This window comes from Oryctolagus cuniculus, chromosome 13, assembly GCF_964237555.1.
Source record: "Oryctolagus cuniculus chromosome 13, mOryCun1.1, whole genome shotgun sequence".
NCBI classification, from domain to species: domain Eukaryota; kingdom Metazoa; phylum Chordata; class Mammalia; order Lagomorpha; family Leporidae; genus Oryctolagus; species Oryctolagus cuniculus.
The window spans coordinates 69760282-69903656 of NC_091444.1; the positions used below are offsets into that span (position 1 = coordinate 69760282).

The 143375-nt window shown below is 44.3% G+C and overlaps 3 protein-coding genes across 20 annotated transcripts in view; 1 reads left to right on the forward strand and 2 right to left on the reverse strand.

The window, feature by feature from the left end:
* Positions 1–33216: 33216 nt before the first annotated feature.
* UCMA (upper zone of growth plate and cartilage matrix associated) lies at positions 33217–48293 on the forward strand. 2 transcript variants are annotated; one of them, XM_070055703.1, is made up of 6 exons: positions 33224–33385; positions 33758–33823; positions 33901–33996; positions 37382–37480; positions 44860–44931; positions 48161–48293. In XM_070055703.1, exons 1-5 carry the CDS (start codon positions 33328–33330, stop codon positions 44907–44909), a joined length of 369 nt encoding a protein of 122 aa, XP_069911804.1. In that variant the 5' UTR covers positions 33224–33327; the 3' UTR covers positions 44910–44931; positions 48161–48293. The 2 variants fall into 2 exon arrangements, with proteins under 2 accessions (XP_002717637.1, XP_069911804.1); XM_002717591.5 differs by lacking the exons at positions 44860–44931; positions 48161–48293 and adding an exon at positions 41167–42572 and having other exon boundaries at positions 33217–33385.
* Positions 48294–48919: 626 nt separating this feature from the next.
* MCM10 (minichromosome maintenance 10 replication initiation factor) lies at positions 48920–88413 on the reverse strand. Of its 3 annotated transcripts, none has more exons than XM_008268096.4 (20): positions 88350–88413; positions 86082–86164; positions 81032–81370; positions 79652–79756; positions 79371–79505; positions 77859–78039; positions 74137–74302; positions 72860–73027; positions 70359–70475; positions 68516–68715; positions 66751–66851; positions 63994–64104; positions 63791–63908; positions 61711–61915; positions 59418–59562; positions 57992–58110; positions 56340–56453; positions 53831–53976; positions 49687–49729; positions 48920–49591 (listed from the first exon to the last, which is right to left on the reverse strand). In XM_008268096.4, the coding sequence occupies exons 2-20, from the start codon at positions 86116–86118 to the stop codon at positions 49508–49510; spliced, it is 2634 nt and encodes an 877-aa protein (XP_008266318.2). In that variant the 5' UTR covers positions 86119–86164; positions 88350–88413; the 3' UTR covers positions 48920–49507. The 3 variants fall into 3 exon arrangements, with proteins under 3 accessions (XP_008266318.2, XP_017203177.2, XP_069911788.1); XM_017347688.3 differs by having other exon boundaries at positions 49117–49591; positions 57992–58107; XM_070055687.1 differs by having other exon boundaries at positions 49369–49591; positions 88343–88372.
* Positions 88414–95207: 6794 nt separating this feature from the next.
* OPTN (optineurin) overlaps positions 95208–143375 on the reverse strand; it is a 70164-nt gene continuing 21996 nt past the window's right edge. For 3 of the 15 annotated variants that reach the window (XM_070055696.1, XM_070055698.1, XM_070055690.1), the window contains exons 6-14: positions 135429–135531; positions 133853–133968; positions 131744–131893; positions 131263–131356; positions 129850–130008; positions 117259–117389; positions 115685–115767; positions 108740–108897; positions 95208–95323 (exon numbers count right to left, since the gene is read on the reverse strand). In XM_070055696.1, the coding sequence (XP_069911797.1) occupies positions 108770–108897; positions 115685–115767; positions 117259–117389; positions 129850–130008; positions 131263–131356; positions 131744–131893; positions 133853–133968; positions 135429–135531 (964 nt within the window). In that variant the 3' untranslated portion in view covers positions 95208–95323; positions 108740–108769. Of the gene's footprint in view, positions 96853–106382; positions 108898–115684; positions 115768–117258; positions 117390–129849; positions 130009–131262; positions 131357–131743; positions 131894–133852; positions 133969–135428; positions 135532–143375 lie in introns of those variants that run through there. The other 12 variants (XM_070055695.1, XM_070055697.1, XM_070055689.1 and 9 more) reach the window with 6 other exon arrangements.

Below are 143375 nucleotides of genomic sequence, written 5' to 3' on the forward strand. Positions count from 1 at the left end.
GAGAGAGAATCTTTCATCCACTGGTTCACTCCCCAAATGGCCATAATGGCTGCAGCTGGACCAGTTCAAAGCCAGGAGCCAGGAGCTTTTCTGGGTCTCACATATGGGTGCAGGGGCCCAAACACTTGGGCCGTCTTCTGCTGCTTTCCAAGGTGCATTAGCAGGGAGCTGGATCAGAAGTGGGCAGCCAGGACTTGAATTGGTGCTCATATTGGATGGCGGTGCTGCAGGCAACAGCTTATCATGTTGTATCACAACACTAGCCCAACATAAACTGGTTTTTTTAAGATTTATTTATTTGAGCGGCAGAGTTACACAGAGAGGTAGAGACAGAGAGAGAGGTCTTCCATCCACTGGTTCACTCCCCAAATGGCTACAACGATGGAAGCTGAGCCAATCCAAAGCCAGGAGCTTCTTCCAGGACTCTCATGAGGGTGCTGGGGCCCAAGGACTTGGGCCATCCTCTGCTGCCCTCCCAGGCCATAGCAAAGAGCTGGATCAGAAATGGAGCAGCCGAGATCAGAACTGGTGCCCATATAGGATGCCAGCACTGCACGCCAAGGCTTTAACCCACTGCACCACAGTATCAGCCCCCAGATGCCATTTTTTATAAAGATTTATTTTATTTATTTGAAAGTTACAGAGAGAGGAGAAGCAGAGAGAGAGGTCTTCCATCTGCTGGTTTACTCCCCAGATGACCTCAACGTCTGGAGCTATGTCTATCCCAAGCCAGGAGTCAGGAGCTTCTTCTGAGTCTCCAATGTGGGTGCAGGGGTCCAAGGATTTGGGCCATCTTCTACTGGTATCCCAGGCCATTGCAGAGAGCTGGATCAGAAATGGAGAAGCCAGGACTAAAACCAGCACCATATTGGATGCTGGTGCTTCAGGCCAGGGCGTTAACCCACTGCGCCACAGTGCTGGCCCCCCATATGCTATTTTTTAAACACCACAATTTATTTGTATGAAACATTTTTAATTTTGTTGTCTAACCATCACCCCCATCCATCTCCAGAGCACTTTTCATGTTACAGAATGGAAATCCAGCACCTGATAATGCATAACTCCACATTTCCACATGCCTCCAGCCCCTGGAAACCACCACTGTGCTTTCTTTCTTTCTTTTCAAAGCTTTATTTAATTGAAAGGCAGAGTAAGAAGTGCTTTCATTTGCTGGTTCACTCTCCTTACAGTTGGGGCTAGATTGGGCTGAAGTCAGGAGTCAGGAATTCCACCTTCTAGTGCTTTTCCGGGCCCATTTCAGAGAGCTGGATGGGAAACGGAGCAGCCAGGACTTGAACCTGCACTCTGATATGGGTTGCCGACATTGAAGGCCAGAGGCTTAACCCACTGTGCCACAACACCAGCCCCGAGTTCAATATTTTTGACCGCAAGATTCTTAGTGCAGACTTGCACAGACAACTGAAAGTTGACTGTGACTTCACAATGACTCCAATGAATGCACCTGTTTGGGCTCAAGTTAGATTGAAGCCTGGAAGCTTAGAGAAACCTAATGAAGGAGTTGGTGAAGAGGCTAAGGAGATGTTAAAAAGCCGTTTTCCATGCTCATGAGGGCCACGTTGATAAATCAGAAGAGATCTTGGCAGGCTCTAAGGAGGAACGCCTCTTAAATGAAGCCCTGGGGCAGCCGTCCCGTGGACCTCCTTCCCTGAAGGTCGCTGGGCCTGCAGGCTGGATGCTTTGCAAGAGGAAGGGTTTCACACAACAGCAGAGGCGGTGCGACCCCAGGCCCACCAATTCCCAGCAAGCTGACCTCTCGGGGCCTGTTTCCTCATCTATAAAGTATCTACAATATGACTGCTCTGTAGGCTGTTTGTACGGGACTCACAGGATGATATAATGTGGCACGGGTGGGGTGTGGTGGGGAGTGCTACACTGCCCAGATTCCTCTCAGTAACAAGGAACACAGTTCCTGCCGCTGCTAGGACTGTCAGTAAACAGCCTTCAAATGCCAGCCTCTTTGGGAATGGCCTCCGCGGCAGAGCTGCCTCCACCAAGGTCATGCCCTGTGACTGACCAACGTGGAGGTAGAAAGCCTTGGCCAGGGGCTGGCATTGTGGCACAGCAGGTTAAGCCACTGCTTGCAAGGCTGGCATCCCATGTAAATGCTGGCTTGAGTCCTGGGTGCTCTATTTCTGATGCAGCTTCCTAGTAAAGCGCCTATAAAGGCAGTGGAGGATGGCCCAAGGGCTTGGGTCCCTGTCACCCACACAGGAGATCCCTGTGGAGTTCCAGGCTTCTGGCTGCAGCCTGGCCCGACCCTAGCAGTGTGGTCAACTGGGGAGTGAACCAGCAGATGGAAGATTCTCATTCTCTCTCTCTCTCTCACTCTGTGTGTGTGTGTGTGTGTGTGTGATTCTGCCTGTGAAATAAATGTCTTAAAAAAAAAGTCATGGGGGCTGGCGCTGAGGCTTAGCAAGTAAAGCAGATGCCTGAAGTGCTGGCATATCCACTTTCGATCCAGCTCCCTGCTAATGTCCTGAGAAAGCAGTGGAAGATGGCCCAAGTGCTTGGACTCCAGCACCCATGTGGGAGACCCAGATGAAGATCTTGGCTCCTGGCTTTGGCCTTGCCCTGCCCTGGCTGTTGCAGCCATCTGAGGAATGAACCATAAGATGGAAGGCCTTTCTCTTTGTCAGGAGCCAGGAGCTTCTTCCAGGTCTTCACACTGGGGGCAGGGGTCCAGGTGTTACAGGAGTTTGGAGTTGTGCCTTCATCTCACGACTAGTAAGAATCATGATGTGCACAGCAAATGGGGTGAGAAAAGCAAGTGAAAGCAGATTTTATGAGAAGCAGACTCCCGCTTTTCAGGAGGGGTCCTCCAGGGTGGGGTCCATCCAGGTCCGGGTATTGGGAACTTCTACTGGAAGTGCACAGCAACTGATCAATTCTTCTACACAGTTTCAATATGCCAGGGGTCTGCTTTGTTTTTCTCTATGTCTCTTGCATAGGGGTCATGGTTCCTGACCAGTTAGCAAACTTGACCATGTGGACCACCTGGGAGATGTGACAGTTGAGAAGTATTGTTGATCTGGCCAGTTAAGGTAGGTTATGCCTACCTGATGGGTTGTGAAGTACTTGAAACGTGCTGTTGTGTGCTGTGGTCTGGTGTGATGCCAGAGCCTAGTTTATCATATGGTTGCCTATGGGTATGGGACCCACTGTGTTCCCCATCAATCATTTCCTTGGGGCAATGGTAGGTTTTACACAAGCACTTTTTTTTTTTTTGACAGGGAGAGTGGACAGTGAGAGAGAGAGAGAGAGAGAGAAAGGTCTTCCTTTTCTGTTGGTTCACCCCCCAATGGCCGCTTTGCCGGCGCACCCTGCTGATCCAAAGCCAGGAGCAGGGTGCTTCTCCTGGTCTCCCAGGTGGGTGCAGGGCCCAAGGACTTGGGCCATCCTCCACAGCCTTCCCAGGCCACAGCAGAGAGCTGGACTGGAAGTGGAGCCACCGGGACAGAATCCAGCGCCCTAAGTGGGACTAGAACCTGGTGTGCAGGCGCCGCAGGCGGAGGATTAGCCTATTGAGCCGTGGCGCTGACCATACAAGCACTTTCTTCCTTCTACGCACAGAGACCTTTTGTAACTGCCTATTAACCCCCTAACTCCTCACACAAGTATGTGGGCCTTCTGACACTGCTTTCTCTACACAGTTAGCAGGAACCTGAATCTGAAGTGGAGCAGGTGCAACATGAACTGGTGCCCCTATGGGATGCCAGAGTTGCAGACAGTGGCTTTACCAACTGCACACAGTGCCAGCCCCATTGTATTTGTTAGCTCTTCCTTGCTTTTGAGACTGGAAGGATGCTCCAGGCTACTCCTGTATCTTTCCTGCCAACTTGTCACCAGGCTTTTCTCCCATGATCTCCGGCTCCTCTTATTGGAGGTTGGTGTTAGAGACCCAACTGTGGGCACTGCAGCTACTCAAAATGTACACTGAGAACCCTGGCCCCCAGGTGATTCTTACACAACCTCGAACGGGGAGCCCTTTGCTCCAGCCCCGCTGTGAGGACAGTCATCATAACTGCTCTGCTCTGGAGGCCTATCTTTGCTCTCAGAGAATCCAGGGTCTTCCTCGGGCCTCCAAAACGTTCAGACTTTTATCTGTTCCCCTTGAGGACTGTCATTTCTTGGAATATGGTGCTAGTGAAGAGAGGCAGGAACAGGACGCTGTATTCCTTTGGTTTTTATGTAAACCACACAAATGTGCAGAAACTAAAATGAACTTTTAAGTTGAAACAACGAACAGGGTGGCCAGTGTTGTGGTGTAGCTGGTTAAGTGGCTACTTCTAGTAGCAGGTTCAAGTCCCTGATGCTCTGCTCCTGACCCAGCTTCTTGCTAACCTACCTAGGATGGCTTCAGAAGACAGCCCAATACTTGGGCCCCTGTTATCCATGTGGGAGACCCAGATGGAGCTCCGGGCTTCCAGTTTTGCCTGGCCCTGACCAGGCTGTTGAGGCCATCTGGGGAGTGAGCCAGTGTCTCTCCCTCTCTCCTCTCTATCACTCTGCCTTTGCAATAAATAAACAACTCTTTATAGAAAAAGAAAAACAGATAATAAACAGGAAGAAATTAAGAGCAACAGAGAATGGACCCAGGACAACGAAGGTCCTTTAAAAAAAAGTGGGTAGAAAATGGAAATAAAACACATCTATTTGGGTGCCACAATTTGAAATCCATGTGCCCTGTTTTCATAACATGCATTTTCTATGAACCTTGTGAAGACCCTCTGGTACAAGCAAAGCTTTCCATCGAGTCAGGTGCATACTTGGGCCCTGGGTCAGGAGCCCGCATGCTTGTCCTGCAAAACCCGGATGGTCAGTATTTTCCCCCATGCAGCCCGGGCCACATCTGCTGCATTGATTCCACTCTGCCGTTGGGGCAGGAAGGCCGCAAGAGACAACAGGAACTCAAGGAGCATGGCCGGGACCCAACGAAACTCTATTTACAAAGAGGCCGTCTGCCAGCCTGAGGCTGGGGCTCTGGTCTGCCTGCTCTGTTCTAGATGAACATACAACTTCAGCAAAGCAAACAGCCCTGCACCTTGTCAAGCAGCACCCCCACCTGAGGAGCGGTGCTTTGGGGGACCCGTTCCCCACTGCTCTTACAAATGGGCAGAAGGTTCTGCCAGCCTCTCCCTCCTGGGTGTACAGAACGGCTCATTTTGTTTTCTTGAAGTGGCCAGTTTTTTTTAAACTTTTATTTAGTAAATATAAATTTCCAAAGTACAGTTTAAGGATTAAAATGGCTTTTCCCCCCATAACTTCCCTCCTACCCGTTCCCTCCCATCTCCCGCTCCCTTTTTAAAAAAAAATTGCAGCTTTACTGTAATTCAGTGTATGTTTCGTGAAATATAACCATGGTGGACTGCAGGAATAATCATTTTTTTAAAGACATAGTTAAATCAGAAGTCTGTACTGAGTTGGGCAGAACGTGTTCCTGTGTTGGCAGACCTACAAGCATCAGGACTGACTTGTAGGGGATGGCTTGAGCAGCATGGAACTTCACGAATCTCAGGATGCTCGTACACTTCAGGACGCCTAAGGAAGAGTCGGGCCCTGCAGCCGCGGAAATGATGCAGGAAGGAAGCCAGGAGCCCCCAGCCTCCTAGCTCTGCCCCTCTCTGTGCTGCTGCTTCATCCTCTTGGCCAACAGAGCAGCTTCTCCTGGTTCCCAACACCGGTAGCAGCTGGAGTTCCCATCTCTCCTTGCCAAGAGGGCAGTCCGACTGCAGCATTTGCTTAGTTTGCATTCTGCATTGCTGGGGATCAGGGATTCTGCCCTTCCCTGATTACCCTTTAATATTATCAGCTTCTTCCTTAAATAACACGAGCAGTGGCTAATAGTCCCAATTATGTGTGTGTGTGTGTGTCTGTGTGTGTGTGTGTGTTGGGTAAGGCAACCACACGGAAGGGAACTGATAAAAGTAATCGTGGTCAGTGCATTCTGAATATTAGACAACATATCTCTATTAAAAATATGTTCATCTGGACTGGCATTGGGGTACAGTGTGTTACGCAGCTGTCTGCAACCTAGGCATTCATTATTAGAGTGCCAATCTAAGTCCTGCTGCTCTGCTTCTGATCCAGCTCTCTGCTGCATCTGAGAAGGCCATGGAAGATGGCCCAAGTATGTGGGACCCTGATACACATGTGGGAAACCAAAGGCTCTTGTCTTAGGCTGGCCCAGCCCTAGCTGCTACAGCCATTTGAGGGAGGAATCAGTGCATAGAAAAATCTCTCTCTTGGGGCTGGCGCTGTGACTTAGTGAGTAAAGCTTCCGCCTGCAGTGCCAACATCCCAGATGGGCGCCTTTTCGAGTCCCGGCTGCTCCCCTTCGATCCAGCTCTCTGCTATGGCCTGGGAAAGCAGTAGAAGATGGCCCAAGACCCTGGGTCTCTGCACCCACATGGGAGACCTGGAAGAAGCTCCTGGCTCCTGGCTTTGATTCAGCACAGCTTCGGCCGTTGCAGCCAACTGGGGAGTGAACCAGTGGATGGAAGACTTTCTCTTTCTCTCTCTCTCTCTTTCTCTCTCTCTCTGCCTCTCCTCTCTGTGTAACACTGCCTCTCAAATAAAAGGAATAAATTTTTTTAAAAGTCTCTCTCTTTCAAGTAAATAAATAAATAAATAATTTTTAAAGAAAGCCAATGATCCTGAGACTGGCATTGTGGCACAGCAGGTTAAGCTGCCTGCTGCAATGCCGGCATCCCATGTCAGCATTTCGGTTGCAGTCCCAGCTGCTCTGCTTCCTGCCCAGCTCCCTGCTAATGCACCTGGGAAATCAGCAGACATTGGCCCAAGTATGTAGGTCCCTGCTACACAGGTAGGAGACCTGGATGGAGTCCTGGCTCCCAGCTTCAGCCTGGCCCACCCACAGCTGTTTCAGTTATCTGGGAAGTGGAACAGCAGTTGGAAGATCTCTTCTTGCTTCTCTCTGTCACTCTGCCTTTCAAATAAATAAATTAACAAGTCTTTTTAAAAAAATACACTGATCCAACCCAGTGTCCACTTCTGGGTAGGTACCTAACAGAATGGAAAGCAGAGTCTCAGAGGCATTCGGCTTCCCACGGACACAGCAGCATCATTCACCATAGCCAAACGGTGGAGGCAACCCAAGTGTCCGATGACAGAGGCAGATGGATGACAGAGGGGATAAACAAAATGCAGTCTATCCATAGTGGAATGTGAGTCAGCCTTAAAAAGGAAGGAAGTTCTGGCATATGCCACACCGTGCACCTACCTCGAGATCGCTATGTTAGGTGAAGTAAGCCACTAGTCACAAAAGGACAAACATTGAATGATTGCCCTGAGATGAGGTTCCTAGAGAAACTGAATTCACAGAGACAGGCAGAACGGTGGCTGTCGGGGATGGAGAAGGGAGAATGGGGAGTTGTTGTTAAGGGGACAGAGTTTCCCTCGGAGGAGATGGGAAACTTCTGGGACGGATGGAGGGTGGTGACAGATGCAGAACAGAGTGAGTGTGCTTAATGCCACTGAACTCTGCAGTAAGGATGGTTGAATTGGGAGCTTTTATGCTGTATATGTTCTACTACAATAAAAGAAGAAACCATAGAGAGAAACGGTGGTGGTGAGTGAGGAGTTTGAAGCACGGAGAATGAGCAAAAGCCTTTGGTTTTCCTACGTGGCGAGTCCCAAAATGGTGGCAGGGAACCTGCCTATTTGCTTTGAGCGCTGTTTGGGGACCTCACAAGCACCTTCCAGATGGGTTTCTAATGAAACACACACAGCCCAGGATAAGTCCCCTCACAGCCTCTGAGGAGCCAGGCTTGCTGTCATTCTGCCAAGATCTTCGCTTTCACTCAGTGTGCATCCAGGGCTGGTCCCAGCATGTGGCCCCCAGAGCGGTGACCTCCAAGGAAGTACAGCTCTCTCCCTGACCGGGGCCTGGGGGGCCTCTGCCCAGTCTGCAGCCCGTACATCCCACTGTGCATCATTGCCCACACCCATCATAGAGTCACAAAAGCAAAACCGACAACACCCAACCAAAAACAGTCCCCAGCTCTCCCTGGGGACCCCAGGAGCATGCCCCTCCCACCGGGCTGAGGCTAAACGCCAGCTCCATTATTACTCCCCACATGAGTCCCTGGACATCTCGAGACCTTCGCTGCTTCATCTAAAGAAGGCAACTGCTGGAGAGGTTTGGAAGACTGAATGAGAGCCTCGGGTAATTTTCTTTTCCTTTTCTGTCATTTGTTGAGACGCTCATTCAGACCCCCACTTGCTTAAGAAGATTTTAAAAATGAGGCCACCTTTCTCTGAAGGGAGGAGAGAACTTCCACTTTGACTATGACCTTGTCTAAATAAGGTCAGAGTTGGTGAAGTCAAGAGGCTTCCATAGCCTTGCCAGCTCATGACAAGAGCCTCGGGTGATTACTGACATCATAAATTAGAGTGTCAGTTGTTAAATCAACAACGGGAGTCACTGTGCACTTACTCCCCGTATAGGACCTCTGTCCTTAATGTGTTTACTATGTGAATTAATGGTATAACTAGTACTCAAACAGTACTTTACACTTTGTGTTTCTGTGTGGGTGTAAACTGTTGAAATCTTTACTTAGTATATGCGAAGTTGGTCTTCTGTATATAAAGATAATTAAAAATGAATCTAATGAAGAATGGGATGGGAGAGGGAGTAGACGGGTGGTTTGCGGGTGGGAGGGTGGTTATGGGGGGAAACTTCTATAATCCAAAAGTTGTACTTTCCAAATTTGTATTTATTAAATAAAAGTTTAAAAAATGGGGTCCACGTTACCCATGAAAACAAAGAGAACCAGCCACAAGTCAGTAATGAGTATGCCTGGGAATATGATAGAAAGACAGGGGAGGAGCGAGGTACCTGGACCCCCTTCAGGTATGGTGGCCTGTCGCTCCCCCTCTTCGTGGAGGAACGACACTAAACCCTGCCTAGTCACGGCACCATTATGTCGCTCCCCCTCTTCGTGGAGGAACGACACAGGACCCTGCGCTGTTCTTTTGTCTGCTCGGCCCTCCCCGGGTTTGCTGCTGGTTCTTCCCGGGTTGGCTACCGTCCCTTCCACCTCCGTGGAAGGGCGGTTCCCCCTGCCACTTTCCCCACTTCCGCAGGGGAGCGGCACACCGCCGGCGGCTCTCTCGGGGGCGGCTCAGATGTTCCTCAGGTGTTCCCCTTAGATGTTCCTGGTGCATGTTGTCTCTCTCCTCCTTTATAGTCCTCTTCCACCAATCCCAACTCTGCTACCCACACGCCGAGTACGCTGCTCTCCTCCAATCAGGAGCAGGTCCTGCTGTTTATTGGTTGAACTGGAGGCAGCTGTGTAGAAGCTGTTTCCTCCCTTCTCAGCGCCATATTGTGGGAGAGCAGATGCATAGAATAAGTCTTAATTCCAGTAACTTAGTCTAGTCCAAGTTGCTCCCAGTTGCTCCCCACAGTGGCCCATAGGCCTCCCAGCTGCTCTCATGGCTTCATCCAAGGCACTGGGCATCTTCCCACAACACAAGCCAAAACCCCTGCAGCATCTTCCGGGATGCTCAGTGGTGACTCCAGGAAGAAGTGTAGACACAGACATTTAATAGAAAGATGCCTACAGCATAGGTGCCAAATGGCTTCTCATTAGGACAATTTGCCTCAATAAATGCAGGTTACTTAAGGGGGAGTGGAAACCTTGGGCCAGGTGAGAGGGAAAGAAGATAAACAGTTGGAAACCAGCACTTCTCAAATGATAAACAAAAACAAACAAACAACAACAACAAAAACAAAAACCAAAAAAAAAAAAAAAAAAAAAAAACTCAACAGAAAACAACAAACCAAACCACTCTGGGCAAAAATCACAAGCTCACCAGAATACTGAGTGTCCACAAACATTTACATCCATTCCTTCCGACTCAGTCCTTGGAGTTTCACTCCCACCATCTCACAGGCACCCTCAGGGACTCGAACAAGCCTCCTCTCATTCCTCCTCACTCCAGAGACTTCCTGGGCACAAGCCCACAGTCACACACTCACTAACACTTGCACTATTTGCACAGCCACTCTTCCCCTCATTCCCTCAACACAGAGACCCAGACACTGGGCTACCACGTGTGTGTGCACACTCACACAATACACAATTGTCCAGCCCGCACCTCTCAGCTTTGCCTGGCCACCTTTCCTGCCTCTCCCAGCTTCAGCCCAAATCCTCCCCATCAATCTCCATCACCAAATATCTACTGAGTGACTGGGATGTGCCATGCGCTGTCGTTAACCCCTGGCAGAAACACAACTGAGTCAGACATGGTCTTTGCTTCCACGGAGTTCAGAAGAGAAGGGGGGTGGGGGCAGAAGGCACGACTCAAAAATCTATGTGCGTGGAGTGAGACTGGCCCTAGAGGTGAGAGAAAGCAAGGGTGAAAGGGAACGAAGTGCAAGGGGACACAAGAAAAGAACTGCCCCCTGGAGAGGTGAGGAGAGAGAGGCACGCGAGAAGAGGGTGCCTCACAGCAACCTTGAAGAAGTAGGGAGATTGTTCCGGACAGGCAAGGTTGCTCACCAGAGCAGGTATGCGAAGGGTGGGTCCAAGTGTGACGTGGCCAAGTGCACAGGCTGGGACAGTGGGGGTGTAGGGAAAATGGGCATGTGGGAGCCACCCTTTGGTGTCATACAATCTGCAATTGATGTAGTGTTCTATGATGAGTAGTTCAGGAAGCCTTTGGCGGCAAGAATGCTTCAAAATCAAATCTGCAGGCTTAGCCAGTGAAAATAAACATGTTGCCTCTTATAACTGGAAGTCAGGGAAGGGGTCCAAAATGCTCTCTGGTTATCAAAGTTTTGGATTATTTTCATCTGTTCCCTATTCTATCCTTATTATTTTGATCACTCCTCTCATGTTGGAACAATGGCTATAGTGGCCCCAGGCATTGCATCCTTGAACAACATCATTCAAAGGCAAAAAGTAATTATAATTCTTCTTTGTGTGTTTGCTTTTTTTTTAAAGATTCATTTTATTTATTTGAAATACAGAGTTAGAGACAGAGGTACAGATAGAGAGACAGGTCTTCCATCCACTGGTGCACTCCCCAAATGGCTGCAACAGCCGGGGCTGGGCCAGGCTGAAGCCAGGAGCCAGGAACTTCCTCAGTGTCTCCCACATGGGTACAAGGGCTCAAGCACTTGGACCATCATCTGCTGCTTTCCCAGGTGCATTAGCAGGGAGCTGCATTGGAAGTGGAGCATGGGAAGTAGAGATGGGACTCGAAGTGGCGACCATATGGGATGCCACCGTTGCAACCCGGGGCTCTAACCTGCTGTGCCTGTACTTGTGTCTCCTTTCAAGGGCTTAGATTCCTTTCTTTATATTTGTTTCTTTGTAAAAACTAAGAACGAAGAAACCTACCCCAAATCTCATACACTCCAGAAGGTTCCTTCTTCCACCACATCAAGTTCATGCACCCCTTGTTAAATCAATGATTTAGCAAGGGGTCTTACTTAACTGAGTTGACTCATCAAGCCCCGCCCCAGGGGCTGGAGATGGGTCGAGATACACATGGCTGGCAGATAACTGGATGACATCTCAGCTCTGCTGCCAGAGAAGGGAGTGGCACGTGCCATTGCTGTGCTGAGCCCTGCTTGTGGGCTTTTGGTGGTGGGACATTGTGATCTGATTCATATTGTGGAAAGGAGACTCTGGCAAGTTCACAGGACGCTAAGAGGGAGAAAACGGGGACTCCCGACAGGGAAAGCAGCATGGGAGGGTTTGAAATGACAGCCTCAGCCATAGCAAATGCAGAATGCAAGAATGGACACAGTGGACCTTGTTTAAGACACAGAAGCAGCGGAGTTAGATGTGATGGTGAGAGGAAGAGAGGAGGCCAGGGTGACCCCAGAACATGAGGGGTACTCTCTTTTCTCTGCCGATTGACCCCACCAAACCTACTCTGAGGACCCCTGAAAGAAGGTGTTTCCAAGGCCATAAAGACCCCACTGAGAATCAGTGCCCAGGTTCCCCAGATGTGCGGGATGCCTTCTGCCAGCGACTCATTTCCCTGGCCCTCCCCTGCGGGCTCTCAACCCCACTCTCCTAGAGCCTCCGGGGGGTTCCTTCTCAGTCTCCTTTGCTGGTTCTCTTCCTGTCCTTGATGTCTAACTCTGTGCACGCTTTGCCTTCTCAGACCTTCTCTCTTCTCCCTACGCCTTCCCGAGGTCAGAGAGGGAGGTGTCTGTGAAGTCTCTGCAGGTGCAGTGGCCCTGGTTTTGAGCACCAAGTTCTAGCTCAATCTCCATCCACTCTTTCCTGAAACTGTTCTGACATGTGCCCAGGGACGGAGGAGGTGTGGGCTTTCCAATCCTTTCCACTTTTTCACATAAGACAAGCAGCACAGTGTAAATCAAATCCTCACACCCAGTAGGTTATGCCTGTAAAAAAAAAAAAAAAAAAAAAAGAGAGAGAGAGAGAGAGAGTAACAAGTGCTGACAACAACATGGTGGAAATTTGGCATCCTTTAGTCCTGTTGGTGGGAACGTAAAATGGTGCAATAGCTACAGAAAACTGAATGGTGTTTTCTCTAAAAATGGAATTACCATGCAACTGGTAGCTCTGCTTTTGGATAGCTACGCAAAGGAATTCAAAGCATACTGTGGTACACCCCTGTGGATGGCAGTATTATCCACATAGCTAAAAAATGAAAATGACCCGAAAGAGCATCAATGGACAGACCAGCTGAATGTGCCATGGACATACAATGGACAATTTTTAAAATTTAATTATTTATTGATACAAAAAACAGAGAACTGAGAGGGTGGGAAAGAGAGAGACAGCTTCTATCAGCTGATCCAGTCCACAGATGACCGCAACAGCTTGGAGTAGGCCAGGCTGAAGCCAGGAGCCAGAAACTCCATCTGGGTCTCCCATGAGGGTGGCGGAGGCCTAAGTACTTGGGCCATCAGCCTCTGTCTCTCAGGGGCATTAGCAGGGAGCTGGAATTGAAGCACAGAGTGGCTGGGACTTGAGCCAGTGCTCCAATTTGGGATGCAGGTCTCCCAAAAAGTGGCTTAACCTGCTGCATCAACACAGCTACCCCATAAAGTACACTGTATTGTTCAGCCTAAACAAGGAAGGAAACTCTGACACAGGCTCCAAGGTGGATGAACCTTGAGTTTATGCTTAGTGAAATATGCCAGTCACAAAAGGACAAATAGTTTCTAATTCTACTTACATGAGGTGCCTAGAGTAGTCAAATTCCTAGACAGAACATGGAATGGTGGCTGCCGGTTCTTGGGAGGTGGAATGACAAGCTATTGTTGATGGGTGCAGGGCTCAGCTTTACAAGCTGGAAAGAAAAAGAGCTCTGGGGATAGGCAGCAGTGGTGGTTGTGCAATGTGAGGAATGCATGCAATGCTGCTGAACTGTGCACTTACCGATAGCTCAGACCAGAGTGGAAGTTTCGCCTCACTGCTAAAACACTGCATCCCATATCCGCCTCCACTTCCTGCCAATGCACTCCCTGGGAAGCAGCAGGTGTTGGCTGAAATGCCTGGGGCCTTGGCATCCACATGGTAGACCTGGATTGAATTCTAGGCTCTTGGCTTTGGCCTGGCCCATTTAGGAAGTGAACCAGAAGATGGAAGTACTCTGTCTCTCTCTCTCTCCTGGCCTTTCAAATAAGTAAAAATAGGGACTGGCAGATGCAGTTCCTGGTTCCTGGCCCAATCCTTGCTGTTGCAGGCATTTGGGGAGTGAACCAGAAGGTGGAATATTTCTCTTTCCCCCTCACCCAAGTTCTTTCAGACGAATACATAAATCTTCAAAATAATTAAAAAAAACATTTTAAGAAAAAGACAAACAGCTCCTCCCCAAGCCCCAATGTATGGACCTCATCGAGGTTCACTCCTCAAAGCAGTGAAAACCTCCAGGTGGATGTTCTTCTGATTTCAAAATCGGGTGACAACAGAGTAAGGAAGCAGCAGTGAGAAAACCTGCAGGCACGGGAGCTGACTCCGGCCCCGAGAGAAACTGACAGCAAGGCACTGTGCCTGCTTATTTGTCTTTGAAGTTGGACGTGACATGATTGTGTCAGGGGGTGTATTTGCAGGTTGACCTGAAAAATAAAGTCAGATTTCTGATGATAGGAAGTCTTGTGGGCTGGTTTGATTTTATGATAAACCAACCCCACAATGTAGTTGGGTGACAAGTTTTCCTCTAGGCGCCAGTGTTGTGGTGTAATGGGCAAAGCCTCTGCTTGCAAGTGCCAGCATCCCATATGGGCGCTAGTTAGAGACCTGGCTGCCCACAGGCTTCGGGATCCTGGGCCACGTACAGATCCTAGCCAAGCAGCAGAGGAATGAGGTGTCATTTGTGATCCACAACCTTCCTGTGCTGGCCAAGATGGCTGCTGTGAGCAAGGCCTGGCAAACATGTTTGGCCTCATGCATGGGACCTGCCCAGAAACATCAGGTACAAGGGTGTGGGTCCAGTCTGTGCATGTGACCCCACTTTGAGGTCAGTCCCCTGTGGCCATGGCAGCCTCCTGCTGTGTATGGGCTTCCACGCCCAGCAGCCTGTGTGTGACTGAGCAGCTTCATTGGGACTCTCCCGTGTTCTTTTTGACATCAGAATCTGGTGATGGGTGGGAGAGGGCGAATATTAGGAGGAATAATGGTCTGGACTAGAATTTAGGTGCGTGGTGACATATACTCTTTCATGAGTCTTAGATTTTTAAAAAAACGCCAGAGCACATTCTTGGTTAAGATGAGGGAGATGAGGGATCCTCTTGTTTGTATGGACTTCAGTGCAGCTCCCGTTCCGGAGCCCTAACCACCTTTCTCCTATGTTGCATTAATCGTTCACAGATTGATTGTTTTCGTCATTTTTCGTTTTTGTTGTAGAAGTGTTTTTTATTTAATAAAGTGGAGCTGACTGAGAACTTGCTGAGCCGCTGTTCAGGACAGACCCGGCATCTGAGCTGAATGGAAGGCGCAGCTTGCTGCAGGCCCAGTGAGGTGCTGGTCTGGGAGGGAGTGTCTGTAGACACACAGAGGTGGAGAGCTGCTCTTGTAGTGTCACAGCTAATGGTCCCTCTTTATTCCTTTGCCAGGAGGCCTCCTAATCTGTTTACCACGTGAGCAAGCAGCTCGGTTCTGTGCAGAGATAAAGTCCCCCAAATATGGTGAAGGTCACCAAGCATGGATTATTGGGATTGTAGAGAAGGGCAACTGTACCACCGGGATCATAGACCAGGCCCGGATCATCGAAGTCGCACCGCAAGTGGCCACTCAAAATATGAACCCCACACCTGGTGCCACCTCTTAATTTAGACAGCAGTAGCTACTCGGTTTTGTTTTTAAAAAGATCTATTTCCTTTCTCATCACTTCAATTAAAGACTATAAGCAACAACAAAAATCTCATTGTGTCTACACATCTGGTGACCTGAGGTCGATTTGTGAGTGGGTACAATTAATAAAATAAAATCCATGGCCTTTTTTCCTGTTACATTAACTGAAGATGCACCTGCTCTTGAGGCAGCTTCTGAGTTGAGAATTATATTGTTATCCAATACTGTTGATTCATTTTGAATCTTTAGACACTTATCTCTCGCCGCATAGGCTCTTTCTAAAGGTGCTTTCACACAGCACAGACGTTACCAGTAGTGGTGTCAGGTGGCGGTTCGTGTCTTTTCATTTGATGTGTATTTAGCATATAAGCCTGATCTTTTTTCAAGCATCTTGAATGGCGTCTGGAAAGATGGAATTGGTAAGTGAGAATGACGGCTTCTGAGCTGCAGGAGGGTTGCATGGTTCCTTTGAGTCTTATCATCCTAGAGCATGTCTTTGGCCCAGGACATTCTCCAATAGTGCATTCAGTTCCACAAGTCGAGTGCTTCCCTCTGCATGGAAAGCAGTTTGAAGACAAAAACTTTTTTTGTAGCCTTCCTGATATTTACAGTAGTATCATTAACTGTTTTCTTTGTTGACAGCAAAAAAAGTATCCTGTTTGCAACGTAATTAGTTGTTCTATAGTGCAACGAGGAATTGCCTTCCCGAAGGGGGTTCATGTATAATACTCATTTACAATTCAATATATAATAAGCAGAGAATTTTTAAATAAAATCAGTAATAAAGACTGTTGTGTGGATGGTAGTGTTTAATACATTTTATATGGGGAGGGAGGCCAGATGGCGGAATCATGAGGGTGTGCACTGATAGTCCAGGAAAAGATAGTTTAATAAAAGTGGAGATACTGTAGTTTCAGGGAAAGGTTCAGGAAAAAAACTGCAGAGGAAATTCTTCCAAAAGTAGGGGGCTTGGTGGACCTACCTGGAAGGCAAGGGTGCCCACGGCTTGGGAGCCCAGCCGTGGAGTCTACACACCAGGACTGGAAAGGGAGGTGAGGCGAAACCTCAGGAGCCTGAGACATTGGTGGGGAAATGGCAGGAAAAGCCTAGAGGGAACGAGGCTTGAAGCCCCGCTGAGGAAAATTCACCAGGCTAACTAGAGGAGAGAAAGCAATAAATAAATAAAAGGGACTGGCAGGGACACGAGTCTCTCTCTACACTCACCTTACAAAGGCGAGTAAGATAAAGAGCAGGTGCCATTTTGGACATACGTCGTAAAAGCTGTGACTGCCATCAGCCAAGCAGAAAAACCTGACTCTGGTGGGGAGAACTACCAGGAGGTTAGGACCTAGTGAACGTGTGGAGCTAATGAACTGAGACTGTGAAAAACTGAAGGTTCAGGAGAGAACTCATGGAGACGTGAGTAAGGAAGCAGCAGGGAGAAAACCTGCAGGCACCAGAGCTGACTCCAGCCCAGAGACAAACTCACAGCAAAGCACTGTGCCTGCCTATTTGTCTTAGAATTTGGACATGACATGATTGTGTCAGGGGGTGTATTTGCAGGTTTATTGTATTTGCAGGTTGACCTGAAAAATAAAGTCAGATTTCTGATGATAGGAAGTCTTGTGGGCTGATTTGATTTTATGATGAAACAGGACCTGCTATGCAGTTGGGGGATGAGTTTTCCTCTAGGCGCCAGTGTTGTGGCGTAGTGGGCAAAGTCACCACTTGCAAGTGCCAGCATCCCATATGGGCACCAGTTAGAGACCTGGCTGCTCTACTTCCGATCCAGCTCCCTGCTATGGCTTGAGAAAAGCAATAGAAGATGGTCCAAGTGCTTGGGCCCCTGCATCCATGTGAGAGGCTCAGAAGTAGCTCCTGGCTCCTGGCTTCTGGCTTCAGATCAGCTCAACTCTGGCTGTTGCAGCCATTTGGGGAGTGAACCAGCAGATGGAAGATCTTTTTTTCTCTGCCTCTCTGTAACTCTGCCTTTTAAATAAATAAATAAATCTTTAAAAAAAAAGTTTTCCTCTAAAGTAACCCCCAAAATATGCAGCTTGAGTGTTTGGTAAAATATATTTAAAGCATGGTAGTGATAGAGTTTTTGTTAAAAATATTATTAGCAAGTGTTTAATGATAAATAATTTTAGAAGTCTTGGTAACATTCTTTTTCAGTTTCTGAGAGTCTGAGAAAGTAAATGACTTAAATCACAGGTAGCAAACCCTTTTCCCTCTCTCTGGTTAATTCTTTGCTTTCTTCAAAATTGAAAAAAGGGGTGGGCATCTGTCATGATGGTCAAGATGCCATTTTGGAAAACTCCATCCCATATTAGGGTCCAGGGTTTGTGTCCTGGCTCCATTTAAAGTTTCACGTTCCTGCTAATGTGTACCCTGGGAGGGAGCAGTTATGGTTCAAATAGTTGGGTCCCTGCCACCCATGTGGGAGACCCAAATAGAATTCCTAGCTCCTGGCTTCAGGGTTCTCAGCCCAGGCCATTGGGAGAATTTGGAGAGTAAACCAGCAGTTGGAAGATCTCTATGTGCCTGTCTGTATCTTTGTCTCTGTCTCTCTCTTTCGTTCTCTTTGCCTTTTAAATAATAAATTAAAATACAACATAACAAAGAAAAAATCAAAAAAGATCCAACAGATTTGTCAGCTGTTAGGTCTTTCTTTTCTTTTTTTTTAAGATTTTAGTTATTTATTTGAGAAGTACAATTATAGACAATGAGAGGTTGAGACAGAGAGAAAGGTCTTCCCTCCCCTGGTTCACTCCCCAAATGGCCTCAACGGCTGGAGATACGCCAATTCGAAGCCAGGAGCCAGCAGCTTCTTCCAGATCTCCCACGTGGTTGCAAGGCCCAAGGACTTGGGCCTTCTTCTACTGCTTTCCCAGACCATACCAGACAGCTGGTTCGGAAGTGGAGCAGCCGGGACTTGAACCAGTGCACATATGGGATGCCGGCACTGAAGGTGGCAGCTTTACCCACTACTCCACAGCACTGGCCTCTGCTGTTAGGTCTTTACAAGTAATATTTGATGATAGATCATGATGTGATTTTTGTGATGTTTAACTCAGAAAATTTTCAAAGAATTGAGTGACAGGTGGAAGCCAGGAGCCTAGAACTCCATCTGGGTCTCCTACATGGGTGGCAGGGCCCCAAGTACTTGGGCCATCTTCCACTGCTTTCGCAAACACACTAGCAGGGAGCTGGATTGGAAGTGGAGCATCCAGGATTGAATTGGCACCTGTAGGGGATGCTGATGTCCCAGGCTGTGGCACAACCATCTGGGCCACAATGTGGGTCCCTATAGTAATTTTTTCACCTCACCATCTACTTATTTAAGAGAAAGACATTACTCTGCCTTCTGTCCATTGGAACAAACAAACAAAAAAAAATAGCAAAAACATTGCTACTGAATCTTGTCTCAATTTAGCAATGAGGAATAGCCAACCCTAAATATATAAGCTAATTCACAAACAACCACACTCATTTTATGAACAAAGGCTGATGATTATTCAACATTTATAAATAATTATTTTGTTCTTTGCTATTTAATATGTGATCATTATGTTGTTTTATTTGTTATACACTAATACTAATTGTTATCACAACTATATCCTGAAGAAAAAATTTTAACATTAGGAATTATGATCTCATAAAAAATACATCCTTGCAAAGAAGTAAGATGGGGTGACAAATGAGGACTTACAAGCCTAAAGTTATATCACACTAGGAAAATATTCTAGAAGTGGACTGGAAAGGCTTTAGGTCCTCGGTGCTACCTGTTTTATCCAGTAGACTGGAACCAAGAACTCGAGAGGAAAATATGTCAAATTTCCAGCTGTTAAAGAAGAGCCTGTTCATGTATTTCTAAAAAATGGTTGTTGGTGGTTATAAAACCACTTTTGTGGCCAGCGCCGCAGCTTACTAGGCTAACCTCCGCCTGCGGAGCCGGCACCCCGGATTCTTTCCCGGTTGCTCCTCTTCCAGTCCAGCTCTCTGCTGTGGCCTGGGAAGGCAGTAGAGGATGGCCCAGGTCCTTGGGCCCTGCACCCCCATGGGAGACCAGGAAGAAGCACCTGGCTCCTGGCTTCTGATCAGCATAGTGCGCCGGCCGTAGAGACCATTTGGGGAGTGAACCAACAGAAGGAAGACTTTTCTCTCTCTCTCTTACTGTCTAACTCCGCCTGTCAAAAAAAAAAAAAAAACACACTTTTGTATTTGGATTCCACTGGATGGATACATCTAAAAGATCAAAGTAGCAGTTTTACCAAAAAAAAAAAATTAATGCCTACAATATGCTTAATATTATTTGCAATTATTTAAATTTAAAGCTATAGATAACAACCCAAAATATGTGAGAATCATAGTTTTTCAATGTTAATTTACAGGCCAACATTTATATAACACTTTGTCCAACAACTGAAGAATACATTTTTTTTAACAAGTAAACTTAACCTTTATCAAAATGCACCGTGTGCTGGCCCTAGGATAAGCCTCACTAAAGCAAGCAGGACTGATTTCATGCTATGTTCTCTGACTATAACATTTATGAGAAGATATGTAGAAAGCACGCATTTGAAAATTAATCAACACACTTTCCTTGTTTTTATTTGAGAAGCAGAGACAGAAAAAGAGAAAGAGAGGTGTGCCTACCTGCTGGTTCACTCCCCAAACAGCTGCAACAGCCAGATGTGGGGCAGACTGAAACCAGGAGCCAGAAACTCCATCCTCTTGTTCCATGTGGGTGTCAGGGCCCAAGTACTTGGGCTCTCATCCACTGGCTTCTCTGGCACACTAGCAGGAAGCTTAATTGGAAGCGGAGCAGCCAGGACTCACAGTGACACAGTGGCAGCTTAACTCACTGTGCCACAGTGCCTGCTCCACATTATAGGATTTTGAGACTTATTATAGAGTTTTAAAATCAAGCTAGTGTGGTATTGATATTGGAGAAGCAAAGAAATAAATGGGACAGAATAACTTACAAACATACAATCAAAGGCATTATGCAAAGGCATCAAAGCTATCATATGGGGAAAGGAAAGTTTTCCATGAAATGGTTCTGGGACAATTGGATATCCACAAGAAAAAGAAATGAACTTAGACCCTATTTCATGCCACACACACACAAAATCAATCCAAAATGGGTCATAGATCCAAACATAAACCCTGTGCAAGAAAACAAGAGATCTTTGAAATACATTGGCATAAGGCGACATAGAAAGCAAAAACCGTTTTTTAAAAACCCTCTTATCTAGCAAAATTTTAAATTGTTCATCAAAGAACACAATTAAGAGAATGAGTGGGCAAATCACAGATACAGAGAAAATATTTTTAGTTTCTTTATCTGACAAGGTATCATATGGAGAATCTGGAAAATCTATGATAAAAAGGCAAACCAATAAATTACAGGCAAAAGAAGAGTAAAAACTTTCATGGGAACACATACAGAAGGCCCATAAGAGCCTGTATGGTCTCTTTCTCTCAGCTGGGGCTGGAAATTTCTCTCCTCATGCCCTGAATGCCACACAATAGCTGACCTCTGCTTCTCTTGCTTTCTAGTTGTTTCCAGAAAGTCTAGAGCTCAAAGCTCAGGGCTCAGCATTGTTCTCATCCAGCCCACCAATGGCTGCTTCCTGCCCTGTCCATTACTCACTGCCTTCCCTTGACTTGGCCCTGCCAAAAAACACAAGTGTGGGGTTGACATTGTAGCACAGCAGATAAAGCTGCTGCCTGCAATGCCAGGATCCCATATGGGTGCTGGGCACTGTTTTATATCCTGAAGGCTCCAGACAGTCCAGCTTCCTGCTAATGTGCCTGGGAAAAGCAGTGGAAGATAGACCAAGTGCTTCAGTCCCGGCCACCCACTTGGGAGGGAGACCCAGAATAAGGTCCTGGCTCCTGGCTTCAGCCTGGCCCAGCACTGGCTGTTGAGGACATCTGGGAAGTGAACCAAGAGATGAAAGATATCTCACTCTCTTTCTCTCTCTCCCTCTCTCTCTGCAATGCCAACTTGCAAATAAATACTTTAAAAAAAAATTTTTTTTAAGCACAAGTGCCAAGAGCTACACAGGTGCTGTCTTACTCTTCTTAAACTGCAATAATTTCACCAGAATTGACAAGACATGTGGTGAAAGCACCATGAGATCTTGGAGCAGCCACTTCTTGGCTTTGCTGCAGTGAAAACAAAAAGCAAAGCAAATCAAAACAAACACTTGAGCTCTTCAGCCGGACAGTGACCAGCCTTTCTTGGGGAACTGTCCAGCATCTGAGAGCTGGCGTGGCTGGCACAGAGGCAGGAGCCTGTCCTGGTGACAGCGGCCGCAGCTTGCCACTTGCCCTGGGTCCCACCAGGCACAGCAGGAGAACTATGGAGGTGAACAGCTGTGCTTCTACAAGCAAGTGCCAAGGGTTGCTGATTTTAGGAAGGGTTTATTGGCCCGGCGCCGCGGCTCACTAGGCTAATCCTCCACCTTGCGGCGTCGGCACACTGGGTTCTAGTCCCAGTCGGGGTGCCGGATTCTGTCCCGGATGCCCCTCTTCCAGGCCAGCTCTCTGCTGTGGCCCGGGAAGACAGTGGAGGATGGCCCAAGTGCTTGGGCCCTGCACCCCATGGGAGACCAGGAGAAGCACCTGGCTCCTGCCATCGGATCAGTGCGGTGCGCCGGCCGCGGCAGCCATTGGAGGGTGAACCAATGGCAAAGGAAGACCTTTTTCTCTGTCTCTCTCTCACTATCCACTCTGCCTGTCAAAAAAAAAAAAAAAAAAAAAGGAAGGGTTTATTGTATGCTTAATTAAGGCTTTGGCTCTATACAGTAACTGATATATATTTTTTTAAAGCCTCTGTGCTCTAACTTGAGCTATTTGTCAAAATGATGTTAATCAAAGTCTAACTAAGGTTTAGGACAAGCAGCCACTTTTCCTGAAGTTTTCTCTGATCTCAAAAAACAAACTTGATGGGCTGGTGCCATGGCTCACTTGGTTAATCCTCTGCCTGCGGCGCCAGCATCCCATATGGGCATTGGGTTCTAGCCCCAGTTGCTCCTCTTCCCATCCAGCTCTCTGCTGTGGCCCGGGAGGGCAGTGGAAGATGGCCCAAGTGCTTGGGCCCTGCACCCGCATGGGAGACCAGGAGGAAGCACCTGGCTCCTGGCTTTGGATTGGCGCAGTGCCAGCTGTAGCGGCCATTTGGGGGGTGAGCCAACGGAAGGAAGACCTTTCTCTCTGTCTCTCTCTCTCACTGTCTATAATTCTATCTGTAAAAAAGAAAAAAAAAAAACCTTGAATTCTGAATCATTCTAATTTGGCTCAAAGTCAGACTCACGAGGGAGATGAACTTCCTTCCTTTTTATATCCACATTAAAGTCTACCCTTCTTTCCTTGGGAGTTTTGCTTTTTCAAAATATAACACCAGAGTTGGTGTTTGGCCTGGTGGTTAAGATCCCAGTTAGGTAGCCTGCATCCTCAACGAAGTATCCAGGTTCCATATCCAGCTCTGGCTCCTGACTCTGGCTTCCCACTAATAAAGGGATAGGGGCAGCAGCACTGGTCCAGGTAACTGGGTTTCTGCTACCCATGTGGGAAACTTGAATTGTGTTTCCAGCTCCTAGATAGGCCCCAGCTGGGAATGTGCAGGCATTTGGGAAGTGAGCCAGAGAAATGCAGTTCCCTCTGTTTTTTTTTTCTTTCTTTCTCTTTCTCCTCACCTTTTGCGCTCTCTTTCTCTTTCTCTCTTTCTCTGAAACATATTTTTAAAAATTAAGGACAGGGGCCGGCGCCACGGCTCACTAGGCTAATCCTCCGCCTTGCGGCGCCGGCACACCGGCTTCTAGTCCCTGTCAGGGCGCAGGATTCTGTCCCGATTGCCCCTCTTCCAGGCCAGCTCTCTGCTGTGGCCAGGGAGTGCAGTGGAGGATGGCCCAGGTCCTTGGGCCCTGCACCCCATGGGAGACCAGGATAAGTACCTGGCTCCTGCCATCAGATCAGCGCGGTGCACCGGCCGCAGCGCGCCGGCCGCAGCGGCCATTGGAGGGTGAACCAACGGCAAAGGAAGACCTTTCTCTCTCTGTCTCTCTCTCTCACTGTCCACTCTGCCTGTCAAAAAAAAAAAATTAAGGACAGAAGATAGAAAGGAAAAAAAAATTAAGGAAACATAAGATCAATAGCCACAGTTTTAAGATGGGTCTTTTGGGGGCTGGTGCTGTGGCATAGGGGGTAAATCCACTACCTGCAGTGCCGACATCCTATATGGGATCCAGTTTGAGTCCTGGCTGCTTCACTTCTTTTTTATTTTTTTTTAAAATATTTATTTATTTATTTGAAAGTCAGAGTTACAGAGAGAGGAGAGGCAGAGAGAGAAAGAGAGAGGTCTTCCGTCCGATGGTTTGCTCCCCAATTGGCCGTAATGGCTGGAGCTGCGCCCATCCGTAGCCAGGAGCCAGAAGCTTTTTCCCGGTCTCTCACGTGGGTGCAGGGGCCCAAGGACTTGGGCCATCTTCTACTGATTTCCCAGGCTGTAGCAGAGAGCTGGATCTGAAGTGGAGCAGCTGGGACTAGAACCGGCACCCATATGGGATGCCGGTGCTTCAGGCTAGGGCATTAACCCGCTGCACCAGCCCCTGCTGCCTCATTTCTGATCCAGCTCTCTGCTATGGCCTGGGAAAGCAGTAGAAGGTGAACCAAGCCCTTGGACCCACGTGGGAGGCCCAGAAGAAGCTCCTGGCTTCTGCCTTTGGATCGGACTTTCAAAGATGGGTCTTCTGCTCACTCTTTAGAGACATGGGTCTTGCCTTTGTTCCAAAACTTTCTCAGAAGCTTTCCTGTCCCCCCCTTTCCTATACAATTCTTTGTATAAATAACATTGGTTCTCACAGCACCCTGTAATATTATCTTAAAAGATTGTTTCCAGTGAGTACTAGCTCCCTAACTAGAATGCATATTATTTAAGGGTAGAGGCCCAGTTATATAATATTTATTAAATTACTGTTTTCATGAAAATTGACTTAGGTTATCAATAAAGACCATTCTAGATACAGACTTTAATGATAAGATGATTAAGGAAGTGTGGGAAATACAAATCAAAATTAAACAGATTCTCTAACAGCAGAACTAGTCAGAGCACTTAATCAGCCACCATGCATTATGCATCTGGTGGGGAGGAGAGGGAAAGAGACTGTAGTATTTCCCAGATTTATTTGACCATGGACCCTTTCCACTGGAGCATCTTGTGACCCTAGTGTCTCCAAACTTTGGGGAAGCTACACCCTAATATATTCCCCAGTACTGGGGTGCAAGTGGGAAGCAGATGACACTCTCTCCAGGTAAGATGCATTTTTTTCATCTACAAAGAGGAAGGGTCATGTCTGCCATTTTCCAGTTCTTGGATTCTCCTTGCCGACCTTTCAGAACTTAGCCTAGCACAGCCTCTGCACAGGGCTTTTGCGCCATCCCCAAGAGGATGACAAGACCAGGCCCCCTGTGCCCATTTTCCTCAGGCCACTCAGCCTCTGCCCAGGCTTCTGAGGGGGCTCAGTTCTTCTGCCCCTGGATCTGTTTCAAGCAGAGCCTGGGAACAGCCTTGATGGAACTGCCCAGAACTGTGGAAAAGTCAGAATATAAACCAGATATTCACAAGATTCCTGGATGGCCAGGAACCCCAGCCAGCTGGACTGACACTTGCGTCCCTCAGACCTTGCTTATATGGTTCCAGCAGCCATTCCCCTACAAACTCCAGTGCGAACCAGAAAGCAGTTCTGTGTCTCATCTCCAGAGACAGACAGAGAAAGAAGGAGATATAGAGATGATAGAGATAAAGACAGGCAAGGGGGAGGGAGGGAGGGAGGGAGAGAGAAAGAGACCCTTGTGCAGAGAAATGGCCAAATCTCCAGCTCCATATCTTCCTCAAAGTCAACACATTGCACTTCCTAACTGTAATCACGGAAGACCAACATTTCTTGGCCTCTTTGTACAGCATGTGGGCAAAGTGAGACAGACAGATTTATGATTTTCCCTGTAGACTCAAGGGAGGGATTGGCCAAGCTTGGAGTGGGACACAAAGTGGGTGATGCCGATTCACTTGAATGAACATTTCCTGTGAGATTTCATTTCATAGGGGACCTTCTAGTTACTATTTTCCTCAAGACAGGGGCACACAAGGAAAAATGCTCTGTGAAACCCTGGCTGGGCCTTCGAGAAATGAATGTCTCACAGGGAAACAAGAAGCCAGAAAATATTTAGAGCTGTTGCATTTTTTAAAAGTTATTTATTTATTTGTTTGAAAGGCAGAGTTACAGAGAGAGAGGGGGAGACACACAGAGAGAAGTTCCATTTGCTGGTTCACTCCCTAAATGGTCACAACAGCTAGAGCTGGGTCAGGCTGAAATCAGGAGCCTGAACTCCACCCGCATCGCCCCCGTGAGTGGCAGGGACCCAGGTACTTGGGCCATCTCCTGCTGCCTTCCCAGGCTGTTAGCAGGGAGCTGGATCAGAAGCACAGCAGCCAGGACTTGAACCAGTGTCCATATGGGATGTCAGCACTGGCTTAACCTGCTGTGCCACAACACCAGCCCGGAGAGCTGTTGTCTTGACACAAGGAGCTCTCTTTTTCCACCCACCTGTGTCAACACTGTCAGCTCCAGAGGGACTTCAAATGAGGGGATTTTTTTTAACCGTCACTCTCTTGCCCAACAAACAAGCTTTCACTCTCACATCTAAGGTGTCTCCTTATTGCTCCTGAGACCCATGGAGTGGCACAGGAAAGGTGTTCACCTGTGTTCTCTGTGGGAGTCCCTGCAGGCTGAGCTCTGGGGATGTTCTGTTCCCAGAGTCATGAGTTCCTCTTGGGGTTCAAACTTTACTTCGCCCCTACCCAATGAGCGGCTCTCAGGAATAGAATTAGTCCGCTGGGAATGAAGTGAAATCAAAGAACACCATGTAGTGTTAAGCTGTAGGCAATGGGCTTTCCTGTGTTTACATCAGGGTTGATGGACCGTGGCATCTAGGGACCTCATTTGTGTGGATAGCTTCCCTTCAAGGTCATTTCTACTGTACATGAATCATGCCCACAGTCTCCGGATGATCGGGTGGTGTCTGCAGTGATGACTTTGCCAAAGCTAGCATTACACCTGACAAAGTTCAGCAGGCAGGGATGACTTCAAACAAGACTATGGCAACTGGGGAGAGAGCCTAAACTCAACTCTGTTGAACCAAAGGACAAGACAGGCGTAAAGAGCTGGGGTGGGAGACACCACAGGCCACCTGTGTTTGCTAATTCCTGCGGCTCAGAGCAAGGTACCCGCCCCAAAGAGGAGTCCACCCTTGCACAGAACCCGGGAGGCAGGGGTGCCAGCTCATTCCGTGTTCACTTTTCAAAGAAGGCTGTTTCCCAGGTCCTTGAGAAAGACATGCCTGGTTGTGAAGCTGAGAGAAGTTGCACACATTTCCAAGTGGAAGGGAAACATTTGCAACTGCCATTTTTTTTAAAGATTTGTTTTATTTATTTGAAAGAGTTACAGAGAGAGGCAGAGACAGAGAGAGAAGTCTTTCATTTGCTGGTTCACTCCCCAGTTGGCTGCAATGGCTGGAGCTGTGCCAATCTGAAGCCAGGAGCCAGGAGCTTCCTTCGGGTCTCCCACACGGGTGCAGGGGCCCAAGGACTTGGGCCATCTTCTACTGCTTTCCCAGGCCACAGCAGAGAGCTGGATTGGAAAAGGAGCAGCTGTGACTAGAACTGGCGCCCATATGGGAAGCCGGCACTTCAGGCCAGGGCTTTAACCTGCTGCGCCACAGCACTGGCCTCTGCCAATTTTCTAAAGTGAATACCACAAAAAAAGGGGGCGCTGAGACCTGGAGTCCAGTAAGGACACGGCTAAAGCTCAGCGAGCTGAGGGGCGTGGGCAGCCCATCTTGGTCACTGTCTGAGGCAGAATCCATTCCTGCTGCTTGTGAAGGACTTTAAACCCAGTAGCACGCACATACTTGGGAATTTCAGTCTCCTGTGTGGTTACCTTCTCACGAACAGCTCATTGAGACAAGCTCATAAGTGTTTTCTTTTCATATGCTCAAGCTAGAGTGTTTTTTTTTTCACTGATTAATTTAAAAAACACTTATGGAGCAGCTGGTCTATGCCAGGTGCCATACGAGGAATGAATCAGGTGTAAACATCTCTTCTCAAAGAGACCTTACAGCACTGGAGGGAGACAGACAGATAAATAAACATTTTGAACAAAATACAAGCGTTCGTCAAAATATTAAGCACAGAGTTAACACATGGCCCAGAAATTCTACTCTTAGTTATCTACTCAGAAGAAATGAGAGCATGAACACATGTTTATGTGAAAACTTGGGCACCAACGTGCACAATGGCATCATTCATAACGACCAAAAGGTGGAGACAAAATCCAAGGGGCACCAATGGATAAAGTCAGTATTACTCAGCAGTAAAAAGGAACGAAGTACTGATGCCTGCTACGACATAGATGAACCTTGACAGCACTATGCTGAGGCTAGTGCTGTGGTGCAGTGTGTTAAAGCACCACTGTGACACAGGCATCCCATACCAGTGCTTGTTAGAGTCCCAGCAGCTCCACTTCTTAGCTCCTTGCTAATGCACCTGGGAAAGCAGCAGGAGATGGCCTAGCTGCTCGGGACCCTCCCACCCACATGGCAGACCTGGATGGAGTTCTAGGCTCCTGGCTTCAGTCTGGCCCAGGCCTGGCCAATGAGGCCATTTGGGGAGTGAACCAGCAGGTGGAGGATCTCTCTCTTTCTCTCTCTCTCTTGCTCTCTCTCTCTCTATAGCTCTGCCTTTCAAAAAAATTAATCCTTAAAAAAGAAAACATGCTGAGTAGAAGAAGCCAACTGTAAGAGGCCACCTGTTGTAGGATTCCATTTAGATGAAATGTGTAGAACGTGAATCAGAGAGGCAGTTCCAGCTGAGTAGTTGTCTGAGACTGTGGGATTGGGGGAAAATGGGGAAGTAACTGGTAATGAGTTATAGGGCTTCTTTTTCAAGTAGTGAAAGTATTATAAAATTGATTGTGGTAATGATTATACAATTTTGTCAATTTACTGAAAAAAAAAAACACTGAATCGTATACTTCAAATGGGTGAGTTATGTGGTATGTAAATTATATCTTGAAAGAAGCTATTATGTAATGCAAAAACAGCTTCAAGATACTCATTGTGGGGTCAAGGAGGGTGCTACTAGGAAGACTTCAAAAAGGAGGTCAAAGAACAGGTGATGGATGAGATGGAACTTGAAGGACAAGAGCTTTAAAGGCCTGATTAGGACTGAAGTCATCAAAAGGCCCAGGGGACGGAGCTCTACTGAGGACAGGCAGGTGGTTAAGTAGCTCCAGAGCATGGCAGCGCGTGGGTGGGCTGCAGGTGTGCAGGGCCACGGGGAGGACTTGGGCAGTAGAGTATGACAGTAACAGCACGCCCTGGCCCCAGGTAACCTGTACTCAATCCTAGGTCTGGATTTAACCAGCTGCATGGCCTTGGGCAGGGCAGTTCATTTGATTTCACCATGTCTTACTCCCTCCTGTCACATGGATTGATGGGAGGCTTGAAGCAAATGTGCCTTTATTCCTCAGGAGAGTGAATGGCTGGCACTGAGCACTGGGTACATATTATAGAACACGGTAGTGAACTGTTGAGTGGTTTCAGCAGGCAAGTGACACGAGGGTTTTTCAGAGATTAGATGAAAGTCGTGAAATTTAGAAAAAGCTTTGGAATCTTCCAGAAAAGTCTGGAAAAGGTAGGAACAGATGAAATGGAGAAGAAAAGATTTTAGAAAAGGAGCTTAAGGGCTGCCCTAGTCTGAGGATTTTAACTATTCCACATGGAAACTGGAGCTGATGTTCCAGAAAGTTCCAGAAAGTGGAGTCTGATCTGGAGTGTATTCAATACAGTCTGCAGTATGAAATCAAGACTGATACTCCCGATCCAGCATGTGAGACACATCCTGTTACACTCTTAAGGAATTGGCAGCCATAAAGTCTGGACGTCTAACTCTGTACGTGAGCTTTAAACCAGTTGCTATTGAGCATAAAGAGACCAGGAACAACATGTGTGCTGCTGCAAATAAGGCCATGGCTGTGATACAAGAGCCACAAAAGCAAGCAGGCCTGGAGCCATCTCCAGTGAGTGAAGAAGAGAAGAATACGGCAGGGTAATTTAAATCTTACCTGCCAGACTTTGGAAGACACGGACTTGACAAAGGCATTCTAGTGGAGAATCAGTGAACTCTAGAGAAAGTGAGGGAGCTACTCTGACTGCAGAAGGTGGAGACCGGGGAAGGAAGGAGGTCTGGCTTGAGAGACTAAATAACAATGCTTTCTTCCCCCATGTTTAAAAAGATCATTAATATTAGGAGCCGGTGCTGTGGTATAGCGGGTAAAGCCACCACCTGCAGTGCTGGCATCCGATATGGGCACTGGTTTGAGTCCCGGCTGCTCCACTTCTGATCCAGCTCTCTGATGTGGCCTGGGAAAGTAGTAGAAGATGGCCCAAGTCCTTGGGCCCTGCACCCATGTGGGAGACCCAGAAGAAGTTCCAGGCTCCTGGCTTCAGATCAGTCCAGCTCCAGTCATTGCAGCCAATTGGGGAGTGAATCAGCAGATGGAAGATCTCTCTCTCTCTCTCTCTCTCTCTCTCTCTCTGCCTCTCCTTTCTCTGTGTAACTCTTTCAAGTAAATAAATAAAATCTTTTAAAAAGATCATTAATATTTATTTATTTCAAAGAGAGGGGCCGGCGCCGCGGCTCACTAGGCTAATCCTCCGCCTAGCAGCGCCGGCACACCGGGTTCTAGTCCCGGTCGGGGCACCGGATTCTGTCCCGGTTGCCCCTCTTCCAGGCCAGCCCTCTGCTGTGGCCAGGGAGTGCAGTGGAGGATGGCCCAGGTGCTTGGGCCCTGCACCCCATGGGAGACCAGGAAAAGCACCTGGCTCCTGGCTCCTGCCATCGGATCAGCGCGGTGCGCCAGCCGCAGCGCGCCGGCCGCGGCGGCCATTGGAGGGTGAACCAACGGCAAAAGGAAGACCTTTCTCTCTGTCTCTCTCTCTCACTGTCCACTCTGCCTGTCAAAAAAAAACCAAAAAACAAAATAAAAAAAAACAAAAAAAAAAAAGAGAGATATACACACATACACATGCACACATACACACGGAGAGGGGGAGAATGATTTTTTCATGAGAGAGAAGGAAAAAACCAGGCACTGCATGAATCAGTTTCAGTCATAAGGATAGAATGGGAATAGAGGCATCTAAATATGCATGTGCACATGCACACACACACACACAGTCCTATAATTTCAAGGAAGAAAATCTCAACATATTTTGTATCTATTTTCTTTTTGTACAGTCGGGATCATATTGCCATCCTGGCCTATCATAATAGAGTATTTATGCACACTTCACAGGCAGTCAACACCTGAAGGAGCTTGCTTTGGAAATTAAAGAAGCAGCAAAATAAAATTAAAATAAAAAGATTTGGAGCTGGCATTGTGGTACAGTGGATAAAGCTGCCGTCTGTGATACCAGCATCCCATATGGGCAACAGTTCATGTTCTGGCTGCTCCACTTCTGATCCAGCTCCCTGCTAGTGGCCTGAGAAAAGCAGCAGAAGATGGCCCTAGTGTGTGGGTCCCTGCTACCCATGTGGGAGACCCAGATGAAGCTCCTGGCTCCTGGCTTCAGCCTGGCTCAGCAGGGCACTTTAGCCATCTGAGGAGTGAAACAGCACATGGAAGATTGATCTCTCTGTAACTGCCTCCATATTTCCACTGAGCAAACTCCGGATCTCCTGCCTTTGCATTCCAGGCTGGGTCTGATAGAACTTGGTGGTGTCCAAGATTGTTCTTTTTTTTTTTTTTTCAAACATTTATTGTGCTTATTTGAAAGGCAGAGTTAGAGAGAGCGAGAGCGAGAGAGAGAGAGAGAGAGAGGGAGAAGGAGAGAGAGAGAGAGGGAGAGAGGGAGAGAGAGAAAGAGAATCTTCCATCTGCTGGTTCACCCTCCCAAATGGTCACAATGGCTAGGGCTGGACCAAGTCAAAGCCAGCAGCCAGGAGCTTCTTCTGGGTCTCCCACGTGGTGCAGGGGCCCAAGCACTTGGGCCATCCTCCACTGCCTTCACAGGCACATTACAAGGGAGATGGGTTGGAAGTAGAGCATCCAAGACTCAAACTGGCACTTACCTGGGATACTGGCATTGCAGGTGGTGGCTTAACCCACTATGGCACAATGAGAGTATCTTTAAAGACTTTCCATATGCACAGTGGACAGTGTCCAACAGGGGTATGCAAATTACATTGGGGAGGTTGGATAGGTTCACCCAAAGCCGATTGGCCAGTGACAAGCACAGGGCCCCAGGGTAAAGTAGGTATTCAAGACACACTTGTAGTTTACCTGAATGGAACTAAGCAAGGGATAAGTGGACTCAGGGTGTCAAGGACATCGTAGGTGTGACACACACCCACCTTCTCACTCCAGAGTCCCATCAAAATCACTGTCTGGTGTCCCTTCCTTCTCCCAACAGACGTCTAGTTCAACTGAGAGATGAATCCTCGCTAATGTGTCCTCATGCATGTTGCTCCTCCTGGTCCCACTACACACAGTCCCTGCCTGCAGATTGTCCAGCGTCCCAGGGGGACCCACATGGAGCCAGCATAGCGATTGGCTGCATTTTCCTCCATTGCTTATTTTGTTTACTGTCTCTTTAGCTAGAGATGGCGTGGATGACAGGCCCTGGTAAAGGGCAACGTCAGGAACACATCCCTGGAGGGACTGCTCTGATGGCACACAGCGCTGATTCCATTGGCCTTCCTGTTTCTAGGAGCCCATTTCCTCCCATGAGAGGGGGTAACACCTGTGGCTCTAGAGTGGCGTGAACAGCGGTGACGCTTCTCCAACATGTTGCTCCCCATTCCCCAAAGTGGAAGGCTGCCAGACTCTTCCTCTACATCTTCAAAGGACTCTGAGGCCTCTAGGCCTTGGGCTGTATGGTTTTTGTTTTTTTTTATTTGTTTGTTTGTTGTTGTTGTTTTTTTTTTTTTTTTTGACAGGCAGAGTGGACAGTGAGAGAGAGAGACAGAGAGAAAGGTCTTCCCTTTGCCGTTGGTTCACCCTCCAATGGCCGCCGTGGCCGGCGCGCTGGGGCTGGCGCACCACGCTGATCCGACGGCAGGAGCCAGGTACTTATCCTGGTCTCCCTTGGGGTGCAGGGCCCAAGGACCTGGGCCATCCTTCACTGCACTCCCTGGCCACAGCAGAGAGCTGGCCTGGAAGAGGGGCAACGAGGACAGAATCCGGCGCCCCGACCGGGACTAGAACCTGGTGTGCCGGCGCCGCAAGGCGGAGGATTAGCCTAGTGAGCCGCGGCGCCGGCCTGGGCTGTATGTTTTGCTTGGCAGAGATCACATCTGGGAGTAATGTATCAAGGGAGTAGACATCCTGGTTACCCAAGGGAAAGGCCCATGTGTCCATGTGTCACCAGGGGTAGGGTGGGGTTCTGGTCATTATGGTTCCTCTTTGCCTGACCCTTGAATCGAAACTCCCCCATTGATCCCCTTAAGGACACCAGTCCTAACATCCCTGGAGCAGGTGCAAAGAGCTCTTAGAGACCGGCCCTGGGTCTCTGAATCTCAACTCTTAGGCTGAACATTCTCAACAGCAACTCCTTGGACACTGATATTGGAAAGGTCACAGCAAAACTGTCCCAGCCCGTGGCTCCAACAACAAGCCTTGCTTCTGTAGAGGTTTGCCAGGCGCCAAAAACATCTCCAGTGCTCTGGCCGGGAGCAGCCAATGGAAACCGCAGCCAGGACCCCTCCCACTCTCCCTCTGTGGTATCCCAGCTCTCTCTGTCCTCTCTCCCTTCCTCTTCCTGGCCAATCTGACTCAGAAGCGAGGACCCTGGGCAGGGCGGCAGCTCTGGGGGCTGCGGGAGTACTTTGTCTGCCCTGCGGTGCCTAGAGGGAGCCTCAGCTGCTACAAAGATGACTTGGAGACAGGTCCTCCTCCTGTCCTGCTTCTCAGCTGTGGTGCTCCTGTCTAGTGAGTATGGGAGGGCCAAGGGTGGACTGTGGTCACTGCATACTAAGAGTTAGCTTATACAGGTGAGTCTGCTCAGGTGGCACCGGTAGAAGGGGTGTGCTTATTGTTAAGATGCTATGCTTGGGATATGAGTGTGTGTGTGTGTGTGTGTGTGTGTAAGACATGATATAATACAGGAAAATAGCAAAGAAAGAAAAAAATAGAAAAAGAAAAACTCCCCAGCTGGCCTGGCGGGTTCAGGTCTTCAGCCGGCATGTGAGGGACCGAGAGTCCCTGGCCAGTCCCTGAGGCCAAAGAGGGCTGTGGAGGCCCCGCTTGGGGTCTGGCTCCCCTCTGCTGCTGTAGGAATTCACCTTCACCTTCATCCCGCAGGGCTGCGGGAAGGCACCAGTGCGTCTGTGAGCAGCCGGCAGGCAGCAAGAGACGAGGCTCAGGAAGGTGAGCAGGGGGGCCCACCCGCTACCCGGCAGCCCTGGCACCCTGTGCTGATGGTGATAGCCTCTCTTGGGTTTCAGGTGTGAAGCCAAAGATTTTTATGCGGGAATCAGATGCCTCCAATTTCCTCAAGAAACGTGGCAAGCGGTCCCCTAAATCCCGTGAAGAAGTCAACGGTAAGGATGCTGGACAGCCTGGCCTTTGCTCATGCCCCCTGGTTCCTCCTCTTAGCCACAGTGGGCAGGCGGCAGGACACAGTGGGGCAGCGGGGGTTCAACCCAGGCTTGGCTATCAGAGCGGACACAGCTCTGACTGAGAAGTTACATCGGATTTCCTTGGTTGTGGGTCCCACATTGCAGTGAATGTGTTGTTGTGTAAGAAATGGGTGTCAAATGTACTTAGCAGTTGTTAAGATGCATGAAGGAGGAAACACAAGCACCGGTCTAGCAGGGACACAATGCTACAGTGTGTGCTTCTGGGGGCTGCTCGCACAGCGTACCCTCTATTCAAGGGCATGTCCCTCACACACAGGGAAAGAGTGCAGAGGACGGGGTGCTGAGAAGTGGGGCCCCCACCACTTCCTCTCCCTGACCGTCATTTCCTTATTTATAAGCCTCTGAAAAAGCTGTGTTCAGCCAGCAGTTTTTCAGTTTGGACTTTGGGTGAGCACGGCTCCTGCACAGCCTGCTGTATTTCCTGTCATCCACAGTTGCAAGGCCTTCAGGTTTCTGATTTTTCCACGACTCAGACAACTGTCCCAGCTGAGTCTGTGCCTTGATTCTTTCCTGGGCGTGTGTGTGTATGAATGAACTCTTTGTGTCCATCAGCATTCAGCGAGGTGAACTGCTTGGTAAAAAAAAAAAAAAAGACAGGCCTGTTTTCAAATGATGGGGGAAGAATAGAGATGGAAATGCTTGCAGATGAAATTCCTTTTTTTTTTTTAACTTGGATACTATAACTGCACTAGGAAAATTTCCAGGCCTCACACAATTTGGGGTTGAATAGTTGGCCAATGTCAAGAAACACTGAAAAGCTAGGATGGAGGCTGGATCGTTTGTGATTGAAATCAGAGAAGAAACTTTCTGGCAGACATCCTGGGGGGAAACAGGTGTGATTTTAGGACAGGCAAATACCTTCCATCCTCCTGAGCCGACTCAGAACAATGAGGTCCCTCATATTGAACGGGAGCTCAGTGTGGCAAGAGTCAAGGGAGGCCCAGGACAGCCTGGTGATCACAGAAGGTGACACAGGAATGCATCTGCTGCCATCTGGCCATCACCTGTGCACGGCAGGGGAGCAGTGCCCAGTGACTGCTCAGGGGAGGGCTGAGTGACACTTCAGGCAACTGGACCTTAGAACCAGGGGACAGGCATCTGACATCTCTAAGCTTCTAGAGAAAGCCACGGATGGTGTTTGGGTGGAAAGAGAAATGGATGGAATGCCCACGCCTTTGACAAAGGATGTGTACAGTGCATAGCAAGGACACGCATGATAAAAATACCTTCCTGTTCTGAGAATTAGATAGCTCTGGTTCACTGCTGCATCGGAAGTCGAGCGTGTGGCACTCTGACAAGCAACTTGTGCAGACTATTTCTTTCCCTGGGTGCAGAGGGGCTGGAAAATGCCCCCTTAGGACTCGGCACTGGCTCACGGAGCATCTGCTTCCTAAACCCTCAGGCCTCCCTCCTTCCTGGAGGGACACCAGGGTCTACGGTGGGTCAGGAAGGGGAGGCTGCTATGCAAGAGGTGTTCTGGGCCGGTAGATGAATGTGGGAATGGGTGCTTGGGACTCCAGCCCTACCTGAGCCCCTCCCAGCTGTGTGACATCCATTAGGTCGCTGCGCTCTCCCCTAAGGCTAAATCCCCTCCTTTGAAATGGGTGGGTGCGAGAGTGAAGACCTCCAACCCCTTCCACGAGACTGAAGTTTCCTACAAGTTTGTGGGTAAAGGTAGAAGTCTGGAAGATGGGACTTAGAGATCCATACTAAGACTAACTCACAGACACCTTGACTTTTTAATCTAAGCTACATCAAATCATGGCCATACAACACATACTAGGATCATACAACTTATGTATTAATATAACTCCTTTCTTCCAAGAAGGATTTGAGATGATTTCTAGTATTTTCATTTAGCAAAGAAATACTTTTTGTTGTCTCTCCCAACACTTTTAACATGGGATGGGCAGGGGACCTTGGCTTTTCTGTTTCTCTGCTTCCCTCAATGCCACCATCCAACTTCCTCTTGCACATCAAATATGGTGGGGGCAAGAAGAGAACTTTAATCTCTCATGTTGATGGGAGGGGGCTCCTGCCCTAAGAATGTGAGGTGGCCCAAGCAGCTGATCCTTCTGTGCTACACATGGATGGAGAGAGAGAGAGAGGGAGAGAGTGCTTGAAAGTAGAGTGCTTGAAATAATTTTCTCCAAATGATTTTTATTCTAGCAGTCATCATATTATACATGGTGAAACTTCTAAAATCTTTTGCCTTAACCAGACTCTTGATCTCTTAATTAGAGGGACAGAATCTTTCTTTTTTTCAGTTTTAAAAATGTATGTATTTATCTGCAGGGAGAAGGAGAGAGCATGAGTGAGAAAGAGAGACAGAGAGGTGGATTCAGGGACAGAGAGCTCCTGGGCACTGGATGGCCCTAAATGCCCTCAACAGTTAGGACTGGGCCAGGCTGAAGTCAGAAGGCTGGGTCTCTCCTGTGGGTAGCAGGGACCCAAGCACTTGAGCCACAGTCTGGTGCCTCCCAGAGTGCACGTCAGCAGGAAGCTGGAATCAGGAGCAGAACTGGGACTCAGACCCGGGTGTCTCAGCCAGTGGCTCAACCACTGTGCCAAATGCTTGCTCCCAGAATCTTTTTTTTTTTTTACTAACTTTTTAATCCCAGTGCTGAGTCTCTATCCTGACCTTGATAAATGCTCAAAAATGCTAAATGGACCTGAAGGTATTGAGATGAGATTAACTTTAAATTGGATTATTCCTTTATGGAAATCATTTCTGATCATGAGATTTCTACATGGCCTTTGAATATATCACTAACTTTGTCTGGAGCTGAATCATTTTACACTATAGGGCTTCCATCTCTTCATCTGCAAAATGGAGGCAGTGGACAGAGATAATCTTTTTTGTTTAAACATGAAAGGTCCTTCTATGTGTAGTCATTGCCCAATAGCTCATTTTTTTTAAAAAAAAAAGGACTTATTTATTTGAAAGTCAAAGTTGGGGAGGAGAGGGAGAGGGAGAGAGAGAGGGAGAGGGGGAGAGGAAGCCAGGAGCCAGAACTCCATTTGAGTCTCCCACATGGGTGTCATGGGCCTAAGCACTTGGGTCATCATCTCCCACTGCTTTCCCAGGTGCATTAGCAGGGTGCTGGATCAGAAGTGGAGCAGCTGAGACTTGAACTGGCATCCATATGGCATGCCAATGTTGCAGGTGGTGGCTTAGCCCACTGTACCATGTTGGCCTCTGAGATAATCCCCTAGGTCCTTCAGGTGTTAAAATCTGTATCCTCAGCACCCTCTTTCTTGGGGGCAACCCTGACTCTTTTCACAGCGGAAAACAGGCAGAAGCTACGGGCTGATGAGCTGCGGAAAGAATATTATGAGGAACAAAGGAATGAATTCGAGAACTTTGTGGAGGAACAAAATGATGGTAAGAGCTCTTCACCAGTCTCTTCAGGGAAGGGCGCCTTGTGAGAAAATCACATGGTTTGCCTCCACTTCTTCTTCCCAAATTTTGTTTAAAATATCATTTAAAATAATATATTAGAGGTAGGGACACACACATACACACACACACACCACTTTCATTTTCTGGCTTACTCCCCCAAATGCCCACAATGGCTGGGATTGGGTTAGGACCATTACCAGGAGCCAAGAACTTATTCCAGGCCTCACATGTGGGTGGCACAAATCCAACCACTTGAGCCATCACTGCTTCCTTTCAGGGTTAGCTGGACACTGGACTCAGGAGCTGGAGCGGGGAATCAAACCCAGGCACTCTGATACAGGATGTGGCATTTTAACTGCTAGGCCAAATGTCAGCTCCCCCACTACCCCCATTTAACTGTAGGAGGGAGGTGTGGGAAGATCTACTTTAAATTCATATCCATAGAGCCTTGAAAAGCAAGGAGAAAGCCAGAGAAATGGCTATACAGAACTTGAGAAGGTGTGGAAGAGGGTAGGATTTCTGTGTTAGCACTGGCTTGGGGACTGTGGAGATGGGGAATTGTTAGCTGACCAAATGATGCAGACTCCTTTTCCTCCTTCCTGTTACTCAGGGATCACTGTGGTGGTCTTTGTTTTCTGCCCAAGCAATGAAACTAGGGCCTTTGTTCTGGTAGGCTGTGCTGGGTAGATTTCAAACTCTTTTTTTTTTTTTTAAAGATTTATTTATTTTATTTGAAAGTCAGAGTTACACAGAGAGAGGAGCGGCAGAGAGAAAGAGAGAGAGGTTTTCCATCCGCTGGTTCACTCCCCAATTGGCCGCATGGCCGGAGCTGCGCCGATCCAAAGCTAGGAGCCAGGAGCTTCCTTTGGGTCTCCCACGTGGGTGCAGGGGCCCAAGGACTTGGACCATCTTCTATTGCTTTTCCAGGCCATAGCAGAGAGCTGGATTGGAAGTGGAGCAGCCAGGTCTTGAACTGGTGCCCATATGGCTTCAGGCCAGGGCGTTAACCCACTGTGCCATAGCACCGGCCCCAAACTCACTTTCAAGTACATTGGATTCACATCTGTGTGGGATCTCCAGGACATCACACTAGACAAGACCTTCATTCACCCTTTCATTTTAATTATAGCCTTAACTGAGTGGTACAAGCAAAAACCGAGGCATAGGAAGGACAAAGGAACACAGAAGGTGACAAACAAGTCGGCAGCCCTGCGGTTGGAGCTCAGGCATGTTTGCCAGCAAAATTCCTGCTTTTGAAAGTCATGGATGACCAAGTGCATAGAGGTCTTGGAGATTTTTGGTGCAGGAACTGGCACACGGGTGGATGGAGTGAGGGAGATAAAACACAGCAGCTACCAGGTGTCCTCTCCAGAGCTTGATAAAGGAAAGAGCCAAGGTGGAAAAGATCTGTTTTGAAAAGGTGCAACTCATTTTTGTGCCTGTCCCTTTTCCTTGTCTGTGCCCCAGAACTTCTGTGGCCTGGGTGAACAGTGGCCTGGGTGCCTGAAATCTCCACCTTGGAGCCATGCTCAAGGTTTCTGTCTTCCAAGCCCTTCTCTGAGGGCCCTGAGTCTCCCGTTCAATCAGGACCCTGGTCTCAGTTATTCTGACAATGTTACCTGTCTTAAGAGTCAATGATCCATCTCTCCCAAGACATTGGCTTTAGACATTAACTGCCAAGTCAAAATCACACTTTTAAGGTTGACAAAGAGGAGGTGGTCTACCATGCTGCAGAAATGTCTCAAAGAGTTAACTGCTCACATCTGAAGCTGCAGTCTGGGCCTGGCTCGGCAGCTCCAGGCTGTCCCGGGGAACCAAGCACCAAAGGGGATTTTCAGCACCATGGGGAATGCTGACTCTGCACTCACAGAGGAGGAAAACATTGGCAGCAGCCATGGTGCCTCAAACAGGCAGTGGTAACAGGGCCTTTCTTGCTGAGGTGGGACTCAGCCCAAGCACCTGGCTCTCACAGGTGCTAAGGAACATGAGGACATCAATTTTCCCCACATTCTGAAGCCACAAGCCTGTTAAACAAGGTCATAGGTGACACCAATTTCACTAGCACCAAATCAGGCTTCACAGGGTTTTCTGGTGGAATCCACACTTGAAGCAAAGCAGAGAAAGACATGTTTCAGTCCTCAACATCTTCTTCTTCTGCTAGGTCTTCTCATTCTCCCAATGCTTTTCATGAAGGCTTTTCTTTTTCTTTGTTTTTACAAAATGTGATGATTACTGTCATGGTTTTCTTTTATCTTTCTCCAAAGATTTATCTGAGAGGCAGAGTCTCTCTCTCTCTCTCTCTCTCTCTCTCTCTCTCTCTCTCTCTCTCTCTCTTTCTCACACACACACACCCCTTTCATCTGCTGGTTCACTCCCCATATCACCTCAGTGGCACAGTCTGGGCCAAGCCAAACCCACGAGCCATGATCTCTATCTGGGTCTTCCACATGGGTGACAGGGGCTAATTCATCTTTTTCCAGTTAGATTTTTTTAAAGGTTTATTTATTTGAAACTCAGAGTTACACAGAGAGAGGAGAGGCATAGAGAGAGAGGTCTTCCATCCGTTGGTTCACTCCCCAGTTGGCCGCAATGGCCGTAGCTATTCCAATCCAAAGCCAGGAGCTAGGAGCCAGGAGCCAGGAGCTTCTTCCGGGTCTCCCACGCGGGTGCAGGGGCCCAAGGACTTGGACCATCTTCTACTGCTTTCCCAGGCCATAGCAGAGAGCTGGATCAGAAGAAGAGCAGCTGGGACTAGAACCAGCGCCCATATGGGATGCCGGCACTTCAGGCCAGGGTGTTAACTCACTGCGCCACAGCGCTGCCCCTCCAGTTAGATTTTTTTAAAAAGATTTATTTATTTATTTATTTGAAGGCAGAGTTATTGAGAGAGGGGGAGAGACAGAACGACATCTTTCATCAGCTGGTTCACTCCTCATGGCTGTGATGATCAGGACTGGGTCAGGCTGAAGCCAGGAGCCAGGAACTCCATCAGGATCTCCCACATGGGTGGCAGGGACCTAAGTACTTGGGCCATCTTCTGCTGCTTTCCCAGGTGCATGAGCAGGGAGCTGGATTAGAAGTGGAGAAGCTGGGACTTGAACTGGTACAGATATGGGATGTCAGTGTCACAGGGAATGTCTCAACTTGCTGCACAACATGGGCTCCTCCATTTTTTAAATCAAATCTTTATGAATACAGACCAATATAGGGGAGAAAACTGCTCATCCCCCATCACTCCAGGATCCTGAGGTTTCCCTGTGCAGTGTGTTAAAGGCATGGTTTGTGTCTGCTTTTGTTGTATTGTGCTGTTGTTTTGCGATTTGGTGTCCTAGATACTACCTCCGTGAGCCAGTGATTGCCTAGGGCTCTTCCCCCCTTTTGCTGTGACATGGGCAGAACAGCATGCAGGGTGCCAAACCTTGGTCTCAGTTCTACCAGCAGCCAATCCTGTGGCCTGTGTGGCTAATTCACAAAACGAGGCCTCTCAACTCATTCCCAGGCTCCTTGCTGCTCTGACATTCTGTGTCTGTCACCTAGGGCTCGCAGGCATGTATGGCTCCTGTCCCTGCAGGGCCCGGCAATGCAGGCTGAGGGCAGCTGGGGGTGGTGGCTGTGCTTGGGCCAGAGTCCTCTCTGTCCTCACAGGTGACTTGGTCTTTGCTCCACAGAGCAGGAAGAGAGGAGCCGGGAGGCAGTGGAACAGTGGCGACAGTGGCATTATGACGGGCTGTATCCTCCCTACCTCTACAACCGCCACCACATCTGACCTCCCTGAGGCAAACCGGCAAGGAGCCATGTGACGCACTCCCCTTCTCCCAGGCAATGCACCTGCAATGCTCACACAGTCCTGGGAGACACAATTGCCTCATCTTGTGATGCCTCAAACGCCCTGGTTTTGCTTCTTTGCAGGTGATTTTCTGGGGCCCCGGGTGCCTCTCTAGCACCAAACCTTCAGGTCTGACCAGCTTGGTCATTGTTCCCTAGAGCAGAACTCCTGTCCTATAGAACAATATATCCAACTGAAGAAGAGCAATGGGTACATGTTTGCTTCCAGCTTACCAATAAAAATGCTGTGTGCCAAGTGTCTTTCTTAGCCTCTCAAGCCTCAAACTGAGCCGAGGCCCCTTGAGTGATTGTGTGGTTTTCTCTTCTGCTTGAGCATGCAACACCTTGAACCAGAGGGAGTGCTTACTGCTCACTCTTCCTCCATGTGTCTCAGGAGTTAGGCAGAGGAGTGAAAATGAAGGAAAATACAACTGATTTGGAAAAACCGTTCTCTGAGAAGGTGACTGAGCCAGATGCTTCCTTTCCATTGCCTCTGAAAAGTCAGAGGACTCAACCGTGATGCCTTAACCGTATCATTCACAAACCAGGGTGACAGCAAGCCAGCTTCGTAGACACAAGTAGGAAGCAGGGACAATGAAGTTTTGGTGCCATCTTCCTTTTCTCTCTAGTGCCCATGTTCATTTCCCCAGACTGCAGTGACACAGTCCCACAAGAGCAGGTGGCTCAAAACAATGGAAATCCATTAATCTCTCCGTCCTGGTTCTGTTAAGATCACACTCCCTCCACATGCTCCTGCTCACTCCGTGGCGGCATCACCACCTGCCTTCTCTGTCTTTGCCAAGACATCATCTTTCCTCTTGTGTGTCTTCCCATCTTGTGAGAACACCAGGCACGCTGAATTATGAACTCACCCAGCTAATCTCATTCTACACTGATAATATCTGCAAAGACTCCATTTCCAAATCAGGTCCCGTTCATGGACATGGCAGCTAGGACTTCGACATGTCTCTGGGGGCACACAATTCCACCAGGAACAATGCCCCTCTTCTCTCCCACACACTCTGCCTTCTTCTGGTTTACCATCTGCCTTCTTCCCACCCTTGCTCTCCTCTGACTTTCAGGAATCCCACACTAAAATGCAGACAAACCAAGAACACCTTAAGCAAGCACCTCTTTTTGCATCCTTACCCAACCTTTCTTCAAATAAGACACTTCCATTGAAAATTATCATTTTACTAAATCCGGGCTCATTGTAGTAAATTAAAGCAATATTGGAATCTACTACACAGAAGAGGAGCAGAGGTCTTTTTCTCCTCCCATCTCCTTGGGGGGGGGGGGGCGTGAGAGTGAGCGAGCTGAGAGAGCACACATTATCTATCCACTGGTTTATTCCCCCAAAGCCAGGGGTGGGCCAGGACAAAGCCAAGAGCCTGGAACTCCATGTCTCTCACATGGATGGCGGGAGTCAAGTATTTGAGCACTGAACTTCTGCCTTTCCAAGAACATTAGTAGAAGACTGGGTTCAAAGAGAGCAGCCAGGACTCCAAAATGGGATGCTGGTGTCACAAGCAATGCCTTAATCCATTGCACAATGACACTGCTCCTGTCAATCCTTTCTTAAAGTAAGCAACTGAGAACATTAGCAAGACTGGGATGGAGGGCTCTTGAAATACACACTGTTCTTGCCTTGGATATGATTCACAGGATGCTGAAAACCCTTATATAAATGGCACAGCACTGCATATGACCTATGCAATATCCTGCATACTATGAATCATCTCTCCACTACCTATAATGCCCAAGACAATACAAATGCCAAGCAAACAGCTGTTGCTGTTTTATAGGAATTAACAGTAAAAAAAAAAAAAAAAAAGTGAGAGAGAGAAAAGTTAAGTCTTCACATGTTCAGATTTGATGAAATTTTTTCCCTAATTCTTTCAGTCCCTAGATGGAGAACCCAAGGCCATGGAGAGCTTGTCAACTGTATTCTTTTAAAATATTTATTTTATTTGAAAGGCAGAGTGACAGAGAGGGAAAGACATATAAAGAGATTTTTCCATTCACTGGTTCACTTCCTAAATGGCCCCAATATCCTAGGCTGGTGCCAGGAGCAAGGAATTCCATCCAGGTATCCCACATAGGTAGTTGGGGCCCAAGTACCTGGGCCATCTTCTACTTCCTTACCAGGCGCATTAGCAGGGAGTTGGACTGGAAGCGGAGTACCCGGGACTTGAACCTGCACTCTGATATGGGATGCTGGTATTAGGAGCAGCAGCATGACCTGGTATGCCACAATGCTGACATCTGAATTTTTTTCATGCCAGGTTGTGCAACAAAAAAGACAAAGCTTTGCTGTGTTACCTCCACTAGGAAATGAGGAGCCAGGCTTAGAGAACAGGTGGACGGCAGCAGATGGACTCTGACTCATGGCCAAACCACATGGCCACCTGCCTGTCATGTGTCCACAGACAGGAATGCAGGGGCTATACAGATGTTAAAAACCAAGAACGGTTTAAGTGAGTGGCCCATTTAAGAAAGCAAAACAAAAGCGCCTGTCCTTTCCTCTTCACTGGCTAGGACTCTGGATAAAAGTCTCTGGCAGGAGGGGCTGAGTAAGAATTCTCTTACCTCGTTCTACCTCAGCCTTCACAAGGGTTCCATTGTACTTCAAGGTTTTCAAGTTCAGTCCAGAATTCCTTCGCTAAAAGCCAACTGCAGTCACTTCCTTGGCAGGGGGAAGAAAGCCAAAGAGAATAGGACCAAGAATCTGGACAGCTACATTTAATAGTGACAGAGCAATTTGTATTTTTGGAGGAGTTGGGTCTTGTCAAAAGTTTGGCTGTTGGTACATTTTTGGGCTCATTCTTTTTTTTTTTTTTTTTTCATCATTATTGCCCCATTCTTAAGAGATTTCAGGTAAGCAACAAATTTGTCAAGGGATACATTTGTCCCTCATTTATGTTTGCTCATTTTTTATCTATGTTGGAATTTCTTTTCTTTTAAATATATTTAAAAGATTTATTTATATGAAAGGCAGAATAACAGAATGGGAGACACAGAGAGATTGTTCATCTGCTGGTTCACTTCAAAGGACCATAATAGCCAGGACTGGGCCAGGCAGAAGCCAGGATCCAGGAGCTTCCTCCAGGTCTTCCATGTGGGTGCAGTGGCCCAAGCACTTGGGCTGTTCTCTGCTGCTTTCTCAGGCACATTAGCAGGGAGCTAGATTGGAAGTGGAGTAACCGGGACATGAACTGGTGCTGCCAATGGTGGCTTAACCCGCTGTGCCACAGTGCCAACCATGGGAAGATTCTTGATCTATTCTTTTGAGAAACATTATACTGTTGCTTGTTATGATTTGTAGCTCAACATTTGCAATTCAAATAATTGCTATTCATAATCCCCAAATCATTACTTTGGTACTTTTTGTCTTGATTCACGGTCGCTCATATGTACAGAATGTGTTTCCAGATGAGGACAAACAAAATGAGGCTGCTTCAGCTCATCCGTGTGAATCTGAAGAAAACTGGGTCCCAGATAAGGAACACAGGCCATCTTTTCCTTATCTCTTCCAGGAGGAGGCAGGAACTGTGAGCTTAAGAAACGGTTCTCCCCCAGAAGCTGAGACCCTACTTTGGGCCCTTCAGGTAGGTTCTCTTTCCCTACACTTTCTTGCTAGAAGCCAACAAGGGCAAAGGGCCTGCAATGGATAGACAGACACAATGTCTTGTTTGGTTTTGTAGTTTTTACTTCCAGGTAAATTCCACTACACGCAATGACATCTCAAGTACATTCCCATTATGATTTTTATGGGCCAGCGATGCTTTTGCCTTCTTGGGTGCCTTCCTTGACAAAACACTAAAAGGTATATTCTACTGCTGTGCTGGCACAGAATGTATTTCTAGGCTAGAATTTTCTTCGACCTCAAAGATACTTTTCTTCTGGTTTTAAGACATGGTTTCAGCTCTCACACTGTGAGTGTGTCCTTTTTCTGTTGTTGGTGACTTTCCTGTTTAAAGTGTTGATGCGCTGTCTGCCGTTCCCAAGTTCAAGGTTCTGATGTGCCTTACAGAAAAGGTCCATGTGCTGGGTAAGTTTCAGGTGTGAGTTCTGTTAGTGAATCAACAATACGCATTAAACAAGATGTCTTCAAACAGAACACCCACAGAGCTCATACATATATCTACTGGTAAAAATGCAGTGAGGGGCTCACAAGAACCACAGGCTCTCTGCTAGGAATGGTGGTTTGTTATACACAGGTTGTGTTTGAGGCGACGTAACCAGAATTGGCTGCAGACATGTTGAAGAGAGTCTGACCCCTGCAGGACGTGTAGGACATTTTGACTTGGACATTTCAACAGCGTGGCTGTCCTTTCGATTTTCAAAATTCTGACAGCCTTTTCTGTACAATGCTATTGATCTAAGACACCTGATCTCGTCAACATTTTCTGCTTATCTTCTTTATCACCATTTCTCTCAGATTATAGCAGATACAGATAGAATTTCATCTTTTGAACCACCTATCTTTGACAGCAGAAAGGTTTCCAAATCACTATTCTTGAGATCAGAGATGCCCCTGTCACTGACAGGGAGAAATCTGATTGGTTACAACTTATGACGCTCTTAGGCAAATAGATCTGTGCTCCAGATTTTTAAAAAAGCCACCAGAGTTTATTTAACCTGCTACAAACATCAAGCTTTACTTTTGTTATCATTTATCCTGGTCAACTTTGCTGTGCAGTCAGTCAGTCTGAAGCTTTCAATATCTTCAGTTCCTTTTGAGACAATTCCACATCACTCACTGAGAAGTCCCTTATTTGCTATTCTGGATGATTTTTATCTAATAATTCCACTTTCCTTTTATTGTTTGAAAAGGGAAAATACACTGAATGCTACAAACACAGACAATTTTTAATTTTTTTTTAAATGTAGCACTTTTATTTCTCTGTATTTCTCAGTATTGCTGGGGCCTAATGTTCTCACTTAACAGTAGAAAAACAAAAGATTTGCTGTCATCTCTTAAACAATCAAAAACTGTACAAAAATCTTACACAAATTTAAAGGATGAATAAATATACAGGTGTAAATGTAAACCACTTCCAGCCTAAAGCAGGTATAACATGGTGTTCTGGCAGGAAAACCAGGTAAGAAAGGAAACTGGGCCCCAAAGCTTGGATTGCCCTGCCCCCCATCTCTATACACTTTATTTCCTGTAAACAGAAAAAGGTGCAAAAGGGAAAAGATTGGGGTGAGTCGGCTGCGGCACAGGTGTTGTGGCTAAGCCACCACTTGAGGCGCCTGCATCCCATATTGGAGTGCTGGTTTGAGTCCCAGTTCTGTTGTGTTTCCAATCCAGCTTCCTGCTAACTCACCCAGGAAGGCAGCAGATGAGGGACCAAGCACTTGGGTTCCTACCGCCCATGTGGGAAACTGGCACTGAGTTCTGGGCTTCTGGCTTTGGGCTGGCCTAGCCCTGGCTGTTGCGGACATATAGGATGGAACATCTTTCTGTCTCTACATGCCTCTTTGCCTCTTAAGTAAATCCATAAATCTCTGTGAAGACTGTGACGTTTGGATCAACAAGATTCTCAACAAAGGCCATTGCCAGTTTTTGTTTGTGAATTTAGGTCACTGAGTGCTTACCCTGTTCTGATGGCCTATGCCACACAAACCCTACATTACTGAAGATAGGTTAATAAAAAATTAAATATGCATCATGGATTTGATAAAGAGGTAAGATTAAAACATCTCATTGATAAGTGTTTTCAAGGCAGACAATTAAGTTCCCCCACCCCAACCTACCTAACCCTTCCCAACTTAGGATCTCAAATGATAGCCCCTTAAGATTTAGTGACTGAGAAATGACCCAAATATATTTCATATTTAGAAATTTAAAATAAAAATTTTTAAAAAAGCACCCAGATTCAACTCACTGTCATGTTACAAGCATGTTACATCATTTACACACCATACAAGCAAACACAGATCAAGCAATGCTCTGTGTTTAAACAAGAACATATTTTCCCATAAAAAGAGGCTGACCAATAATCCAAGAGCAACCTGCCAGTTCAAGTTCTATCTGAACTACTTTATATGTATTGCTCTGTGTCAAGTTTATGGGACTAATATATCTATTCTAAGTAAGCCATTTAAAAACATGAATTTCAAGTGCTTCTTGGTTCTTAATAATAATTTAACATTTTTATTTGTTAGTAAAAATTCTTTAAAAAACAAGCATCTTCTAGAAAGTAAAGTACTACTGAAAGTTTAATTATTAGGACATAACCTCACAGTAAACACAAGAGTCAGAGATAGCAGCATCTGCCTGTACAAAGCAGAGTTTCAGGCATGCAATCTTTTTTTTTTTTTTAAGATTTATTTATTTGAAAGGTAGAGTTACAGAGAGGCAGAGACAGCAGTCTTCCAACCACTGGTTCACTCCCCAGATGGCCACAATGGCCGAAGCTGCACCAATCCAAAGCCAGAAGCCAGGAGATTCTTCCAGGTCTCCTACGTGGGTGCAGGGGCCCAAGGACTTGAACCATCTTCTGCTGCTGCTTTCTCAGGCCATGGCAGAGAGTGGGATGGGAAGTGGAGCAGTCAGGGCTTGACCCGGCACCCAAATGAGATGGTGGCACTGCAGGCAGTGGCTTTTCCCACTACGCCACACACAGTGCCTGCCCCAAAGCATGCAAATTTTATTTCTGGCTGCTGAAAGCCTAAATAAATCTCTTGACTACTTCCCTTAGGTGTTATGTTCCTAATATATCATATCATATCATCTTGGGGGAAACCTCAAGTATTTCCACCTAGATGTCAATTCCAATACAATAATCCTGTGAATTTGCCTAGTCTTTTTTTTTTTTTTTTTTACAGGCAGATTTAGTGAGAGAGAGAGAAACAGAGAGAAAGGTGTTCCTTCCGTTGGTTCACCACCCAAATGGTCACTACGGCAGGCGCGCTGCAGTGATCCAAAGCCAGGAGCCAGGTGCCTCCTCCTGGTCTCCCATGTGGGTACAGGGCCCAAGCACTTGGGCCATCCTCCAGTGCCTTCCCGGGCCACAGCAGAGAGCTGGATTAGAAGAGGAGCAACCGGGACAGAATCCGGCACCCCAACCGGGACTAGAACCCAGGGTGCCGGCACCGCAGGTGGAGGATTAGCCAAGTGAGCCGCGGTGCCAGCCAATTTGCCTTGTCTTTAGGTGGTGTCAGCATTCACATGAATCTGTTTGCAAAGTCAGGTTGGCCAGACAGAGGTTTCTCCTAAGATTTTTTTTGCTGGTAATTTGCACAGGGTTTGGCCTTTTCTTCTTGATGAGTTAATAAAGTATATCTGCAAACCCCAAACTCTAAGTGATTTTCTGTCTTTGTACACAGGACATTTCTGCTTAACAGTCATGCTTCACGGCATCTCAAATTTTGTATTACTTTTGTTTAGAAGTGCCAGTTCCTTTAAATACATAAATCTATGCTTAAAAATGATGAGATTTTACGTATCCCTATTTCAGAGCTCCAAATATCGTTAAGAACAGAGAGAGAACTTTTCTTTCTCTTGCCATATATAAACATAAATAAACCGAAATGCAAAGGGTCCAGTGATTTGTTCAACTTTCAAGAGCAAAACAGAGATGCCAGTACAACAGAAAGGAACTTGGCTTTTAATGTCGGTGCATCAAGATCGTATGCAGGGCAGTGATCCTAATTATCCCGGTGGGAAAAGGTTACACTATTTACAGACTCTGAGTGCTGAAAGATACACTTGAAAATCACTTAGTCCAATTGTCTTCATTTCACAGATAAGGATGCAGAAGCTCCTAAGTTAAGCAACTGTATTCTTTTTTTCAAAATTATTTTTTCTTTGGCTGTCCATATAAACACTAGCTCTTTATTGTAATAAAGGAGCATACACTTTAAAACCAAGAGATCTGGAAACCCAGCTTTCAATTTATCTTCCAGTTTCTGGACAAGAGAGTTGTGAGCACAGTCATGTCGTCATCTCTACCAAGAATAGGAAAGACAATGGTTTCTTGATTTCCCACTTCAAAGACAATGTCACATTTCATGTCAAACCAACACAACGGAGGAAAGAAGCAAAGCCCGAGGGCTTTACAAGCATTTGTTTGTCGCTGTCAATCAGGAACAGGAACAATCCAGAGCCAATCCCTGGCTTTCCCAGAGCCACAGGAGGTGACGTGGATTGTGGGAAAATGTCTGAAGTGAGGGTTACTTAAGGCTGTTCAGAAATTTGGCATGTTCTTCTCCTCTTGGTAACAGGGTTTCTCCTCCTATTTTTGGACCAGTCTTTTCCTAGCAAAATGGGAAGTACTTTAATAAGAAATGGCTCAACAATTATTTGCATGGGTAACTAAAATTAGTCACAAACTAGTATGCAAATGACATACCTTTAGCATTCCATCCCGTTCCCATTTGTAGAGACCACAGTTACTGAAACAGAAGAGATGACTTTACTCAGTGGTGAGGCATGGGCCCAGACATGCAGACAATGGTGCTCTCGGCACTTGGGAGAGTACCCCCCACCCAGGGTTTGTGGAGATGCTAGTAGAGGTGCCCCTCACATCACAGGTCAGATCTGAGGTTATGTTCTAATGCTACAAATAAACACTCCAGGGAGTTGAGACACTGCCTTCAAAACTTTACTAAGCAAGACTTGAGTGATGCAGTTTCCAATGATGGTTTGACTGGGCTATGAGCACTACGGGTGATGGATGCATCTCTAGTTATTATTGGTGGTGCCGAGATGAGACAGATTTAGGAAGCCAGCCCTCTGATGCAGGGTGATCCATGGCTTTGCCCTGACTTCCTGTGCTTGGAGCTAAAGTGCTGTGAGCAGAAAAGGATTCATCCTCTTTTGAGGCTGGATCTTCCTTTTTCCTTTGTCATCATAACCAGACTTTATCTGTCAGAGACTCCTGCTTGTACTTTCAACACAGTAGATGACCCCCCTCCCAGAGAAGGGATGTGGCCATTTTAGGGGAAAGCTCCCTGTCTACAGTCTACTCAAAGAAAGACAATATCATAAAGTCACATAAACATGTCTCCCAGCACCCTCAGGTTTTCTGGGGTCTGGGTGGGGCATAGGGGTGTTTTACTGTTTTACCTGCCTCATCTTTCTTCCTTGTTTGCTTTGGATTCTGTTCCTGTCCTGAGCATCAGTATGCTAGTGCCTTTGGTCCTGGGCCTCTCCACCACCTTCCCCAGCTAGCAACTGGCTCAATATCTACTCAGAGAACTCTAGTAGCCTACCCTGTGGGTCAATGATGATATTATTGGGGGAAAACCCCTCCATTCTAGCCAGGAGTCTATAAACTAAGACCCAAATGTAAGCCCACCACCCACTTACAAACATAGGCAGTTTTAAAAAATGTTATGGGGGTTGGCATTGTGGTATTGTTGTTGCACCCCATATGGGTGCAGGTTCTGGCCTGAGCCACTCCACTTCTAATCTAGCTCCCTGCTAAAGGACCTGGGAAGGCAGAGGAAGATGGCCCAAATGCTTGGGCCCCTGCACCCGCATGGGGAAGACCAGGAGGAAGTTCCTGGCTCCTGGCTTTGATCTGGTTCAGCCCTGGCTGTTGCTGCTGTTTAGGGAGTGACCCAATGGATGGAAGACTTCTTTCTCTCTGTAACTCTGCCTTTCAAATAAATAAATATTAAATTTTTAAAAATTTACTTATTGTAATTTATTTGAAAGGCAGAGAGGGACTGATCTCCCATTTGATTGTGCATTCCCCAAATGCTTGCAACAGCCAGGAGTGGACCAGGCCAAAGCCAGGAGGCAGGAACTCAGTCCTGGAGTGGGTGGCAGGAACCCAACCAAGTACTTGAGCCATCACCTTTTGCCTCCAGGATGTACATCAGCACGAAGCTGGAGTCAGTAGTGGAGCCCGAAGTCAAATCGAGGCACTCTGATTGGGATGCAGGTGTCCTAATCAGCATCTTAATTGCTGGGCCAAACACCTGCTCCTGTAAATAAAGCTTGATTTGAACACAGCCATGCTCATTTGTTTGTGCTTTATTTACGGCTGATCTCCTACTACAACAGTGGTGTGGAGTAGCTGCGACAGATCTTTTGGCCCGCAAAGCCTACCATAGTTATCATCTGGTCTTTTACATAAAAAGTTTGCTTATCTCTAGATCAAGAACTGGTAGGGGCCAGCACTGTGGTGTGCAGAGGGTTAAACTACTGCCTGCAGCGCCAGTATCCCACATGGGTACCAGTTAGTGTCCCAGCTGCTCCACTTCTGATTCAGCTCCCCTGCTAACGTGCCTGGGGAAGCAGTGGAAGATAGCCCTAGTGCTTGAGCTCCTGGACTCATGCTGGAGACCTAGATGAAGCTCCTAGTTTTAGCCTGGCCCAGCCCTGGCTGATGCGGCCATTTGGGGATTGAACCAGCAGGCAGAAGATCTCCCTCTCTGTAACTGTTCTTTAAATAAATAAATAAATAAATCTTCAGGGAAAAAAATGGAACTGTTAAGAGAAAAATGCAGAGGAGGTACTGTTTCTACAAAAATAACAGTGCTACCTGGCGGCTGAAAGGCATCTCGTTCCTCCACTGGTGAGTTGTACTGACGGCTTATCCCTAATGAATAGCATTTTCCTAATGTTTTACATACGCTCTTGCTCTTATTATGGCACTTGTAGGAGTCTACTGTTCACAAAAGTACCAATACACAACTACCTACTTAAAATATTAGAATACCGACTGCAGAAAATCCACAAACGCATCTGAAAAAGTGATGAACCAAGCTTCCTGAGTTCCTCGCTCCCTTCCCCCATGATCAGCCCTGGAGACCTTGATGTGAGGGGGAAGGATGAATTCCGTGAGGTAACCAAAGCAAAGAAACATGTAGGTGCTCACAAGCTCCTGGGAGGGCTAAAGGTGATCAATAGCATATAATTTGTGTCTTTGAAGAATGATGCAAAAAAAAATTAGGAATTAGCAGAAAAGATGGCTACAGGCTGTCCATGTGTTTGGAAACTAAACATCAGTAAACCTCCAGTCAAAAAAGGGAAAAGTCATAAAGCACATGAAATACTTTTAGCTGCATGTCAAGCGTCGTGGCTGCTGCAGGGAAATATGCAATATAAATCCACTTGAGAAATGAGAAAGTTGAAAACTAGCAGGTTAAATTTAAGCATTCAACTGAAGAAGATGGCAAAAAGCACAGTACAAAACAAGCCCAAACAAAGAAGGGCAGATAAGGGGTGGGCACTGTGGCACAGCAGGTTACGCTGCCTCTCGGGACTGCTGCACCCCATCCTGGAGTACCTGGGTTTGGGTCCCACTCTGCTGATCCAGCTGCCTGCTAATGAGTAGCCTGGGAGGCAGCAGGCGATGTGCTTTGGCCCCTGCCACCCACACAGGGAACCCAGACAGAGATCAGGGCCCCTGGCTTCGGCCTGGCTCAACCCTGGCTATTGTGGGCATTTGAAGTGAACCAATGGATGAATGGAAGATCTCTGTCTCTCTACCTTTCATGTAAATGAAAATAAACATTAACATTTTTAAAAAAAGCTTATAACAACAGAAATCAATTCTTAAAAACACCACCAATAAAGATCAAGACAATGAAAAGGTGATTTTCTGAAAAGATGTCAGGTATCTCTTTACTCTGTTCAAGGTTGAACTTTTTAAAAACAGAAGAAAAAACAAATGAAATAACAACACTTTATGGCAAATAACTTGAAAAAATAGTAAATAACAGATTGAAAAAAATAAGAGCATTAGGAGTGATCAGATTTCAATAAATTTGAAAACCTAAATGGATTACCAAAAATATTACAAACATATAAAATGCTGAAAGTGGCAAAAGGCAGGTCACAAAAATATTGTATTAAAGAGACTGAAATGATGCTCAAGGCTACCTCTCCATCTGCCCAAAAAACCTAAGACTAAATAACTATAGTGGAGATTTACTAACTGAGAAATAATTGTTATTTAACACAAATTGTTTTCTGGAAGCTGTCTAGTTCAAACAAACCTCTTTCTAAAACCAGGAGAGGCTGATAAAAGACAGGAAAATAACAGGTCTAACTCATTCAGGCACAGACATATAAAAACCCTTCCTGGCCAGCGCCGTGGCTCACTAGCTAATCCTCTGCCTTGCGGCGCCGGCACACCAGGTTCTAGTCCCGGTAGGGGTGCTGGATTCTGTCCCGGTTGCCCCTCTTCCAGGTCAGCTCTCTGCTGTGGCCCAGGAGTGCTTGGGCCCTGCACCCCATGGGAGACCAGGAGAAGCACCTGGCTCCTGCCTTCGGATCAGCATGGTGCACCGGCAGCAGCGGCCATTGGAGGGTGAACCAACGGCAAAAGGAAGACCTTTCTCTCTCTCTCTCTCTCACTGTCCACTCTGCCTGTCAAAAAAAAAAAAAAACAAACAAACCCTTCCTAAGCGGTTAACTGAACTTGACAATGCGCTAAGAGAGCAGATCATCATCGTAAGATTGTCTAATGTTAAGCAGGAACAGCATTGCAAAGGAACGGGTAAAAGAGGGGAACAAAGAACCCCAGGCAATTCTCCTACCTGCAGTGCTTTCTGGGGAGTCTGTCGAGGGAGATACTTCTGTTTCCACAGGGACACTTGAAAAATCTTTTCACACCATCATGCCAGTGGTAGTCATGTTGCTCGCTGATGCAGGTTTCCAAAGGCTTGAAATGGGTGTAGGAGCACTGTACAAACCCACACACACACATACTTGTGAGACCCATTATCTGGCTCTGCCACTGATCTGCTCTGTGACAATCCGTCCCCTTGCTCCCGACCGGGTCCTTACAGGGACTGTACCACCTCATCTAGCTGCAGTGACCCAGGCTGATTTCTAGACCCTCCTTTATACTGATGACAATTTTTCTCATGTTGGTCCCAATTTCTGTCCAAGCAGGAAGCACACATGAATGTTCTGTGACATTAAGACAATAGTAACAGCAGAGGAAGAAAAGTACTGTTGACCTCTACGTAGCTTAGGTAAGTCCATTCTGAGTTCACTACAGGCCTTTGGGGGTTACCTAAAATACTCAGGCTCAGGACTTACTGGGGAAGGAGATATTTCACTTTCTCTTACAAGGTCTGTGACAAGGATATCAAGTCACTATTATTCTTATTTTTAAGCAGCAAAACCAAAACAGAGATAGCATGTAATTTACCTTTAATTTTGACTGATGGTAACAAGACATGGTGGATGCAGACTGCAACAGGTGCCAGGAGGGTGCCCAGCAATTTCTGGTAACTATGCTGAGTCTAGATACATTACTCTAGACACTGGTGACTTCAGCAAGTACAAAGCAGAATGCAATCTCTGCTGTGGCAGGCAGAATACTGATCCATTGACAGGGGTGGGGAACACCTGGTCTGGGGCCAGCACAAAGCCTACGCAATAATTTTGGCCCTGCCAAGACAACCATGAGAGCTGAAATTGAATAAACCCATAGCAGACTAATTTTTAAGCTGATAATTTGTGAATGATTTATAAATATCCAAATGGCCCTTGGCAGGAAAAAAAAAAAAAGACTGCCTCCCCTGCAAGGAACATGTAAACATTCTGTTCTCCAGAACCTGTACCTTAATGTTACATGGCGAAGGAGAATAAATATAGGTAGCAGGTGGAATCAAGACTGCTAATTAGTTGATCTTAAGACAAGGGGAGGGGCTGGCGTTGTGGTGCAGCGGGTTAAAGCCCTGGCCTTAAGTGCTGGCATCCCATATGGACACTGGTTCGAGACCCGGCTGCTCCACTTCCGATTCAGCTCTCTGCTAGGCCTGGGAAAGCAGTAGAAGATGGCCCAAGTCTTTGGGACCCTGCACCCACATGGGAGACCTGGAAGAAGCTCCTGGCTTCGGATCAGCACAGCTCCAGCCATTGCAGCCAACTGGGGAGTGAACCAGCAGATTGGAAGACCTCTCTGTGTGTGTGTGTGTGTGTGTGTGTGTGTGTAACGGCCCAGTGTTATCACAAGGGTCCTTTACCATGAACAGATGAGAGGAGGGGGTTGGAGTGCTTTGATGTCAGAGCTCAACCCGCTACAGCTGGCTTTTCAGGTAGGGGAGAGAGCCGTGGCCTAGCAACGAGGATGGCTCGGGAAGCTGGGAAGGCAAGGACAGGGATCCTCCCCGTGGCCTCCAGAAAGGAAGGCAGCCCTGTGAGCACCTCGAGTTACCCTGAGTGAGCCTTACACAGACTCACAGAACATAAATTTGTGTTCTTCCAGGCCAAGGAGTCTGTACTTAGCTACAGCAGCAACAAGAAACCAATACAACCACTACACCTTCCCATTTAGCACTGGGCCAGGGTAAAGCTATCATCTGAGGTCAAATGCAATGTATGCTTGCAATAATCACCTTTATTCATTTTCCAATGTATAAAGTTTCTCAAGAAAAGCCCTACCTTTTGGTGGCAGCTGATTCAAGGCTGATCTCCAAATATATAGAATTCCAGGTTTTTAAGGAAGCAAGATTGAGAAGCGTGTGTTTGGCAAGCTAAGTCTCTTCCCCTTCTTGCATGTTTATAAGGCTGACTGACCTTGCAGCACTTAGCAAGAACTTTCCCTCTGTTTTCTTTCCCATTTTATATTAATGTTCAAGAATTTTCTACGAGTCAAAACTCAACAAACACAGACAATTCATGCTCTGACAGAAGATTCATTTAGTAGACTGCACCACGAGTAGAAAGAGATGGAGTTGATCACAATGAGTGGTTAACCCAAGAAGTCCAAACATCGTCCCTGGGACTGGATGGTGGGTCAAGGACACATCAGAAGTTGAGACAAAGTGCTAAGACCAGGGTGGATTTGGTGGTCAGTGGGCAAGGGATGTTAAGAGGCCAAATGCTCAGTGAGAAACTGGGAGCTGTAGCCAAATGAGGAGACTCTTCTTGGCAAATGCTCCACGGGCAGAGCTCTGAGCCAGGCAGGAAGCCAGACCGTGGCTGTGCCAGGCTGTTTGGTCTCCAGCCTAATTTAATGACGCAAGCCCCAATGTCCTCCTGAGTCACACTGGCATAAAGCAGTGCCCGGCTGGAGGCCACGGCTTCACTCACCGTTCTGCAGGTCACTACTTGACACTTCACTTCGCGGATGTTTCTCATCTTTTCTTCCATTTGTTCTTTTTTCACCAGTGGCTCGAAATAGCGCTCCTGCAGCTCAGCCTCGGTCTGGAAGGACAAGGCACATGGGAGGTCTTGTCCTGAATCTAGTATTTCCCCCAGGCAGGTCAGTGAGAATAATTCAAGTTACTGAAATGATTCAGTTCAACAACCAAACAGAACTGAAGAGGTAAGCTAAATGTTAGAAGACTTCAGACAGCACCTCAATGTCACCCAGAGATGATGGTAAGAAGGAAAAATGCCCACAAGGGACACAGGAGCACTTGGAGATTTATACAACATGTAAATAAAACTCACTAGCATTATTCAGTGTCATGATACCAAGTTTGTACCAGAGGCAGCTATTTCTGCTGTTCAGGGCAGACCTCACACACGGAAGGCACTCAAGACCTCCCCAGGGATGACAGCCCGTCTTTCACTCTTCCCCAGATCACACGCGGCAGGGAAATGTCCTGCGAGCTTGGAACAACAGGGAGTTAAGTGCAAAGGCAGACAGATTTCTGGCACAGCACAGGCACAGCTCTGGAGGTAGCATAGCCACACAGGGCCCAGGGCCTTTGGTCGCAAGAGGCAAGGAAGGACCTCAGCTTGATATGTGCTTCAAGTGCAGTGGGAAGATATAAGGAACTGTCTCACTGGTCATTTGCTAACTGACAAGAGAGTCACTCATTCAGGGCAATGGTACTGAGAGGGTGCAGCACTGCCCCCAAGAATATTCTGTTTTTGTTATCCCAATGACTACTATCTTGGCTGCTGGCAGGGACCAGGGTGCTACATATAGAGTAGTCCACCCCACAACAAAGGGGTTACTCCTTATTCCACATGGCTTCTGAGTGTTCTCCAGGACATCTACATGCCTGAGAAACCTGAGTATAACCCTGAACCTGACCGTTATTACATAATCCTCCAATATTTGCACATGGCTTTAACATACATTGATTATTCCAAGACTACAATTATGCAACGTCTGTATATACTCAGGGACAACTGTGGTTTTCCAAGATTATTCTAATCTTCAAGGAAATCAAAGAAACGAGCCTATGGTATTTAAATTCACAAGAAAACACACCTTTACCAGTCTATTTCTAGCTATCTCATTTGCACTTATAAATTGAAGCCTCTGACTACTCATTATTTCTTTGAGGGTGACTGTGTCTAAATATTTACACAATGACATATCTATCTTATCAGAAATATTTTTCCTTCCTTCTTTATAGCAGGACACTATCAGATATTTTCAAAATTACTAGTATAAGTACTTCATATTATCCATGCATTTTTATTGAGATGAGAAGGAGATAATTCAGAACACTTGTTTTTAAAAAGGGGCATTGGGAGTAGCAGAGTTACTACTGATATAGAGCATCTGAAATGTCAAAAATAAAAATATTCTTCAGTGCAAGGGCAAGGGCAGAGCTGAAATCCGCAAGACGTACTCCTTCTCTTGAAAGCAGACTCAAACAAACAGTAGCTGAAGCTGCCTTCAGCTCCTGCTTGGTGTACGTCAGAGCAGCACTCTTGGCCCTGTAACAAAGCACCCAGGGTCTGAGGGTGTTGACACCACCCTTGATCCTTTGGGATTTTACCTCTTTCAGGATGCTGGTGTGCTTTGATTTGGCTTTGAGAATTTTCTGAAATTCCTCAGATTCCAGGTAGGCAAGCTGTTCTCTCCTTTTCTTCTTGGCAGGCTCCAATTCGTCCTCTGCTAGAACAGGAAGGAACAATGTTAGCTGTTACACTGAACTTTCAGAAAGCCAATGTGGGCCTCACTGACTCAGCTGCTTTCCCCTCTTTCCCTCTCCATCCACCAGGCCCTATAAACCTGACTTGGGGGGCTGGCACTGTGGTGCAGCAGGTTAACACCATGGCCTGAAATGCCAACATCCCATATGGCCGCTGGTTCTAGCCCCGGCTACTCCTCTTCCAATCCAGCTCTCTGCTATGGCCTGGGAAAGCATTAGAAGATGGCCCAAGTCCTTGGGCCCCTGCACCCATGTGGGAGACATGGAGGAAGCTCCTGGCTCCTGATCAGCACAGCTCTGGCCGTTGCGGCCAATTGGAAGGAAGACTTTTCTCTCTCTGTCTCTGCTTATCTGTAACTCTGCCTTTCAAATAAATAAATAAATATTAAAAACAAACAAAACACGTGACTTGGTACCAGCAGGGGAAAGCTCTCAAGTAGACCAGAATCTCTTTGTCACATTAAAATCGGAAGCTGACTATACTATTTTTGTAACAACAACAAAAATCTGATTTTAAATGACACGAGTTTTGTTTTTGTTGTTGTTGTTGTTGACAGGCAGAGTGGACAGTGAGAGAGACAGAGAGAAAGGTCTTCCTTTGCCGTTGGTTCACCCTCCACTGGCTGCCGCAGCTGGCGCGCTGCGGCCGGCACACCGCACTGATCCGAAGGCAGGAGCCAGGTACTTATCCTGGTCTCCCATGGGGTGCAGGGCCCAAGGACCTGGGCCATCCTCCACTGCACTCCCTGGCCACAGCAGAGAGCTGGCCTGGAAGAGGGGCAACCGGGACAGAATCCGGTGCCCTGACCGGGACTAGAACCTGGTGTGCCGGTGCCACAAGGCGAGGATTAGCCTGATGAGCTGCGGCGCCGGCCCAAATGACACGAGTTTTAAAAATGTAATTTAAAAGAAGAGAATCATATCTTTCAAAGTAAATCTTTCTGCTGAAAGTTGATGGGAAAATGGAATTAAAAGGTAAGTTTATTTTGGTGCAAAAATTTTGGAACTCATGTTTATAGCTTTTTCATAGTACGCATTTTTCATGAACTTTTGGAAGACGTTGTACATGTGTACAAAGATCCAATGAGGAACTGTGCATAATTTCATGTGATTATAAAAAGCAATCACTTCCAGTTGAAGAAATTCTATTTAGATATATAGGGAAGAGGCAGTCAAGTGATGACTGGATACCAGGGGCACTGGTTATGGTTTAGAATACCTCCTTTATTAACAGTTCTCTTTCCCACTGCTAACTTTGAAACTGCAGTACCTTGAGGAGAAATCGCGTTGTTCTTTTCCACACGTTCCTTTACTTCCAGGATGTCCTGGGTGTCCTTTTGCTTCCTTTTAATGTTGTTTGGATCTGTTTTTGTAAGAACCTGGCCTTTTGTTCTCAATTTAGCAATAGCAGCTAACTAGGAAAAAAAAAGAGAAGGAGGTAAAAATATAAAAGATAGACATCTTTAACCTTACACTTCTTTCTGGTTATTAACCAGAGGATGATGGCTGTTCTGGAAAATGTTTTTTCTTTTTTTTAAAGATTTATTTATTTGAAAGTCAGAGTTATACAGAGACAGAAGGAGAGGCAGAGAGAGAGAGAGAGAGAGAGAGAGAGAGAGAGAGAGAGAGAGATATCTTCCATCTGCTGGTTCGTTCCCCAATTGGCTCTAACAGCCTGAGCTGTGCTGATCTGAAGCCAGGGGCTTCTTTTGAGTCTCCCACACAGGTGCAGGGGCCCCAGGACTTGGGCCATCCTCCACTGCTTTCCCAGGCCATGGCAGAGAGCTGGGTCGGAAGTGGAGCAGTCGGGTCTCGAACCAGCGCCCATATGGGATGCCAGCGCTTCAGGCCAGGGTGTTAACCTGCTACGTACGCTACAGCACTGGCCCCCAGAATGTTTTCATTTCAGGGTGAGCATTGTGGTACGGTGGGTTGAGCCCCAACTTGGGATGCCCACATCGCCACAGTGAAGTGTCAGTCCAAGTGCTTATTACTCAGTGTTTCTCCTCTAGCTTGCTGTCAATGTACCCTGGGTGGCAGCAGATGATGGTCCAAGCACCTGGATCCCAACTACCCATGTGGGGGACCTAAATAGGGCTCCAGGCTCCTGGATCTGGCCTGACCTAGCCCTGGATATCACAGGCATTTGAGGAGTGAGCCTATGGATAGAAGATCTCTCTATCATCCTGCCTTTCTGATAGTGCTTTTGTCCCTGCACCCATGTGGGAGACCCAGATGAAGCTCCTGACCCCTGGCTCCAGTCTGGCCCAGCCCTGGCCATTATGTCCATTTAAGAAGTCAAACAGCAGATGGACGTTCTCTCTGTAACTCTGCCTCTGTAAATCTTAAAACAAAACAAACAAAAAAACCCAGGAGCCAGGAACTCCATCCAGGTCTCCTACATTGAATGGTAGGAACCCAACTACTTGAGCCACCATCTGCTGCCTCTCTGGGCACATTAACAGAAGCTGGATCAGAAACAGAGCAGCCAGGACTCAAAGTGGCGTTATGATATGGGATGAGGGCAACATAAGCTGCAGCCTAATCTGCTGTACCACCACGCTGCCCCGTGAGATTTCTTTTAAAGAAAGATTCATTAAACCACTAGTTTACAGTCTCATCTCAACAATTCCAAGAACTTTTTTCCCAGTGCCAGTGTCTCCACCTGTAAAACAATACCTTCCTTGAGAATATCTCCTTCAGTCTGTTAGGACATGGTATGGAGACAGTGGCATGAACCTGCTCAGATTAAACTAATGGTGTGATTTATGTTGACACTATTTTTTTTTTCTTTTTATTTATTTTCTTTTAAAGATTTAGCCATTTCTTTCAAAGTCAGAGTTACACAGAGATAGAAGAAGCAGCAGAGAGGGAGAGAGAGGTCTTCCATCCGCTGGTTCACTCCCCAACTGGCCGCAATGGCTGGAGCTGTGACACTCCGAAGCCAGGAGCCAGGAGCTTCCTCCAGGTATTCAACGCAGATGCAGGGGCCCAAGGACACTGGCCATCCTCTACAGCTTTTCAGGCGATAGCAGGGAGCTGGATCGGAAATGGAGCAGCTGGGACTCGAACCAGTGCCCATTTTGGATGTTGGCACGGCAGGCAGCAGCCTCACCAGCTACCCCACAGCGCCAGACCTGACACTATTATCATTTCAAACTGCTTTGCCTGTAATGATCATGATTGCTAAACAGCTGTTAGGTGTCTGTCTTTCCTGGATATAAGTACACAGAGTTTGACACTCAGGGTATATCTCACAGAATGCAAAATTAAATGTTAAAGAGAACAGATGCCGGGGCCAGTATTGTGGTATAGCAGGTAAAGCTGCTGCCTTCAACACCAGCATCCCTTATGGGTGCTGGTTTAAGTCCTTGCTGCTCCACTTCTGGTCCAGCTCTCTGCTAATGGCCTGGGAAAAGCAGCGGAGCATGTCCTGAGTATCTGGGTCCCTGCCATCCACGTAGGAGACCCGGATGAAGCTCCTGGCTCTGGCCTGGCCCGGCGCTGGAAGATCTCTCTGTCTCTCCCTCTAACTCTGACTCTCAAGAACAAATGCCACTTACCTTTTTGGCCTCTGCTAAAGCACTTAGTTTTGGTTTCGGAGGTGGTGACTCATCAAAGAAAAGAACATCATCTCCTTCAGAGATGCCTCGCCCAAGCTTCGGCGTCTGCGTGGCCGGGGCTCCTTCCAGCTGTGGGAATTTGGGGGGCTGTCGGGATGAGGATGGCATGGCGGGGCTGCTGACCTCACTTGAGCTTTGGAGAAACCTTTACAAAGGAATATGAAGAAACGAAATATGCAAACGGGGCTTCCCAGAGATGAAAACCATGTCTGCAGAACTCCAAGTGGACTGAGAGAATGTAGGCAGTCGATGACTGTTTTCCACTGCTTAGTTAATAATTCATATCAGCACACTATAAGAACAACAGTAGTTTCACTAACTCTGGTTACTTAATCTTCCACTGAATAAGCTATAACTGTTCTACCACTTCTTTGCTGAGTTTGTAAACTGCCCCTCAATGATAGACAAACGGCCCCAAGATACATGTTTTGTTTGGTCAGAAAATTCTGAAAGTTTTCCAATTGTAACACTCTCTGACAAGTGCTCTCTATTTCAAGACTCACAACCCCACATGAATTTTTATGTCCTTATATACATTTACATCAACTAGAGGCACGTGATAAATATCTGTACAGACACCCTACCACACCTCTAAGTAGCCTACTGGAGACTAATTCTCTTATTTTTCCAAAGAAATCCCTCTTTGACTTAGAACTGCCTTTGCTTTCCATGGAGCCATCTGCCCTTCAGGAGCTGATACCTGGGACAGCATATCGGTGAGATGCTGGAGTAGAACTGGTCTGAGTTTGAAACTTAGTTCTCTGACATTCAGTTGTGTTAAGTGTAAAACACAGGTCACAAACCTCCCAGAGTTACTGAAAGGACCGAAGGAGATGCTGTATTTATGGACTGTACTGCACGGTGTATACTAAGCTCCTGCAGACAGTACTCTTATCAGCACTCAACCTGAATTCAGGAATCTTTGACTCAGCTACCTTCCACATCCGCTTCTATTTGATTTTGCCTCCAAAATGACTCTCTATTTTAAGTGCCTCTTTTTTATCATTTATTTTAATAACTGCAAAAATCTACTTATTGGCTCTGCCTATAATTAAAAACCTAATTGTGGTAAATCAAGAAATGAAAGTCAACAGGTAAATGCACGCTTTCCTCTTTTATAAAAATCCTCTTCCTATTTCACTCCTTTCCCTTTCCCACAGTGATGCTAAGGACTCTAACCTGCATCCTTAGTCACTAGCCTAAGTAGACACACACAGCTTTAAAAAAAAAAAAAACATTAAATAGAGAAACAAGAAAGAGATGGACAGAGCTCCCTATCTACTTGTTCACTCCTAAAAGCCTGCACAAGAGGGGGTGGGGTACAAAGCCAGAAGCTGGGGACTCAATCCAGGTCCCTTCATGGGGTGGCAGGAACCCAATTCTGTGAGCCATCACCGCTGCCTCCTAGAGTGTACATGAACAGGAAACTGGAGTCAGGAGCTTGAGACTGGCACTGAACCCAGACACTAAAGTGGGACATGGACGTCCTAATAGATGTCTTAACAGCTAGTCCAAATGCTTGTCCCCATATCGCCTAAATGCTATCTAGGTTACAATAGGATGATTTAAAAACTAATAAATTAAAATGTAACCACAGGGCCCATGTTGCAGTACAGCAGGTTAAGCTGTAGCTGGCATCCCATATGGGTGTTGTTGGTTCAAGTCCTGGTTGCTCTACTTCCAATCTAGCTTCCTGCTATTGTGCCTGAGTAAGTGGCAGAAGATGGCCCAAGCCCTTGGGCTCCCGCACCCATACAAGAGACTCGGATGGGGTTTCAGGTTCCTGGTTTCAGCCTGTTCCAGCCCTGGCCGTTGTGGCCATACGGGGAGCAAACCAGGGGATGGAAGATCTCTCTCCCTCTCTCACTGTCTAACTCTGCCTGTCAGATAAATAAATGTTTAAAAAACAAAAATTTTACTCATCAAAATCTGACGTCATATTTTTGAAATCTATGAAGACATCCTGAGGACTCCTCAGACGAGTTGCCTGAACAGGGAATATAAAATGTGCTACTCTTACCGTTTCTGTATTTCTTCTGATTTCCTTTTCCTTATCTCCAACATGTGCTGCTTCTGTTGTTTCAAGAGGGCTGATGCCGAAATAGACTGGATGGCAGGTTTTGGGCTCCCCATGATTCCTACAATACAATACACATCTGCAGGGTTTCGTGAGAGGCAAAGGAACCCTGGCATACACAGGGCAGCCACACAAACTAACTGTACCTGAAGCCTTGGTTTTGGCTAAATGTTGTTTTAAGTTCCTGGCTCCAAATGTCGGCAGGTCCATCAACTCCCTGAACTCCTCAGAGCAAGACAGGCTCTTCTGGGGTATTCCTGCAATGCATACACATCAGCTTTAGAGGACTCACAATCCAGACAGTTGGAATCACCACTCTGAGCCTGTGCTCATAATTTAGTTATCTGCAAATGAATATCAAGAAACAAAAACCTCTTAATCTTGAACATCAGACTAGTAGGATTAGAATGGTATCATACATGAGAGAATCTTTAAAGGTCTGCGGAAAATATGTTACCGCATAATTTCAAAATTTTATGGCAAAAATAAATGTGTCTTTTAACTCCATTTATTTCATGACTTTTTTTTTTTTTACTTTTTATTTTATTTGACAGAGTTAGAAAGGTCTTCCTTCCGTTGGTTCACCCCCCCAAATGGCTGCTATGCGGCGCGTCGCAGCCAGTCCGCTGTGCCGATCCAAAGCCAGGAGCCAGGTGCTTCCTCCTGATCTCCCATGCGGGTACAGGGGCCCAAGCACTTGGGCCATCCTCCACTGCCTTCCCGGGCCATAGCAGAGAGCTGGACTGGAAGAGGAGCAACTGGGACTAGAACCTGGCACCCATATGGGATGCCGGCACTGCAGGCGGAGGATTAACCTAGAGCGCCACCACACCGGCCCCTATCCATGACCTTTTAAAGTACCTTTACATGTTACTTCAAATAATGATTAAAATACGAAGCACTTAAAATACTAAGCACTTAATATATGTGGGTCATTTCTTTTTTTTTTTATTTTTATTTTTTTTAACAGGCAGAGTGGACAGTGAGAGAGAGAGACAGAGAGTGCCGTTGGTTCACCCTCCAATGGCCGCCGCGGCCGGCGCGCTGCGGCCGGTGCACCGCGCTGATTCGATGGCAGGAGCCAGGAGCCAGGTGCTTTTCCTGGTCTCCCATGGGGTGCAGGGCCCAAGCACCTGGGCCATCCTCCACTGCACTCCCTGGCCACAGCAGAGAGCTGGCCTGGAAGAGGGGCAACCGGGACAGAATCCGGCGCCCCGACCGGGACTAGAACCCGGTGTGCCGGCGCCGCTAGGCGGAGGATTAGCCTAGTGAGCCGCGGCGCCGGCCCCATTTCTTTTTCTTCTTTAAGATTTATTTATTTGAAAGGCAGAGGGATAGAGATTGAGAGACAGAGACCAATATTCCATCCTCTGGTTCACTCCCCAAATGCCCATAACAGTCAGGGCAGGGCCAGGCTAAAGTCAGGAGTCAGGAACTCCAATTCAGTCTTCCATGTGGACAGGAGAAACCCTAGTACTTGGGCTGTCATCTTCTGCTTCCCAGGCACATTAACAGGAAGTTGGATTAGAAGCAATGTGGGATTAAAGCCCAGGTGCTCTGATGTGGGTGTCCCAAGTGGCAGCTCAACTCTGCACCTCAATGCCCACAGGGTCATTTCATGCACTATTCTGGAATATGCACCATGGATGAAGAGTACATGCTAAGCTCTGACCACTGTTTATGACTACAAGCACAGAGTTGGGAGAAGTATTCTGATTCCAATGCTGGACATTAAGTTTTTCCTAGGAGGCCAGCACTGTGATGTAGTGAGTAAAGCCACTGCCTGCAGTGCTGATGTCCTGTATAGGCACCAGTTCGAGTCCTGGACGTCCACTTCCAATCCTGCTCCCTACTAACATGCCTGGGAAAGCAGTGGAAGATGGCCCAATTGCTTGGGTCCCTGCACCCATGTGGGAGACCTGGAACAATCTCCTGGCTCCTGGCTTCAGATTGGCCCAGCTCCAGCAGTTGCAGCCATTTGGGGAGTGAACCAGCGGATGGAAGATCTCCCTGTCTCTCCCTCTCCCTGTAACTCTGCCTTTCAAATAAATAAACCAATCTTAAAAAATAGGAGATTCCAGGCCAGCTTTCTGCTGTGGCCCGGGAGTGCAGTGGAGAATGGCCCAAGTGCTTGGGCCCTGAACCCCATGGGAGACCAGGATAAACACCTGGCTCCTGCCTTCGGATCAGCGCGGTGCACCGGCTGCATCCGCCAGCCGCGGCGGCCATTGGAGGGTGAACCAACGGCAAAAGGAAGACGTTTCTTTTTCTCTCTCTCTCTCTCAATGTCCACTCTGCCTGTAAAAAAACAAAAAAAAAAAAAAAAACAAAAAAAAAAAAAAGGAGAAAAAAAAGAGTTTGACCCAGGAGCAGGTATTCAGTGTAGCAGTTAGGATGCCCATGTGCCCTATCAGAGTACCTGGGTCTGATCCCCCAGCTCCTGCTAACATGTACTGTGGACATTGGGAGGCAGCAGTGATGGTTCAAGTACTTGGGTCCCTGTCACCCACATGGGGGACCTGGATGAGCTCCAGGCTCCATGTTTGGACCTGGCCCAGCTCTGGGTGCTACAGGCTTTCATAATGTGAACCAGCGGAGAAGCTCTCTTTCTGTTTCTCTCTCAAATAAATAAATAAAATAAACTATAAAAATTGTTTGTCCCAGATGTATTAAGAAAATTTAAGCAGCACCCACAACTTAAAAAAAAAAAAAAAACAGCTGAGATGAATATGCTGCTTTTCCTGAATGTTCTGCCAACAGGCTGAGCCCTTCACATGCCTCCCTAAGTGTGGGTAGTGAGTGGGTGTTCCCAACTTTAGGAGTATAAGCTACGGCTATCTTGCACCCCAAAGACTGCATATTTCAACTGGAGGAAGAAATTGTGTATGGAGAAACAAAGTTACCGAGCTTTTGCTGGGTTTCCTGAATGATCAGGTCCGTGCCCTTCACGACCAGATTAGTCAGAGTGGTCTGAATCTTCTTCTTGGGAGCAGCGGCGGCTGCCCTGAAACGATAAGGGCCGCCCCCAAAGGGAAATCACGCAATGCCCGTGCTCTGGGGAGGCAGAGGCGCAGGCGCAGACACCTTGGCAACTGTCGAAGACGCTCAGTACCAACCTCCTACGCTTCCTACAGACACGGCCCTGCAGCTCAGCTGCTTCCCGCAGTGTCTCAGGAGAAAAACGAACAGCAGCCAACTAATCTGCTTGAGGCCATTCTAGAAGGGCAAGAGATAAAAATATATGCCAGCATTTGATGTGGAAGTCTAGGGATTTATCTTAAAACAATTAAAGACCACGCAAAAACTTAAAGTATTATCGACTGCGGCTTAGTAAGTAAGTTAGAAACTCCATTAATGTTTATCCATAGGGAACAAAGGAATGCCATGCAGGGGCCTGCGTTGTGGTGCTACAAGCTAAGTTGTGGCCTACAATGCTGGCATACTGCTCTACTTCCTTTCCAGCTCCCTGCTAAAGTCGTTGGGAAAGCAGTGGAAGATGGCCCAAGTGCTTGGGCCTCTGCGACCAATGCCGGAGACCTGGATAGTGTTCTGGACTCCTGGCTTTGGCCTGGCCCAGCCTTGACCATTGAGGCCATTTAGGGAGTGAACCAACAGGTGGAAGATCTCTTTATCTGTCTCTTCCCTTCTGTCACTCTGCCTTCCAAATAAATAAAATAAATCTTTAAAGAAAAAAAAATACTACGCAGCCACTAACAATAATGCCATAGGTGGATATTTTGCAAAAAACATTTTATGTGGGGGAAAAAAGAAACAAAGTTACAAAGTTTGGGTGCAGTGTAATCTCATTTCACAGTACCAAAAATGTATACATTGAAAAAAAACAGACCTCAAACAATTAGAAACATATATATCAAGGAACTAAGTTTTCTAAGTGGTAGGATTATAGGTGGCTTTACTTTTTTCTTTTTGATTGGACTGTATCTTCTTTTTAAAGACAATAATGTGTGAGGATTGCTTCTAACAATTTGGAAAAACACAGAGATTATTTTACATCTTAAAAAATGTGCTGATGTTACCAAATAGGCAGGAACTGTAAGTCCTCTTGCCCAGCTCCTGTTGGGAATAGAAACAAAGTCTGCTTCCTGAGTCAGCTGCTGTTCCCCTGAATGAAGTCTGTGCCCCTGTCACGTCCTCCTCGCTCTGTACAATAGGTGACAAGGCCATTGCACATCTAGTTCAGGGACTCCAGGGACCATCTGCAGCCCCCAGAACAGGTCAGGTATACCTGCAGCATCACCCTACTCCCCACATGCCAGTGGCGTATTGGCTCACGGCACATTTGCTCAACAAATTCAACTCGGGTTCCCAGAGTTCTGCAACTTCAAACCAGTCGTAAGGGGAATGGCTCAAAGGATGTTAGCACTTTTAGCACACACTCAATGGCTGTGCAGCCAGCCCTAGGAAAGTGGCACTGTCCACTTTGGGAGTCAAAGAGGTTGTATGTTAAGGGCCATCATGACATGACTTAGTCCATCTCTCCCCATGGTGTTCCTTCCTCTCCACCAGGGAATAAAACAGGTCTTCGTCTGCCCTGTTACCGACAGTGAGCTGGTATCCTATGAGTTACAGGAAAGCACACCCACTGGGTCTACTCTTATTAAGCCAAACAAAGCCCTTGCCCCCAAAGAAGCCCCCAAACCAGCTTACATCGAGGCTGCGTATGACGCAGAAGAAACTCCTCCATAGTAAAAACCATCCTGACACAGCCGTTCTTTCAGGCTGGCGCCTCTGCGGGTAAACTTCTTAGGAATCCGTCCTCCGGAAAAAGTAGACTGCAGATCGGCTCGCTTCGCACTGAGCTTCTTGTACTGAGCCTGGACGTGATACTGGCAGTACTCACAGTCGTTCTGCAAAAGGAAGAGCGGCTGCATGGGGACTAGGGCGTCAGACGGGGAGCGATGGTGGAGACGCAGTTCTGGGTCCCATTCCCCCAGCCTTGCAAGGCACTCTTCTGCATGCAGACTCCTCACTGCCTTCCATCAGGACCAGCCCCCAGGGGGAGGGCTGTGCAGTTGCTGAGGGGCAGAAGTTCTTAAATACTCTTAATTTCCCTGTAGGGTACTAGTCTGATAAAAGAACAAGTGATATAATTCATGCCTTTTGCCCTCTTTCTACAATGGAAATAAAACAAGTTTCCAGGAGGAAAGCTGAAATGGTGCCAAAAAAGAAGTTGGCTGCACGGTCATATGTTGTAGGATTCCTTTTGTATGATATATCCAGAGTAGGCAAACCCACAGAGACAGCTGGTGAGAGGTCACCCCTTGGAAGGGGATGGGATTATGGGATGGGATGATTACTTAATGGGTACAGGATATTTAATGCAGTGATGAAAAGTTTTGGAACTAGAGGACTAGTGGATGAACAACTGAAAACCTGAATGGTACATTTTAAAAACAGTTAACTTGGAGTGAAGAGGGGGGTGTTTGGTCTAGCAGTTAAGACACACGCATCCCATTCTGGGTTGGATGCTTGGCTCTGGCTCCCAATCCCAGCTTCTTGCCAATGTAAACCCTGACACTATATAGGTCACGTAACTGAGTCTCTGCCACCCACAAGGGAGACCCAGATTGAGTTCTTGATTCCTGGCTTTCACCAAGCCTAGTATTAGCTGTTGCAGGCATCTGGGAAGAGAACCAGGGAACAGGAGCTCTCTGTCTCTTGAATTAAGAAAAACAGTCAACTGTATGAATGCAAATTTTACTTCAATAAAAAATAATTCAAAATGTAATAAACTTAACATAATAAGTTTAATAAATTAAAAAATGTCTATCGACCAGTGAATGAATAAAGAAAACATAATATAGGAATGCAATGGGATACTAACCACAAAAGGAATGAAGTACTGACATATGCTGCACGAAGGATGAACCTTCAAAATATTATGCTAAGTGGAAGAAATCAATCACAAAAATGTCACATAATGTGATTCCATTATATGAAATGTCTACAGTAGGCTAAACAATAGAGGTGGCAAGTAGATCAGAGGTGGAGGGGCGCACAGTAACTGTTAATGGGGATGGACTCCTTTGTAAGGAATGAAAATACTTGGAAATTATACAAGTGATTGTTGTAGAACTCTGAATCTGCTAAAAAGGACTGGACTAAACACTTCAAAAGGACAAATTATGCAATTATGCATGAATTATATCACAATGAAGTTTTTTTTAAAGCTCTAAGAAAAGGTGTATTAAAATATGGGCTAAAATAAGGTTTTCAGTGTATTTCATTTGATCTTTGGGACTACAAAAAACTGAGGGCACACTAAAATTCTTTCTTATATCTCCCAGCCAGTGGCAAAAGATCACCTTCCTAAGAGGTTAAACCCCCTGCCTCAGCTTTTTAAACTGGCAATTATTAACCACACATTGAATATTCTCATTTTCACTTTTCCTGTTAAATTCAGTTCCAAATTGGCCATTATAGCTAAGGTACCATCAGTCTATTCCTAGTAGTTCCCTTCTATAATAATCCTAACAAGGCTGAAACCAACCAAATTCACAGTCTGGGTACATGGTTCTCCATTCTTCTTCTTTGCTTTACAGGTTCCCAAGTCAAGAGCTTCTCCCATAATTAGGACCTTTTGGGGATGATCAATAGATAAGCACACCTGCTTAAAAAAAAAAAAAAAAAGAGTGGGTAGAAAGTAGGAATTAAAGACAGACAAAACTGTGGCTGGTGCTAATTTAAGATCTTACAGTCTAAAGGAATTTGAAGCCAGCATTCTAAAAAACATTTTTAGAAATGACAGTGCAGAAGATACAGTTCTCTTCCCAGTATCCATCTTGTCCTCCATCTCCACCATCAGAATCCTGTTTTAATGGGCTGGCCTTGGGTAATGGATCCTGTTCCCTATCCCATAGAATTCCTTATAGCTAGCAAGCATCATCTGACCTGATTACGATTTAGCCAGTTAGCATCAGTAGGAAGCAGTAGGGAAGCCTTTGCTTTCCCATTAAATGGAGACAGAAGAGGCTGGCTCACCCTTCCTCTTCTCTTCCTGCTCTGAATGGAGATATTGCAGGATGGCAGGTCACCAAACCACCTGGACTGACCCAGCTCTCTCCCTCACAGTTCTCAAGCAGAGTATACGCAGAATGCAATGTCCTGAGATAAGCAGTCTGAGCCTTGTCCTTCTCCTCCTAGAACAGGACGCCCTGTAATACTTGAACTTAGCCAATTCCTGTGGCTGCTGGGTCATAAAACCCCAAGCAGTGTGATTTCAGAGTCTCTCAGCTATGGCATGAAGAAGGCTGTGTACAGATAAGATTGTGTCCACATTGCACAATTTTCTTAAGCCACAGGGAACAGACAGACCCCAGATGCACCCCAGGCTTCTGTTGCTTCCTTTTGTCACCTGTGAGTAATGAAGCTTCTTTGCCTGACTTGTGTGAGTGCTCTATGTTATCAGACTCATACTCTGGCAGCTGGCTTTGTGCAAAGGCCCAGAACCTGCCAGATGTGGGAATCTTCGCAGAAACTGGCAACATGTTTGGAATCCTCCCTTGGGGCTGGTAACCAGCATGTGGTGTTCTCCTCACAGGCATTGATAATGTGCACAGGATTCTGCTTTACAGCAATGGCTTTACATAAACCCATCTTGTGATTAAGAGGAAAAGGCTGAGAGATTGACAGAGATACATACTGTCCTGACATCACTAACTGCGCATGTCTCGATTTTTTCACTATGTAAGGAAAGTAAAATCTGCTGTTCATTGTTAAAAAGAAAAAAACAAAACAAAACAAAAATCACCTGCAATGCCTGTTAGAGTCCTGGCTGCTCTGCTTTCAAGCCAGCTCCCTGTTAATAAGCCTGGGAAAGGAGGAGATGATGGCCCAAGTATTTGGGCCCCTGTCACCCATGTGGGAGACCCAGATGGAGTTCTGTATTCCTGGCCTCAGCTTGGCCCAGCTCCAGCCATTGTGGCCATTTGCAGAGTAAACAGACAGATGTAAGATCTTTGACTACCTCCCCACCCATATCTCTATCACTCTGCCTTTCAAATAAATAAATCCTTAAAAAAAATTAATGGAGCAAAATTCTCTGAACGGTAGAACTCCAGGAACCTTGGAACTAATTTGAAAAGTTACAATGAAAGCAAATTGTGGGGCAGGTGCCCTCATCCTGCATCACAGTATCTGGGTTTGAGTCCTGGCTCTGCTGATGCCTCTAGCTTCCTGCTAACCTGCACCCTGGGAGGTAGCAGCTGATAGCCCAAATACCTGGGTTTCTGCCACCCATGTTGGAGATCCAGACTGAGTTTCAGGCTCCTGGCTTTGCCTGGTCCAGCCTTAGCTGACAGGCAGTCACAGAGTGAACCAGAGGACGAAAGATCTTTATCTGTCTCTATGCCTTACCGAAAAAAAAAAAAACAAAAAAAAAAAAAAACAAAAAAAACACCCAAGAAAAAAAGAACTGCAAGAAAAGGGGAAAAGGGGGGGGGGGGTTAAATAGAAAGTAGTTAACACAAAAACATTTTTTATAGTAGGTGAAAACTCAAAATATTGGAAGGTGATGAATGAATGAACAAACAAATGAAAAGCAGATTACAGTAAATTCAACAATGCAAAACTAGCACAATGGGCTAGTGCTGTGGCAAAGCAGTAAAGCCACTGCTGGTTCGAGTCCTGGCTGCTCCACTTCCAATCCAGCTCCCTGCTAATGCACCTGGGAAAGCAGAAGATGGCCCAAACACTTGGGCCCCTGTATCCCCATGGGAGACCCAGAGGAAGCTCCTGGCTCTTGGCTTTGGATAGGCTCAGCTCTGGCCTTTATGGCTATTTAGGGAGTGAACCAGAGGATGAAAGATCTCTCTTTCTGCCTCTGCCTCTCTGTAACTCTGCCTTTCAAAAAAAAAAAAAGGGAAACCACTTTGAACTCTTAAAAACAAAAATAGCATGACTTACTTCCTGGAGGTAGACTAACAGAAATGTTTTTGATAAAACTCAGCTAATTTGTAGACAATCAATCAAATCACAGAAACAGATCCTCACCTCCTCTGACCCATCTCTGGGCTTCATGGGGTTAGCGTTGAGCAGCCCTACGACGGTGCCTTGCTCCGTTTTCCAGAGTTCTCTGTGAACTTCTCCAAATAAGAACAATGACACACAGCGTGTCAGGTCACGAAGATCATTCAGCCGCCAGATGCTAAATGTTTTCCCCTGGAACAAATATTCACTCTTGTTCTTGACAGTGTTTTAACTGTGGTTTATACTGCCTCCATTTATGGTTCAAGGGCTTTATTGTAAAAAACACCTATAGGCAATCCAGCCTAAATATGTCATCCTCACAATGCTAATTATTTATGAATCCTTTCTCTAGGCCTCAGGATTCTATGCCCCTTCCCACTTTGGAGATAAAACAGAAGGCAGGCCTGTAGGCAACCATTAGGAGAGTCAAGTTCTCAGCACATCCTTTACACAAATTCCCCTTGGATACCAACCCCATGACAATGTGGCCATTTTAGAATGTAAGAGAAATACTTGGGGCTGGCACTGTGGCATAGTGGATTAAAAAGCTGCCAGCAATGCCATCATCCCATATGAGCTCCCATGAGTGCTGGTTCCAGTCCCAGCTCTGATCCAGCTCCCTACTGATGTGCCTAGGAAAGTAGTGGAAGAAGGCCACGTCCTAGGACTCCTGCACCCAGGTGAAGACCTAAATGGGATTCCAAGTTCTTGGTCCCAGCCTCGCCCAGGCCCAGCTGTTACAGCCATCTGGGGAGAGAACCAGAAGATAGAAGATCTGTCTCTCTCTCTTAGTGGAACTTTGCCTTTTACATAAATAAATAAATCTTTAAAAAAAAAAAAAAAAAAGAAAGAAAGAAAAAAGAGAATACTGACAGGTCCTGGGTAACAGATTAAAGACAAGGGTCTCAGGGCCAGCACCATGGCTCACTTGGTTCATCCTCCGCCTGCAGCGCCGGCATCCCATATGAGCACCGGGTTCTAGTCCTGGTTGCTCCTCTTCCAGTCCAGCTCTCTGCTGTGGCCTGGGAAGGCAGTGGAGGATGGCCCAAGTGCTTGGGCCCCTGCACCCACATGGGAGACCAGGAGGAAGCACCTGGCTCCTGGCTTTGGATCGTTGCAGCACTGGCCGTAGCGGCCATTTGGGGAGTGAACCAACAGAAGGAAGACCTTTCTCTGTCTCTTTCTCTCACTGTCTATAACACTGTCAAATAAATTAAAAACAAAAAAACAACAAAAAAAAAGACAAGGGTCCCTTCTGTTGGTTTGCCATGAAACAGCTAGGAAATCAACAAAATGCTTACACTGTTAGCACTCTGTGGGGTGACTTTCTTCAATATAACCCCGAATGTCACCCAGTCTATTTCTTCCAGCTTTTCACTTATCATCTTTTCCTTGATCTGAGACAGTCTGATCAGTTTTCGGCCAGTCATTTTCTTGGTCATTTCTGTAGAGGATACACGAGGTTTCCTGGGTTAAGAAACCAGCAGTTAGATGATTATTCTAATAAAGAGATTATATGGCACTTTACCAGGTAGTAAGGAGAAGTGCTATGTGCTCAAATCTCTACAGAACCTTAGAGAACTTAGTTACATAGTACGGGCAGGTACAAATTTTTACAGCAGATAAGTAAAATTTTAAATATATATATATATATTTGAGAAGCAGAGACAGAAAGAGATAGAGCAAGCTCCTATCTGCTAATGCACTCCCCAAATGTCTTCAAGAGCCAGCAGCCAGGAGCTGGAAACCCAAGTCTAGCTCTCCTAGAAGGGTGGCAGGAATCCAGTTACTTGAGCCATCGTCACTGCCTCCCAGGGTCCTCATCAGTAGGAAAATGGAATCAGAAGCAGGAGCCAGAGTCAGTATCAAACTCAGGTACTTCGGGGCCGGTGCGGTGGTGCAGCGGGTGAATCCGCTGCCTGCAGTGCTGGCCTCCCATATGGGTGCCGGTTTGAGTCCTGGCTGCTCCACTTCCAATCCAGCTCTCTGCTGTGGCCAGGGAAGGCAGTGGAGGATGGCCAGGTCCTTGGGCCCCTGCCCCAATGTGAGAGACCCAGAAGCAGCTCCTGGCTCCTGGCTTCGGATTGGCACAGTTCCAGCTGTTGTGACCATCTGGGGAGTGAGCCAGCGGATAGAAGACCTCTCTGTTTCTGCCTGTCTGTAACTCTGCCTTTCAAATAAATAAATCTTTAAAAAAACAAAAACAAAACTCAAGTACTTCAGTGTGGGGCACGGGCATCCTAACCAGCACCTTAACTGCTGGGTCAAATGCCTGCCCCAACAGGACAATTTTTAAAGCTAGGTTTACTTTCCCTTGGATGTAGATGGGGTTTATACAGATACAAGAGAGATCACAGATTCTTTAAGTTCTCATAAATTATACAGTATGTTATATTTAAAATAATCTCTTGGCTTCATTATAAAACCATGAGTCAATATGTATAAAAAGATACTTAAATTTCATCAGTATTTCAAACATTTCATAGTTCCGACTATTTCTAATTGGATTTTTTTAGCCAACATTTTTGCATAACAAGAAGAGTTTTAGAATCTAGTAATCAATTAATATATTTTTATTCTTAATGACTGGCCAAAAACTGGTGATTTTTCTGTTTTTCTCTGTTTCATCTTTGAAAATATTACACAGAGAAGAGAAAACAGAGTAAACTATGCTTCTTCACTATTTCAAAAGTCTTCTGAATAGGAAGTCCACAGCTCAATCTCAATAACAAAGAAGACTCAGAAGGCAAGCACTGGGGCCAGTGCAGTGGTGTAGCGGGTAAAGCCGCTGCCTACAGTGCCAGTATCCCATATAGGCACTGGTTCGAGACCCGGCTGTTCCAATTCCGATCCAGCTCTCTGCTATGCCCTGGGAAAGTAGAAGACAGCCCAAGCCCTTGGGCCCCTGCACTGGCAGGGCACTGGTGGGGCAGGCAGTTATCAAATCGGGAGGCACATGCTGACTTGACCAGAAACCCCCAGGGACCTCAAGGTGTAATTAAGATACTGAAGACATTTTTCACTTTTGGGAAACACCAAGTCTTTACAATATACTGCTAAAAAGCATTGGCTGCTACTTGTTTCCCCTGCATAATAAAGCATGATTTAAGAGCCCCGGCAGAGTACCAGGCACCAAGCTGCATGAAGACTGCAGGCCCTCGTTTGGGCCATGTCTGGCTGCCACATACCACAGGGAGACTGCTGCTACCAGGAATGTGGCACATGGGACGAGGAACTGACAAGACATGTGATCCCAGAACTCTGCAAACATGTAACAGTTGGGCTGTGTCACTGCGACTGGAAAAGGAATTAGCTGGAAGCGTGGCAAGGGAATCTACTTTGCTCCTTCAGGAAGGCAAAAGCAGTGGATTCAGTCTGGAGACTTGTGTGTGATATAAATGAACAAGACACAAGGAGGCCACACCATCAGAGAAACTTTATAGAAAAGTGGGGCAATGTATGTACTCCTCTCTTCAGGAGAGGGGCAGACATGGTGACTGACATTCACCTCTGAAGCTGCCATCACAACCACACTTCTCTCACTGGGATGGAATTTTCAAGTTTCCAGACCCGGAAATGACAGAATAAGGAAAGGGACCTCCGAAGGGCACTGCAGATAGGAAATGTTAGTGGTATTCAGCATTGGCAATACATCTGATGAGAAAGATCTCACAGAACGAATGGCTCATGTGTGAATGAATACCCGTATGTCACGGAATATATGTAGGAACTTCAAAAAGTACATGGAAAATAAAAATGAAGTTACTGTGCCTTTTCCATGAACTTTATGAAGTACTCTTGCATGTGTGGGGAGAAACATGGGAGAAGGTTAAAAACATTTGTGAATGCTACGTCTATTTGCCCTATTAATGAAGAAAGTTGGATTTGATCCTACAAAGCTCCCAGATGGAGAAAATGAAATTGGATGTTTAATTATATAGAGATAAAATTAAACTTAAGCATTACTTAAAAGAATCTGCAATTTTTCAAAATAAATTGGAAGTTGCCACAGTGTTATTAATGTGTCACTAAATATTCCATGAGTATGGTCACTCTGAATCTCTTCTGACGGTGGATGGTATTCACTTATATTCTTGTACTTTTAAGTGACAGGCAAGTGCAATAAAGACTTTATACCAAACAAATAAAATAAAATTTAAGAACTTAGCAGTTTTAGTTGCTGGCTAATGCTCAGACTGTTTCAGGAGCTCTAGAGGGGTCATACTTGACTTTTGGGACTGCACCCAGTGCGACCCTGTCTCAGGACGGAAGCCCTGAGCTTTAATGAAGTAAGAAAGGATACAATGGAGCAGCAATATAAAGAGCACAGAGGATTTAAAAGTCCAGGACTTGAATATGGCTTTTAATTGAACTGAGCTTGGAATGCATTCTCATTTTAACTGAGTATCTTAAATTCCTCTACATAACAGGCATAAAGAATATAAATTTGCCTTAAAAGATTATTAGAAAGAAAATAGCATATTTTTCTTAGCATTAATTATAAGAAGATAATATTATACTGGTTAAACTATTATGAATTTAAAAACAGCCTAGGCCGACGCCATGGCTCCCTAAGCTAATCCTCCACCTGTGGCGCCAGCACCCCGGGTTCTAGTCCCGGTCGGGGCACCGAATTCTGTCCTGGTTGCCCCTCTTCCAGGCCAGCTCTCTGCTATGGCCCGGGAGTGCAGTGGAGGATGGCCCAAGTGCTTGAGCCCTGCACCCGCATGGGAGACCAAGAGGAAGCACCTGGCTCCTGGCTTCGGATCCGTGTGGTGTGCCGGCCTCAGCGCGTCGGCTGTGGCAACCATTTGGGGGATGAATCAACAAATCAACTGAAGGAAGACCTTTCTGTCTCTCTCTCTCACTGTCTAACTCTGCTGGTCAAACAAACAAACAAACAAAAAACAACAAAACAAAACAATAAAAAACAAAAAACAGTCTAAAGACTTGGCATCCAGAGAGGAGGAAGGGCCACCTAGCAGTGCACCTGAGTGCAGGGAGAGGCTGTTAAGCTGCTCACCTGAGCCGCAAGCCTGAGAAGGCTTCCGTGGAGACAGGGACCTGTGGAGTCACCTCCTGGGAACTTCCTGGGGTCCTTGTGCTCTGATCTCTCGTCACCCCTCTAGGTTGGTTTCCAGGAATAGTCTGGAGTGGTAGGGAAGGTGCACTTGTCGTCCTCGAAATTGGTGAACTTTTGGGCTCTAGAAAATTAACAAAAGAATTAAGCAAATAGAAAATCATATACAGAAAACAACATTTTTTTAAGAAAAAGATTTTTGTATTTTATTTGAAAGGCAGAGTTACAGAGAGGCAGAGGCAAGGAGAGAAAGAAAGAGAGATCTTCCATCCGTTGGTTCACTCTCCAAATGGCCACAATGGCTAGAGCTGCACCGATCTGAAGCCAAGAGCCAGGTGCTTTTTCCTTGTGGGTTCACGGGCCCGAGGACTTGGGCATCCTCCACTGCTTTCCCAGGCCATAGCAGAGAGCTAAATCGGAAGCAGAGGAGCCAGGACTTGAACTGGAGCCAGGACATGAACCCCACATGGGATGTCTGCACCACAGGCAGTGGCTTTACCAGCTACGCTATAGCACTGGCCCCAATAATCAAATCTTAAAGAAAATAAAGGAAGCCCCTAAGACATTTTTGTTCTATACACAAGACTCTCAGTGCAGTCCATCAGAACTTTCTGTGAGAATGGAAATGTTTTGTATCAGTGCCATCCAATATGGTGGTAGCCACTAGTCACATATGGCCACTGGTTACCTAAAATGTGACTAGTGCTCCTAAGGAAATACATTTCAAATTTAAGTAGTCACATGACGCAAGGCTACTGTATATTAGACAACAGTACAGTTAAAACACTGTCACTCTATGCAACAAATTTATTGAGTGTTCACCATAAACAAACACTTGGGATACAGTCCATAGTGGAGTAAAAGCCCTTCTTTAGGAATGAACAATTAGTGGAGATTTATACACCAAGAAAATTCTCCCTTAAGCAAATTCAAAGATAGCTCCTCTTTCTTCCTTCTTTCTTTCCCTTCTCATTTCACTCTATTACATTTTATTTCTGGGGTGGAGGACCAGTGTATTCTACTTACTAATGCTCACATTAAATATACCTGAGGTAGTTACATTTCGTATTTTAGAAGTGGTTGTGGTGCAGTATGGTAGGCCTCCACCTGCAGTACTGGCATCCCATATGAGCGCTGGTTCATGCGCTGGCTGCTCATCTTCTGATCCAGCTCTCTGTTATGGCCTAGGAAAGCCGTGGAAGATGGCCCAAGTCCTTGGGACCCTGTACCCACATGGGAGACCTGGAGGAAGCTCATGGCTCCTGGCTTCAAATTGGCCCAGTTCCATCTGTTGCAGCCATTTGGGGAGTGAACCAGCAGAAGGAAGACCCTTCTCTCTGTCTGTAGCTCTACCCCTCAAATAAATAAAATCTTTTTTTTTTTTTTTTTTTTTTGAAAAAAAGTATTTTAGGTAGAACCAAAGCAGTGAGAAGCAGTGGGGCTTTGAGATCGTACCTGCAGAAGCCCTTGGTGTCCGAGCCACCCGCTGGGTTCTTGGCAGAACAGGGACATCCAGCTCTGCGGAAAAGCACGTCGATTCCTGAATCCTCTGAACTTTCTTCTCCTTTATAGGGGGATGTGGAGACTTACCTATGGGATTAAACGGGAAAAGAGATCAGTAAAACTATTTGAAGAAGGAACTCAAAGTCTGTTTTGCTCGGAGTTAAATGCAAAGTAATGTTATAATTTCTTAATGACAGGAATGTATACTTTTGCCAGAATTATAGTCTTATTACCAGGGGATTTATGTAGAAGCACTGGACTTGCAGGTTGTTTAATTGTCGCTGCTTTTAGCTGTTCTTGTAAAGACTTCATTTGCTCTTGCAACTTCCTTAGCTCATCTAGGAAAGTAAAATACGTTGATTTAAGAATCAGGACAGGGAAAATGCTACACACGACAAAAATGTTACCAATATTTTTGTTGTCCACCCTCTGTCCTCAAATCCTGCTTTAATATCTAAGCTACTTAAGGATTTTTATGAATGGCAGATATCCCAGAAACATACCCATAGTTAGCACATTAAGAGTCAAGAAGTGATTAGATTTTATTTCATAAATTGAGATCTCATAACTAATAAAAAGGGGTTCCAAAAAATTCATGAAAACATTGTGGTGTCTTTTAATTCCATTGCTCATGAACCTTCTGAATTACTCTCATATAATAAATGATGGCTCTTGAATCAGAAGAAACAGCCAAACACTGCATTTTATAATGACTTAAAAAATATGGGGAGGAGGGAATATGGCCTAGCAATTCGGATGCCACTTGGGATACCCATGTCAGAGTGCCTGGATTTATCCGAGTCCTGCCTCTTCTGATTCCAGCTTCCTGCTAATGTGTGTCCTAGGAGGTAGCAGGTAATGATTCTAATAGGTGGAGCCTTCCTCCTGTGTGCAAGACCCAGATTGAAGTACCAGCTCCTGGCTTTGACCTGGTCCAATGCCAGCTGTTAAGGGCATTTGATGAGTGAAGTAGATGGAATTTTCTCCCTCTATTTGCCTCTTAATAAAACAAAAACCAAAAACCGAGATGGAAAGGACATGCCTCAAAGCTTCTGTTCAAGAATGGTCTCTGTTCCAATAAAAATGTGCAAGGGCTTGTAACCTTGACCTGACTCCATAGGTCAAAGTAGTAGCACTGCATAACAAGGGCCGGGGCCAGCACTGTGGCATAGTAGGCTAAGCATCTGCCTGCAGTGCTGGCATCCCATATGGGCACAGGTCTGAGTCCCGGCTGCTCTTGGCTGATGGTCCAGGAAAGCAGTAGAAGATGGTCCATGGGTCCCTATACTCGTGTGGGAGACTCGGAAGATGCTCCTGGCTCCTGCAGGGCTTTGTATCAGCCAGCTCTGGCTATTTCAGTCATTTGGGGAGCAAACCAGTGGTGGAAAACCTCTCTCTGTAACTCTGCCTCTCAAATAAATAAATAAATCTTATAAAAAAAGTGTTAAGGCCATTCTGTGGAAGATTGATTATAGGTGGTGACAGTGATATGAAGGCACCTGAGGACACTGGAATGCTGGCCTTAATGCTTCAGCAGCAGTTTGATGAAGACTCAGACTGATGGTCTTCATCCAGGTTATCATAAACTAGAAGAAGTAAATAACTTAGGGTACCTTGCAACTCTTGATTAGTCTTCTCTCGACTGGGAGCAGGCACAGGGAGAACCCTATCTTCAGCTGATTGCAGTGTAGGAATCTCTTCTTCATCTGTTAAGTCCCCTACATCTCCAAAGAGCGTGGCCACATTTTCCTTTTGGTCTTCCGTCTTTCCCACTTCTCCATCATCAGCCTCCTCTGTGTAGGATTCCCCATCACCATTAGCATCAAAGAGCTCATCAAACGTGTCAGGTTTGCCCTCTTCCTGGGGCAGGCAGTTTTCTTCTGAATTACAACCCACGGCTGACTCATTCTCCTCAAGCAGTGCAGTCAGCAAAGAAAGATCATCTTCCTCCCCTGGAAACGGGGAGGGGAAGAGAAGGGACAGAAATTAAGCCAGAGTTCTTTGCTTTCAATTCAGAAGAGACAAGTATATGAAACCGTATTTATGGCATTAGCCATCATTAACATTTATCACGCCTACTCCTTGCATTTAACGTTAAGTACCACTTTACTGATAAAGTTATCATGTCAAACCTCAACCCAACTCCTTACTACTGCTTCTGCCCTCCTCTGCAATAACTTCCAAATCTTGGGCTATCCGTCTAGCTCGCTTTCACATACATAGGCAGTCATAATCAGTACATTATAGACTGTTCTAAAAATATTTACATATTTATTCTACTCTATGTATTATCCTGCATCCTGTTTTCATTTAACATTGCTAGTAAGATTAATTCAAACTGAGGGCCTGTATTGTAGCAAAGCACGTTAAGCCGCCACTTAGGACACCAACATCCCACATCAGAGCACTGGTTTGAGCCCTGGCTATTCTGCTTCTGACCCAGTTCCTGTTGGTGTGCCTAGGAAGGCAGCAGAACATGTCTCAACTACTGGGCTCCTGCCACGCATGTGGAGTTCCTGACTCCTGGCTTCAGCCTGACCCAGATCCGGCTGTTGTGGCCATCTAGGGAGTGAACCAATAGATGGAAGATTTCTGTCTCTCCCTGTCACACTGCCTTTTAAATAAACAAAATATTTTTAAAAAGGTTAATCCAAATAAATAATTTTCATATATTTCTTTCCATTGCTATACTGTATCCTATATAGACTGTATCAACAAGCAGGTGTTGAGGCCAGTGGGTTAAGCTGCCAACTGGGATTCTTGCACCCCATACTGTAGTACCTGGTTTTAGTCTCAGGTACTCCATGGTCCTGATCCAGCTTTCTGCTAACATGCCTAGGAAGTGGCACATGATGGCCCAAGTACTTGGGTTTCTGCCATCCATTTGGGAGACCTATATGGAGTTCCTGGATCCTGGCTTTGGCGGGTTCTTGTGACCATTTGGAAAGTGAACCAGAAAATATAAAATCTCTTTTTCTTTCAAATAAATAAATAAATCTTGAAAAGAAAAAAGACGATCACACCTTATTAATCCATTTTCCAATAAAGGACTTATGGATTATTTTCAATTTTTCTACTAAACATGCTTGTGTTATATATACATGCTTATGTACATTTACATCTTGCCCATGTGTGAGTTTCTTGAGAATATACATGAAGTGGAACTGCTGTGTTGTGGGATACACACATTTTTAAACTTTTCCTAGATGCTGTCAAATTGTTCTCAAAGTAGATATACTCAAACCCCCACCTGCCATGTTCATAGGTACTACTTTTCCCCACCATCTCTCCAGTACCCGAAATGTCACTTAGAATTCATTGCCAATCTGATGGGGTGCTTTAGATAGTCATCTCATTATTTGAATCTGTATTTCCTGGACTACTGGTAAGGTTACGAACTGCTTACTGGCTGGGGCCATCGTTCTAGTACTGACTCCAGCATCCCCTATGGGTGTCAGTTCAAGTCCAGGCTGCTCCACTTCCAATTTGGCTCCCTGCTAATTCATCTGGGAAAGCAGCGAAAGACAGCCCAAGTGCTTGGGCCCCTTTCACCTACATGAGAGACCTGGATGGAGTTCTTGGCTCCAGGTTTTGGTCTGCCCCGTTTACATCCGCTTGTAAAGTAAACCAGTGGATGTAAGATCTCTAACTCTACTTTTCAAGTGAACAATCTAGAACAAAAACAAAAAAACCCCAACTGTTTATTGGCTAATCTGACTTCTTCCTTGGTTTGTCTATTTGTACTCTTTGCTCTCTCTCTCCCTTCTATTACTTTTTATAATCAGAGGAATTTAAAGCAACAATGCTAAGATTATCTGACTCACTCCTCTCATCTAAAAGACAGAAGTTGGAATTCAGAGGGTAAGGCCTAGCTCCGGACCACATGGTGATAGAGATCAGTGCTGCAGAATGGGGTGGTAAGACTTGTTTTCTAGATCAGCAAACCCACATCCTTTCCATACTCCATATTCCCTTGCTAAAGGGAAAAGAGCCAACAGCCAAATTTAAGGCCTTGGATCTGAAGACAGGGCCATCAGCGTTCTCTAACACTTAAGAGTCAGATGTATAAGGACTGGCTTGAAGTGCTTAACCAACAAAGACTCCATGAGTGCAGTGAGATAAGCGCAATGCTGGCTCACTAGGTCCAAAACGAAACCGGCAGGCTTTCATGGCCCCAAACGCTTCATCCTGAACCCACCTTCTTTCACAAGAGTACCAGGGCTAACCCCACGATGTCTCGAATCCTTTTTACCTTGGTCACCACCCACAATCATTTCACTTCTCCATGTTATGCTGACCCCCATCTTCCTGCCTTCTTGCTGCCAAGCTTCTGGGGTCTGCTCTTTGGAATCCAGAGTCTACGACCAGCAAATTTTCCTCCATCTTCTGTGGTTCTCAAATCAGCAACCTGGCTTTCCTTGGAACTCTCTTGAGTGGAAGATGTTTAATTGGTCATAACCTCCCTCAACAATTTCTGGTTCCATTCAGACTAGGCGTGCACTAAATATTTGTTGAGCAGTGTTTTGATGTTTTCTTTGCTTGTCTTGGAACCATGCACCCTTCTTCAAGGCTGCATCTTCTCTGAAGCTTACCACACAGGTTTTGTCATCAAGAACCACCCGCCCCGCAACGGTTGCTTCATCTACTGAAATCCATGCCTTCCAGTCCTCCCTTCCATCACTGCTGCAGCCCCCACTGTCAGGGACCTCAACACCTGCACGGAGGACCCAGGTTCTTGACCTCTTTACCTTCAGAGATCTTATTCTCCACATCATCTTGGCTACCCACTCCCAAAATCAGTCCTGGACGTCACAACAAAGACACACTGTATCTCAGGACCCTGATTTAAAGCATCTCACTGGGACCTCTACCTCCTATTCTTCTAGCCCACTCTCTCTAGTTTTCCCACTCAGCACTTTGTTTTTGTGTGTGTGTGTGTGTGTGTGTGTGGTTTTTTTTTTTTTTTTAAGATGTGCAACCTTTTGAGCTTCCTACAATTGTCTTACTATCCATCACTTCCCACCCCCATGACCTCACTTTAGATCCAGGTCCAGCATCACAATCACTGCCTTCCAAAGTCTCATTAATCCCCTGCTTCTCTCCCACGCTCTCATTTTCCTTGACAGAAGTTTTAGCCTCAATTGAATATAATAAACATCCAACTGCATGCCTGCACCCAGCCAGCAAACACTGCCGAAGACACGCTGCCATGCTGACTGGCTGAACTTTATATTTGTGCAAGACAATAACAAGTAGCCATTCAGCACTGCTTAAAAATTCCCATACCTTCCCAATACATTGGTTTTCCCATTCCGTATCTCCTCACACCTCCTCAACTCTCCTCCCTCTTTATTTTTAGCTGATGATCTCATCCTACATTAGCAAAAAACAGAAGCAATCAGACTTCCTCCTCTTTCACTACTGAACCTGAACACAGGTTGTCTGCTTTCCCACATGACAATGCACATGGCGTCTCCTCCCATTTATGGCCAATTCCTTCATTTTTGCCTGGGATCCCATTCTTCTCTGCTTCTCCAGGATCTCATTCTACAGTTACCTCCTCTCTGGCTCCCACCTTGCCCATTTCCCCCCTTTCCTGCAGCATTTCTGGTCAATATACCATGTGTCTCCCACCTTCCCAACTACCTGAAGTCTTCTTGCTTTTTGTTATCTTGCTCCCCCAAATATGTAAGCAGGAACATTGGTCAGTATTAATGGACTTTTTGAGTTCCTTTGTACTGGCCAAACTGAAGCCAGGCCAACTAAAGATTTTTTTTTTACTAGACACTATGATTTCTTAGAGAACATACATCCATTCATCTCTTATTTTCATGTCCAATTAGTAACAAAAGTTATACTTTGTATCACATTGACTTTGCTATAGGTAATGTGATTTTAAGAAGAAACTAGTGTCACATCTCTGGGCAGTAATTTTCATGTGTATCACAAGCTAAGGAATTTCAACATTAGGTTTTACCTTTTTTTAAAAAAGGGCAAAGCATAATGAATTTGAATTTTGAATAAAATTTGTAACAAAAATTAATCTAAAAAAATCTAATTTCAGACAATGAACTCAATCAAGCAGCCAGAAAAACAATGCTTTTGATTTGTCAGGGTCTCTTTACTGCCAGTGTAGTCACTCTTGTGCTGTTTCTGGCTAAGCTTTGGTAATTAGAGCAACATCTAACGTTTTGCACACACCTCTGCAAAATGAAAAAAAAAATGAGATAGGACTATAAAATTTAAGTCTGAGCTATGCTATAGCCACTTCAAAAGACCACAATATTAAATATGAATTATGAAGTTAGGTAATCTCGTTCAAACACCTGTTCTGACAGTTGGACCTCTGATGAGTCACTACACATCACTGTTTTCCTGTCTAACATACATTTGTTGTGAGGGTTAAATCCACTAACATATGTAAGGATGAGAGCAGTAATTGGCACATTGTAAGAACATGTCAGTGAGAACTATTATCAGAGAGAAGTCTAATTAAGAGAAGTCTAATTAAATAACATTCAGTGACTGGGTGAAACCGCTTTTGAATCACTCAGACACACCTGAGGGTGAGGGAACATCTTGCCAGCAGAATAAATAAGTCCATGGACAAAAGGTTGGTTTCCCACAAAACAAAGAGCACTTGAGAAAAGAGCCAGGCCTTACCATCCATGCTGTCAAGAGCAGGGTCAACAGGGAACATCGAAAGGGGATGAGCTGCCCAGAGGATGAGTGACGTAGGATCCTGGCTGTGGGGAAATCAACATTGGAGAAGTTAACTCATGTCTTTCACAGTACATATCCAGAATCCCGCAAATTCTACGGGCTCCAACCGCAGAATTCACCAGAATCTGACCATTCCTCGTCTCCTCCTAGTACAGAAGCAGTCTTCTTTGACCTGCTTTCAATCTACGGTTACAGAAACTCAGCTGAGGTGCGGAGCAGTTTGTACAATACTAGATTACCCTGCAGAGATGGAATTGTGAACAATAATTACTGGGGTTAGGCTATTACCATCTTTACTGCCTGTAATATACACTTAATGTCCACTTTATCCTCAGCAGCTTAGCATGTGATTTCACTTAGTTCTTGCCTTTGTTACAATTTAATTCAATACTAGCCAGCAAAGCACGGAGTAGTAGTTAGCATAGCTAACTTGTATGATTCAGGGCACTGTCCTTTTTGACTTAAAAAGATTTTTTTTTTAAAGATTGATTTATTTATTTGAAAGGCAGTTACAGAGAGGCAGAGGCAGAGAAAGAGGTCTTTCATCCACTGGTTCACTCCCCAGATAGTCTCAATGGCCAGAGTGGTGCTGATCTATAGTCAGGACCAGGAGCTTCTTCTGGGTCTCCCACGCAGGTGCAGGGGCCCAGGGACTTGGGCCATTTTCTACTGCTTTTCCAGGCCATAGCAAAGGGCCAGATCAGAAGTGGAGCAGCTGGGACTCGAACCAGCACCCATATGGGCTGCTGGCACTGTAAGCGGCGGCTCTACCTGCTACACCACAGTGCCAACCCCTTAAAATGATTTTAAAACTGCAAACAGGAGCAGGCATTTAGCCTAGTGGTCAACAGCCCTTACCCACACCAGAGTGCCTGGGTTCAAATCCTAACTCTGGCTCCTAATTCCACTTCCTGCTAATATACACTCTGGGAGGCAGCAGGTGATACACCAAGTAGTTAGGTCCCTGTCTCCTACAGGGGAGATCAGGACTGTGTTCTTGGCTCCTGGCTACAATCTTGGCCCAATCCCAACTGTTGTAGGAATCCAGGGAGTGAACCAGCAGATAGGAGCCATTTGTTAGCCTCTACAAAAATAAAATAAAATAAAGCAAGTCAACAAGAGTACATTCCTAGGTTACAAGTGCTCTGTGATATGTGCGACTTAGGAAAGTCTGAGGCTTTTTTATTTGATTTAATAAATATTTCCACGGATCCCATCAAGCACTGCACGAGGCATCATCTATTACCGAATCTGCTGGATTGGAAGCTTCCTGAGGGTTAACAGCAACTGTCTTGCTCATATCTATAACCAGCACCCACCAGTCCCCCCAAACAAACCTGCACTCTTCTTCCCCTCCTACCCAGGGCCATCCAACCAAGACTATACGTCTCTAAGACGTACTCAAAAATCTTCCACTTCTGTCCGGCTTCACCGCCAAATGCCCAGTGTAAGTCACCACTAATCTCATGCCTGAATTTCTTTAATGATGTCCCACTGCCCTCAGAACAAAATCCCCCAAGCCTTTGGAGCAGGGGATGCCCTCTCTCGCGTATCTCTACTTCCACCTTTTCCATGCGTTCACCCACCTCCCAAATCATTCTCCAGCCAGGCTGGTCTGCTTTCCACCGCTGGAACACACAACGAGCGGCTCTCAGGCCTCGGGCTTTCTACTGGAAAGCTCTGCCCTAGCTCTCTCTTCTCATTTCCCTGAACCCTTCCGGGCCACCCGACCCGCGGGGGCTCCTGCCGATCCTCTCCTTGAGCCTCTCTGTTGTCACGTCATCCGCCATCGGGCTCTAGCCTGCTGTCTGCTCCCCCCTTTAGATCCAAAGTCTCAAGAGGGCAGAGGTAATGCACTGTGGCCCCAGCGCTCTCAACAGCGATTAGCGTCTCAGAATCAAAGCAATGGGCCGCCTAGAGACAGCCTAGACTGCATGCATTTTCAAAGGTTATTTTTACAAAGGAAAACACTGGTCCCTTAAGTGGATGCTTCCGCCATTCCTCAGCCCCCGCGCTTTTCCCATCGCTCCACCTGGGCGTTCAGATACCCGCCGCCGCCCGGTTTCAGATCTCGCCCGTCCGGGCCCTGCTGGGCTCGGCGCCTCTCGCGCGCAGAATTCTCCGAGCCCCGCTCACGGACACGCGAGGGCGGCCCGTGGCCCCCGGCACCGCCAGAGTCCCCGCGCGCCCCGAACTCGCACCTCTTACCCAGAGCCGGCGCCGGCGCCTCTTCCCGGTCTACAGGCGAACCCGCCAAAATTCCAACTTGACTCCGCCCCTGCCTCTGTCGTCAGCCGCACACGGCGGTCGTGCCGCACTGATTGGCTACGTCAGAGCTCCCGGAGGCCTCCTCCTTGGGTTGAAATTGAAACAAGGCCCGGGCATAGAGCAATCTGATTGGCTCACGTCACGGTCGCCCTCTTTGTTAAGGGCAAGGGAAGTTCCGGTCGGTCAGGCCGTAGCTTCTTTTAGGCAAAAGAAAAAAAAAAAAAAGAAAAGAAAAAAGAGACGTCTTGCACCCCCCAGCGTCGGGATGTCAAATCTTCTCTCATGGTAGTATTTTCTCCGCGGTCCTCAACTTTTTGTGAGGTGAAGGGTGACGACGGAGGCGGAGAAGCCGAGACATGTTCACTTAACCCCGGAGCCACAGTCCACCCGGTACCGCCGTCCCCACGGATCTGCTGAGGCGGGAGTGATGGTGCGGACGTTCCCACGAGCTACTGCTCATCACCCCGCTGCGCTTTGCCGGGCCTGTGTGCCGTGGAGGTGTTTCCGCTCAAGAACAGACAACACAATGATGTTTGCTTTTTGTTTTTATTTTTTAAATATTTATTTATTATTTAAAAGGAAGAGTTACAGAGAGGCGGGGGGGGGGGGTGTCTTCCATCCGCTGGTTCATTCTCGCTGGAGCCAGGAGCCAGGAGCTTCTGCTGGGTCTCCCACGCGGATTCAGGGCCCCAAGGAGCTGGGCCATCCTCTACTGCTATCCCAGGCCATAGCAGAGAGCTGGATCGGAAGTGGAGCAGCCGGGGCTCGAACCAGCACCCATATGGGATGCGGGCACTGCAGGCAGAGGCCTTTTTGAGGCCTTACTGGCTATGCCACAGCGCTGCTCCATGCTATCTACTTTTAACTCTGACCTTGAGAAAGTAACACGTGTGGGTGTCCACTTCACCTCTGTACAGAGAGGTGAAGGGACAGAGAGGAAAAGGGGAGAGGGGAGAGGCCAGATGGCTTTTTTTTTTTTTTTTTTTTTTTTTTTTTGACGCAGAAACTACTATTCGAGGGTAATTCGTGATCCATAGATTTTGGAAAATTATAACTGGCATCAGAGCTGGGAACAACTTATCAGGAGACTTATTTTTCACAGGATTTTTTTTGTAAAAATATTTTTCCTAAAGACATCTTTACATGCTAGAAATAGTTTGCCCATAGTACTAAGAACATGGTTTCTAAATTTAGAATTATATTTAGCTTCTACATGATTTCAAATGACCACTTAAAGGTTTCTTTTCCTCAAGACATTATTGAGGCACCACATTCCCTCACTATTAACAGCATTTTATTGAAGATGGTATGGCTAGCCACTGTGTGTATCTTCAAAATTAAAACCAGCTTTAGAATGACCGGAAAATACACGCTCCTGGTGACATCTACATTGACTTTTTTTTCCCCCTAATAGAACATTAATGCTCTATTTATGAGTATAATCCTATTATTTGACCTGTTATACTGACCCAGGAAAAGAAAGAGAATCACTTTTTTTAAAAAAAGATTTTTTATTTATTTATTTGACAGGTAGAGTTACAGACAGTGAGAGAGAGAGACAGAGAGAAAGGTCTTCCTTCTGTTGGTTCACTCCCCAAATGGCTGCTACGGCCAGAGCTTTGCTGATCCGAAGCCAGGAGCCAGGTGCCTCCCCCTGGTCTCCCATGTGGGTGCAGGGGCCCAAGCACTTTTAAGAACTGCTGATGTTGAGAGATTCACAGCAAGGAAGGAAAGACAGTATGACATTGAGGAAGGGAGTTTAAACATATCACGGTATTTGTTTATAAAGTTTCATAATAGGAGGCAGAAATACCAGATCAATTCTGACGGACATTCTGAAGTTTGTTTTCTCTCAGTTGACTTTCTAGGTCCTCTTTGCAGACAATTCAATGCAAAGAGTAAGAAGCAATACTAATCTAAGCCTCACACTTTTCCCAGAGTGAGAGATCAAGCAATTGTACTAGAATGTGTATAGTGGAGGGAGGGCACCCCAGCTCACTTGGCTAAGCCTTTGCCTGCGGCGCCGGCACACCGGGTTCTAGTCTTGGTCAGGGCGCCAGATTCTGTCCCAGTTGCTCCTCTTCCAGTCCAGCTCTCTGCTGTGGGCCAGGAAGGCAGTGGAGGATGGCCCAAGTGCTTGGGCCCTGCACCTGCATGGGAGACCAGGAGAAGCACCTGGCTCCTGGCTTTGGATCGGCTGTGCCAGCTGTATCAACCATTTGAGGGGTGAACCAACGGAAGGAAGACCTTTCTCTCTGTCTCTCTCTCTCATTGTCTAACTCTGCCTGTCAAAAAAAAAATTTGTATAGTGGCAATTTTAACAAAAAGAGCGGTTTTGAGAACAAATGTAGAGAGTAGAATCAGGAACTATTGAATGGGGAGGTGGATATTAGAGAGCGATAAGGCGGGGATGGGAGAGACAGAGTGGTTTAATATAGATTTCTGATTTTTGCAACTGGTTGTTTCTTGTGGCAGAGCACTGAAGCAGGGAACACAGAACAGAATGGGACTAGGGGAGAAGAGAGACTTAGCTGTCAATTTCAGAATAAGTATGGAGGATACTAATTAAGAAAAGCCCGGCGGCCAGCTGGATCTCCAGCTTGGGGTTCTAAGATGTTTGCACTGCACTCTCCTTAAAATACAAATAGAGGGGCTGGCATTGTGGCCTAGCAGGTAAAACTGCCGCCTGCAGTGCCGGCATCCTTTATATGCGCTGGTTTGAGTCCCGGGTGCTCCACTTCTGATCCAGCTCTCTGCTATGGCCTGGGAAAGTAGCAGAAGATGGCCCAACTCCTTGGGCTCCTGCACCTGTATGGGAGACCTGGAATAAGCTCCTGGCTTCTGGCTTCAGATCAGCCCAGCTCTGGCCATTGCGGCCATTTGAGGAGTGAACCAGTGGATGGAAGACTTCTTTCTCTCTCTGCCTTTCTGTAACTCTGTCTTTCAAATAAATAAATAAATCCTTACAAAAATATAGAGGCTCACAAAAAACAGCTATGAGAGTTCATCAGCATGTATCTATAATGAAATCTAAACCAGTGGTTCTTACCATTTGGGGGAGGGGAGTTATGATCGAAGACTCTTCAGACTATATTGAAATTGATGTCTTTTTTTTTTCCTCACAGAAAAATACACACACTCTCAAGATTTAGTATGCCTCTCAGCAGCTCACAGGTATTCCTGAAGCCCATCCACAGACACCCCTCTTATCTTGAACCTCTGGTGCAGAAGGCCAAAATCCTGGGAACATAGATATGTGAGAGGAAAGCAGCTGGTGCCAAGAGGAGGAGCCAGAGACAAGAGTGAGAAGGAAGAGCCAAGAGAGGTAAGGGAAGCAGAACTGCCCTTCAGCTGAGGCAAAAGACCCCCTGGTCTGGGTTTGCCATTTACATGGCCCTGTTCTCTTACCTTCTTCCACAGCCCATAGGGTGAGGAGTCCCAAGGCCAAAGGGATGGCCCCATCAGATCTCATACCAGCCCTTGTAGCTAACATCCTAGGTCCTGGGACCCTAGGATTTTTTTTTACCCAAATGATCCCGAGCTTGCTTCAGGAGCCTGTGATGTCCTTTTAAGGACAGATCCCTCGGTGGCCAAGGGGCAGCTGTTTTGGGCTTGGGAGTGAAGGGAGCTTGGGTAGTGGACTTGGGAGAGAGGCCACCAAATACAGCCCAGAACTGTACTCTCGTAGGAAGAACAGCAATGCTAGCAGGGCTGGGACCCATTTCTCATGCTGTCATGTTCTAATGTGAAACTCCAAGGAGATGGTTTGTCTTACCTGTAAACTTTAAATTGTGCACATAGGATATGTGGTTATCCATGTGTGTTGTTGTCCCAGGTTTTTCCACTGTAAGGGATGGGCCTTGCAGGAAAATGATAGCACAGGAAGCCAAAGAAGCAGTTTTAGGAAGTGGCAAATGTCAGCGTTATAGTGCTGTGCTTCTCCTGGACCAGGCAGCATCAGCATCACCTGCGTACTTGTTAGAAAACACAGGCCTGAGCCTCAAGCCAGGCCTACTGAATCAGAAACACAGGAGGGACTCAGCCTTCTCACTGGGCCTTGATAATTACTGCATTTCAATGACAGTGGTTTCAGAACAGTACAATGCATCAGAATCACTGGAAGGCCCTCTTGACTTGTGATTTCTTCTTAGTGTCTAGCTTTGGAGCTCTTTTACCCACCATCTTGCAAGTTGGGAAACTGAACGAAGTAATCTGGTTTATAAGCAATCACAGGAAATGTCCAGGAGGGCCTTTTAAATCATATCATACACAAGAAAGGGAAAAAGGCAGGCGAGAAAGGTTAGTTGTCTTCGAGCCTCCGACACTAAATGCCACTGGCCCACATGGCTAAGCACCTCTCCTCATCGCTCTCACTGACATCCCTCAGTCCTCATATCCAGTTACCAGTCTTTACCTTCCTTATCGCCTGTCTCTTGATCCATCCTCTCCTTGGCACCCTTCTTGTTGGGACTCTTGGGGCTCTCATCATCTGACTTCTTCCTACCTCTAACTGTTCTATTTCCCATCTCACCCAACTCCAAATCATTTCTCTTTTTGCCTCCACTGACCATAAAATTTTTTTTTTTTTTGACAGGCAGAGTGGACAGTGAGAGAGAGAGACAGAGAGAGAAAGGTCTTCCTTTGCCGTTGGTTCACCCTCCAATGGCCGCCGCTGCAGCCGGCGCACCGCGCTGATCCTGGCAGGAGCCAGGAGCCAGGTGCTTTTCCTGGTCTCCCATGGGGTGCAGGGCCCAAGCACCTGGGCCATCCTCCACTGCACTCCCTGGCCATAGCAGAGAGCTGGCCTGGAAGAGGGGCAACCGGGACAGAATCCGGCGCCCCAACCGGGACTAGAACCCGGTGTGCCGGCGCCGCAAGGTGGAGGATTAGCCTATTGAGCCACGGCGCCGGCTCTGACCATAAAATTTTGATATGGCTTTTCCCTGATTGAAATCAGCCTCAGTTCCTATAAATTCAAAACTTCTTACCATTCAAGATCTTTATTTACAAACCTGTCTCCTGCCTACTTTCCACACTAACATTAACTCTTGTCTTTCCCCACTAAGCCAGTTTCTCTACCAGCCAAACTGAATTATTCCCTCTTCTCCAAACACTACAGGCTCTGGAATGACTCAGAGCCCTTGTCCATGTAGACCCTACTGCTTGGAATGCCTTCAACCACTGGATCAGTTCCAACCACCAGGGTGCCTTCTACTCATTGAACTGAGCTGTGTAGTCATTCCCTCCTTTGTGGAGCTCTCTGGACTCCATGGGCTAAGCCTTCCCACTTGTGCTTCCAGGAGCTCTACAATGGTCTTACACATAGAACTTGATAGATAGTATCCTAACTGGCTGTGTGCCACTTCTTTCTCTATGAGCCTCTGGAGACAGGGAACCATATCTTGCTCACCCTCCAATTTCTTCCTCTGTCTTCTCTCTTGCTGTTGGTGCCTGATACATAATAAACATTCATAGAATGAAAAAAATAGCACATTTGTCCTTTAACAAATCACTTATCATTTGGGGCTCAGTTTTTTAATCTGTAAAATGCTGATAATAACTGTACCTGGTTTTGAGGGTACTAGGGTAGGTCACGTGAGAATTTCCAGTACATTTTTACATATCCATCATCAGTCACCTTATTTATAAAGGTGTTGGATGAAAACATGGTCCATATTTTAGGAATTTAATCTAATTTGGGAGAGGTGACATAAGTATTAAAGATAAATAATATCAGGTGGTTACCAATGGGCACCAATTTTGGTTTGAGAAGGGAGAACATATAGAAAGAGGTAGAGATATTAAAGGAAAGACATGCAAGTTAGTTATCTGGAAGATGATGAACACAAAATCAAGAACTTCATAAGCAATAAAGAAACCATGTTTGAGCAGGTGGGGGAGTAACGTAGATGTGTGGAGAGAAGGTGCCACTGAATTTTCAGACTCTGAAATTAAGACTGCATGATTTTACCTGCACACGTGGGTGTGTAACCTTGAGTTTATTTAACTCCTGAGTGCTCTAACTTGCTCCTCAGCAAGACAGGAATAGTAACAGTTATTTCATAGGACATCATCAGGACTCAATGAGAAAAACTTGAAAATACTCGTGTAAAGAGTATGCCCGGCACATGTCAGCATTAAACACATGTGAATTTATATTCTCACCACTCTGTAAGGCATTGGTTAGGGAGCTGAGCTGAAGCTGCTTTGAATGAGTCCTCCAGTGGTCTTGTGTTGGAAGCTTACCACACAACAGCACCTGTTCCCTACTTCTTCTTTTCTTCTGCCTATGTTGCATTTAACTTGCTATTGTTTTCCAGTTCTTATATTACTGATTTTTTTACTTTATATATATATTCATTCAGTGCTATAAAATTCCCTCTAGGCACGGCTTTCTATGCATCCCACAAATTTGGTTGTTCTCATTTAGTTTAACATTTCTCTTTAGATTTCTTCTTTAGAAGTACATTATATAATTTCTACTACTGACTTCTCATTTAATGACATTTTGGTTTGAGAGCATATTTTGTATGATTTCCATTGTTGTAAATTTGTTAAGCTGTGTTTTGTGGTCCAGAGAGTGCTCTGTCTCGATGGCTATTTGATATGAGCTTGAGAGAAAGTGTGTTCTGCTATGTGTAGAGTATGAAGTAGTCTCTAGCTATCAATTAGATCTGTTCAGTTCAGCTTTGTCTACAGATTTTCTGCCTACAGGATCTGTGAATTACTTATGGGAGATCGTGCAGTTTCTAAATTATCAGTCTGCTTTGCAGGCCATAAAAAATACCATAGACGGGGTGACTTAACCAGTAAGAATTTATTTCCCAGTTTAGGAGATTAGACGTCAAAGATGGAGGTGCCAGCAGGTCATTGCCTGGTGAGGGTTCTCTCCTTGGATCACAGACTGGCATTTCCTTGGTGCACACGCATGGAGAGCAGGAGAGGGAATGAGAGGCAGAGGGGGAAGAAGCAAGTTCTCTGGTGAAACTTCTTAGGGGGGCACCAGCCCCATCACAAAGGCCCCACCCACACATCCACATTAACACCCAACTACTTCCTTAAGAACTTTTCAGACTGGGGATTAGGGCATCAGCATATTGAATGGGGGTGATTGGAGGGAGCCACAAATCAGCTCATCGCATCAATTATACCAGTGGAGTAATTGATTTCCCTGACAGTTTTATTAGTGTTTCCTCATGCATTTTGACACTCAGTTGTTAGGTGCATCCACATTAAGGTTTATTGTATCTTCATGGAGTACTGAAGTATTATTATGTAATTCCCTCCTCTTTATCCCTGGTAATTTTTCTTACTCTGAAGGCTTCTTTGTCTAAAATTAGCATGTCTACACCAGCTTTATTTTGCTTAATGTTAGCATGATATATATCTGCCTTTTTACTTTTTTCTTTATATTTTTTGATGAGTGAATGTTGTATGTTTGAATTTTTAAAAATGTTTATTTTCCTCTACTTGAAAATGAGGGAAGGAGGGAGAAAGAAGAGAGATTTTTCCATCTGCTCTTTCATTCTCTAAATGCCTACAACACCCAGGTGAGGCCAGGCTGAAGCCAGGAGCCCAGAACTCCATCAGGTTTCTCACATAGGTGGCAGGGTCCCAAGAACTTGAGACACCATTTACTACCTCCAAGGATGCATTAGCAGGAAGCTGGACTGGAAATGGAATAGCCAAGACTCAAACTGGCATTCCAGTAAAGTAAGCAGATGTCCTAAGGGGTGGCTTAACCTCTTGTACACAATGCCCACCTCTATATTTGTATTTAAAATGGGTTTGTTACATGGGGTTGGCATTGTGGTGCAGCGGGTTAACGCCCTGACCTGAAGCGCTGGCATCCCAAATGGGCACCGATTCGGCTGCTCCACTTCCGATCCAGTTCTCTGCTAGGGCCTAGGAAAGCAGTAAAAGATGGCCCAAGTGCTTGGGCCCCTGTATCCTAGTGGGAGACCTTGAAGAAGCTCCGTGCTCCTGGCTTTGGTTCAGTGTAGCTCGGGCCATTGCAGCCAATTGGGGAGTGAACCAGTGGATGGAAGACCTCTCTCTCTTTCTCTCTCTCTCTGCCTCTCCTCTCTCTGTGTAACTTTCAAATAAATAAATGTCTTTAAAAATAAAATAAAATGGCCGGTGCCGTGGCTTACTAGGCTAATCCTCTGCCTGCAGCACCGGCACACCAGGTTCTAGTCCCAGTTGAGATGCTGGATTCTGTCCTGGTTGCTCCTTTTCCAGTCCAGCTCTCTGCTGTGGCTCGGGAAGGCAGTGGAGGATGGCCCAAGTGCTTGGGCCCTGCACCCACATGGGATACTAGGAGAAGCACCTGGCTCCTGGCTTCGGATCGGTGCAGCACGCTGGCCGTAGCAACCATTTTGGGGGTGAACCAACGGAAGAAAGACCTTTCTCTCTGTCTCTCTCTCTCATTGTCTAACTCTGCCTGTCAAAAAAATAAATAAAATAAAATAAAATAAGTTTGTTATAGTCCACATGGAGTTAGATGTTGGTTTGTTTTAATCTACTCTGACAGTCTTCATCTTTTAAACCACTGATGGTATCATTAGACTACTGATTTTTTAAAAAAATTAGTTTATTTGAAAGTCAGAGTTACACACACACACACATACACACACACACACACAGAATCTTCTGTCCACTGGTTCAATTCCCACATGGCCCCAATTGCCAGGCCAAGGCCAGGAACCAGGAGCTTCATCTGGGTCTCCCATTTGGGTTCAGGAGCCCAAGTATTTGGGCCATCTTCTGATGCTTTTCCAGGCTCATTAGCAGGGAGCTGGATCAGAAGCAGAGCAGCCAGGATATGAACCAGCGCTCATATGGAATGCCAGTATTACATGTGGTGGCTTAACCTGCTATACCACAACGCTGGCCCCTACTTGGGCATTTTTTTAAAAAAATTATTTATTCGAAGGCAGAGTTATAGATACGCAGAGGCAGAGAGAGTCTTCCATCCACTGGTTCGCTCCCCAGATGGCCTCAATGGCCAGAGCTGCACTGATCTGAAGTTAGGGGCCAGGAGCTCTTCCAGGTCTCCTACACAGGTGCAAGGGGCCCAAGGACTTAGACCATCTTCTACTGCTTTGCCAGGCCATAGTAGAGAGTTGGATCAGAAGTGGAGCAGCTGGGAGTCGAACCGGCACCCATATAGGATACCGGCACTACAGGCTGTGGCCCTACCCGCTATGCCACAGCACCGGCTCCAGTGGGCATTTCATATGATTAATTTTTCTCTCCTCTATTACTGTATCATTATATTGAGCTATAACTTTTATAACATATCTTGCAAGGCAGACCTACTAGCAACATTCCCTCAATTCTTGTTTGTCCAAAAAAGTCTACTTCACATTTCAAAGATTATGGTCATGGATACAGAACTCTAGGTTGGCAGTTTTTATCTCTTAACACTTCTTAATAGTTTGCTTCACTCTTGCTTGCATGGTTTCTAAAGAGTGCTCTGATATATTTCATACCCTTACTCCTCTATAGGTCAGGTTTCTTTTTCTCTAGCTTTGAAGATTTCCTGCAGTTTGAATATAACATGGTGGCTAAAAAATTTGGCAGTATTTATCCTGCTCAGTATTCTCTTTACTTTCTGGATCTGTGGTTTGGGGTCTGTCATTAATTTTTGAAAAATTTCAGCCATTGTTATTTCAAATATAACCTTTCTTCCTTTCACTTTTCTTTCCTTGCTGACATTCTCTTTATAGCTGTATTACATCTTTTGTAACTTTTCCAAAGTTCTTGAATATTCTATTGCCCTTTTTGTTCTTTTTCTGCTTGTGTTTCAGTTTTATAAATTTCTATTGACATTTCTCTAAGTTCATTGATTCTTACGTTATTTGTGTCTAGTCTATTAATGAGCCCATCAAAGGCATTTATTTGTTATGTTTCTGATTTTCAATATTTTGATTATTTCTTAGAGGTTCCATCTCCATTACCCACCTGTTACTGAGTGCTATCCATCTTTTTTCCATTAGAACCCTTAGAGCATTAGTCATAGTTGTTATACATTCCCAGTCTGCAGTCTGTCATAACTGAGTCTGGTTATAATGCTTGATCTATTTCTTCAAACTGTATTTTTTCTCTTTATGACACAGACATAGGAAAAAGGAATGGAGGTAAACAAGCTTTTAGTGTGAGGTTTTATCTTTTACTTGGCTATGAGCAAGGCTGTCTGCTGTTTTCTCTACCTATAGGTATCAGATGAAATGTCCTGCACTGTCCTTTTTGTCTCCCCTGCTTTCAGTTTCCACAGAAAGGTCCGAGACACACAGTTTTCTTCTAGCGTAATGCCCTAGTATTACACAGAAAGTGGAGAAGGCAGTCTATACAGTGCTATAGTAAAGTCTCAGTCTTCTGATCAGCCTGTGGGCTGTGACTTTTAACAGTGCTTTGTAGATTTTTTCTATTTCTTAGGCAAATTGAGCAAGCTGAAGCCTGGCTGAATATTTCCCCAGGTCAGTAAGGCTCTTGAGGGCAGACCTCATAGTAAGAACAGTTTCTGGGGTATTTCAAAGTGGTTACTCTGCCCTTCTCCCAGCCAGAAGAGCAAGGGGATCTCCTCCAGTCTTCACTGTGAGAACTTGGTAAGACTTTTGGAGGCAACACTGACAAAAGTAGAGTGGGGGAGGTTCTCTGAAGACTGGAATTTGTAACTCAAACTTGTCCCACTGAGCTCTCAGTAACTTGTCAGTTATTTACTTTTCCTACCCTGGCGCTGGCTCCGTGGTGGTTTCAGCTCATGAGCTTCTGGTCTGGTAGTCTGTAACTTTACAATTTCTCCTGGGTCTCCAGTTGGTGGGGGGGGACACAACGGTTTTCCCTGTGATTTCAATTCAAGAATGAATTTTAAAACAGTTGTTGCTTTTTAGTGTTTTTGTCTTTTTCTTGTTATGAGAACACGAGTGATGACTTCCAAACTCCAGGTCAGATCAAAGTTATTTACAAATATATCAGTGGAAGATCTTAAGTTGTAAAATTATGTAGCAGTCAGATTTTCACTAGGTTATTAATATTTCCCAGTTCTCATCATTCTATTGCTCCCATTTCATAAGCCTTCAAGAACACAGCATGGCAGGCCCTAGGAAAGGAGCCAAAATTCCTATAAGGAAATGACATTAGCAAGACGGTAGAATAGGAAGTCAAAGCCTGCCTTCCCCCACAGATGGTGACTCAACAATAATACATGGATCAATTAATTCCCTTTGTGAGCAATCAAGAAAAGAGCAATCACAAAACTAACCATTTAGGACAATTCATGGTACCATAACACCTTACCCTGGCTACGTCTGGCATGATCAAGAGAAAACTCTCAGTTCCTGAGTTCTCCCTAGGGATGCAAAGAACAGACTGAAGCATGTGGTCAGTGTGCAGACTTTTTGGGTAAGGAAGGTGCCAGAGGGATGGGCTTATGTCATGTCTGAATCTGAGTGCCGACAGGCAAGGGCATCAGGCTGGGAACAACCAAGAACGAAAGAGATTTGAATTAGAACACATTTGGTTGCCATAGTCCTGTCCTTTGGCTCAGTGCAGAACAAGCAGGAGAAAACCCTGTCTCTTAACTTCTCCCTCAGAAGGAAGGATTTGGAGCATGTAACTTCTAACGTATCATGGGGCTAAGAGGGTGGTTTCCATGTTGTCTGTTTCAGAGTGCTGAAAAGTCCCCAAGTAATACCGATGCCTGGGGCCACTGAGAATGAGGGAGAGTTAAGGGGCTTGTTGTTGCTCCAGCAGACCTGCAGTACAGACAATAACAGCCAGTGCACCTCAGCAGCCCATGTCCCACGTTCTAGCCTTTTGGAGAGCTGCCTAAAGGAATGGTTTCTTTTTTTTTCCCTGTCTTTGATTGTTAAAGGGACCTAGCATATTCTGCATACCTTGGGTTTACTGGGAATGAGAGACTAAGCAGCTTGCAGGATGGCAGAGAGAGGTTGATACAGCTCTTGGCCTCTCCTTACAGGAAGCAAAGAGATGAGCATAGCATGTATCAAACAATAGGGTTTTTTAGGGGGACTGCCCAAGGGGGTGGTTCTGTCTTAACCAACCTGTAGTGCTGCTGGGGCCTGGCATAGTTTCAGAGGCCCAGAGGCCACTGAGAATGGAAAGCTGAGTAAGCAGGGAACCTGCAGTGCTTCAGGCCGGCACCAGAGGGAGTAAGAGTGTACAAGCTCCTGAAAAGGGAGACCAGGAAATCCCATTAACTGAAAATTCACACGGAAGGCTAGGGGCATATGAAGAAGGAAACGTGGCCTAATCAAAGCAACAAAACGAATCTCGAGGGACTGGCAACAGAAAACTACAAGTATATGAATTACTCGACAAAAAGTTCAAAAGATGCTCAATGAGCTCAGGAAAATGACGTATCAACAAAATGAGACTATCCAAAAAGAGACAGAAATTATGTAAAAGGTAGTGGGAATTTGGCACAGTGATTCAAATACCACTTAGGACACTTACATCCCAAACTGGCATACCTGGGTTTAAGTCTTGGCTCCACTTCTGATCCAGCTTGCTGCTAATTTGTATTAATGGGAAGCAGCAGGTGATGGATCAAGTATTTGAGTCCCTACCATCCACTTGTGAGACCCAGATAGAATTCAGTGCCTGGCTTCCTTCTGGCCCAGCCCTGACCTGTGCATCTGGGAAGTGAACTAGGAGATGGAAGATATCTTTCTGCCTTTCAAATAAATAAATAAATAAATGGGAGATATCTTTCTGCCTTTCAAATAAATAAATAAATAAATAAGTATATAAAGAGAATTGAAAATGAATCTTGATGTGAATGGAAGGGGAGAGGGAGCGGGAAAGAGGAGGGTTGCGGGTGGGAAGGAAGTTGGCGGGGGGGGGAGCCATTGTAATCCATAAGCTGTACTTTGGAAATTTATATTCATTAAATAAAAGTAAAAAAAAATAAACAAACAAGAACCAATCAAAAGATTGCACTGGTACTCAAAAGCTTTTGAACAACAAAAAAGCCTGGACCAGGTGGTTTCATTAGAAAATTCATCTGACTATTTAAAAAAGAGTGAATGCCAATCCTTTTCAGACTCTTCCAAAACACTGAAGAGCCTGGAACACTTCCACACTCATTTCACGAGGCTGATACCTTGATACCAAGGCTAGACAATGATTATACAAGAAAAGAAAACTGCAGGCTAATATCCCTGATGAATAGAGATGGGAAGAATTCTCAAAAAAATACTAGCAAATCACATTCAACAGCACATTAAAATACTTAGAAACCACTAATAAGTGGGATTTATTCCCTCCTTGAAAAGATGATTCAACATATGAAAATCAATTAGCATAATATAGTACATTAACAGAGAAAAGGATCAAAGTCACATGATTATTTTGAATATATGCAGAAAAAAGTATTTGAATAATTCAATATCCTTTCATGATGAAAATACTCAATTAACTATGAAGGCCATATATGAATAGCCCACAGCTAACATTATACTCAACAGTGAAAAACTTAAAACTTTCCTCTGAGATCAGGAACAAGGCTAGGGTGCCCATCCTTGCCACTCTAGTCAACACAGTACTGTAAGTCCTAGCTAGCTAGAGCAACGGGGCAACCACAACCAAGAAATAGGAAGGGAGGGAGGAAAGAAAGGAAAGCAAGCAAATAAGCTCTCCAAAAAAAGAAAGGAAGAAAAAAATCATGTGTTCATGGATGGGAAGACTTGGCATTGTTAAAATGATAGTACTATACCCAGTGATTCATAAATTCAGTGTAATCCCTAATAATCCCAATGAAAATTTTGCAGAAATAGAAAAAAATCCTCAAATGTATATGGGATCACAAAGGATCCTGAATATCCAAAATAGCCTTGAGAACAAAGCCAGAGATCTTCAAAACATATTTCACAGGTACAGTAACCAAAATTGGGCTACTGACATAAAGATAGCAATGGGAAATAAACCCATTCATATATGGTAAAATGATCTTTGACAAAGGTTACGTGGTTACACAATGAGGAAGGGCTAGTCTCTTCAAGAAACAATGTTGGTGCAGTGGGTTAAGGTGCTGCTTGTGACCCTGGCATTCAATATTGGAATGCTGGTTCAAGTCCCAGCTGTTCATCTTCCAACCCAGCTCCCTGCCAGCAGATGTTGATGGCCCAAATACTTGGACCTGTACTTCTCATGTGGGAGACCTAGAAGGAGTTCTGGGCTCCTGGCTTCAGCCTGGCCCAGCCCTGGCCATTGCAGCTATAGGTGAGTGAACCAGTACATGATTCATTATATCTCTGTCTTTCCTTCTCTTTCCCTGTCACTCTGCCTTTCAAATAAATAATTTTTTAAAAGAAATGATGTTGGGAAAACTGGATATTCACATGCAAAATAAATTGGACCTCTATCTTACAGTGTCCACAGATCAACTCAAAATGGATTAAAGAATTAAACCTAAGACCTGAGACCTTAAAACCTCTAAAAGAAAACATAGAAGAAAGCCTTCATGGCATGAGTGGTAGCATTGATTTCTTTACACTACACCAAAGGCACAGGCCACAAAAGCAAAAATAGACAAGTGGAAAACTAAAAAATTTCTGCCCAATAAAAGAAATAATCAATGGAGTTGAAAAGGCAACCTACAGAATGGAAAAAAAAATCTGTGTGCCATGTATCTGATAAGGGATTCCCACAACTCAATAGCAAAAAAAGAATCTGATAAAAACACAGGTGGGATGGGGGTGGGCATTTGGTGCAGTGGATTAAGTCATCACTTGGGATACTTGCAGCCCATATCAGAGTATCTGGTTCAAGCCCTGGCTACTCTGCATCTGATTCAGCTTCCTGCTAATGTGCAGCCTTGGAGACAGCAGGCGGTGGCTAAAGTATTTGTTATGGGTGAAACAGTGGCAGAGAAAGGTTACCTTGATTCTTTGTCTCACATGGAAGAATTTCCATGCAGACAAGGGAGAGAGAAAAGCAAGATTTATTTAAGTCAGAAACCTCCTGCTGAAGCAGCTGGGAGGGGGCTCCAAGAGAGGCAAAACCCAAGGAGCTGGTGGTGTAGAAAAAGTTGAGGCTTTTTTTTTTTTTTTTTTTTTTTTTTTTGGTATGCTCAGGGGTCAAAGGAATCTCAAAAATCTAAGGATGTGTCCCAAGGGAATGCCTACTGTGGATGGTTTGCCTCCTGGCTGCAATGAGAGGATAAAAACATAAGTGTCCCCAGTTCTTACCTTTCCTGAGCTTGAGATGTCTCTCAAAACTTTCTTGTTGCCTGTGGTGTCCAGATGTGCACTGAAGCCCACAGGGAAGGGAAGAAGGTGGGGGTGGGATTAGCATGCATGCATTACCCACTCTTGCTCAGCCTTCTGTGCCTGTAACCTAGGGTCTATATTTTTTAGAACAGCCTGCACAAGGAGTGCAGTGTGCTAGACTGGGCCTCTGCCTGGTCAAATATATACTGTTGCTTTGTTCCCTTACACGAAGAAAAATAGTTCTACACCTCTTAACCTTGAGTCTTATCTAATGGGCCTGATTTCCACAATGAGCCTTCACGGCAAGAGTCTTAGCTAACAAAGGTGTTTCAAGCTAGAGTTTGGTGGGAGGGTACCAGTCCTGGCTACCACTTACGTTTGTAACTAGGCAGATGAAGTGGTAAAGAAGCATAGTGGGGGGAATACAATTCTCCCCAGTAAGAATCCTCTGAGGTATGTGTTGCACAGGAAGGACCTGACAGAGAGGGACCCGAATGAGGGGGAGACCTCAGCTGGGGGGGTACCAGAGAGCATGCTGGAGGATCTGTCTAAACAAGTTCAGGTCATGTGAGGAGCTACAACTAATGGGAGACTAGATGGAAAAGCTGCCTGTCTGAGAAAGGGACACCTAAACTCTGTCCCAGAACTAATGAGAAACCTAGGAAATACTGGATAATGGGACCAGCATTTTGAGTTTGTAGAAATTGAGATCTGGAGAGGTAAGGTGAACATGTGGAGCATTTAGCATGACAAGCAGAGAGTGAGATGGAGATTTTGTCAGGATTTGGGATGAGGAAAGAATTGAGGCATGGAGCCTGGAGCATTCCAAACTGTACCCAGCCTCACCGACAAATTGATCTCTGCGGAAAGAACAGAATGCATATTTCGGTCTGACACCCTAAATGGGCTGTTACAGTCTGGTGTCCAGTTAAGGAGTCTTTGAAAAACACCAGAGAATGGCCCTGGCCTGAATTTTAAAGGTACTCCAAGACCTTCTCCCAGTCTTGGGAGATGGTCCAATCCCCATGAAAGGAAACTGAGTCAGAGCAAGCCAACATTCCTGGAGCTGAGATGAGAAGTATGAAGAGTGGAGCCTCTAGCATTATAGCTGATGGGACTCCCAAAAGAGCAGGGGACAGGCACTCAAGTCTGGGGTGAGGTCATCACTCCAGACTGAGTCTAGTCTCCCTGCAGGAAATGTGTTTCCTCACACAACCCTGTTCTGGCAGTCAGGGTTTGGTGTTTAGCCAAGAGACCACCTGGAAGCAGTGGAGTGTAGCCCCAGCAAGGATCCATCAGTTGTCTGAAGGCCTTCTTCCAGTCCCTTGCTTAGGGCCGATCTACGCAGAAGGAACGGGGTTGCTTCACAGCCCAATGTGAGGAGACCCAGATGGAGTTCCAGGCTCCTCGCTTTGGTATGGCTAATTCCTGGCTGCTGTGGTCATTTTTTTAAAAAAATATTTATTTATTTATTTGAAAGGCAGAATTACAGAGAGAGAGAGAGAGAGATCTCCATCCGCTGGTTCACTCCCAAAATGGCCACAATAGCTGGAGCTGGGCAAATCCAAAGCCAAGAATCAGGAACTTCTTCTTTCAGGTCTCCCACTTGGGTGCAGAGGCCCAAGGACTTCAGCCATCATCTGTTGCTTTCTCAGGTACATTAGCAGGGAGCTGGATTGGAGCAGCCGGATCTCAAACCAGAGCCCATATGGGATGCCAGTGCCACAATGGCGGCTTTACCTTCTATGCGACGATACGGGTCCCTGCTGTGGTCATTTAGGGAGTGAGCAAATGAAAGAAGGTTTCTCTCTCTCTCTCTTTCTGCCTTTCAAATAAAATTAGAATGTAAAAGATTGGCAAAGGACTTGAGTAGATATTTCTTTAAAGAACAAGTATATGAAAAGATGTTTGACATGATTGATCACTAGGGAAATGCAACTAAAACTCACAATGAGATATCACCTCACCCATTAGATTGGCCATTATCAGCAAAAACAGAAAATAACAAATGTTGGCCAGCATGTGAAAGAACTGGAACACTTGGGCCTGATGAGAATGTAAAAGGGTACAGCCATGTGGAAAGTCATATGGTGTTTCCTTAAAAAATTAAAAATAGCATTATCTATGATCTAACAATTCCACTTCTGGGTATATACCATAAAGAAGGCAGAGTCTCAAAAGAGATATTTGTAAACCTCAGTGCACACAGCATTCTTTATAAGAGTCAAAAGGTAGAAGTAACCAAAGAGTCCACTGATGGATGAATGGATAAACAAAGTGTGGCCTATAAAGACAATGGATTATTATTCAGCCTGAAACAAGAAATACTGGCATGTATGAAAACATGATGAACTTTGATGATGTTATGCTAAGTGAAGTGAGATACATAAGGACAAATTTGCATTACTCTAGTTATATGACATTAACTAGAGTAGTCAAAATCATAGATGCAGAACATAGAATGGACATTTCCAGGGGTTAGGAGAGTTGTTATGGAGTTTCTTGCATGATGAATAAGTTGTTGAGATCTGCTGCTAACAATCTGCATATAGTTAACAAACTGTACTGTACACTTACAAGTTTCATAGGGTAGATCTCCATGTTATGTGTTTCTATCACATACATACAAACACATATACATACACATACAATTCCGATGAGATATAGTTAAGTGGCAATATTTGAAAGCCTTTGAAGATATACCAGACTAAATAAATTAGATGAGACATACACAGAGTTTTCAGGTTGTCTACCAAGTTTGCTGATTCCCCTAAAACAAAAACTTTATTTAGTTTTTTTTGTGAAATATACAATTCATTATTTATTATAGTCAATATTCTGTACAATAGATCACTAAAGTTTGTCCCTCCTCTTTAAGTGAAACTTTGTATCCTTCAATCAACATTTCTCATTCCCCCATCCACCTTTTCTCCCAGCCCTGGAATTCAATTTTTTATATTCCACACATAAGTGAGATCATTCAGTATTTGTCTGTGCCTGACTTGTTTTACTTAACATAATGACCTCGAGGCTCATCCATGTTGTTGGAAACAGCAGACTTTCCCTGGCTTTAAGGATGAATAGTATTCCATTGTATATATACCACATCTTCTTATCTGTCCATCTGATGTTGGACACCTAGGTTACTTCCTTGTTTTAGCTACTGTGAACAATCCTGCAAAGAACATAGGAATGCAGATAATCTTTTCAATAGCTTTGATTTAAACCAACTATATAGTTTAACATCTTTGTAATCCAAAGTGAGTTGGTCACAGCCTTAATAGGCCCACTCATGATATTATTTCAAAAATTTGATCTGCTGAATATTCTTACCTGAACAAAGTAAAAGGGTGTCTCCAGTAACTTAAATGTAAAACTATTTGGTTTTCTTCCCTATTTAGGACACTATAGAAATCTATTCTCTTTAGTTTAAAATGGCAAGGAGGGGTGGGCATTGCAGTACAGTGGATTAAACTGCTGCTTGGTATTCCTGCATCCCCACATCAGAGTGCCTTGGTTTGAATCTTGGCCACTCGGCTTCCTGTCCAGCTTCCAGTTAATGTATACCCTGGAAAGCAGCAGATGATGGCTCAAATACATGGGTTCATGCCATCCTTGTGGGAAAACCTGATGGAGTTCTGGACTCCTGGCTTCAGCCTGGCCCAGCCCCAGCTGTCATAGGCATCTGGAGAATGAACCAGAAGAGGGAAGATTCTCTCTCTCTCTCTCTGTTGCTCTGCCTTTCAAACAAATAAACATAATTAAATATTTAAAAAATGAGAAAATGTATCCCAGAAACTATAAACAAGAAATAAAAGGCAAAATTTTCAGTTATTTTAGAAATATCTTTAACACTATTACTGGGATGGCATTGGATAAGAGGATCTTTTAATCTACCTTTGAATTTGTACATTTTGTCTTCTTGGCATGAAGATAACTATATATGTGTGTATGTAATCAAGTCTGTCTGGAAGAGATCTTAAATACAAACAAAAGAGATATTTTAATTTTCTCTTAAATGTTTTGGGACTTAGATGCATAAAGACATTGTTTACTTTTATTAGCTAGTTTTATGAACTAGATTTATAAAATATGGCAAATCTCTATCTTTTGAAAACCTTAGCAAGAGCAACTTTTAATTCAAAGAACACATACTGGTCTCCACTAGAGGGATTTGCCATATTCATAGAAATAATGAAACAAAGTATTAAGTATTGAGCTTATATTAAGCTGAATGAACTTAATACAGCAAATACATACTATGAAATTAATAATTTATGAACAATGTAAAACATTCATAAGGAAAATTTTATTTTGCAATAACTACTTTTTGTGATTAAGAAGATATGGTTTGACCCAGGAAGAAAATCAAGACAGGTGTTCTTTTTAGAAATTAATAAACTATCTGCTGTACAAGCCCATATGCCTGGAGCACAATGAAAGAACGAAGGTAGCTTCGTTCCACTGTGGTTATAGGAAATCAAATGTTATCTACTTTATGTACGCCATTATTTTTTCACTGTTCTATTATTGACTAAAAGGTCACAGTGCTCACATGAAAAGAACCAAATCATAACTTTGATACAATTATTGAGTCTGCAGTAAAATGACAACATACACACAAACACATAACCCTAAATGGATCCATTTTAAATGGATGAAGAAAAATGACAATATACTTTATTTAAAAAAATACTTCAGAGACATTCTTCTTGATTAAATCTCTGACCACTCATTTTTCCTGCCTCCCTAAGAGTTTTTTTTAATTTATCAGTGAGGTTTCTTCCACCTAATTACATGGCCTCTGTCACATGTTATCACATGCTGATTAACTGCGTGTGCAGTGGAATTGCTCACATAAACTGAAAATTAATTATTAATTATGAAATTTATTATCAGAAATTATTAATTATGGAATTTATTATCAGAAGTGTGGTAGTTAATGATTCTTTTTGGTTTATGAAAATCTATAAAAAGTATTCTATTTAAAAGTTACATTTTCTTTCTCCTAAAGCAAGCGTTATGAAGCAAACATTTGAGTTAAAAACAAATAACACAAAAGTACAACTCTTGAGGAAAAGTTCTGACATTTACCGAAAGTTTTGGGAGGTGAAGCATCAACACCTAGATGATGCAATCCATTACATGAATCTGTAATGTGTCTATGTCAGGCAGGACTTCTCCACATCTGGGGCAAGAATGAATTGGAATATTCCACTGTTGCTGCTGCTGCCAGTCTCTATCCTCGGCTCCTAGGAATAAGAGGAAAAGGAAATGTCACCTCACTAATTCCATCTTATAGGTAGTTTTTATGTTTGGTTAATAATAGATGGTTAACTTTAACACTCTTTAATTTTTTTTTTTTTTTTTTTTTTGACAGGCAGAGTGGACAGTGAGAGAGAGAGACAGAGAGAAAGGTCTTCCTTTGCCGTTGGTTCACCCTCCAATGGCCGCCGCGGCCGGCGCGCTGCGGCCGGCGCACCGCGCTGATCCGATGGCAGGAGCCAGGAGCCAGGTGCTTTTCCTGGTCTCCCATGGGGTGCAGGGCCCAAGCACCTGGGCCATCCTCCACTGCACTCCCTGGCCACAGCAGAGAGCTGGCCTGGAAGAGGGGCAACCGGGACAGAATCCGGCGCCCCACCCGGGACTAGAACCCGGTGTGCCGGTGCCGCTAGGCGGAGGATTAGCCTAGTGAGCCGCGGCGCCGGCCTAACACTCTTTAAATTTTATAATTAATACCTGGTGAGAGATGCACGCAGTGTTTGGGCTTTAACTGAAGTCATCACTGTACACACCGAGAAGGCCTCCACAAATGGTACCCCTGTCCCTATTATTGTGAGATTTAAACTCTATTCCAGCTTTTAGATATGTGACAATAATGTGCTTCCAATTATGGGTAGAAGACAATACACGTTCTAGTAAAAATCAGGATATGTGAGAGAAGAAAGGCCATGAATGAGGATGGAAATAAAAGAAGAATAGTGTAGAGAGAGAAACTGAGTGAGCAGGGAAAGGTCTCCTAGAGCGCGTCACACCTCAGAAGCAAGGACAATCACATACATTCAAGAGATACTTCTGAGCCTGAAGGGTGTGCAAGAGACTGCTGTGTGTGCTGGGGTACTGGTTAGGCGGGAAGCCAGAGAGAAGTGGCAGCAATGGTGTGGTGAGAGTCCCTGACTCAGACTTTGGTGCAGCAAGGGCTCCTGGATGGGGCTCATTACACTGGAGAGGAGCCTCAAGAATGAACAGGAGGGGCTGGTGCTGTGGCATAGTGTGCTAAGTCTCCGCCTGCAGCGCTGGCATCTCATATGGGCGCTGGTTCATGTCCTGCTGCTCCTCTTCTGATCCAGCTCTCTGCTTTAGCCTGGAAAAGCAGTGGAGGATGGCCCAAGTGCTTGGGCACCGGTACCCACATGAGAGACCTGGAAGAAGCTCCTGGCTCCTGGCTTTGGATAGGCTCAGCTCCAGCTGTTGCTACCATCTGGGTAGTGCACCAGTGGATGGAAGACCTTTTTCTGTCGCTCCCCTTCTCTGTAACTCCACCTCTCAAATAAATAAATAAATAAATATTTTTAAAAGAATGAACAGCAGTTATCCAAGTCAAGAGGAGGAAAGAATTAAAGGATGATGCCTGCCATTTCTCCCAATTTCAGAGTTGTGCTGAGGTTCAAACCTAAATTTGAGAGTGTGTGAAATAAGCCCCAACTCTAGGTAGATCCTAGATGAATACAAAATGAAACTAATAATTTTTCATTGTTGAAAATTACTTCTTGCTCCCAGGCATCCCTCTGATCTGACCTTTCTGGACTAATGTAAACCATATTGGTTTTTTCAAGTCTCTGCCTAGACTGATTCAGCCTCTAAACAATTTTTGGAGGATGAAAATGGAGATAACCTTTCATATGGTTATTTGGTTCTAAGTACACTATTTGGGTTTTTTAAAAAGATTTATTTATTTATTTGAAAGTCAGAGTTACACAGAGAGAGAAGGAGAGGCAGAGAAAGAGAGTCTTCCATCCGCTGGTTCCCTCTCCTATCAGCTGTAACGCTCGGAGCTATGTTGATTTGAAGCCAGAAGCCAGGAGCTTCTTCTGGGTCTCCCATATGGGTGCAGGGGCCCAAGAACTTGGGCCATCTTCTACTGATTTCCCAGGCCATAGCAGAGAACTGGATTGGAAGTGGAGCAGCTGGGATTTGAACTGGCGCTCATATAGGATGCCGGCACTGCAGGTGGTGGCTTTACCTGCTATGCCACAGTGCCAGCTCCATTATTTAGATTTAAAAAAAAAAATTTTTTTTTGACAGGCAGAGTTAGACAGTGAGAGAGAGAGACAGAGAGAAAGGTCTTCCTTTTCCATTGGTTCACCCCCCAAATGGCCACTACGGCTGGCGTGCTGAGCCGATCCGAAGCCAGGAGCCAGGTGCCTCCTCCTGGTCTCCCATGTAGGTGCAGGGCCCAAGCACTTGGGCCATCCTCCACTGCCTTCCTGGCACAGCAGAGAGCTGGACTGGAAGAGGAGCAACCAAGACAGAATCTGGCACCCCAACTGGGACTAGAACCCGGGGTGCCGGCGCCACAGGTGGAGGATTAGCCAAGTGAGCCATGGCGCCGGCCTATTTAGATTTAATAACATGTAAGTCTATTAGAGATGGTTTGTCTGTGTTCAGCAAACATAAGTGTTTTTGAACATTAAAAGCTGCTCAACAGCATGACTTTGGAAGCAGGGAGCTTTCTTATTCTCGTTGCTTGAGATCAGAGGTCAGAAAACTTTCTGTGAGAGGTACAGAGAATAAATAATGCAGGTTTCACAATTCATACAGTTTCTATTACAGCTACTCAACTCTGCCACTGTAGCATGAAAGCAACCACAGACAAAACAAACAAAAGGAGGCACTGTGGTGCAGTAGGTTAAATCCCCAGCCTGCAGCACCAGCAACCTGTGTGGGTGCCAGTTTGAGTCCCCGCTGTTCCTCTTCCGATCCAGCTCTCTGCTATGGCCTGGGAAAGCAGTAGGAGATGGCTCAGCTCCTTGGGCCCCTGCACCCACGTGGGAGACATGGAAGAAGCTCCTGGCTCCTGGCTTCGGATCAGCTTAGCTCTGGCCGTTGCAGTCATTTGGGGAGTGAACCAGCAGAATGGAAGACCTCTCTCTCTGGCTCTATCTCTCTCTGTAAGTCTGTCTTTCAAACAAGCAAACAAACAAAAAACAGCATAAACAAAAGGGCATGACCATTTCCAAGGAAAACTTTGTAGAAACAGATGACATGCTGTCGCTCCCCCATTCGCGGAGGAACGACACAGGACCCTGCGCTGTTCTTTTGTCTGCTTGGCCCTTCCCGGGTTTGCTGCTGGTCCTTCCAGGGTTGGCTGCCGACCCCTCCACCTCCGTGGAGGGGCGGCTCCCCCTGCCACTTTCCCCACTTCCGCGGGGAGCGGCACACCGCGGGCCGGCTCTCTCGGGGGCTGCTCAGGTGTTCCTTCAGATGTTCCTGGTGCATGTTGTCTCTCTCCTCCTTTATAGTCCTCTTCCACCAATCCCAACTCTGCTACCCACATGCCGAGCATGCTGCTCTCCTCCAATCAGGAGCAGGATCAGCTCCTGCAGCTTATCAGTCAAATTGGCGAGAGGCAGCTGCGTAGAAGTTTACTCCTCCCCAGCGCCATATTGTGGGAGAGCAAATGCATAGAATAAGTCTTAATTCCAGTAACTTAGTCTAGTTTCAGTTGCTCCCCACAACATGCCACGCTGGGGTATAGTTTTTCCAAATCTGGCTCTGTATACAAATGTTGGTTATTCATTTCCAACTTTATAGCCTCTGTCTGTGCTTTTCTTTTTGTCCTGGGTTAGGTTTCAAGTCCCATACTTGGGCTATTGTGCCAGACTGCTCATGGGTTCCCTGTGCTCCTGGCCATTCAGTCTAAATAAGCTCAGTCATCTTTCAACATCAGCACTTCACACTCATTCTGCCTTTGCCCCCCCCCCCTTTTTTTTGACAGGCAGAGTGGACAGTGAGAGAGACATTGGTTCACCCTCCAATGGCTGCCGCGGTCAGCATGCTGCGGCCGGCGCACCGCACTGATCCGATGGCAGGAGCCAGGTGCTTCTCCTGGTCTCCCATGGGGTGCAGGGCCCAAGCACTTGGGCCATCCTCCACTGCACTCCCTGGCCACAGCAGAGAGCTGGCCTGGAAGAGGGGCAACTGGGACAGAATCCGGCTCCCCGACTGGGACTAGAAACTGGTGTGCCAGCGCCGCAAGGCGGAGGATTAGCCTGTTGAGCCACGGCGCCGGCCCCTTGCCCTTTTTTTCTTAAGCCATACTCACCTAAATCCCAGCTTCAAAGTCAAGCTTAAAGTCACATCTTTGAAAGGCCTTTCTCAGTGTCCCTGTTCCTTCGTGATCAACCTTTCCTCTTAGTCTTCAGCACTATTCTAATATTACATGCTATTTTACATTGTGAATTCATCTTTTTAATGTGCTCAGCCTATCTCTCCAACCACACCACAGTCCTTGAGAGTCTGACCATGCCTTGCCCTACCTCCTTTTTGAAAATTACACAGGTTGGGGGGTGACTGGAGAGAAAGAGGAAGATCGACCTTCCATCTGCTGGTTCAGTCCCCAAATATCTACAACAGCCAGGGCTGGGCCAGGCTGAAGGTGGGAACTGGGGACTCAATCTGGGTCTCCCACATGGGTGATAGGGACCCAGGTACTTCTGCCATCAACTTCTGCTCCCAGGGTATGTGTTGGCATGAAGTTGGAATTGGAAATGGAGCTGAGACTTGAATCCAGGCACTCTGACATGGGATGTGGATGTTCCAAATGTAGCCTCTTAACTGCTGCGCCACACATCTGTCCTGCCTTATGCCCTTCTGATCCCTACCCCTGACTGTCCTGCAACAAAGCCCTTACATGGCTATGGACTATAATGATGAGACAGATTGAGAGGGGACCGTTGTTAATACTTTTGTTAAAAAACTAAAAAATCTTAAGAAGGTCTTCTGTTTGGAATATTGTTTCTTTTTTAATGACAGAAAAGCTCATTCGGATAATTAAGAATAAGTTTACATTTTGTGAATATTTTTAGATTACATAAGTCGATGACTGATCACTTTTTTATATGAATGGGCATTTGCCTTTTATAGTTATAAAAAAATCTTTAAGAAAAATCAAGAATTGTAAGAGATTGTCCTTTTCAACCCAAGACAATCTCATTGGGCACTTCTAGAAATCATGTACATAGGTGTTCCAAGGATATTTAAAATCAGGCTAGAGAAAAATGCCTGACAGTGCTCAAGCAGATAGATACAAGCTTTCAGAGAACACAGCTTTACCCACTGATGCTAAAAAATGCCTGAGGCTGATATTTACATCAGTCCAAGTCCTACATATGCCTCATGAATATTAGTGTGTTTATTTTAAACCTGAATTGCTATCTCTAATGTTTAATATATTTCTTTCTGTAAGAGAACTTAAGGGGTGGGGAGAATCAGGGAAATGGGAGGTGAAAGGGACATTCAGGGAAATATTCCCAAAATTTAACCATTTACTATATAACTAAGATTGCTTTCTTGCTAATGATTAAACTATAGATCCATTTCAATAGTCATCTGGTATATGAAATGGACTTAGACTTGCCCAGCATTAAAAAAAAAATGTTGAAGAATGGTAGCATTGCCATGAACTTTTTTCCTAGCCATGTCAGTCTTTGATACTTTTTTTTTTTTAAAGATTTATTTATTTTATTTGAAAGTCAGATTTACACAGAGAGAGGAGAGACAGAGAGAGAGAGAGGTCTTCCATCTGATGGTTCACTCCCTAATTGGCTACAACGGCTGGAGCTGCACCGATCCAAAGCCCGGAGCCAGGAGCTTCTTCCAGGTCTCCCACGTGGGTGCAGGGGCCCAAGGACTTGGGCCATCCTCTACTGCATTCCCAGGCCATAGCAGAAAGCTGGATTGGAAGTGGAGCAGCCGGGTCTTTAACTGGCACCCACATGGGATGCCGGCGCTTCAGGCCAGGGCGTTAACCCACTGCGCCATAGTGCCAGCCCCAGTCTTTGATATTTTGAATTTTATTTTTTATTTCTATCTAGAATAAAAGATAATACTTCCTTCTCAGTCATATAAGACAGTGACAGAACATTACTACCTGTGTATTAAAATCAAGTAATAAATACAGTATCACATTTTCAATTAGTCTCACCATCAGATTCACTTAGGAAGTTAAAATCTGGAAGTATCACATAATTAAATAGCCACCTATTTATGCAGTATTGTTTGATGGTCACAGTAAGATAATGTTGGGTTCTATTTTTACTTTTGCCCCTAACTAGCCTCGAGATCATGAGTTATTCCACCCCAACACGTTATAGTTTATTCTTCTGTAAAATGATAATATGTACCTCATGGAATTTTGTGAGGATCAAATGAAATAGTACGCATGAATTGAAGTCAATACATCACTCACACAATGAATCACAATAAATGGTTAATATTATGTGTATAACACCAAGTAGCAGGCAAACATACCTACTCCAAGGGAGCTTGTCATTTAATAGAGTAGTTAAACCTACATTTAGAACACATAAAATTGCACATAAGTACTGAAGCAGAGGACTGAAGTACTTGGAAGCTTAGAAGGAGATGATTCATAGAGGTGGAATTTGGAATGAGTTTTAAAGATTGAGTAAGCAATTACAGGAAGACCAGAATAAGGGACTCACATCTACATAAAGGACATTACATAAACAAATACATCCATGTAAAGCTTAGGACAGACTGAAGGGGATGGCAGTTATCTGTAGAACAGAGTGAGATAAGGCTTGACAGTGTGGCCATGCTGGGCCTTATCAGGAAGAGTGAAGAACTGGATCTGGACTCACTGGGTCAAGTTACTGGGGTAAAATAGGACTGATGGATGCTATATTTTTTGTAGCTTAATTAGTAATTCATTGCACAGAATTAGAATTTTTCTTCAAGTGTCTTCCTTATAGGATATTGTTATTCCCTGAGAACCTACAATCACACATGACTCACCTCTTTGAACAAGATAAGCCTGCTGGTCAGGATCATTTGTTCTTGCTCCATGACGGCTTTGCATTTCCATCAAGGACTGCCTGCTGGGATTAAAAGCAACACCAAATGTGACACTCTACAACCTTGAAACACGACAACATCAATAATGAACAGAAGGGGCTGGCACTGTGGCACTGCAGTGCTGGCATCCCATATGGGCACCGGTTCGAATCCCAGCTGCTCCACTTCCAATCCAGTTCTCTGATAAGGCTTGGGAAAGCAGTGGCAAATGGCCGAGGTACTTGGGCCCCTGTACCCATGTGGGAGACCCAGAAGCAGCTCTTGGCTCCTAGCTTAGGATGGGCGAAGCTCTGGCCATTGCAACCATCTGGGGAGTGAACCAGTGGATGGAAGACCTCTCTCTCTCTCTGCCTCTGACTCTCTGTAACTTTGCCTTTCAAATAAATAAATCTTTTTAAAAAAATAATGAACAGAAGTTTTATTAAGGGAAGAGCTAAACTACAATGCCAAGGTTCATAAAAATGAGAATCTGAGATACTATTGGTATTCAGATACTGTACAGGAAAAGTAAGTCACTAAGATTTTGAAAATCAGTTAGGAAATAACCAAACTGTCAACTGGCAACTGGCAGGGGAATCAATTTTAAAAAGTGGACTATTTCTAAATCAATTACTACCTAGCAATTAAACAGAATGTATTATACATATACATATATATATCTCAACATAAAGTTCAAAGTCACAATGTATGTAAATAGGAATTTTTTTCCTTTAACAAAAAATGCTTGAAGCAAATAAATGTTAGTAACTGTCAATTCAGGATGGAGTAAATATTGGTGTGATTTTATTCTCTGTATTTTTCCTATATTCTAAAACTTTCTCAAAATGAATTTTTTTTAAGTCAAAAGTTATTTTTGGCAGTACCTTCCTCTCTCTCTCTCTCTCTCTCTCTCTATTTATTTACTTTAATTTAAAGTCACAGTTACATAGAGAGAAATAGAGGGAGGGAGAGAGGGAGAGAGTGAGAGAGAGAGAGAGAGATCTTCCATCCACTGGTTCACTCCCCAATTGGCTGCAACGGCCGGAGCTGTGCTGATCTGAAGTAAGGAGCCAGGAGCTTCTTCTGGGTCTCCCACATGGGTGCAGGGCCCAAGGACTTGGGCCATCTCCTACTACTTTCCCAGCCCACATCAGAGAGCTGGATCAGAAGTGGAGCAGCCGAGACTCGAACCGGCGTCCATATGGGATGCCGGCACTGCAGGCAGCGGCTTTACCCACTATGCCACAGCGCTGGCCCCAGCGGGACCTTCTCTTAAAATTTTATGAATACTTTATGATAATGGCAAGATAGGACATGGACACAGAAGTTTTTACAGCTTATCTAAAACCAAGGCATTTGACCAGGTTTCCATGAGTCTCTGTCAAGCTTCGTTATAAGACAAACTAAGTATAGGAACACAATCACATAAAGTATATGCACAGAGCAGTAATTACAGCTCTACTTAGGAAACATCTTTGGCAAGTCACTTCTTCTACAGCCTATGCAAACATGTGCTCCAAGTCTCTTTCTCTTACCTGCCTCCATCTTCAAAAGCATTGTTCTCTTTCAGCAAAATTGCCAGCTGTAATGCCAGTTGCTCCTTTTCTTCATGAATCTTTTCTCTTGCTGCTCTTTCAGCATGAAAATCAGAACAATAAACCTCCATCTGTTAGAGGAAGAAAGAGACAGAAGTTACTACCTAGATGAAAGTGAACACTCTACAGCTCACCTGTTTATAAGGTGAAGAGGTTGTGCTGCATCCTCTGATAGGTTCAGTAAATGGCAGATGCACATTCCTGCTAGAAACCAATATGATGATCAAATACATTCAAACAGTAGATACAAGTTGTGTATGCACATGTGTGTGATTTAAGTGATCAGGGCTCTGATGATGGCTCAAGTAAATGGGATCCTGCCACTTACAGGGGAGACCTGGATTATGTTCCCAGCTCTTGGCTTCAGCCCAGTCCAGTCCTAGCTGCTGCATGCATTTGCAGACTGAACTAGCTAATGGGTGCTTTGTCTGTCTCTTTCTCCGTGTCTTAAATAAATAAATCAGTAAATAGCTAAGGAAACACTCTATACACCATTAATTTAGTAAAATCCCTGGCTTATTTTTTAAAAAAATATTCAGGTTTAACATAATACTGAAAATAATGTATTCACTTTGTCAGGTATATTTATGAAGGCTGGTCTTAAGCTAAATTTAAAATTATAATACATTAGGATAATCCAAGAAAAAACACGTTGATTTTGACCACAGGAAGATAACGGAAGAAAAGGAGAGGTAGTGCATTCTTAAGGGAGAGTTGGAGAGAAGTTTGTATTAGAAATTCTACAGAAAAGACAAGGCCGGCGCCGCGGCTCACTAGGCTAATCCTCCGCCTAGCGGCGCCGGCACACCGGGTTCTAGTCCCGGTCGGGGCGCCGGATTCTGTCCCAGTTGCCCCTCTTCCAGGCCAGCTCTCTGCTGTGGCCAGGGAGTGCAGTGGAGGATGGCCCAAGTGCTTGGGCCCTGCACCCCATGGGAGACCAGGAAAAGCACCTGGCTCCTGGCTCCTGCCATCAGATCAACACGGTGCGCCGGCCGCAGTGCGCCGGCTGCGACGGCCATTGGAGGGTGAACCAACGGCAAAGGAAGACCTTTCTCTCTGTCTCTCTCTCTCACTGTCCACTCTGCCTGTCAAAAAAATTTAAAAAAAAAAAAAAAAAGAAATTCTACAGAAAAGACAGATGCTGTGGAGCAGTGTGGACAGTATAAACATACAGCAGTGATCAGGGACACAATCAGTGACTCCTGGAGTGGGGGCATGGGATGTACTAGAGGAGACACCATCTTCTGGGAGTGAGAGAAGAGGTGAGGCTGTGATTATGCCAGTGGATATGATCACACCCTACCCCCTGTTGACAACAGAGATCTACATGCTCAACTTGGGGGTCACCCTGGGCTCTTGCCCAACCCTTGAGCACTGACCAGAGTGACCTGGCCCCACCCAGCACATGCCTATGGATAGTCACTGAAGAAGCAGATACTCCAATAAGCCACAGAGGCATAGTTCAAGGATAAAAGACATCAGAGGTGAAAACCAACAAGTGTTTCCACAAATGCCTAAAAATAAATGGAGAAATGTAAGAAATATGAACAAGGAAGACAATATGACTCCACAAAAGAAAAACAGCCACACTTCAATATTAGAATGTAAAGATGAAGAGACTAATGAAATACCTGAAAAAGGATTCAAAACAAGATTATGCAAAAACACAGAGAAGCAAATATATGAGATAAAGAAATCCTGGGGCCAGCATTGTAGTACAGCCGGTAAAGCTGCTGCCTGTAGTGCCGGCACCCCATTATGGACAATGGTTCGAGTCTTGGCTACTCTACTTCTGATCCAGCTCTCCACTATTGCCTGGGAAAGCAGCGGAAGATGGCCCAAGTCCTTGGCCCCTGCACCAACAAGGGAGACCCGGAAGAAGCTCCTGGCTTCTAGCTTTGAGTTGGCCCAGCTCTGGTCATTGCGGCCATTTGGGGAGTGAACCAGTGGATCGAACACCTCTCTTTCTCTCTCTCTCTTTGCTTTCTGTAAATCTGCCTTTTAGATAATAAATCTCAAAAAAAAAAAAAAAGAAAGAAAAAAGAAATCCATACATGACACACATGAAAAATCTTGCCAAGAGATATTGAGGAGAAATCAAACTGAAATATTAGAAACGAAGAATTCAGCATGTCAAATAGAAAGCAGAGTGGAAAGCTTTAGCTTGTGAAGCAGAAGAAAGAATACATGAGCTATTTCTCTTCTGTTTCTTTAGTGTGTCTTATAATTTCTCATTCTCTCTGGCCATGAAGTTCTTCTGTAGTTTGCTAGATGATGATTAAGATTCTTTCATGTCTGACACTTGTGTTGTTTCGAGATCCATGAGATTTCTTTGTGTGAGAACTGATCATCAGGCTATTGATCTTTTTCTAAATTGCTTTTGTACACCCCAGACCCCAGGTTCAGGGTGAGGGTTTGTAATACAAAGAGAAACTTCCATCACTTCTGCCCTAATACTTGCCTCTATACCTAAACTTAGTAAGTAGTTTTAATATTGTCCAATGTTTGGTGTTATTTGCATTGTTTTCTGTTCTTGTTTTTGTTTTTTAAATTGTGGTTGTTCTGATGTGTGAAATTTAAGGAAAGAGCCATTTAAAAAAATGCCAAGCAGGGCAATGCAAGTACAGCCAAATATTAAAGTTGATGTGCAATCTTGGGTCCTTTTTCATCGGGGTATTATAGGCAGTACTTTACATCAAAAAGTCTTCCTGGCCTATTTTCCTCCACATTTTTGTAATTACTCTGGGGCTTACTTGTTTTGGCAGTACTAAAATCAAAAGAGCTGGTTCTTCTTCTCCCAATTCTTTTCATACTGAAGCAAGCATCTACAACTAGCCTGGTAGTCGTGTCAGTGAATGTGTGTTAGCACACTTGAGCATCTTTGTTTTAATGTTCTGTTTTATAGCTTGTTGAACTTGAAAAATGCCCGTAATTTAGAGCTAGCACCAACCCCCACCCCCCGCAATCAAGGAGGTAGAATAGCTCATGCGAGGGTCACTTAAGAGTAGAATTTGACTATGACCTTGTCTAAACAAGATAAGAGTCGGAGAACTCAGAGGGCTTCCATAGCCTTGGAAACTCATGACTGGAGCATAGGGAGACTACTGATGCCATAGACAGGAGTGTCAATTGGTAAAGTCAACAACAGGAGTCACTGTGCACTTACTCCTCATGTAGGATCTCTGTCCTTAATGTGCTGTGTATTGAGATTTAATGCTATAACGAGTACTCAAACAATATATTTCACTTTGTGTTTCTATGGGGGTGCAAACTGTTGAAATCTTTACTTAATGTATACTAAACTGATCCTCTGTAAAAAAAAAAAAAAAAAAGAAATTATCAACTCCCAACTTGACTCTCACTGGGATTAAACATGACAATAGGTCTGATCTGATTTCATCATCATTTTAAAAAAAATCATCTATTATTTTTCACTTTATGTTTCTGTGTGGGAGCAAACTGTTGAAATACTTACTTAATGTATACTAAGCTGATCGTCTGTATATTAAGATAATCGAAAATGAATCTTGATGTGAATGGAAGGGGAGAGGGAGTGGGAAAGGGGAGGGGAGTGGGTGGTAGGGACGGTATGGGGGGGAAGCCATTGTAATCCATAAATCGTACTTTGGAAATTTATATTCATTAAATAAAAGTTAAAAAAATTTAAAAAAAAAAAGTAGAATTTGTTTTCAGAATGTGGGTAGTGTTAGAAAGAGTCCTCTTGTGGGGAGGAAGCAGGAGGAATCACAATTTTTTTCAAGTATCAGGGAAAAGGGAAATGTACTGTATTACAAAACCCCCACGGGTTTGTTGCACTTTTCTCTGCTTCTTAGGCCTGGGCAAGGGTTTCACCACACTTCTTTACAAAGGGCAGACTGACTTGGATTGAGAGAGCTTTGTAGGTTCAAGGGTTAATTGTAGAACACAACCACTTAGGGTCCCTTGCTTTCCATGGGAATTGGGCTGGGCCTGTTAGGAAAATGCTGTTTGTTGTGCTAATGTAAAAATACACAATTAGCTCAATTTTTGAAGATGGTAAACTGAGAACTGCATGTTCTGAAATGCAGACTTTTTTTTAGTGTGTTTTTCTTTCAAAACAGGCTGATTATCTTTTATTTTTCTTTGTTTTTTTTTCCTGACAGTTGAAGTTTCAGCTCCTGTTTAAAGTTACCGTGTCAGTTATTTTTCTGGTTTGAACTTCCCTTATATTTCTACCTGTAATGTCAGTGGCAACGACATCCTATTTCACTTGTTTAGTTTTTAACCCCTCATAAGAGCAAGTTGAGTTTGAACTGAATCTTCCTTGTCCTAATAACATTGTATAAATAGTGGCTTCTCTGTGCAAAAAGGTGGTATTGCCTCCTGATGGACATAATTGTGATTGCATTTAAGATAAAAACCGTGAACAAATCACACCAGCTTCCTGAAAATGTTAATAATGCATCTTTTGGAAAACAAAACACATGCCTACTTTGTGCTATTTGCATTCACATGGCAAAGATTGTATGAAATACCTTTTTCCAAAAAAATAAAAATAAAATAAAGGTTCAGTCCCAACAGAAAAAAAAAAAGAATCTCTAGAAAATATGCAAACACATAGAGACTGAACAACATGCTCCTGAAAATAGTGGGTCATAAAAGAAATCAAAAAGTAAGTAAAAAATTTCCTAGAAATGAATGAAGATGATAAAAACTATGGCTTACAGGCCGGCGCCGCGCGGCTCACTAGGCTAATCCTCCGCCTAGCGGCGCCGGCACACCGGGTTCTAGTCCCGGTCGGGGCGCCGGATTCTGTCCCAGTTGCCCCTCTTCCAGGCCAGCTCTCTGCTGTGGCCAGGGAGTGCAGTGGAGGATGGCCCAAGTGCTTGGGCCCTGCACCCCATGGGAGACCAGGAGAACTACCTGGCTCCTGGCTCCTGCCATCGGATCAGCGCGGTGCGCCGGCCGCAGCGTGCCAGCAGTGGCGGCCATTGGAGGGTGAACCAACGGCAAAGGAAGACCTTTCTCTCTGTCTCTCTCTCTCTCACTGTCCACTCTGCCTGTCACCAAAAAAAAAAAACAAAAAAAAAAAACAAAAAAAACAAAACTATGGCTTACAGCAAAAGCATTAAGAGAGAAGTTTTTAGCAATTCATGCCTACATCAAGAAATTAGAAAGGCATCAAATAAATGGTCTAACAATGCATCTTAATGATCTAGAAAAATAAGAACAAATGAAACCCCAAATTAGTAGTAAGAAAGAATTAAAATTAGAGAAGAAATAAACAAAATTGAAACAAAAAATACAAAAGATCAGTGAAATGAAGAGTTGCTTTTTAAAAGAAAAAATAAACAAACAAAATTGCTTTAACTCCCCAAAAAGGAAGAAGACCCAAATCAATAAAATCAGAATGAAAAAGAAGATGTAAGAATGGATACCAGAGAAATAAAAACAATCATCAGCAATTACTATAATCAGTTATATGCCAACAATTGGAAAACCCAGAAGAAATGGATAAGATTTATGGACAAATGCCATCTACAAAAATTGAGTCATGAAGACATAAACAACCTCAATAGATCAATAATCAAGACGTAGACTGAATCAGTAGTAAAGACCTTGCAAAAAAAGAAAAGTCCAGGACCTGATGGCTTCACTGCTGAATTCTAGAAAACCTCTAAAGAAGAACTAATTCCAATTCTTCTCAAACTATTTTCAACAGCTGATAGGAAGGGAAATCTCCTAAATTCCTTCTATGATGCCAGCATCACCTTAATTCCAAAACAAGAAAAAGGAACAATAAACAAAGAAAACTATAGAACAATATCTGTGGTTATGCAAAAAACCTCAACAAAACACTGGCTAATCAAATACAACACATCAGAAAGATCATTCACCCAGAACAACTGGGATTTATCCCTGGTATGCAGGAATGGTCTAACATACACAAATCAATAAATGTGATACATCAAATTAACAAATTGAAAGATAAAAACCATATGATTACCTTAATAGATGCAGAATAAGCATTTGATAAAATATAGCATCCTTTCATGATAAAAACCTTAAGCAAACTGAGTACAGAAGGAACATTCCTCTTCACAATCAAGGCAATTTATGACAAACTCACAACCAACATCAAACTGAATGGGGAAAAACTGGAAGCATTTCCACTAAGATCTGGAACCAGACAAGGATGCCTGCTTTTACCACGGCTATTCAATATAGTTCTGGAAATCTTCGCCAGAGCAAATTAGGCAAGAAAAAGAAATTAAAGGGATATAAATTGCAAAGAAGGAAGTCAAATTATCCCTATTTGTAGATGATATGATCCTATATGTAGGGGAACCGAAAAATTCCACTACTCACAAGAGAGTTTGGTAAAGTTGCAGGATATAAAATCAACAACAAAAATCAACAGTCTTTGTATATACAAAAAATACCACACTAAGAAAGAACTTTTAAGATCAGTCTCATTCACAACAGCTACAAAAATTTAAATACCTTGGAATAAATTTAACCAAGAATGTGAAAGATGTCTACAATGAAAATTACAAAACATTAAATAATGAAAGAAATAGAAGACACACAAAAGAAAAATCTTCCACGTTCATGGATTTGAAGAATTAACATAATCAAAATGTCCATACTACTGAAAGCAATTTACAGATTCAATGTGATCCCATTCAAAATATGAAGGACTTTTTTCTCAGATCTAGAAGATCTAGAATGCTAAAATTGATATGGAAACACAAGACATCCTGAATAGCTAAAGCAATCTTTTTTTTTAAAGATTTATTTATTTATTGGAAAGTCAGAGTTACACAGGGAGAAAAGGATAGGCAGAGAGTGAGAGAGAGGTCTTCCATCCACTGGTTCACTCTCCAATTGGCTGCAATGGCCGGAGATGCTCCAATTCAAAGCCAGGAGCCAGGAGCTTCTTCCAGGTCTCCCACATGGGTGCAGGGGCCCAAGGACTTGGGCGTAGCAGATAAAGCCATGGCCTGCAGTGCTAACATCCCAAATGGGTGCTGGTTTGAGTCCCAGTTGCTCCACTTCCAATCCAGCTCTCTGCAATGGCCTGGGAAAGTGGTAGAAGATGCTGTTCCAACTATGTATGAAGTCCTACATTAGGTGCTTCATATTGGTGTTCTTATTTTACCTTATCAAAAGTTCTGGGAATGTAAAGTTGGTATCCTTGTTTTACAAACAAGCTTAATAACTCTTAACCTTGGGAAAATTTGTTAAGTGGCCAAATCAGCATTTGAGCTCAGATAGAAGTCTTCCATGCACCAAGATACTTCCCATGTAAGCTTGCCAACCTCTAAGAAGGCTCCAGGCTTCCTCACTTCTCTCACCTCTTGCATTCATGCCCATGGTCTGGTTCACTTCCTCAATGAATTGGGCCAACTTGTATAAGTACTCTGTTATCAGTCAGAAGGGATGGTGTGTGGATTCTTCCCATGGCATAAAATACATTGTGGACCCTGACTTGCTTTCTTCTGGATTACCTGCTCTGGGGGAAGCCAGGTGCCATGTCATGAAGGCATTCAAGCAGCCCTTGGGAGAGTTCCACAAAGTGAGGAACCAAGGCCACCTGCTGATAACCACGTGAGACCCCTGGAAATAGATCGTCTAGTCTATTTTGAATGCAGCCTCAGGAGAATTTCAGCCAGAATCACCTGCTAATAGCTCCTGGATTCTTGATTCATAGAAACTGTGTACAATAACAATTGCTTATTGTTATTTTAAGTAAAGTTTTGGGGGTCATTTGTTACATAGCAATAGGTAACTAATACCTCATGACAGCAATTTTTTTCTGTTCTCAACTCATAGCATATTGAACAAACCACTGCTGGCGCCACAGCTCACTTGGCTAATCCTCTACCTGCGGTGCAGCACCCCGAGTTGTAGTCCCGGTTGGGGCGCCAGATTCTGTCCTGGTTGCTCCTCTTCCAGTCCAGCTCTCTGCTGTGGCCTGGGAAGGCAGTGGAGAATGGCCCAAGTGCTTGGGCCCTGTACCTGCATGGAAACCAGGAGGAAGCCCCTGGCTCCTGGCTTCAGATCGGCGCAGTGCGCCGGCCATAGCGGCCATTTGGGGGGTGAACCAACAGAAGGAAGACCTTTCTCTCTGTCTCTCTCTCACTGTCTAACTCTGCCTGTCCAAAAAAAAAAAAAAAGAAAAAAAAAAACCACACTTAATGAACTGAGTGACTGGAGCATTATTCTAAAGTCAGTTTTTAACTTTCTGTGTTTAGTATTTTTTTCTTTTCAAATTTAATGGTTCTGGGTTACAAATTAGTAGCCCTTACTTTAAAAAGTAAAATTGATAAAATCTAAATATGCTATCAAAACTGTAACTACAAAAGTAAGTAATGAAGAGAGCACACTTTAAGGAACTTCTTGTCATTGTGAGTAATCCAGTATTTTATGGTGCCATTGATGGATCACGGATTTTCTGTCAGACCTAACTTTGAGGTACAGTCTCAATTCTATCACTCACTACCTTGGAGCCAGTAAGAATAGGGTCTTTGTTTTGTGCATTTCTTTATCTCCAACAGTGAGAACAATGTCTGATGTATTATAGGTGCTCCAAAAAGAGTTGCTGAATGAATGATCAAGAATATCCATGAAGATAAATGTTTCTGTAAAAAGTGTAGCAAAAATACATGACTGTGGGAGAGTAAAAACCCTAGTAACATCAGTTACTCAAGCAATCAAGATGCTATAAAGATCAGTGAGACTGCAGGTTCAGATTCTATCCTGCAGAAATAAAACTGAAGCCCTAACTACCTCCATCCATCTCACTGGGTCAGTCACTCTGGGCAGATGGTAATAATGAGTATCTATATAGGGAACAATAAACTGTTGCTATTATTATATTAAAAATCTGTTTACTTCATCAGATTGGCAAAGACTTAACAGAATGACACAAGGATGTGAGGACACAGGAACTCTCATCTACTCTGGGTGAGATTATACTTTTGGTTCTGCATTTTTGGAAGACAAGTTGGCTATCTTTATTTAACTTAAAAATGGCCATCAGTAATGATATAAGCATTTCATTTATATGTTAATACAGATTCTGCCAGTGCAAGAGGAAATGCTTACAAAAATATTTACCCCAGCATTCTTGGCAATTGCAAAAATATTGGTATAGTCTAAATGGCTAACAGGAGACTGGCTAAATCTATCATGATAATAAACACTTTACAACACTCTGCAACAGAGAAATAAATTTAAAAGCATACAAATAAATTTTTAAAATATCATGTGGCTGAGTATAACATGGAGAGATGGCTAAGAAAGACCATGAGTAAAAAAAGTTGTCATACAAAAGGTATAGTGTAATCTCATGTTTAATAAAGCAAACAAAATAAAACAGAAGAGATCTATTACACTCTTACCAAAATGGAATTTTGGAGACTTTTAATTTTTAACTTATATTTTGTATTATCAAAAAATTTTGTTTTATAATAGTAGAAAGGTTTTATATTATTTAAAGTAGATTAAAATTTTAGTAATTATCTTAAAACTTCCTCTGACATCTCTAGTTATTTAAAAAGAACAAGGTTTGCCACTCATCTTTGGGACTTTATGTCTCAGGAAGGATGTATTCTCATTCATAAATTCTCCTCCAAATATTCTACAAACCAGTAACTTACAAGTCAATCTTAAACAAATTCTTTTAGAAAGCATGAAAAGAAATATGCTTCAACTTGTTTTTATGAGGTCAGTATAATCTCAAAATCAAATCCTGATAAAGAGATTAGCAGAAAGAAAATTCAAGAGTAATCTTATTCAGGATTTAGACACAAAATCCTAACCAAAATATAGAAAACCAAATTCAGCAGTGTATACAGAGGATAATTTGAGAGATGTAAGGTTTATGTTTTTTAAAAATGTAATTCATCACATTAACAAAATGAAAGCATATATAATTATCTAATTATAGCATTGTACAAAGAAAAAAATTCCAAAATAAAATTCAACACACACACAAAATAATTTTTGGCAAACAAGGAAGAGAACAGGATTTCCTTAATTTGACCAGTGATATTTACAGAAAGCCTTTAGGAAGTATCACATACTTAATGATGCATTGTTGAAAGCAATGAAGCAAGGAGCAAGGCAGGGTTGAGTGCTAGCTCCACTGTCAATACAACATTGTAGTGGGATCCTAGTCAGTGCAATAAGAAAACAAACAAACAAAACCAGAGTACTGGAAAGCAAAAAATAAAATAAAACTGTCATTATCCAAGTGATATGGTTATCAATGTAAAAAGTCCAAAAGATTATTCAGAAATATTATTGTAATTTAAATATAAGCAAGTTTCTTCACACAAAGTCAATATATAAAAATCACCTGTATTTTTATACAATAGCAACTTACGGAAAAAATCTTAATACCACTCACAATAGTATCATAGAAATATAAAATATCTAAGAATAAAACTAATGATGGATGAACAGAATCTCAACCAAGGTTAAAAATATTACCAAGAACAATGAAATATATACCATTTTTATAGATTGGAGTGGTTAATTTTATAAAGATGTTTATTCTCTCCAAATAGATCTTTAGATATTCAATATAATTCCAATCAAAACCTCAGTAGATTTTTTTTTTTGGTGTGGAAAACACCAAGAAGATTCTAAAATTTACATCAAAATTAAAATAGATGGAAAATCTACGTCCTCTTTAAGAATATTTACAATGTTACTATATCAGATATCAATATTTTTGCTGCTTTATACAGAAGTAAACCAGTGGAACAGCAAAGAATCCAGAAACAGACCCATGCATACAACACAATTCATGATCAACAGGGCAGCAGAGCACTCAAGAAAAGATGGTTTTTAAAATTAGTAGTACCAAGTCAACTAGATACTCATATAGGAAAAAATTCTGAAGCTTTATCCTGATCTCATTCCATCATACATGATTTAATGTAAAAGGTCAAGCACCACAATATTTAGAAGACAACACAGGTGAATAAATTCATAGGTTTGTGGTTGTATAGTGTCTTTATACAGGACACAAAAAGTACTAATCATAAATGAAAAGACTGATAAACTGGACTACCTTAAGAACTTTTGCTCATCAAAAGATATCTTTATGAGAGACAAAAGGCAAAATAACCGACAAGGGCTTATATTTGGCATATATATAGAACTCATAAAAGTCAAGAATAAGTCAGGCAGACCTAAAGAAATATAGGCAAAGACTAACCAGGCACTTCACAAAAGAAGAAGCCTAGAAAGGCAACAAACACTTGAAAATGTATCCAACTTCATTAGTCATCAATGAAATGCAAATTAAATGACGTACCACTATTAACTATTAACCAGAATTTACTATTAACCAAAATGGTTAACAGCAAAATGATAATACAAGTACTGTAGATATAGAGCAAAGTAATGAAAATTGGTTTTCAGCTTGGAAAACTGTTTGGTTTTTACCTATTAAACATGCACAGCCTCCACATCAGTGAATCAACTCCTGGGTGTGTGCACAACAGAAATGAGTGCACATGTAACAGAGAGACATGCGCAGGAGTGCCATAACAACATTGATCAACAGAAACAGTGCACACGCAACAGAGAGACACGCACAGGAGTGCCATAACAATGTCAATCAAGAGAAATGGTGCACACGCGACAGAGAGACACGCACAGGAGTGCCATAACAATGTCAATCAACAGAAACAGTGCACACGCAACAGAGAGACACGCACAGGAGTGCCATAACAACGTCGATCAAGAGAAACGGTGCACACGTGACAGAGACACGCACAGGAGTGCCATAACAACATCGATCAAGAGAAACAGTGCACATGCAACAGAGAGTGCAGGACTGCCATAACAACATTGATCACAATGCCATATATTCTTCATTGTAAGTTGATAAGCTGATCTCAGGAAGTTGATAAATATATTGATAAAATACAATAAAATAAAAATAAGTTCATAAATAAATTGATCACAGGAAGCAAAAAGTAGAACAGAGGTCTCTAGTGGCTAGGAAGGATGAGAGGAAAGGGAACAGTGAGAAGTGAGAATACCGGGCCCCAAAATGCAGCTGGAGAAGGGGAAGCAGTTTTAAAGTTATATAGGGAAATAGGGTGACTCCAGTCTCCAGAAATCAGTGACACATTTCAAAATAACTAGAGGAGAAGAATTTGAAGTTTCCCAATACATAAGATGATAACAGCAGATATGTAAATGCTAATTACCCTGCTTTGACCTTTACAATGGTATACATGTATTTCGTTACAGTACTGTACCCCACAAATAAATAGTCAATTAAAAAATAAAATTCTAAAAAAAGCACAAACTGCCTGTCAACTGTCAAACAGATAAATATATTTCTGTGAGCTACACACTTAAAAATTTGGTGTACTTTCCACATGTTTCAATTAAAAGTTTTTAAAAAGTCATTGGTAGGAAAAATATAAAATAAAAAAATACGTTTTAAGCACCGTAACTTTGCCCTGTGAGAATGAGCCAGGGATGGTCTCATTCAGCGCAGGATTCAGCAATGCATCTGACCTGAGCCCTAAGGACAGCCATGGTTTCCAGGTCCTCCTCCTGCTTGGCGATGGTCTGCTTCATCTCATCCATCTGGAGCTGCTTTGAAGCCAGTGCCTTCTCTGCCAGTTCCAGCTTTTCATTTAGTTGCTGTAGCACTACTTTATCCACTTTTTCTGACTGAAAAAGACAACTTTATTCTAGACATGGTTTTGAAATAATTCAACCTACTTTAGTAGCATATTAGATGAAGGTTTTTTTATTTTTAAATAACTGGCTTTAAATAAGTCTGTTAATTAGCAATGATAACTTACAAAGTTGTATTCATTTAACTTATGGTTTGCAAACAATAACTTCCCAATTTAAAACAATAATTTTCAAAAAAGATAGCACTAAAATAAAGAAAACAGCAGACTCTCATTCTTGATGATGAGGCTGATTCATTGATAGTTATTTTCCCACACATGTCACTCCTTACTTTGTGAAGTCAGTGGAAAAGGAGAAAGATGTTTAAACTTAATATTAAGTATATCCTACAGAGGAGAATATTATATTGAAAATATAATGAAAAACAAAGAATTTAAGTATATAAATTCAAAGACCCTTTTTAAAACAAAGTGTCTATGGTCTGTAAATTATCCTACCATGCAGGAAAATATTACTAATTTAAGTTGCATACAGTGAGTCTAAAATCCCCAGGACACTGACAGCAGGCAAGCTAGCCTTGCACAGTTCCACACAGCAGACAGCCCCACCAGCCTTAACCAGCCTTCTTAATGTACACTACTCATATAGGAATCTATGCTCTTAGTTCTACAAATTACCCTTACAAATAATTAAAAGTTTACTCCCGACTGTAGGGCTTTGTACACAAAGCATATTATGTAAGGGTACTTCCATCATTTTGTTAAAATCCAATTAAAAGGGAAGTTTAGGGGTGGGAATTTGGCATAGCAGTTAAGATGCTGCTTGGGACACTGCAGCCGATATTAGAGGGCCTGGTTCTAGTCCCAGTTCCTCTGTTTCTGATAAAGTTTCCTGTTAAAGCATACCCTGGGAACAGATGATGGCTCAAGTACTTGGGTCCCTACTCCTAACATGTGAGAGCTGGCTCGAGTTCCAGGTTCCTGGCCCAGTCTTGGCTGTTGCAGGCATTTGGGAAACAGGCCAGTGGATGAATAGTTATCTCTTTCAATTAAATGAAAAAAAAAATGGAGCAAGAAATAAATTTATTTTGGTGTAAAAATTTTTGAGATTCATGCAAATGAGTTCATATGTGGAACATTCTGTAAAAGTTATAAACTGACACAAGAAATCACTAACAAACTGGAAAACAAGACAATATTCAAGCAACTAAAATATTTTATATATAAAATGTTCAACAGTTTCCATTTACTACCAATCTATGTAAGTAATTTTTTTTCCTATGAATACCTCTTTCCTTGTTAGTTCTTCAATTGTTTTCAAAGCACTATTATGTTCTTGAAGAAGCTTGTTGTGTGTTGACTGTAGAGTGGCTAATTTGGACCTATTAAAAAGATCCAAAAAAAAAAAAAAAAAAACAGAAGGTTGGGATATATATAATATAGAAAGTAGTAGTCTTGTCTCCCAACCACCTTCTGAAAATCCAAGTAGTGAAATCTTCTTTCCTTCCTTTTTCATCCCACTACTTGCTAGCATTTCCTTACTCTCAAGAATAACCTTTTCTTCAAAATTAAGATGGAATGCAAATGAGTTTCATATTTTTGCTTGTTATGGTGAAACTTAAATTTTGTACCCTCTGAAGAGTCTCCTGGTACTCCTTCACATAATAAAAAAGAAATTTTGTCTATTCTCAAATCCTAATTCCAACCTGTGTAAAAAAAGATTTTATCTCCTTATTTGGCAGACTGCCATTCCATCAAGGCATACTCACTTTTCATTCTCTGTTTTAGCTTGTTCCATTTTGATTTCTGATCGCATGCTTTCTACTTGTAGTTCTAACTTTTTGTTATTATAAATAAGCTCTTGCTTTTCACTCAGCTCTGATGGTGTTGCAGAATTTTTCCTATCAAGCGCCTGACACCTAAGAAAGAACAAGATCTCGTGAGAATAAATAATAAATTCCAGTGACCTTGAAATAAATTTCAAGATAATAAGTAAAATACAAATAATTTTAGGGCAGTAGAATTTATGAATGCAAAACAAAGTATTTTATCCTCCTTTAATAAACATATTTCTGAACCTTAACACCTAACCATAAAAAGTACATATCTAAGTTGACATTAGGTTTTGTCCTCTTTGAATGATTGTTTTAAGTAATCACACAAATTTACTTTTGTTATTTAAACACAGATCAAAGTAGTAGTTGGCTAGCAGTGCTTCTTGTATTAGTGATCCACAGATACCTTTTATATTTAAAAACGTTACAGGTTCTGTCAAACACACAGAAATTTAATATGGGAAAAAGGAAGTCTCCCAAGTCCTCTTAAAGATCAGAAAAATAATTTCAATATATTTATAGCAAAATACATGTAAATGCAGCTATGTGTAAATCATTAATCCAAGCGCATTAAACATCTTAATAAATCTGACAAATAATAGAAATTATGACACACAGTTTACGAAGGAAAACACCGAGACTTGAATGGTTAAATAAATAGCTTGCCCAAAGTAATACTACAAATAAGTTGTACATATTTATTTATTTATTTATTTATTTTTACAGGCAGAGTGGAAAGTGAGAGAGACAGAGAGAAAGGTCTTCCTTTGCCATTGGTTCACCCTCTAATGGCCGCTGCGGCCGGCGCACCGCACTGATCCGAAGCTGGGAGCCAGGTACTTATCCTGGTCTCCCATGGGGTGCAGGGCCCAAGCACTTGTGCCAACCTCCACTGCACTCCCTGGCCACAGCAGAGAGCTGGCCTGGAAGAGGGGCAACCGGGACAGAATCCGGCGCCCCGACCGGGACTAGAACCCGGGTGCCGGTGCCGCAAGGCGGAGGATTAGCCTAGTGAGCCGCGGCGCTGGCCTATATTTATTTTTTAAAGACTTATTTATTTTATTTGAAAGGTAGAATCAAAGAGAGATGGAGAGACAAAGGGGGAAAGAGAGAGAGAGAGAGAGAGAGAGTGAGAGAGCTGGTTCACTTTCCAAATGGCTGCAACAGCCAGGGTTGGCCCAAGCCTAAGCCAGGAGCCTGGAAATCCATGCAGGTCTCCCACGGGGGTGCAGGGGCCCAAGCACTTGGGCCATCCTCTGCTGCTTTCCCAGGTAAATTAGCAGGGAGCTCGACTGGAAGCAAAGCAGCCAGGACTTGAACTGGTGCTCATATGGGTTGCTGGTGTTGCAGGTGGTGGTTTAATCTGCTGTGCCACAACGCCAGCCCTGTATACTCACATTTAAAATTTAGGTCTGCCTGTTCAAGTCCTTAGCTTTAGTTGCTGTGCTGAGCCAGATTATTCTAATACCACAGAGCATATTAGGATATGCTCAGAACCCCAGGAAACCATACACCTATATGTGGTGCTGGAAATATGCATGCCAACTCATCCAACATAACAATATCAACTTAGCTTTGTTAAGTTTTGTGTAACTTCTTACATCAAGAGAAACAAGCAAAGGTAAACTTCTCAATTTATATGTTAGTCTTAATAATTGATTGAAAATTACTGAAATAATTGATTGTGGTGGATTTTTTCCTAAACAACCTTACTCAAGTTCTTTTTGCTATTTTCAGCTTTCTTTTATGTTTGGTCACATCAGTTCTGTCAGTCACAGGGAAATCGGACTTGCAGCTCTGTGTAGGTCTTACGTAGGCTAATACACTTAACAAATGCCCCTAAACAGCAGAATCAAAGCCCCCCATCACTATTTCCACACAAGGATTTTGCTTAAATATTAACCTATACATTAGTGTTTTCTGAATGCATATTTTAACTATTTCTCTTTTAGTAATAGTAAAAAAAACCAATAGCTTTATCTAGTGAAATACTTTGCAATATGTATTTTTCTAAGGAGGATGAAACTGATCTGTCATTCTTACTTTTCCTGAAGTCGCTTCTTCATCAGCTCAGCTTCACTGAGTTTTGTATGAGCCTCCTGAAGCTCCTTAAACAGGGATGTCACCTGAAGGTTCAACATTTCCACTTCATTGCCAACCTATCATACAGGAAATTCCAAAGGCATGAATTCCAGAGATGAACAAACAGCTTTGTGAGAAATAATTAGTAGCCATTTAAAACTGATGGGTGAATTAGTTCAGCTTTGACAAATGATATTTCAAATACCTTAAATGAGAAGAAACGTTTTGGACATAGTTCTACTTCCCAAAAGTGTATTAACCAATCAGTTTGGATATACTGTGAAAATGATTTTATCACTATTAAAATTAACCCTACTCATGGTTTAGGTGGTCACAGATGACATAACAACTCGGCACGTATTTCCTTGCTGCCTGATGTTTCTTGTTTACTCAACTATTTTCATTGCATGTATAGCTTTTCTCCCGGCATCTCTGTAACTCTGTAAGTGAGTTTTACAATGCTTGGAAGTCTCAATGGTTTTTTATTATTGGTTTAAGTTCATTTTAGGTAACAGGGTCTAAAATGAACTACTACTTGCTGGTAGTCTCTGCACTGCAGTTTTCTAGATGTTCACCATCTCTTGAAAGTAGAGGACTCAGCCCCCTGCATAGTATACAGCAGGCATTCGATAGACATACTTGTTGAGTACATACATTAGCTAAAATGAGTATTTTATGTAAATACTTTTCGCATGGGCAACTGTGGCTATCATAACTTCATGGCTTCAATTTTCCTTTGCTTATGACTCTGTGGGCTCAAAGGCATGGCTCTGAGTTCCCATGGAACTCTGAATATACTTGAACCTTTATCTTTGAAACTGTTTTTTATTCAAATAGTACTGGGATGGAATCAAAATCTCTCAATTCTATTTCACATTTCTGAGTTATCTCTTCAAATGACCTCACCATAAAGCAGACAAAATTCTTTTTTTTATCTAGTTGGCTTACTCAAGAATTTAGAAGAGGTAATTGGTAAAGAAGAGAGATAGGAGTGATTTCACAGAACATTGACAAGGAGCAGGAGTCCATTATCATTACAAATGACTCTGAGTGAAATTCAAGCCAGGACTCAGAAATAGGGGAAAAATAGTCAACATTAATATGGGTTCCATAATTCTAAACACACAACAGGGGCAGGTGTTTGGTGCAGTGATTAAGATGCTGCTTGGGATGCCCACATCCCATACTGGAGTCCTGGTTTTGAATCCTGCCTACACTTCTGATCCAGCTTCCTACTGAAGCACACCTTGGGAGGCAACCGGTGATAGCTAAAGTACCTGAGTCTCTGCAACCCATGTGGGAGATCTGGATTGAGTTCCAGGTTCCTGGCTTCAGCCTGACCCAGCCCTAACTGTTGTGGGCATTTAGGGAGTAAACTAACCGATGGAAGTGCTTCTTTCTCTCTCTCTGCCTCAAATAAATAAATAATTAAATAAATCAATAAATAAATCATGCATGGTAAGACTCAAATCCAGCTGAAATCCTATTCTTATACCCACTGAGGGGGGAACAGGAGTTGTGCAATCTGAGTACCCACACTCTCTGTGCCTTTCTCCTCTTCATTCTCCTTTTGCATGCTCCCCTCTGTCTGGGTCTCAGACTCAGAACGGTCATTTGCTCTCTTTTCAAAACTGGAAACTCTGAAAAATCAGAACGCAGAAAAGTCACTTTTTCTTTGGCTTCAGGAAAAAAAGCACTAAAAAGAACAATGTTCAAAATTTGGATAAAAGATCAAGGATTTTTAAATCTATATTATTTATATTAGCACTGGTTTTGTTTTTCCTCATAAATGGGCAAGGATTGACTGAAAAGATAAACATGCACACAGGTAAAAGAAGTAACTCATCTTGTACATTGCCTATCTTCAAGTATCCAGAAATGTAAAAATTTGTGTGTGTGTATACACACAAATGCAGACACATGTGTGTCCGATGAGTGTATATGTCCCATTTATAAAACTTCAAGGGCCAGCATCATGGTGTAGCAGGTTAAGCTGCCACCTGTGATACTGGCATCTCATATATGCACCAGTTCAAGTACTGGCTGCTCCACTTCCGATCCAGCTCCCTGCTAGTATGTGTGGGAAAGCAGTGGAAGGTGGCCCCAGTGCTTGGACAGCTGCACCCTTGTGGGAGACCTGGATGGGGTTCAAGGCTCCTGGCTTCAGCCTAGCCCAGCCTCAGTTAGTGTGGCCATTTGGGGATTGAGTAAACAGATGGAAGATCTCTCTCTGTAACTATCAATTACATAAATAAATCTCTTTTTTTTTTTTTTTTAATCAGCACAGAGGGAAAGACTTTTAGGATTCATCAAAGTTTACAAGTCTCTGATTAAACAAAACAAAGAAATGAAGCACCCATATGGGATGCTGGTGCTGCGGGCAGAGGCTTAGCCTACTATGCCACAGTGCTGGCCCCTACTTTCATTCTTCTTCATAGATGTGTCCAGTTTTGTCAGCACCATTTATCAAAAAGACTGTCCTTTCTTCAGTGTATGTTCTTGGCACCTCTGTAAAAAATCAGTTGGCTGTACATACATGGCTTAACTCCTGGGTTCTCTATTCTGTTCCACTGATCTATGTGTTGGTTTTTATGCCAGTACCATGCTGTTTTAATTACTATAGCTTTGTGGTATGCTTTGACATCAGGTATTGTGATGACTCCAGCTTGCTGGTCCTTTTCTTTCTCTTTTATTCTTTCTCTGATTTTTTATTCTTTCTTTCTTTCTTCTCAGAATCTCTTTGGCTATTCTGGTTTGTTTGTGATCCCATATGAATTTTAGGATTTTAAAACAATTCTGTAAAGAATGCCATTGGTATTTTGATGGGTATTGCATTGAATCTATAGATTGCTTTAGATAGGATGGATATTTTAACAATATTATTCTTCCAATCCACAAAAAATATCTTTCTTCTTTCTGTGTCCTTGGTGATTCCTTTTATTATTAGCAGACAATTTTCATTATAGGGATTTTTTACTTCTTTGGTTAAATTTATTCCTAAATATTTAAATTTTTACAGCTATTATGAATGGAATTTCTTTCTTGATTTTCTTTTCAGAAGAGCATTACTGGTGCATAAAAACGCGACTGTTGGGGCCAAGGCTATAGCATAGCAGGTAAAGCTGCTGCCTGCAGCCCTGCATCACACATGGGCACCGGATTGAGTCCTAGCTGGTCCATTTGTGATCCAGGTCTCTGCTTATTTGCCTGGGAAAGCAGTGGAGGATGACTCAAGTACTTGGGTCCCTATACCCAGGTGGGGGACCTGGTTGATGTTCCTGGTTCCTAGCTTTGGATCAGCTCAGCTCTGGCCATTATGGCCATTTGGGGAGTGAACCAGCAGATGGAGGATCTTTCTCTCTCTTTATTTCTGCCTCTGCCTCTCTGTAACTTTGCCTTTCAAACAAATGAATATATCTTTTTTAAAAAATAGCTTTAACTTATGCTTTGTATTTTAGAAATAGATCTTCCAATAGTGAAAAATTCAAACTGTTAGAAATTCAAAGGGCTTCTTAAAGTCCTATAGTTTCGGTTAAGAATGCATTTTTAATGTCTAATAGAATTAATTATGCCATAGAATATTTTTTATTTAATGTTCCAATCATCAGAACCCTAAAACTATTATACAACCTCTCCCATATCTTATATTCAAAATATCTTATAATTTTGAATTTCTAAAAATCACACTCATAAATAGAACTTACTGAGTTCAGAACAATTTGATGAGATAGATAAATTTTTACCTCAAAGTGTAGTCTAAATGATTTTGCTTATAATAGCATTATGTTGCAGCTGAACAAATATAAAAATCACTAGTTATTTTTATTTTTTAATTTACCTTTTAAGTAATACAAATTTTATAAGTACAGCTTTAAGAATATAGTGATTCTTCCCACCATACCAGCCCTCCCACCCACACTCCCACCCCTCTGGCTTCCTCCCTCTCCTCTTGCTAGTCCCATTCTCATTTAAGATTCATTTTCAATGAACTTTGTACACAGAAGACCAACTCTATACTAAGTAAAGATTTCAACAATTTGCACACACACACACACACACACACAGAACTGGCGTTACAGTTGACTCTCATAATACAACTCATCGAGGACAGAGGTCCTGCAGGGGAGTTAATGCAGTGACTCCTGTTGTTAATTTAGCAATTAACACTTTTATGTGTTTTTTTTTTTTTTTTGACAGGTAGAGTTATAGACAGTGAGAAAGAGAGAGAGAGAGAGAGAGAGAGAGAGAGAGAGATAGAGAAAGGTCTTCCTTCTGTTGGTTCACCCCCCACCCCCAATGGCCGCCATGACCGGCACTGCACTGATCTGAAGCCAGGAGCCAGGTGCTTCCTCCTGGTATCCCACGCAGGTGCAGGGCCCAAGCACTTGGGCCATCCTCCATTGCCCTCCCGAGCCACAGCAGAGAGCTGGACCAGAAGAGGAGCAACTGGGACTACAACCTGGTGCCCATATGGGATGCTGGTGCTGCAGGCAGAGGATTAACCTAGTGAGCCACGGCGCCCGCCCCTTAACACTCTTAGTATGACGTCAGTGACCACCTGAGGCTCTTGAAATGAGCTGCCTAGACCTTGAAAGCCTTTAGAGTCCACAAACTCTGTCAGTATTTGGAAAAGGCCCTAAGCAAAGTGGAAGTTCTCTCCTCCCTTTAGAGAAAAGTACATCCTTCTTTGTTGGCCACTTCTTTCCACTGAGGTCTCACTCACAGAGATCCTTGCCAGCATTTGCCAATTTGCCAGATTCGCCAGCATTTGCTGTTTATTGATTTCTGTATGAACGCCATTCTAACCGGGGTGAAGTGAAACCTCATTGTGGTTTTGATTTGCATTTCCCTTATGGCTAGTGATCCTGAACATTTTTTCATGTGTCTGTTGGTCATTTGGATTTCCTCTTTTGAAAAAAGTCTGTTTAAGTATTTTGCCCATCTCTTAACTGGGTTATTTGTTTTGTTGTTGTGGAGTTTCTTGATCTCTTTGTATATTCTGATTATTAATCCTTTATCAGCTGCATAGTTTGCAAATAATTTCTCCCATTCTGTTGGTTGCCTCTTCACTTTCCTGACTGTTTCTTTTGCAGGACAGAAACTTCTCAATTTGATATAATCCCATTTTTAATTTTGGCTTTGACTGCCTGTGACTCTGGGGTCTTTTCCAAGAACTCTTTGCCTATGCCAATATCTTGCAGGGTTTCCCCAATTTTCTCTAATAATTTGATGGGGTCAGTGGTAGATTTAGATCTTTAATCCATTTTGAGTGGATTTTTGTGTAAGGTGTAAGGTAGGGGGTCTTGCGTCATACTTCTGCACGTGGAAATACAATTTTCACAGCACCATTTGTTGAAGAAACTGTCCTTGCTCCAGGGATTGGTTTTAGCTCCTTGGTCAAATATTAAGTTGGTTGTAGATGTTTGGATTGATTTATGGCATTTCTATTCTGTTCATTGGTCTATCCATTTATTTTTGTACCAGTACCAGGCTGTTTTGATTATAACTGTTTGTAGTATGTCTTTTTTTTTTTTTTTATTTGACAGGTAGAGTAATACACAGTGTGAGAGAGAGACAGAGAGAAAGGTCTTCCTTCCACTGGTTCAGTCCCCAAATAGCCACTATGGCCGGAGCTACACCAGTCTGAAGCCAGGAGCCAGGTGCTTCCTCCTGGTCTCCCATGTGTGTGCAGGAGCCCAAGCACTTAGGCGATCCTCCACTGCCCTCCCAGGCCACAGCAGAGAGCTGGACTGGAAGAGGAGCAACCAAGACTAGAACCCAGTGCCCATATGGCATGCTGGCGCCACAGGCATAAGATTAACCAAGTGAGCCACGGCGCTGGCCCCATGTAGTATGTCTTGAAATATGGTATTGTGATGCTTCCAGCTTTGTTTTTGTTGTGTAAGATTGTTGTAGTTATTCAAGGTCTTCTGTGCCTCTATATGAATTTGAACATCATCTTTTCTAGATCTTAGAAGAATGTCTTTGGTATTTTGATTGGTATCTCATTGAATCTGTAAATTACTTTTGGAAGAATCTGATGATATGGATTCTTCCATTCCATTAATATGGAAGATTTTACAATTTTTTGGTATCAGCTTCTATTTCTTTCTTTAATGTTTTGTAATTCTCATCTTAGAGATCTTTGACATCCTTGGTTAAATTTATTCCAAGGTATTTGATTTTTTTGTAGCTACTGTGAATGGGATTGATCTTAGAAGCTCAATCTCAACATTGGCATTGTCTGTGTATACAAAGGCTGTTGACTTTTGTGTAGTGATTTTATATCCTGCTACTGTACCTAACTCTTCTGTGAGTTTCAATAGTCTCTCAATGGAGTCTTTTGGATCCCCTATATATATAACCATATCATCTGCAAATAGAGATAGTTTCACTTCTTCCTTCCCAATTTGTTTTTTTAAAGATTTATTTATTTTATTGGAAAGTCAGAGTTACACAAAGAGAGGAGAGGCAGAGAGAGAGAGAGAGAGAGAGAGAGAGGTGTCTTCCATTTCTGCATGATAATCTATAATCTATAATCTAAAGATGAAATTAAGAAACCAATTTCATTTACAATAGCATCAAAGAGAGTAGAATATTCAGAAATAAATTTAATAGGGGCCAGCTCTGTGGCACAGCAGGTAAAGCGCTGCCTGCAGAGCTGGCATCCCATATGGACACCAGTTCAAGTCCTGGCTGCTCCACTTCCAATCCAGCTATCTGTTACAGCCTAGGAAAGCAGTAGAAGATGGCACAACACCTTGGGCCCCTGTACCCACATGGGAGACCTGGAAGAAGCTCCTGGCTCCTGGCTTCGGGCTGGCCCAGTGTCAGCCATTGCAGCCATTTGAGGAGTGAACCAGCAGATGGAAGACCTCTCTCTCTCTGCCTCTGGCTTTTTGTAATTCTGCCTTTCAAATATATAAATAAATCTTAAATATAAATAAATTTAACAAAAAAGCACAATATCTGTACACTAAAACTCTAAAACATCATTGAAAGAAATTAAATAAGGCATAAATAATTGGAAAGGCATCCCATATTCATGGATCCAGATAGTTAAAATGGCAATATGCTTCAAAGTGACCTACAGATTCAATGCAATTCCTAACAAAATCACAGCTGTTTCTTTTTCTAGAAATTAGCAAATTTCTGAATAACAAAGGGAATAGCAAAGTACCCAGAATGGCTATACTGTCTTGAAAATAAAGAAAAATGTTGGAAGAATCACACTTCCTTATTTAAAGCTTTAGTAATCAACACAGTGCGGTATCAACAAAAGGACAGACATATAGGGCAATGGGACAGAACTCCAAGTTAATGATGTTGCCTTCTGTATCATACCATACACAAAAACGAACTCAAAGTTAACCACAGATTTAAATTTAAGAGATAAAAATGAAATACTTAAGAAAAAACACAGGAGTGAATCTTCATGACCTTGGGTTAGACAATGGTTTCTTAAATATATCACCAAAAATATAAGTGACAAAAGAAAAGAGATAAATTGGATTATATCAAAATAAAAATAATTTTCTGCCACAAACAATGCCATCAAGAAAGTAAAGAGCCTGATGAACATAGATGCAAAAATACTCAACAAAATCCTGGCCAACCGAATCCAACTACACATCAGAAAGATCATTCACCCTGACCAAGTGGGATTTATCCCTGGTATGCAGGGATGGTTCAATATTCAAAAATCAATCAATGTCATATATCACATTAACAAATTGAGAAACAAAAATCATATGATTATCTCAATAGATGCAGAGAAAGCATTTGACAAAATACAACACCCTTTCATGATGAAAACTCTAAGCAAATTGAGTTTAGAAGGAACATTCCTCAACACAATTAAGGCAATTTATGACAAACCCATGGCCAGCATTATATTCAATGGGGAAAAGTTGGAGGCATTTTCATTGAAAACTGGCACCAGACAGGGATGCCCACTCTCACCATTGCTATTCAACATAGTCCTAGAAGTTTTAGCCAGAGCCACCAGGCAAGAAAAAGAAATTAAAGGGATACAAATGGGAAAGGAGGAAGTCAAACTATCCCTATTTTCAGATGACATGATTCTATATATAGGGGATCCAAAAGACTCCTCCAAGAGACTATTGGAACTCATAGAAGAGTTTGGTAAAGCAGCAGGATACAAAGTCAATGCACAGAAATCAACAGCCTTTGTATACACAGACAATGCCAACACTGAGATTGAGCTTCTAAGATCAATCCCATTCACAATAGCCACAATAACAATTAAGTACCTTGGAATAAATTTAACCAAGGATGTCAAAGAGCTGTATGATAAAAATTACAAAATATTAAAGAAAGAAATAGAAGAAGACACAAAAAATGGAAAAAATCTGCCATGTTCATGGATTGGAAGAATTAATATCATCAAAATGCCCATTCTTCCAAAAGCAATTTACAGGTTAAATGCAATACCAATCAAAATACCAAAGACATTCTTCACAGATCTAGATAAAATGATGCTGAAATTCATATGGAGGAACAGGAGACCACAAATAGCTAAAGCAATCCTATACAATAAAAACAAAGCCGGAGGCATCACAATTCTAGATTTCAAGACATACTACAGGGCAGTTATAATCAAAACAGCCTGGTACTGGTACAAAAACATGGATAAACCAATGGAACAGAATAGAAACACCGGAAATCAATCCAAACATCTACAACAAACTCATATTCGACAAAGGAGATAAAATCAACTCCTGGAACAGGGACAGCCTCTTCAACAAATGGTGCTGGGAAAACTGGATGTCCACATGTCGAAGTGTGAAACAAGACCCCTATCTTACACCATATACAAAATCCACTCAACATGGATTAAAGACCTAAATCTACACCACGACACCATCAAATTAATCAAGAGCATAGGGGAAACCCTTAAAGACATTTGAACAGGCAAAGAATTCCTGAAAAAGACCCCAGAGGTACAGGTAGTCAAAGCCAAAATGAACAAATGGGATTACCTCAAATTGAGAAGTTTCTGTACCGCAAAAGAAACAGTCAGGAAATTGAAGAGGCAACTGACAGAATGGGATAAATTATTTGCAAACTACACAACTGATAAGGGATTAACAACCAGAATCTATAAAATGATCAAGAAACTCCACAGCAACAAAACAAACAACCCAATAAAAAGATGGACCAAGGACCTTAACAGATCTTTTTCAAAAGAGGAAATCCAGATGGCCAACAGACACATGAAAAAATGTTCAGGATCTCTGGCCATCAGGGAAATGCAAATTAAAACCACAATGAGGTTTCACCTCACCCCAGTTAAGAGTGGCCCTCATACAGAAATCAACAAATAACAAATGCTGGAGAGGATATGGGAAAAAGGGCACTCTATCCCACTGTTGGTGGGAATGTAAACTGGTAAAGCCACTATGGAAAACAGTCTGGAGATACCTCAAAAACCTGAATATAGACCTACCGTATGACCCAGCCA

What these genes read in the sequence shown, in the direction of transcription:
- UCMA (XM_002717591.5), top strand. Translation starts at nt 33,328, where the DNA reads ATGACTTGGAGACAGGTCCTCCTCCTGTCCTGCTTCTCAGCTGTGGTG. An exon ending in AGCTGTGGTGCTCCTGTCTA is followed by an intron (nt 33,386 to 33,757) that starts GTGAGTATGGGA and finishes TTCATCCCGCAG; the next exon opens with GGCTGCGGGAAGGCACCAGT. An exon ending in TGTGGAGGAACAAAATGATG is followed by an intron (nt 37,481 to 41,166) that starts GTAAGAGCTCTT and finishes TTTGCTCCACAG; the next exon opens with AGCAGGAAGAGAGGAGCCGG.
- MCM10 (XM_008268096.4), bottom strand. Translation starts at nt 86,118, where the DNA reads ATGTTCCCTGTTGACCCTGCTCTTGACAGCATGGATG. An exon ending in GCTTCTACATAAATCCCCTG is followed by an intron (nt 79,506 to 79,651) that starts GTAATAAGACTA and finishes TTAATCCCATAG; the next exon opens with GTAAGTCTCCACATCCCCCT. An exon ending in GCGTCATACGCAGCCTCGAT is followed by an intron (nt 66,852 to 68,515) that starts GTAAGCTGGTTT and finishes TTATCGTTTCAG; the next exon opens with GGCAGCCGCCGCTGCTCCCA.